Source organism: Salvelinus namaycush, chromosome 32, assembly GCF_016432855.1.
Source record: "Salvelinus namaycush isolate Seneca chromosome 32, SaNama_1.0, whole genome shotgun sequence".
Taxonomy (NCBI): Eukaryota; Metazoa; Chordata; class Actinopteri; order Salmoniformes; family Salmonidae; genus Salvelinus; species Salvelinus namaycush.
Window position 1 is genome coordinate 12589891 of NC_052338.1, and position 142689 is coordinate 12732579.

A 142689-nucleotide genomic window follows, 5' to 3' on the forward strand; every position below is an offset into this window, starting at 1 on the left:
ACTGACTATCCTACTGATCCTTGACTTCGGCGATGTCATTTACAAAATAGCCTCCAACACTCTACTCAGCATATTGGATGCAGTCTATCACAGTGCCATCCGTTTTGTCACCAAAGCCCCATATACTACCCACCACTGCGACCTGTATGCTATCGATGGCTTGCCCTCGCTTCATATTTGTCTCCAAACCCACTGGCTCCAGGTCATCTATAAGTTTTTGCTAGGTAAAGCCCTGCCTTATCTCAGCTCACTGGTCACCATTTCAGCACCCACACGTAGCAGGCGCTTCAGCAGGTATATTTCACTGATCACCCCCAAAGCCAATTCCACCTTTGGTCGCCTTTCCTATCAGTTCTCTGCTGCCAATGACTGGAACGAATTGCAAAAATCACTGAAGCTGGAGACTCATATCTCCCTCACTAGCTTTAAGCACCAGCTGTCAGAGCAGCTCACAGATCACTGCACCTATACATCGCCCATCTGTAAATAGCCCATCCAACTACCTCATCCCCATACTGTTATTTCTTTGCACCCCAGTATCTCTACTTGCACATTCATCTTCTGCACATCTATCACTCCAGTGTTTAATTGCTTAATTGTAATTATTTTGCCACTATGGCCTATTTATTGCCTTATCTCCCTTGTCTTACCTCATTTGCACACACTGTATATAGACTTTATTCTCTATTGTGTTATTGACTATGTTTGTATATTCCATATGTAACTCTGTGTTGTTTGTGTCGCACTGCTTTGCTTTTTCTTGGCCAGGTCGCAGTTGTAAATGAGAACTTGTTCTTAACTAGCCTACCTGGTTAAATAAAGGTGAAATAAAATTAAACTTAAGTAGTACTTTAAAGTATTTTTACTTAAGTACTTTACACCACTGCTAAAATGTAAATTAAAAAAAAAATATATATATTTATCCGCTTTGACACGCATCATCCAAACAGGGCTGAAGAGCAAATGCGATGTAATGCCGAAGTTTCGGTGACATCTTGCCAATGTGCAAACACTCTCCACACGGGCGGCAGGTAGACTAGTGGTTAGAGAGTTGGACTAGTAATCGAAAGGTTGCAAGATCGAATCCCTGAGCTGACAAGGTAAAAATCAGTTGTTCGGCCTCTGAACAAGGCAGTTAACCCACTGTTCCTAGGCAGTCATTGAAAATAAGAATTTGTTTCTAACTGACTTGCCTAGTTAAATAAAGGTAAAATATATATTTTTTTTAATTAACACTACATCTTCCCGATGTATCATGTGTACATCAGGTAGACGTCGGCAAGATGTATGTGTGCTATAGGGGGGTGATGACTTGCACAAATGCATGAATGATTGATATATATTGAAGTAGGCCTTTAGGTCAATATGTAAGTTATGTTAAGACTGCTACAGTAAACAGGACTCTAAGTCCGTTTGCTCCATGTCATTTTTAATAAAATAAAAAATTGGGGGGGGGGGGGGGGGGGGGATTTTGCCCCCTTTATCTCTACAATTTCATTCTTGTCTCATTGCTGCAACTGCCCAACGGGCTCGGGAGGTGAAGGTCGAGTCATGCGTCCTCCGAAACATGACCCGCCAAACCGTGCTTCTTAACACCCGCCAGCTTACACCAGAAGCCAGCCGCACCAATGTGTCAGAGGAAACACTGTTCAACTGACTACCGAGGTCCAACTGACGGCCGGTTCACATTTTTGTTGTTGATCATATTACATTCTTTCTACCTTCTGAAAAGACCTCTCTTTTATGACAACTGATGCGTCCTCTCCTTCGGTGTTGAACTGCATGTAACTGTGTTGACAGTCATTTATCTACAAGTCATTTTGCATGCCGAACAACGCCAGGCAATACCAGTATCCTGACCAACGAGATCTGACACATCTGCGCTCAACATTCAAATGTTTGTAAAATGGCTTGTGCAATATTAGGTCACTGTAATTTGATAGGTATTTTTATCAAATGCTCTGTTTAAAATATGTTTTGCGGAAATAAAGGTAAGCTACCGGAGAGAGAACTCATCTGGCTATACCTGCTGGACGGGGCTTACAATATACTTATATTTTGATCGTTCAGGTTCACCATCAGCAGTAGGTTTGGTAGTTTTGCTTTAAACAATCAGTGTACAAAACATTAGGAACTCATTCCTAATATTGAGTTGTACTTTGTTTTACATTTACATTTTAGTCATTTAGCAGACGCTCTTATCCAGAGCGACGTACAGTAGAGTGCATACATTTTATTACATTTACATACTGAGACAAGGATATCCCTACCGGCCAAACCCTCCCTAACCCGGACGACGCTATGCCAATTGTGCGTCGCCCCACGGACCTCCCGGTTGCGGCCGGCTGCGACAGAGCCTGAGCCTTTTGCCCTCAGAACAGTTCATTCGTCGGGCATGGACTCTACAAGGTGTAAGAAGTGTTCCACAGGAATGCTGACCATGTTGACTCCAATGTTTCCCACAGTTAAGTTGGCTGGATGTCCTTTGGGTGGTGGAACATTCATGATACACACAGAAACTGTTGAGCGTGAAAAACCCATCAGCGTTGCAGTTCTTGACACTCAAACTGTTGCACCTGGGACCTACTATCATACGCCATTCAGTGGCATTAAAGTCTTTGTCTTGCCCATTCACCTTATTAATGTCACACATACACAATCCATGTCTCAATTGTCTCAAGGCTTAAAAACCCTTCTTTAACCGGTGTCCTCCCTGTCATCTACAATGATTGAAGTGGACTTAACAAGTGACATCAATAAGGGATCATGGCTTTCACCTGGTCAGTCTGTCATGGAAATAGCATACACTCAGTGTATATGGTCATTTTTAGATATACAGGGTTAAGGTGATGATTTCATAACAAGGACTGCAATCACTTTTGCGAGGCTCACTGCATGGCCTAAGCAAGAGGAGAAGAGAAGATCACTCCGTAAAAACTTCCAAACTGTCAAAACCATTTAATTTTGATATGGAGGGTGAAATCCAGAGTTGTGCTATGTCATAGTTAATTTGTAAAATATAAATATTGATACGTTACTAGCTCAAACAGTTAATCTACAAAAATGACAAGTTGAAATCTCTTGGATGTAAGGTCCCCATTTTAGTGGATCTGGTACTGGTTCTAACTGTCATTTTTGCTTCTGAATCGATCTGGTTCCCACGGACCAGAGTATATTTTCTGAGCCTGTGTGACATATGATGTGAAATCTGAAACCACTACTATTTAATTTGCTCTTCCGACTGTCCATCAACTCCTGGATGAACCCTACGTCACAGCCACTAACAAAGCATATGCCTGCAATTGTTACATTGTAGTGCAGCGGGAGAGGGTGGTTTCATCAGGGTAGTACATTCAGAGATCGATTTATTGCCATTAATCTAAAATAATTCATAGAATTTAAACAAACCCTTTCTGTTTGTCGTAAACGGACAAGTTTATTTATGAGATAAAAGGAGAGTTCCTAACAAGCTAGAGCTCTGTGAGACATTCACAGCGATGGGGGCAGACGTTTTGATCAAGAGACCTTTAGAAAATATACTCATTTTCTCTAACACTAAACATACATATGTATTTTACAGTTATAAAGATAATCTTAGTCATTTTATAATTCGATTATGCTATATTTAGAAAGCATGCAAGTCATTTCAAGCCTTTTCATACATTTCTGTTGAATTGGAAATACATCATATTATATTTTGTATTTGTACTGTGTACTTGAGCTTGTCTCAAGTGACTACACCGTAGCAATGTATAACTATTTTTACTAGAAAGGTGAGATTTGAACATTTCTTTGAGTATGCAGTATGATAAATAAATACTTTTGGTGACTACGTAGATTACAATTTCTATTACATTTATTTAATCAGTGGCTGATGGGGATGTCAGAACCGAAGTGGGGGGACAAATACATTCCCCCACAGTACATACACCATAGACATACATAATTTACACACCACATCATGAGTTCCATCAGCAGCAAATTTTATTTTAGAATGGAAATGAATGTGTTTATGCAACAAATGTTAGTGCATTGAATTGCATCGAACTGAATCGCATCGATTCGTTCTCTAAACAAACCGACTTGCACCGAATCGTATTGGAGCCTGTGTATGTAGACACGTATTGTCTTCAAAGGGAAATGTATCAATATTTATATTTTCCAAGTTAGCTATGACATAGCCAATGAATATATAGCACAACTTTGGATTTCACCCAATCTCAAAATCAAATGATTTTGACATTTTTATGTAGTGATCTTCTCTACTATATAATTCCCTACTATATTCCCTATATAATGTTAGCTAAATTGAAAATTAAGATCCATTTACTTATATCCTGTCGCAATTTAATCGCATTGAATCAATTTTATTAACCCCTAGAGGGTATGATAAAACCAATAGTTACGCTTCCAGACAGTGGCAAATTTAATTTCTTAGAGTTAACCTTTTATCCTTATGTAAAACATTGGAAGAGTCTAGTGAAGCAATGATACCTTATCTGCCAGCAGCACAGCCCAGCTTATGAAATATTTACGGTGGTGGTTAAAAGCATTACACTAGAGTCATGTTAGTCACTAACCCACTAACCCAAAAAAGTAGGGTTTCTCCTGCCCAACAGATCTAGGCAAGGAGCATAAACATCCGTCTCCCCATTTGGCCCTCCTCAAGGTGTTTTCATATCAATAGAAAATTGAAGGGATAATTCTCCCAAATTTGAAAATGACATTTGTTATTTACCCTGTAAGTAGTCTGGACAAATAGATTGCTCTCAGTCTCCATGCTTTGGGCATGCAAGTTGACGCATGCTAATTTTTTGATATTTTGACTTCCACTGGTTTTTAGTTGAGTACAGTATTGCTTACCATCTACCCTAGAGTCCTTTCTCACTATGGTCACCCTTAGGGGTGTTAGCAGAAAGCAGATGTTTCTGGTTTTCGGGGATACAGTATTTTCAACCTAACTTCCGTTTCTCCTGAAAAACGGAAGTGGGGACTTCGCTCCCAGCGTCTTTCTACACCTGCTGTTAGGTTACACTATGATAAACCATATTCTAATACAGGGATGGGCAACTTTGATGGGGGTGGTGGCCACCAAAAATATAAACTCATAATGAGGGGGAGCAGTTGCTTTCTGGTCTGCGTACCAACATGCACAACCAAATTTAGAAATTGCACCTTGTGTATTCTACTATTGTAATTTGCAACAGTAAGTTGAGACCCCAACTGATTTGCTACCCTAAAAAATTATTGATCCAAGGGCCTTCAAAGGGGGGGGGGGGTCGCCTGCGGGCCGCCAGTTGCCCAACCAGTTTCTAATCTAATGGGTATAATTAAATGATACTACTGCCCCCTGCTGTTAAGTTATATTAATACTTGGAGCCTTTTGGCATCGAAGCCTGAAGGCTTATTTAGGGCAGAGTAAGGTTACCGAACATTCAGATAAGCATTTCTTTTTTACATGATACATTTCTATCTGAATAACCCTCATATTACTACTAATCGTGTGTCAGTTTTACACATTACATTCCTATCTGCAAAGTTTAAAACATTGCAGCCCACTGAACATGCCCCATGATGACGTTGATTGATAGAATGGTGCCAGTTAGCTAATCCCAAAGGAGAATTTGGTGTAGAGCAGTTCCCTGTACAATTCACACACTAGATTGTTGGAAATGAACTGAACTTAGATCAGACCATGAATTCCATCCTTTAAAAAAGTCAGATGTTGAAAGATAATACTAGTAGATTCACTAGTAGGCTATTCACTATAGCGGATGTTTGTTTACCCTTTACCTTTCACTGTCTTTGGTCTTTATATTGAATTCTGCTGTAGCAAACTTTCTTTGACCACATTGAAGTTGTTATCGGTACCTATCGGTACTGCATTTCATAAGTGAAGGTGTCTTTTTTTTAATGTGCTTGCTTTTAAGACTACTAATTTTTTACATTTTGAACTGACTTGTCTTTCAGCCTGTCCAGTGCTGCCCAGCTTGGCTTTTGGACAGAGGAAGAGGATGCAGAGGAACTAAAGGTTTGCTCACTTCATCTCACTATCCAAATCTTCCCCATCACACACCACCTCCCCTCGATCTGAGCCCAAATGCTGATTTGAATTAAGACACTCCATTAGCCGTCACTGCGAGCAAAGGATGAGGGAGGAGAGATGGATGTAGGGGGATGGGGGAGAATGCAGCCTTTGGCTAAAACCTGCCCCAGATCCCTGGGTGGTTGGCTGCAGTGAGAGGCCACATTCAAATGGATTTTTATCTGAGGGGAAGTTTCAGAGTCGAGGTGCCAGTTATGTAAATGGTTAGCGTAGCGTGGATGCTAGCGTTGGCAATATAGTACTCCAGTCTACGGCTGCATGATTCTATCTGCGTGAGTGACCCGGTTCATTTCAGTCAAGCCTCCCGCTCACTATCACTGCACCACCCGCTCGTTCTCTCCCTCTACATCCCTTGCTCTCCAGTCTAGCAGCGTGAGACGCTGTCTCGCACATCTGAGACGAAAGCATGAGAAGAGAGCAGCTCAGAGGGAGAAAGAAAATACAGAAAGAAAGGGTGAGAAATGGAGAGATGTCCGGTGAGGGACGGAAAGATGGGGAACACAAGTAGGTGGAGGGAAAGGACAAGAGAAAAAGAAGGGGAGGGAGATTGATGGAGCAACGAGAGCAACCAACACCAGGCGCCATTATAGCACAATAACGAGTCACTGAGTGAAAGACAGAAAAAGGAAAGACTTACTATTGTAGTTGGACATACTGGTGCTCTATCCGAACTGAAACTCGGCTCTATAGGATGTCTGACATCTATTTATCAGTGTGTGTCAATCAGCCTTGGAGGCATAGGAAGTAGAATTGGTGCATTTATCTCTAGCTGGTGGCTGAGGCGTAAGGGGAAAGTGAGGGGGCACACTCTGAAAAGCCTCTGGATCTTTCCCTCTATTTTCTCATCTGGCTTTTGCTCAATCCCTGTTTTTCTCTCCTATTTTTCTTTCCATACACGTTTCTCTCCGGCGCATTGATTTTTGTCTATCTGTGTCCATCCTTTCCCCGTCCTTTTCCCTGTCCATTCCTCCCCCTCATCTCTAGCTGGTGGAGGAGGAGGCGTTGTTGGTGGGCCTGGGTGCGGCGCTACGCGGGCCGGCAACGTCAATGAGCCTGACGGCGCAGCTGCAGGCGCTGAGGAGAGCGCTCTACCACAAGTACCTCCAGGAGGTGGCCGCGCTGAAGGAGCAACACTGTGCCGAGCTCACCAGACTCAGAGATGAGAGGGAGCAGGAAAAGAGAGAGAAGGGGAGGGAGGAGGTGTGGTCACAGGTGAAGCAGGATCCAGAGGGCATCAACGGGGGTGTCCGCTCTATCGAAGGGCCCAGCGCGGAGGAGAGGAGACACCAGGAGAGGGTGGAGGAAGAGATAGCTAAGGTAAGAAGTTGATTGCCAAACAGGAAATATTGAACGGGGACAATTATTAAACCCCGCAAAAAAGAGTTATTGAAGGCTACAGACAAACTTAACTGTTGCTTTCATGTACTAACAACAGCTCAATCATACAGTGTCTGGCTAAATATGTGTAGGTATGCAATTCAGATTTTCTACATAGTTTAAGTCGATTTCATGATGACAAATATTTTTGTTTTCTGAACAAGGTCCTACTGTACTTTGAAGAGTGTAACATTTTTCTTCTTGTAGAATGACTTAAACGACTAACAAGCATGAAAACAAATCTTGGAGAATTTTTTAGAGTGCAGACATTTGGCTGTTATTTTAATGAGCAGCCTTTGTATGTTTAAAGCACTAACTGTATCCTAGGGCACAGTGAATCCTGTGAACATCTAAAAATAACACACACACAGTAGTCATAAGTACTTATGTACCAAGCATACCGTTTAAGCTGCACAACATTTTTTTGTGGGTAGCAGTGCTTTAAGTACTATCTAGATTGAATTGTCTTTCAAATTTAGTTGAAAATCTACTTTATATTTAACCTTTTTCTTTCACTTAATTTTTTTTTATTTAAACCATTCCACTATGATGCCTCATACGCATCTCTCCTAGGTCATAGTTCAGATGTCGGTGGAGTTTGCCCAGCAGAGCGAATTGGCCCGAATCTCTAAGAGCGCCCGCGAGACAACCTCGGCCATGCAGACCCAATCTGAGGAGGAAGAGGAGCAGCAGACCCCCAGGAGCTCACTCGCCAAGGGGATCTCTCCGGAGGCGGTGGAGGACAAAGAGAGGCTGGAGAGAGAGCTGGAAGGGAGGACTGCGGAGCTCCGTAGGATTGAAGCGCAGCTTTGGCACGGAGGTCCTGGATCTGAGCAGGTTAGCAATGGGGCTTTCCAGATAGCGCTTTCATGAGTGAGTTTGATTTCCACAGCAGAATGTCTTGGATGGAGGCAGTTGATACCAGACTTTGCTTAGTATTTGGGGTTACGACATCTAGGTTGGCATTAGGTGTAAGGTTGCACTGGCTTAGTACTTCAAGTCAAATTTTATTGGTCACATGCGCCAAATACAACAGGTAGACCTTACCGTGAAATGCTTACTTATACAAGCCCTTAACCAACAATGCAGATCAAGAAAGAGTTTAGAAAATATTTAACAAATAAACTAAACTCAAAAATAATTAAAAGTAGCACAATAAAATAACGAGGCTATATACAGGTGGTACCAGTACGAAGACAATGTGTGGGGGTACAGGTTAGTCGAGGTAATTTGTACATGTAGGTAGGGGTAAAGTGACTATGCATAGATAATAAACAGCAGCAGTGCATGACCAGAACATGTGTCCCACAGTCGCTGGACTTTGGTGGCATCTCATACACTTGGGGTCAACATTTGGGTCTATTTTTGCCAATCTGTCATTTGAGTAATGGAGACGGTGCAAAACCTTAAACTGAATAAGCCCATGCCTTATGCAAAATTATGTGTGGATACGCTCAACACTTTGTTGCCATATATCATTGGGTAGCTTGCCTCCTATGTCTTGCTCCCATACAGATTTTGTATTTGCAAAGGAAGGCGGATTAATGTTCTGTATTATGTCATTTAATCTGGAGATTGGGCCCTTCAGATAAGGGTTAAAATCTAAGCACCACTCGACTGGACACCTTAGTAGGCTCGATTGGAAATGAAGGGAATTTTTGGGGGGCAAAGCTGCGAGTTTGCAGGTATCTAAAAAGTGGGTATTGGGAATGTTATGGTCAAGCCTCAGAGTATCGAATGAGATGAATGTGTTATCAACAAATAGGTCACAAAAAACACCAGACCGTTCCTATGCCAGAACTGGAATGCGGTGTCAATCTGTTGGGAAGAGATGATTAGATGTTAATGGAGAGACGCCGCTTGCTTGTTTAAGGCTAAAGTGACTTTGGAATTGGAACCAGATTTTAAGGGAGTTCTTAACAATGGGGTTCAAAACATGGGTGCCAAGGTTCATGGGCATTGGGGAGCACAGGCGCGAGACCGGAGACTGTAACTCCATGATAGCCGAAGTTGGGCCATCCTTGTTTTCAAATGTAGAAACCCAATAAACACATTTAGATATATTTGCTGACCAGTAGTAGTGTAAAAAATTGGTATCCTATTAAGGCATGGAAAGAGAGTGGCTAGCATTAGGTAGCGACTTGGCTAATTATTACCGCGGCACCTAGCACCGTGGCTGTATAGCCGCAGCAAGTTGGTAAAAGCTAATTGTGCCATGTACTATATTGTCCTTGTGAGAACATGTCACCCTATACATACCATCTTTGTTCATAAGGTTAAGTTACTGGATGAATAATTGTCATTATTTGGGGCAGCAGTGTGGAGGCACGTTGCTAATCAAGATATAAATACACTACTTGGTCCTTGTACTTGGTCGCGTTAGTACGGCTAGTGCAGGTTCACAGTATGAGCCCACAATGGCTAGTTAGTATTATGTCGCCTGTCCTCCTGTGGATGTAGGTGCGAGACAATGTATTCTTTGTCCTTGGTTGGGTCTAAGAATGTCTTCTGCTCACGGGAGGGAGTAGTGATCTTCAGTAGTGATCTTCAGTACAGCTGGTAAAGAATGCCGAAATTGGTGTCTAGACCTCGTTGAAGGCGTACCTCTTCTTCATGACTGTCGCCATGTAGTCCGGGTAAATGCTAATATTCTGGCCGTCGTGGGTGATGGGAGCCGCTCGCGCTGCCTTACGGAAGAAGACATCCTCCTTCTCCTAAAGGTAGTGGAATTGAACTACTATGTTTCTGGGTGGCTCCCCATTCTTCGGTGCGGACTATATGCATCTATGCGCACGGTTAAGGGTGGGGGCGTAATCAAGGCCTAGAATTTCCTGTAGCAGTTTAGCTATGGACAGGGTAGGCCGCATCCCGCCAACGGTCTAGAGTCCCTCAAGCTGAAAATGCGACCGTTCCCCCGGCGCTGTCTGTACTCGAGGTCCTCAACCTTGGAAGGGAGTTTGACGACATCTGTTGATAGCCGGTTGACTTGCTCTTCCAGTGTCACCACTTTGTCGGAGTAAACATTTGAACCATCTTCCAGGCTATTCAGACGGGTGTCATGTCTCGCCAAGTCTTCGTTAACGGAGTCAATCTTTATGTTGACCTCGGTGGCAATAATAGCTATTTGTGCGGATAGGTCTGTGGATAATAACTCCACCTTAGCCAGCACAGTCTGTTGAGATGTAATGATAGCCGCCATTACCATGGCTAGGTCGGCGAAATCAGAGTCCGTGTCAGGTGAGCCCGAGGCTTCAGCAGAAGCCTGCTCCTTTGTGGCCCGTAGCCGTTGTTGTCTCAAGTTTTTACGATTAAAAGGCAAAACATTTCAGGAAAAAAAGACCGATTAGTGAATTGGGTTCGATTCCAAATTAAAAGTGACAAAATTAACACGGTGTTGGTCAAGTATTAATAGTAAATTGTTGGCCCTGGATCGGAGCACCAAGAAAACGCATCTTCACATGTTGCTGCTCACCAGCGCCCCCCGTCATCAGCAAACTTAATGATGGTATTGGAGTCGTGTTTTGCCACGCAGTCGTGGGTGAACAGGGAGTACAGAAGGGGACTAAGCACACATCCCTGGGGGTCCCCAGTGTTGATGATCAGCGTGGCAGACGTGTTGTTGCCTACCCATACCACCTGGGGACGGCCCGTCAGGAAGTCCAGGATCCAGTTGCAGAGGGAAGTGTTTAGTCCCATGGTCCTTAGCTTTGTGAGGACTTTGTGGGCACTATGGTGTTGAACGCTGAGCTGTAGTCAATGAACAGCATTCTCACAGGTGTTCCTTTTGTCCAGGTGGGAAAGGGCAATGTGGAGTGTGATTTGATATTGCATCATCTGTGGATCTGTTGGGGCGGTATGCGAATTGGAGTGGGTCTAGGGTATCCGGGATGATGCTGTTGTGAGCCATGACCAGCCTTTCAAAGCACTTCATGGCTACCAACATGAGTGCTATGGGGCGGTAATCATTTAGGCAGGTTACCTTCTCTTCCTTGGGCACAGGGACTATGGTGGTCTGCTTGAAACATGTTGGTATTATAGACTCGAGACAGGGAGAGGTTGAAAATGTTAGTGAAGACACTTGCCAGTTGTCCCGCGCGTGCTTTGAGTACACGTCCTGGTAATCCGTCTGGCCCCGCGGCTTTGTGAATGTTGACCTGTTTAAAGGCCTTGCTCACATCGGCTACCGAGAGCGTTATCACACAGTCGTCTGGAACAACTGGTGGTCTCATGCATGCTTTAGTGTTGCTTGCGTCGAAGCGAGTATAAAAGGCATTTAGCTCGTCTGGTAGGCTCATGTCACTGGGCAGCTCTCGGCTGGGTTTCCCTTTATAGTCCATAATAGTTTTCAAACGCTGCCACATCCGACGAGCGTCAGAGCCGGTGTAGTAGGATTAAATCTTAATCCTGTATTCACGCTTTGCCTGTTTGATGGTTCGTCTGAAGGCGTAGCGAGATTTATTTTAAGCGTCCGGATTAGTGTCCCGCTCCTTGAAAGCAGCAGCTCTAGCCTTGAGCTTCTGGTTGGGATATGTACGTACGGTCACTGTGGGGACGTCGTCGATGAAGCCGATGACTGAGGTGGTATATTCCTCAATGCCATTGGATGAATCCCGGAACATATTCCAGTCTGTGCTAGCAAAACAGTCCTGTATCGTAGCATCCGCGTCATCTGACCACTTCCGTATTGAGGGAGTCACTGGTACTTTGAATAGGTCTTAAGCTCTACAAAACATGCAATCTAAAAGACCAAATGCAACCACCCTCAGTAGAAGCTGAATGTAGTTATGTGTTAATTGAGGAGTTTGACAACGATTTTCATCCACCTGCCAAGTATTGTCTCTTCTAACCCATTGCTCTCCATATTGAGAAGCACTTAGTGGGTTAAATCACTTGATCACCTGAGGGATATTATTGTACCTCACATGGTGTGGTTTGCTTTGTACAAACCCTCCAGGGGCGTTTTCAAGGACAACAATGTTCTTACTCTAGTTGTTCTCCTTCTAGCTCTTTCTATCAATGTTATTTTTTTGCCTAAGCCATAGCCTTTTACATCATTCCAAAGTGTTTCTAGTCAAAGAGGATGTGCTGTCTAACCAAAGACGCTTCACTCAGCCGCCATATTGGCTACACCCACAAGGTGTTTAGTTTCAGTAGGAAGACCATAGCCTTTGCTAGCAATGGCACCTAAAGTAACGCCACGCCAAAAAAGTACATGCCATAGTAACTTTTTGTTTTGATTTTTGGCATTGCTAAAGGGTCTAGCAAGCCTCAATGTAACAATACTTGCCTACTTTCCCTGTTAGAATTTTTCCATGTCCTCATAAGTGATGTGTGGGAGGGAATTGAAGCACCATCGTGGTATGATGTGAGTACCTGAGTACTTGAGCTGTCATTCAAGCCCTGTGTTTTACATCCTTGAGATTTTGATTCAGAACCAAATATTCATGTATTTTGAAAGGTGATTGTGGGAAGTCCTGACCACACTCATGGTGTGCAACACACACACACACACACAAACAGACCCCCTTTCTACGGCTGGCTTTTCTCAAAACATTTATTGCATGATTAGTCATTACCTGCATGATGACATTGGATGCCGGGTTCGATGTTCGTGATGTGACGAGAGTCCTCCTCACACCCACTCAAGACTAATCCTGTAATGTTGAGGACAACTTGGCAAATAAGTTATTTAACTGCAATTTACCTGATTGAGTTTTTTGGTTTGTTCATAGCTGGAGTTTGATAGCATTCCGGCAACTTTCTCCCTTTGAGTGTGTGTCAGCATTTTTTTGTGCATTGAAGAGATTGCATGTATAAATAAGTTCACCACTTACTTGACAAACTGATACTAGGGGTGAGCTATGCTACCAGCTAATGTTTAAGCCACTACATCACAAATGTTCTAACGTTTTGATTCAAAGAAAATATGAAGCGGCGAACACCGATTCTAAGTTGTTGTGAATGTTATCATTTTGATCATAGAATAAATTATAGCTACTTGCTTATTGACTGCAGATGGGTTATTCCTCCGATGGAGAGAACGAGAGAAAACAAAGTGGAAAGAAGGAAAGGGCAAAATTGCAAATGAAAAGCAGAGGCTCACAGAAAGAAAAAATCATATTTTTATTTTACAGTTCAGTTGCACCTCTACTACTTTCCACCTCAGCCTGTAAAGACATCAGAGTTGTTCAGAACCCATTATAATAATGCAGTTTTTCAGTGATGATGAATGGAGACTTGCCCCTCGGGTGTGAATGGAAATTAATTGTGTTCGGAATCCATTATGTTATGCAGTGTTTGATGAATGGAGACTCACTCAGTAGTGTGAATTGAAAAGTCTTCAGGCTATGTTTATACAATCAGCCCCTGGAACATCCATGATGGCGGTCACTCAACCTTTTTGGCCCCTTGATGTGTTTTAGTTATTAATATGTTATACCTGCAATACATTCAATCCTTTTAATCTATTGACTGCATTTACTGATGTTCAGTTGGGACTATGTGCTCTTTGCATTATAGCCTAACTTATTATGACATGAAGAGTACCTACTCTATAACAGTTTTTAATTTCATTTAAATGTCAAATTGCTCAAAGGTAAAAAGATTGTGGCAGAAACCTCAACAGCCTCAACCAGTATACACAATGTAAACGTCCATTCCTAAATGACCACATCTCTCGATTATCTATCTGAATTAGCAGCATTTCTGTTCTCTCACCAAGAGAGGGAGCCACTGTACTTCCTGCATCAGCCCATTGTCTCAGGTGCACTTGTTGCCATAACAGCACAGATACTAGTGTTTCCCTCGCTTCCATGGAAGTTAATGTGTTTGTGAGTGTGTCTGTATTGGGGCGCACTGGGACTCATCTGATTTGAATCCACCATCCTTATAATGGTCATGCCTTTAGCTTGCCTGGCCGTCACTATCTCATGTTTCCAGGGATCGTCAACACAGTGTGGAAGTGTGTGCTTGTCTGTAAACGGGTGATGACAGGGCTGTTGTCGTTCTTCTCCCTCCTGCCGGTCCGTCTGCTGAAGAAGAGCGGAGATGAGGAAGAAGGAGAGGAAGATGAAGAGGTCAGGAGGAAGATGGCAGTGAGTGGAATGGTTTCGTCACAAGTTGGAGGGGATGGCTCTTCCTGTCCAGATCATCAGGTCATCACTACAGAGAGGTATGACTATAGAACGAGAGAAATGTTTCAAGTTTCTATTTCATTTATATTGTAGAAAATGTATTTAACTCCAGTGCACGTCATGATTTTACCTCTGCAAATTTTATTGGACCCACCTATCCTAAAATGTCTAAGTATAAGCTGTGTTCTATACTGAATATGACAATGTAATATTTTTATATAAGTGGGTTAATTCAACAGGAGCTCTTAAAGAACAATATTACAACAACAAAAAAAAGTTAATTCAAAAACAGATTTATGTAGTGACTATGACAAAGGACCACAACCAAAGCACTTGTGCGATATGCATCTTGCCAACCTCACCCGTATCCAAAACATTTGTTTCAAGTGAATGAAAGACCATAATCTTTTGTCCCACCAACTTTTCTTCTCTTCTTTCCTCAGGAATCTGCTGCGTAAGGCCAACGAGAGCCTCCGCCAGGTGCTGAGTGATGTGCTCAAGACCACAGCGGCCGCTGAGGAGACCATTGGACGCCACGTGGAGGGGCTGCTGGTACCCCCGTCCTCCTCACAGAAACGCACCTGGCAGAGAGCTGCTGGCGAGCCCTTCAGGCCTGCCACAGGGGCTGCGGGAGGTTAGTTGAGCAGCCAATTCCAAATCAACCCCTACCACCTGTGCATGTTTTGAGAAGTAAAATGGGGTGAGCATTATGGCTCCTCCGGGCCTTACTGGTGTCACAGTTAATTTACATTTCTAACCAACACATCTGATTACACTTAACTGAAGGCCATGATTAGTAGCTAGGGCTGTGACAAATGTGTGACACCAATCAGGCCACCTTGGGGATCGAAGTCTTGGAAGAGCTCTATCCCTCTCCATCAAAATGATTTAGATTTTATTAAATAGATCCAGACAAAACCAGAAGAGGTGCAAGGGTTGAGGGCTCGCTGTGTGACAGAAATATACACAGGACCGGAAGGAAAGATGGGGAGAGAGAATAATTATTGCCATGGAAAATGTCAGATTTAATTTTGTATGAATTTTAATTGGCTGCTAACAGGGCCTGCCAGTAGCAATACTGGTTTGAAAATCTAAAGAGGTCCTGACTGACTGGTTACCTTCTACCTTTCTCTATGGCATCAGAGTAAGGGAAGTCAGGTTAAAATATATAAAGGAGTTGCTACGCATCACATTGAATTAATTGTGGATGTACACTGAGCGTATAGAACATTAGGAACATCTGTTCTTTCCATGACATAGACTGACCAGGTGAATCCAGGTGAAAGCTATGATCCTTTATTGATGTAATTTGTTATATCCACTTCAATCAGTATAGATGAAGGGGATGAGACAGGTTAAAGAAGGATTTTTAAGCCTTGAGACATGGATTGTGTATGTGTGCCATTCAGGGGGTGAATGGGCAAGACAAAAGATTTAAGTGCCTTTGAATGGGGTATGGTAGGCGCACTGGTTTGCGTGTGTCAACAACTGCAACGCTGCTGGGTTTTTCATGCTCAACAGTTTCCAGTGTGTATCAAGAATGTTCCACCAGCCAGCTTGATAACTGTGTGAAACATTGGCGTCATCATGGGCCAGCATCCCTGTGGAACGCTTTCGACACCTTGTAGAGTGCAAGCCCTAACAAATTGAGGCTTTTCTGAGGGCACAAGGGGTTGCAACTCAATATTAGGAAGGCGTTCCTAATGTTTTGTGCACTTGGTGTATACAGTATCATCAATTTTGCCAGTATGCAGTTTGTGTGGAAGTCAACTGCATTACAGGGTTGGGGTCAATTCCATTTCAACTCCAGTCAATTCAACAAGTGAACTAAACTCCAATTCAAAATATTCCTCATTGAAAATCGTAGAAGAGAATTGGAATTGAAATGTTAGTATACTTCCTGAATTTAATGGAATTTAAATGGAATTGACCCAAACAAGGCTGCTAGGATACAGGGGAAATTCATACATGTAATATCAATGCAAATTTCACTTTATTGTTTAAATATTTTCATCATACAACCTTCGTCAGGCTGACCAAAACATGAAAAATTATCACGTTTGTATATTTTCATCATTACAGCCAATGGCTGCTTAGTGCACAAAAATCTGTTTCATTATGCAGACTGAGAGAGAAATACACTTGATTCCCCAGGGACTATAGAATTCATGGCATTTTTTTTGCCCTGTGCCTAACAATGTTAAAAATCAAGTTCCCACAGCTGCCAGAGGAAAAGCAGTCCAGCCAGACTGACAGACCTGTCACTAGTAGGCATCGTTTCAGAATCACATGCTGTAACTGATGAATCATAGGAATGAATCCAACTCTGAAGGTGACATGGCAGTCCTTCGGTAACACCTTTAACCAGACTCTTATTGTAGAGCTCAGAGTTTGACCTGGTCACTGCCCCATACAACTACTTGGTATTAACAGAATGTACACTGGGTATACAAAACATTAAGAACAGTTCTTTCCGTTTAATAGACTGATCAGATGAATCCAGGTGATCCCTTATTGATGTCACTTGTTAAATCCATTTCAATCAGTGTAGATGAAGGGGAGGAGACAGGTTAAAGAAGGATTTTTAAGCCTTGAGACAATTGAGACATGGATGGTGTTTGTGTTGCCAACTGCAACGCTGCTGGGTTTTTTCACGCTCAACTGTTTCCCGTGTATATCAAGTATGGTCCGCCACCCAAAGGACATCCAGCCAACTAGACACAACTGTGGGAAGCATTGGAGTCAACATGAGAGAGCATCCCTGTGGAACGCTTTCGACATCTTGTAGAGTCCATACCCCGACGAATTGAGGCTGTTCTGAGGGCAAAAAGGGGGAGGTGCAACTCAGTATTAGGAAGGTGTTCTTATGTTTGGTATACTGAGTGTGTAATTCCCTCCAGATAATACTTGCTCATAACCTTTTATTTCACAATTCATAGAATCACATGACTAGATAGCTGAATGAAGCAATTGAGGTCAGGTGCACTTGTTCAAGGGCACAACCTCCAGTATACCCTACCCTGGATTTGAACCTGCAATTTTATGGTCCATCCATTCCCCAACCACTCCCTAACTATCAGACAATAATCGTTATGCCATTATACTCCTTAGTGTCTACAGTATATTCTCATCTCTCATATGTTGGTATGTGGCCCAAAGGTGGAGTCGCCAAATGTGACAGGTGTGTTTAAGACACAACACCCTGCCAAGCGTAGCCATATGTCTCTCCCTTCTGTGTCTACAGGCTTAAGAGGATACTGCCAGATTCTGTCATTTAAGTGAAATGACGAAGTCTACAGGTACAGTAGCAATGCTACCGTACCTGTAGACTTCCAGTCATTGTGCTAACGCTAGTTAGCATTGGCTTGTGATGTTAACTCTAACTTCCTTCATACTGCACGCAGACACATAAAAATGGTATCCACAAGTTCATCTGACTCTGGGTAAGTAGAACAAGGCCTTCAATGCCAGAACCTCGCAGTATCCCTTTAAGCTGCAAAGTCAAGTAAACATCTGCCTGCCCTCTCGACACACACGAAACACGCATACGTGTGTACACACAGATACTGTAGTGTGCACATATACACATAAAACAAACACACAGACACCTATGCATTAGTGCAAAACTAGGTGAATTATTGTGGTTAGATTTTACAGTTCAGAGAACTAGCTATTTAACCAACCGCTTTACTTTTTTACAAATTTTCATACGGTCTGGTATTTTATCAATGAATTATAGCTGTTGACAGGGTTAATTTGACTGTCACGTGAACTTGATGTTTGGGTGAACAAAATAATTATCAATGTGCACAATAGTACTGACTCCTTTTAAAGATTCTAAGATATTTTTTTTATTCTGATCTTGTTGTCACAAAGTACATGACAACCAGGATTCCCTATTCATGATCATCTCATACACTTGTATCAACCACACATATGGCATGTGTATTTTCATTCAAATGTTGTTAGCAGTCATGATAGAAGATGCCAACTGTGATCCACCACCTAATAATAATGTGAGCCGTAATCTTTCCCCCTGCATTCTCTTGCTAGAAAAGTGTGGACCAATGCACTGAGAAGAGAGAGGGAGTAAGAGATGACTTGTGTCCCTCCTTAGAATATAGAGGCAATTGTGGATCATTCAGTAGCACCATGTCTGTTATTTGCTGTTTAGTTCTGTGTGTGGTCGTGTCTAGGGTGGCACTACCAGTCAGCTAGGATAGAGTCTGTAACCTCTGTTTTCATGGATTATACTTGTACATTATGTAGCAGTATGAATGTGATATTGGCACAAGGACAGTGCTCAGTCTACTAGACTAAGGAAGGGATGGGCAACTCCAGTCTTCGGAAGCCTTGTGTCTGATTAACATCTGAGATACTATCCCTTATATTATAATATGTTCATAAATGCTTTGGCCAAAAATGTATTCTTTGGATAAAAATAAAATTAATGACTGGTTGATATTGGTGACAATGAACACTTGTTTCCAATGAAGTGTTTTCTCCTGACAATTAACCTTGCCCTCCATTTTGGTCGTTTATGCCCAGATGCGTCGGCGACTGAGAGTTGCCAGGGAAGCGAGCCTGGGGTGGATGACGTGAGCGTGTGGTCGGGCGAGACGGAGACGGACGAGGGCCTGGAGATGTCCCAGCAGATGATGACAGACAGTCACAGCCTGTTGCCGGAGCTTCAGCTGGAGAACGAGGAGTACCTCATGAATATTAGCTCCCGCCTCCAGGCTGCCGTGGAGAAACTGCTGGTGGCCATTACTGAGACGACCAATCAGGTACATCACAGCATAATAAATTGTGGACCACACAGAAAATCTGTTTTGTTTAACTATACATTTTCCTGTGAATCAAAGTGCCAAAAGCATTTTTTGCTGTCTTGTACAAATTGACAGTCATTTAAAAGACTGTTTTTTATTAAATCAATGTGGAGAAATCTAAATGCACTCTGACATACAGTGAACTCCAAAAGTATTGGAACAGTGATGCATATTTTATTATTTTGGCTCTGTACTCCAGCACTTTGGATTTGAAAGGATACAATGACTTTAAAGTGCAGACTGTCAGCTTTAATTTGTGGGTATGTTAATCCATATCGGGTGAACTGTTTAGAAATTACAGCACTTTTTGTACATAGTCTCCCATTTTAGGGGACCAAAAGTATTGGGACAAGTTCACTTGTGTATTAAAGTAGTAAAAAAAGTTTAGTATTTGGTCCCATATTCATAACACGCAATAACTACATCAAGCTTGTGACTATAAATTTGTAGGATGCATTTGTTGTTTGTTTTGGTTATGTTTCAGATTATTTTCTACCCAATAGAAATTAATGGTAAATAATCCATAGTGTAATTCTGGAGTCACTTTTATTGTAAATAAGAATAGAATATGTTTCTACATTAACATGGAGGCTACCATGATTACGGATTATCTTAAATGATTCGTGAATAATGATGAGTGAGAAAGTTGGAGGCATAAATATACTATAATGTAGAGTGCATTCGGAAAGTATTCAGACCCCTTGACCTTTTACACATTTTGTTACGTTACAACCTTATTCTAAAATTGATTTTTTTTTATTATTCCCCCCTCATCAATTTACACACACTTCCCCATAATGACAAAGCAAAAACAGGGTTTTTGACATTTTTGCTAATTTATATTTTTAAAACCTGGAAATATTGCATTTACATAAGTATTCAGACCCTTTACTCAGTACTTTGTTGAAGCACCTTTGGCAGCGATTACAGCCTTGAGTCTTCTTGGGTATGACACTACAAGCTTGACACACCTGTATTTGGGGAGTTTCTCCCATTCTTCTCTGCAAATCCTCTCAAGCTCTGTCAGGTTGGATGGGGAGCGTTGCTGCACAGCTATTTTGAGGTCTCTCCAGAGATGTTCGATCGTGTTCATGTCCAGGATCTGGCTGGGCTACTCAAGGACATTCAGAGACTTGTTCCGAAGCCACTCCTGCGTTGTCTTGGCAGTGTGCTTATGGTCGTTGTCCTGTTGTTAGGTGAACCTTCACCCCAGTCCGAGGTCCTGAGAGCACTGGAGCAGGTTTTCATCATGGATCTCTCTGTACTTTGCTCCGTTCATCTTTCCCTTGATCCTGACTAATCTCCCTGCCACTGAAAAACATCCCCACAGCATGATGCTGCCGCCACCATGCTTCACCGTAGGGATGGTGCCAGGTTTCCTCCAGACGTGAAGCTTGGTATTCAGGCCAAAGAGTTCAATCTTGGTTTCATCAGACCAGAGAATCTTGTTTCTCATGGTCTGAAAGTCTTTAGGTGTCTTTTGGCAAACTCCAAGCGGGCTGTCATGTGACTTCCATCTCTCCACTCTACCATATAGGCTTGATTGGTGGAGTGCTGCAGAGATGATTGTCCTTCTGGAAGGTTCTCCCATCTCCACATAGGAACTCTGTAGCTCTGTCAGAGGGACCATCAAGTTCTTGGTCACCTCCATGACCAAGGTCTTTCTCCCCTGATTGCTCAGTTTGGCTGTGCGGCCAGCTCTAGAAAGAGTCTTGGTGGTTCCAAACTTCTTCCATTTAAGGATGGAGGCCCCTGTGTTCTTGGGGACCTTCAATGCTGCAGACATTATTTTGGTACTCTTACACACATCTGTGCCTCGACACAATCCTGTCTTGGAGCTCTATGGACAATTCCTTCGACCTCATGGCTTGGTTTTTGATCTAACATACACTGTCAACTGTGGGACCTTATATAGACAGGTGTGTGCCTTTCCAAATCATGTCCAATCAATTGAATTGATTCATGAGGGGGAGAAAATATAAGGCTCTAACGTAACAAAATATGGGAAAAGTTAAGGGGTCTGAATACTTTCCGAATGCACGTTATGTGGAAACCCCTTAAAATGTGTGGATTCTGCTATTTCAGCCACACCCGTTGCTGGGAGGTGTATAAAATCGAGCACCCAGCCATGCAATCTCCATAGACAAACATTGGCTGTAGAATTGCCTTACTAAAGAGGTCAATGACTTTCAACATGGCACCGTCATAGAATGCCACCTTTCCAACAAGTCAGTTTGTTAAATTTCTGCCCTGCTAGAGCTTCCCCGGTCAATTGTAAGTTCTGTTATTGTGAAGTGGAAACATCTAGGAGCAACAATGGCTCAGCCGCGAAGTGGTAAGCCACACAAGCTCACAGAATGGGACCACTGAGTCCAGAAGCACGTAGCGCGTAAAAGTCAATACTCACTACCTAGTTCCAAACTGCCTCTGGAAGCAACATCAGCACAATAACTGTTCGTCAGGAGCTTCATGAAATGAGTTTCCATGGCCGCGCAGCCGCACACAAGCCTAAGATCACCATGCGCAATGCCAAGCGTCGGCTGAGGTGATGTAAAGCTCTCCTCCATTGGAGCAGTGGAAACGCGTTCTCTGGAGTGATGAATCACGCTTCACCATGATTCAGTCCGACGGACGAATCTGGGTTTGGAGGATGCCAGGACAACGCTACCTGCCCCAATGCGTATTGCCAACTGTAAAGTTTGGTGTAGAAGGAATAATGTTCTGGGGCTGCTGTTCATGGTTTGGACTAGGCCCCTTAGTTCCAGTGAAGGGGAATCTTAACGCTACAGCATACATTCTACATTCTAGACAATTCTGTGCTTCAAACTTTGTTTCAGCACGACAATGCCCCTGTGCACAAAGTGAGCTCCATACAGAAATGGTTTGTTGATCGGTTTGGAAGAACTTGACTGGCTTGCACAGAGCCCTGACTTCAACCCTTATCGAACGCCTTTGGGATTAATTGGAACGCTGACTGCGAAGCCAGGCCTAAATGCTCAACATCAGTGCCCAACCTCACTAATACTCTTGTGGTTGAATGGAAGAAAGTCCCTGCAGCAATGTTCCAACATCTAGTGGAAAGTCTTCCCAGAAGAGTGGAGGCTGTTATAGCAGCAAAGGGGGGACAAACTCTATATTAATGCCCATGATTTTGTTTTGAGATGTTTGACGAGCAGGTGTCCACATACAACAACAACAAAAAATTAATTGTCCCAATACTCACTGTATCTAACGCTAGGTAGGGCCGGGACGATATCAGTTTTGCTATTCTCATTAGTATCGCGGCAAGGAAACAAAACACGAAGCAAATTTAACTTCTTTAGGAAAACAGCCCTAATGTTGGAAACAAACATCATGTTGTCATCCAGAGTCACATTTGTTTTCCAAGCTATAGCACACAATATTTTACATACAGCAGGTTTTTAAAGGACCAAAGAGTTGGGTCTGCCTCGTGTTTTCATTTTTGGCATGAAAATAGTATTGCTATACTGGTATCACTGCCCTGGCGGTAGGCTACATACGGTAAATACACTGTTCCTGGTACTGTGTGTGAGCAAAATACCAGAGCTGTACAACTGTTGGTAATGAATGGCTTTGTTACCTAAACATTATCTTGTTAATATTCCCATATTGTTACTTAATTCAAGTTAGCTGTGGCTGTTAAGTTCTAGGAAGCTACAACTACATTAATGCACTCTTTGTGAAATACATGACATGCATGCAGTTATTGTCAAACGTGTAAATGGCCAATCACTGACAATACACAAAGCCTTTTGCACAGTCATAACCCCCTGTGGTATTTGAGTCTGGTCACACCCAGTCCCTTTAGAGATGAGACTGCAGAATCCTCTTTGCAAGGAGATAGCCGTAGCTAGAATTCATTCACCACACAATAGGGCTGTCTCATTCCCAGCGGTTGCCTGTAGATACTGGCCGATTTGCATAGAGCTTTGTCTCCCTTCCTCCCCCTTAGCCTATTCTAATCCAGTTGAACTCCGATGACTCCTCCCCCTCAGGCTACTACTGCCCGTGCACTGTGCATGTGTCCTCTGCCAACCGAGAGATACTTTATACATCATTCAAATGTGGTACAGTTTCTGCATCATACTACATCTTCTTTTCCGTTTGTCCTATAACTCACAGTGTAGTAGTTGAGGACAATAATTCATGTAGTATCAACGCTACAGAAATCACTGAGTTAATGATGGTTGTGTTGATCCTTAAACATCAACATTGGTTTAACATTGAAATAATGTTGTGCTGGAGAAAGGCTCAACTTTGTGTGGGAACTTCTCTTGAATCATGTTGTATGATATAAGCATATTCCAATACACCTGTAAGAGAGCTGATATCAGGTGTTTAAAGACCAAACAAGCCACCTGTAACTTTAGCTTGATGTTACACAGATAGACTGTGTGAGCGTGTGTCCGTGTGTGATAAATGTAATATCTCTAGCTCCCTACCCGGACAGCCCAATAAAGTCAGCAGTTTGTGTACTCTGAACCAGTCGGCGAGTTTAAAGTTTCAACCTTAAATCAATAAAAAATATATTTTATGTATGGAATGTTGACCAAGGATTATGTGAATACATGTCAAATACTAAGTGTCATTTCAAAATGGAGATACAGTGCCTTCAGAAAGTATTCATACCCCTTGACTTATTCCACATTTTGTTGCGTTACAGCCTGATTTCAAAATTGATATTTTTTCACCTATCTACACAGAATATATATAATGACAAGTGAAAAAAAAAATGAAAATGAAATGTATAAATATCTAATTTACATACAGTACCAGTCAGAAGTTTAGGGTTTTTCTTTATTTTTACTATTTTCTACATTGTAGAATAATAGTGAAGACATCAAAACTATGAAATAACACATATGGAATCATGTAGTAACCAACCATATATAATATTTTCTATATGAGATTCTTCAAAGTAGCCACCCTTTGCCTTGATGACAGCTTTTCACACTATTGGCATTCTCTCAATCTTCTTCATGAAGCAGTCACCTGGAATGCTTTTCCAACAGTCTTGAAGGAGTTCCCACATATGCTGAGCACTTGTTGGCTGCTTCCTTCACTCTGCAGTCCAACTCATCCCAAACAATCTCAATTGGGTTGAGGTCGGGTGATTGGAGGCCAGGTCATCTAATGCAGCACTCCATCACTCGCCGCCTTGGTGAAATAGCTCTTACACAGCCTGGAGGTGTGTTTTGGGTCATTGTCCTGTTGAAAAACAAATGATAGTCCCACTAAGCGCAAACCAGATGGGATGGTGTATCGCTGCAGAATGCTGTGGTAGCACTTCACCAATCTGGGCTTTATGGGAGATTGGTCAGACTGAAGACACTCCTGAGAAAAAGGCACATGACAGCACGTATAGAATTTGCACAAGGGAATGTGTAAGACTGAGAGCATAAGGCAAAAGATGGTGTTCTGGTGAGGTATATGGGAGACTGGTAAGGATAGAGGAAACAATGAATGGAGCAACATACAGGAAAATCCTTGATGACAACCTGCTTTAGAGTACAAACGACCTTAGACTGGGACAAAGATTTTACGTTCCAACAGGTCAATGACCCCAAGCATACAGCCAAATAAACACTGGATTGACTTCAGAACAAGAACGTGAAAGTCCTTTTGTCAAGGGGTATGAATACTTTCTGAAGGCACTGTAACTGCCTAGTGGTGGGAAGGCAAGCTCAGAAATCAATCAAGATCTCCACCTTCACAAGACCGAATGGTTCATTTAGAGGGATAGTTCGGGATTTTGCCAGAGGCCCTTTATCTACTTCCCCAGAGTCAGATGAACTTGTGGATACCATTTCTATGTCTCTGCTTTCAGTTTGATGGAGGTTACCAACTAGCGTTATCGCAATTGCTAACTTGCGTTAGAGCAATGACTGGACATCTATGGGAACAGCTAGCATGCTAGCTAGCATTGGCTCGCGAAACTACCTCTAACTTCCTTCATACTGGACACAGATGCATAACAAATTGTATCCATGTGTTCATATGACTCTGGGGACAATTCCTAACTATCCCTTTAAGGTTATTCCTTCCAGAATGAATTGATTAGATCTGCATTGGTTCCTTGTGAGTGAATGATCATTAATGATTGTGGATCGTTGTTTCCTGTCTGGAGGGCCAGGTTGTGTGAATAAGGCTTGATGTAATGAGTTTCTCTGGAATGTTAAGTGTCCTGTTGGCTGGCTTTGGAAATAATTTGCTGGAGTAGGTGTTGCTCACTAATCCTCCTATTATAGATCATTGAGAGCGACACGACGTGTTGATTGTGTAGGTCCATTACTGTTTTACAGTTCACTTGCTCACAAGATCGAAGGAGACAATGCCTAAGTCAGTTCATCTGCACTGACGTGGAATATAAATCTGGTTTGACAAGCTCCTGCAAAAAGGCTGTGTGTGTATGAGGGTGTGAGGGAGAGGGAAAATGTCTATTTGCAAAGCTGTACCTGCCCAACTAGCCCGGGGGGTTGAAACCACGCTGACTATTCCCTCCCCCTTTTCACTGAACAATACCCTGCCCATGCTATGGATCCAGGAAGTGAAAGAGAGAGAGAGACTGCCTGCCTGCTGCAAAACACTCTTGGAGAACAGTTTAGACCGCAACCTCTTTTGTGTCTGTTTCAAGAGACAGAGATACACAGTGAAAGTCAGGCTGGGATATTAGAGACAGGGAGAGGGCAAGAGTGAGGAACATGGAGCTAGAATTAGCTAGAAAACTGGTGACAAACAACAGAAAGAAGTTAGAGGCTACAGGGATAGATCAAGAATGAGAGGGAGAGAGATTGACAGAAGAGAAAGAAGTGCAGCGAGAGCCCCGCTGGCGGCTTCAGAGTTCACCCTTGGTTGGCTGCCCATTGTGTAAAGCAGTTAAGGGGGGACCGGGAGGCTACCCTTCCCTGCGGATCGGTGCTGCGTTGCTGTGGCGGCATGGAATTGTTAATGAGCTTCCATAGGGAGAGAGAGGGAGAGGGAGTGAGTACTGCTGAGAGGCAGGGTCACGCTGTGCTCTGAAAGAGTGAGCAAAATAGACAGAGAGAAAAGTCTGACAGAGAGAGGTGCACAGGATCTTAAAGCTAGGTTTCTCTTTATTTTATCCCCCCCAGTTGCTCTCAGGATTCACATGTGCAAGATGTGACTTCAAACTTTCTCCCCCAGGAAGGATTACTTTTCCCCTACACGAGGAGAAGCACTACCGGTATCTCTTATTTTCTGACTTGAAACTTTGTTTTGTTGTTTCGAGGGTTTACCTAGTTCTCAGTATTTACCTGGGACCTTTTTTGTTGTCTCTTCACTGTGGTACGCCATGCCCGTGGATCTGAGTCTGAACTGCGACTCGTGTGTTTACCCAAGGCTCTGTGCTTGGCAGCTCCGTAGAGACTGTTGCCTAGAACCCGGCTACGTCATCGGGACTTGTCTGCTCTCCACTGCTGTTCCCTCTTGGGCCTCCGCTGAAGACTCCATCCAAGGTAGCAGGTGCATTGTAGATGCTGAAAGGAACACCGGAGACTTTATATAACCCATGAACGTTTGTAGGGAAGAGGATGGAAAGCACTAAAAGGATAAACTAGTAGGTCATTGAAAGCTGTTAAATTGTCTACCACCATGGATTCCTACCGCTCATACTGGAATTCGAGCCACCAGGCCATGTGGGTGGAAGGGGAAGATCAGGATGTGTACGAGGTGGAATCTCGTGTGCCCCTGCCCCGGCCTTTCCCCCTCTCCAGCGTCCTCAATGAGAAAAACGCGGTGGTGGTACAGACTCAAATATCACACGTCAACCACAGGACCAATGGTCACCTCCTTAAGGTGATCTCTAAGATCTCCCTCCCCACACCGCCCTATACAGTAAGTTACCATTCAGCTGCTGGCCTGCCATGTAACCTATATGGAACTGTATAGTGAGTAAATCTGACTCCGTCTGGACAGTTATCTTATTTATCTGAATGAAAGTGTCTTTCATTTGGCTGACTTGATGCTCTAAACCACAGTTTTGTCCATTATTTTATACAGTTCATGACTTACATACCCCTGCTATATAGGGAGTCTACACGTATACATTATCCAGCTAACTTGCTTGGCAGCAATAGTTTTGACTGGGCAACTTGTGCAGTGTAAAACACAGTGAGAGTATCGTATACAGTCCTAGATGTCCCTACTCTGCTTTCATCTGAGCAGGTGAGCAAAAAATGACTCCAAGATTTCAGCGTGGCACGGTCGCGTGACAACATCCTGGTTGTCATAATGTTGCAGTATGACCTTTGCTGCTGTGGGAGTCTCGCCCTGTAAAACCAACTGCATGTGAGTTGTGGTGCTAATAAGTCGGGGGTTTATTGCACAATAGCAATTCCATGATAATTCAGCCAGGAAAGAAGGCTTTTGTGAATGCGTCACAGGGCAATGTCTACTAAACGTGTCTCATCTGTGTCCGAAGTTAAAGAGTTAAGATTGAAATGGCATGTCATGCATGTTATGTTGGTTCCTTGATCAATGTCAAACTGGTGCGTAGGTTTACTCATTTTAATAAGAATACTTATATGGCATGCATTTTCACCAACATAACTTTATAGAAAATGACCGCATGTGTACAATTATCCCACAATGAAAAGGCAATAGGCCTAGTTGTAGCTATGCAGGTTCAGTATGTTAGTATTTGAAGCGAGTGAGAATATTTACACTTATGATGTGCCACTGTACATCTCAAGACTTACCGCTGAATTGTATACGGCTAACCATCTCCACACCTCTGTACATTGCCCTGTAGTTGTTTTTGGGATACTCCTTTAAGCATAACGACACAGGCCATGTGTGTTGTGAACTAGAGGTCGACCGATTATGATTTTTCAACGCCGATACTGATTATTGGAGGACCAAAAAAAGCCGATGCCGATTTTTTATTTTTTATTTTTTTATTTGTAATAATGACAATTACAACAATACTGAATGAACATTTATTTTAACTTAATATAATACATCAATAAAATCTATTTAGCCTCAAATAAATTATGAAACATGTTCAATTTGGTTTAAATAATGCAAAAACAAAGTGTTGGAGAAGAAAGTAAAAGTGCAATATGTGCCATGTAAAAAAGCTAACGTTTAAGTTCCTTGCTCAGAACATGAGAACATATGAAAGCTGGTGGTTCCTTTTAACATGAGTCTTCAATATTCCCAGGTAAGAAGTTTTAGGTTGTAGTTGTTATAGGAATTATAGGACTATTTCTCTATACGATTTGTATTTCATATACCTTTGACTATTGGATGTTCATATAGGCACTTTAGTATTGCCAGTGTAACAGTATGGCTTCCGTCCCTCTCCTCGCCCCTACCTGGGCTCGAACCAGGAACACATCGACAACAGCCACCCTCGAATCAGCGTTACCCATGCAGAGCAAGGGGAACAACCACTCCAAGTCTCAGAGCGAGTGACGTCTGAAACGCTATTAGCGCGCACCCCGCTAACTAGCTAGCCATTTCACATCGGTTACACCAGCCTAAGCTCGGGAGTTGATAGGCATGAAGTCATAAACAGCTCAATGCTTGAAGCACAGCGAAGAGCTGCTGGCAAAACGCACGAAAGTGCTGTTTGAATGAATGCTCACGAGCCTGCTGCTGCCTACCACCGCTCAGTCAGACTGCTCTATCAAATCATAGACTTAATTATAACATAATAACACACAGAAATACGAGCCTTAGGTCATTAATATGGTCGAATCCGGAAACTATCATCTCGAAAACAAGACGTTTATTCTTTCAGTGAAATACGGAACCGTTCCGTATTTTATCTAACGGGTGGCATCTCTAAGTCTAAATATTCCTGTTACATTGCACAACCTTCAATGTTATGTCATAATTACGTAAAATTCTGGCAAATTCGGCGGCCCAAATTGTTGCATATAACACTGACTCTGCGTGCAATGAACGCAAGAGAAGTGACACAATTTCACCTGGTTAATATTGCCTGCTAACCTGGATTTCTTTTAGCTAAATATGCAGGTTTAAAAAATATATATTTCTGTGTATTGATTTTAAGAAATGCATTGATGTTTATGGTTAGGTACAGTCGTGCAACGATTGTGCTATTTTTTCGCAAATGTGCTTTTGTTAAATCATCCCCCGTTTGGTGAAGTTGGCTGTCTTTTTAGGAAGAAATAGTCTTCACACAGTTCGTAACGAGTCATGTTAGCAGGCAATATTAACTAAATATGCAGGTTTAAAAATATATACTTGTGTATTGATTTTAAGAAAGGCATTGATGTTTATGGTTAGGTACACATTGGAGCAACGACAGTCCTTTTTCGCGAATACGCACCGCATCGATTATATGCAAAATCGGTGTCCAAAACCGATTTCCGATTGTTATGAAAACTTGAAATCGGCCCTAATTAATCGGCCATTCCGATTAATCGGTCGACCTCTATTGTGAACCCACTGTTTCACTCTGTGTATCTTATGTGCTAAGTGAAATCATCCATTATCCTGAAGTGGGCTACAGCTTTGATTGATTGGTCCTAATTGTTTTACTTTCACTTAGGACACTAACTGGAAACCATTACTGGTGATCATAAATATGACATTATACTGACTGTCACAAGGCTTAGCATATTGTCCATAATGAGAGGTTATGTCCTAAATGACAGAAGAGATGCCCATTCATTCGTGGCATGGGATATATTTAATAATATGACATATTCCATTGAGCAGATGATTTTATCCAAAGCAACTTTCAGTGCACTGAGTGCATACATTTCTTGTATATGTGATCACAGTAGGAATCGAACCCACAACCCTGGTGTTGCTAGTGCCACGCTTTTTTACCAACTGAGCCACACTGTGGACCAACTTGTTTCAAGGCTTTGTGTATCGGAACTTCTAACTCAGAATTATTCACCACCTCAACCAGTATTTCCTCAAAGATTCTTTGCTAACTAAAGTCATTATCTTTGTCTCCACCAATCTTACCAACCCTGATCAGCTGGAACATGCACGCGTCACCCAGACGGAGCTGATGCGCGAGTCCTTCCGCCACAACCAGGAGATGGGCGATCTGCTGCGGCGGCAGGAGGATCTGCAGGAGAGGCTGGTGGAGGAGGGGCGTGCCCGCGAGCAGCTGGCCCTGGAGCTCCACAGGGCTGAGGGTGAGTGGCGGGGGGGTGGTGTTTGTGATGGGGTTGTTTTTAAATGTGGGTGGGTGTGTGTTTGAAGGGCAGTGAGAATGCCATATGACGAGTGGAAGTGTGTGTCTGGGGTTGTTTGTGGGGGATGGTGTGTGTTTTGGTGAGTCAGGTGGCTAGGGGATCTGTGGGTGAAACAGAAATTAATATATACTGTAGAGAGGGTGTGAGTACTCCAAGCATACTTCCAAAGTTGTGGCAAAATGGCTTAAGGACAACAAAGTCTAGGTATTGGAGTGGCCATCACAAAGCCCTGACGTCAATCCTATAGAGAATTTGTTGGCAGATCTGAAAATGCGTGTGCGAGCATGGAGGCCTACAAACCTGACTCAGTTACACCAGCTTTGTCAGGAGGAATGGGCCAAAATTCACCCAACTTATTGTGGGAAGCTTGTGGAAGGCTACCCGAAACGTTTGACCCAAGTTAAACAATTTAAAGGCAATGCTACCAAATACTAACTGAGTGTATGTAAACTTCTGACCAACTGGGAATGTGATGTGAAAAATAAAAGCTGAAATAAATCATTCTCTCTTCTATTATTCTGACATTTCACATTCTTAAAATAAAGTGGTGATCCTAACTGACCTAAAACAGGGAATTATTACTAGGATTAAATGTCAGGAATTGTGAAACTGAGTTTAAATGTATTTGGCTAAGGTGTATGTAAACTTCTGACTTCAACTGTATATATGTCAAATGTGATAGGATTCTGAAGTATGACAAATATTTGCTTTCATAAAATCATCTCCCAACTGCTGCTTGATATTAGGTGATAATGATAACCTTTGAAATGTGCACCAGCATTGTTGAAGTTTGGGATATGTCTTCATCTGCGTACGTTTCTGAAATGCGACTTGCAGTTAAAAAAAATAGAGTAAATACACGCAGCCAAATGTAGCTGGACAAATAAGATAAGGAGAGTACTTTAAGTGTTTCTGCCTCTACATTTGGTTGACATTTGCTATTTTTCATGACTCACACATAGGGTAGAAGGACATTCTTATTCATACTCGATAACATCACCCAGACATTTAAAGTTTAATAAATCACTACTACCTGCAATCACGTGATTTGATCGGCAGTATTAGCCTACATATTTCAACATGCATTTCAGGCGCTTAAAAGCTTTCGAGCACGCCTCCAACCAAAATTACTCGGTCTTCATTGTGTTTGCTCCCCCATCCACATATTCAAACACGGTTAATGTCAAGCCGTAATGATTCCCTGCTTTTGTCCTGTCTGATTCACTATGTAATACCTAGCTTTTGGTGTGGAAAACTGATTTCAATGAAGACGGAGGAACAGGCTCATGGTCGCCTGATTCTGAAAATGTTAGCCAGGCTCTGAGGCCACTCAAGTCTCTTGAGGGGAGTTATGATGTAGTTCTGTATTATGTTTCGCAGAGGATAGGTTTTATATTAGAGTGAGACATAGGCCTATAAGAAGGGGAAAGGGGATACCTAGTCAGTTGCACAACTGAATGCATTCCACCGAAATTTGTCCAACACATTTAACCCAACCCCTCTGAATCAGAGGTGCGGGAGGCTGCCTTAATCGACATCCATGTCATCGACACCCAGGGACTAGTTGTTGTGGGGTTTAACTGCATTGCTCAAGGAAATGTAATGACATTGGGATGCCATTGTGGACATTTTGTAGCAAGGGGCCTCAAGTGTGTGCAGAGATTACACATTTGGTGAGACAGTGCTGTCCATTCTAAAAGTTTAATGTGTCTTTAATGCAAGAAAGTTGTAGTGTGTGCATGCGTGTGTGGCAGCCTGTGTCAGCACAGTGGTTAGTTTGTTTTGCACCCTGATCGATGATCCTCTATTTGCACCTAATCATACGCAATTTGTTTCCATGACATGACATAGATTCTCTCATAAGACTAGAGCCTTATGCGTTTCAGTCATAAGGGATTCCTTCCTGAGCATGAGTAAATTTAGTTTTGATCAGTCATGGAAATAAAAGTGCTAAAAACATGTTGGCTCACTATTTAAAAAGATGGAGAACAAGCAATAGGATGAAAAATATAGTTTTGACGCCGGTACAGCTGACTAGCGCCATCTAACACTACCAAGCAACAACAACAAAAAATTATACTTGGAGTCAAAGTAATATATATAGTCCAAAATAATATTGCTATCTGTAAGTGTATTTATTCCCCCCTCCCATCACTACCCAGAGGGCAAAACTGCCATTTCTGGTTTTAATGAGATCATGTCAACCAGTTTTGACTGTTGCAGTACCTGGAGGGTGAAGACAGGAGGCCATCACAAGCTTCCAGTGTTAGGCTATATCAGACATCTGATATTATCAAGATGCATACAGGCTTCATGACTGTGGCCTAATAAAATGACACGATACTTAAGACGAGCCGTCTCATCAGTACTCAATTATCACCTTTTATTTTTATCAGCTTTATTATAAATCGTAACTTCCTTAACAAACCGTGAATTGTTGGTTGGTGGATTGATTCTGACAATCAACCTCTTGTGACCAGAGGAATGCAGATCCAAGAGTGCTGAGTTTCTGGTAAACGGCCCCTTGCCACGAGAGCAGCATTCCAAGTTTCAACATATGAGTTAACACATGAGTTATTGTTTAAACTATCCTGTCATTTTAGTTGTTAGCTAACATGGCGCATAGTTACAAGTAATCAATTAATATAGTGTTGCTGTGCTCGTAAACCTTGATAATTCAACACACAAACAACATTTGTATCAATTGACACTAGCTAGATTTCCATCCAATTGGTGACCAGATTTTCATGTGAATATAAAAAAAAAAAAATTACTAGCGTTTTCCCACCGGAGATGTTTCCATCAAATTTACTTCTTACCGATTTAAAGCCTATGCGTGATGACGTAGTGTGCATAAAAATAACTTTTGCGGTTAAATTCCCATTTACCAATAAAAAGAAAATGTAAAAATCGTGTTTCCATCACATTTTCAACTCTACTGATGGTTTTGTCACACAAATAGCATTTATATAGTGAATGTGCTCACTCTGGTGTTGGCATGTACGCTCTAGCCAACAGGTCTTAGATATAGTGCAGGTATAGCCTACATGAGATTATTGACAAAAGAGCAAGATTATTTTTATTTGTCAAACTGCAGCCAAGCATCTATCATCATGTCACCAGAATAAGACCCTCGATTTAGAAAGGAGCATCAAACTCATCACCGTGCAGGCCTCCCTAGTGGCGCAGCGGCCTAAGGCACTGCATCGGATTGTTGCATCACTACAGCCTGGGAGTCCCAGAGGGCGGCGCACAATTGGCCCAGCGTTGTCCTGGTTAGGGGAGGTTTTGGCCGGGGGGGTTTACTTGGCTCATTGCGCTCTAGCGACTCCTTGTGGCGGGCCGGGCGCCTGCAAGCTGATCCTCGGTCGTCAGTTGAACGGTGTTTCCGCAGACACATTGGTGCAGCTGGCTTCCGGGTTAAGCGAGCAGGTGTTAAGAAGCAGTGCGGCTTGGAGGGTCATGCTTTGGAGGGTGCATGACTCGACCTTTGCCTCTCCTGAGCCCGAGCCCATTGAGGAGTTGCAGCGATGAGACAAGATCGTAATTGGATATCACGAAATTGTGGCGAAAAGAGGGTAAAATTGCAAAATAAATCACTGTGCACTTTCACCGCCCTGTGAAGTTAATCATAACTTTTTTCACCTATAGCCTAATAAACTGTATGCTTTCCCAAGTCAAAGTGGGAGGGCAACACAACCTATGATTACATGACTCCAAGTTTACTTTGATATGATGGTGATTTGATCAACATTTGCACATAAAATCGTTTCCACCGCCATTTCTTGCATAATTAATTTTAGACACAAAGATCCCACATTGGCCAGTACGTCATTGTAAATAAGAATTTGTTCTTAATTGACTCGCCTGGATAAATAAAGGTTAAATAAAAAAAATTAACTTGTGTATTTTGTTTTGTCAACATTCGGAAAGTTTACGGACAAATTAGCTGTTTCCATCAGGCCTGTCGTGATGTTTTTTTTATCTGAAGCACTTTACTCGCATAAAAGGTTGGAAACCTCGTTAGTGACAGCATTGAAATCTTAAAGGTTGGCCTATATATGAGTTGTCATTTTTATGTAGAAGGCTTTCTTGGGAGTGGTCTAATCCACTGTAAATTATTAAATATTGGGAATGTAATTAAGATGCATTCCTTAGTTGTGAAAAATGTGTTACTGCTACGTGGGTTCGTATACTTTTGTAATACTAACAGAATAAATGAAGACAGAAGGGTCGAGCCACCTATTCAAATTATTTGTGTTTACAGTAAACAGAGATCAGATGGAGCACCGCAACCTTATGTAACTCATCAACACAATATTCTTGGAAGAACATCTGACAATCATATTCGCCTCACCTATTTAGTATAGCTACTAGATATGATTTTGTAAGGAATCTCTATCAGATCTTTGGGAACATTGCTAGTATGCAGTCACGTCTTCCAAACAGATTCATCATCAGCTGAATTACATGCCAGTAGTGCATTTGCCTAATGACCGGTAACAAGATGTGTAATAATAGAATATTTCATTGCGTTTGTTGGCAGCATAGCCCTCTAGACTACACTCTGTCTAGCTAAATTGGTCTGACATTCTGCCTGTGTTTGTTTGTCTGAATATTTTTGTGTTTGTGTGCGCCTTGGGGAGGAGTGGGTGGGTGTTACATGCGAGTGTGTTTTGGATGTAGCATATTTGTATAGTGTAGTGCACAAACAGTGCCTTCGGAAAGTTTTCAGATTCCTTGACTTTTTCCACGTTTTGTTATGTTACAGCCTTATTTTAAGATGTATTAAATAGATTTTAATCAATCTACACACAATACCCCATAATGACAAAGCACTTTTTTTTTTTTGTATTAAAAATAAAAAAACAGAAATATTACATTTACATAAGTATTCAAACCCTTTACTCAGTACTTGAAGCACCTTTGGCAGCGATTACAGCCTCGAGTCTTCTTGGGTATGACGCTACAAGCTTGGCACACCTGATCAGGTTTAAGTCCGGACTCTGGCTGGGCTACTCAAGGACATTCAGAGACTTGTCCCGAAGCCACTCCTGCGTTGTCTTGGCTGTGTACCTAGGGTCGTTGTCCTGTTGGAAGGTGAACCTTCGCCCCAGTCCGAGGTCCTAAGAGCTCTGGAGCAGGTTTTCATCAAGGATCTCCGTTCATCTTTCCCTTGATCCTGACTAGTCTACCAGTCCCTGCCGCTGAAATAACATCCCCACACCATGATTCTGCCACCATCATGCTTCACCATACGGATGGGGCCAGGTTTCCTCTAGATGTGACGCTTGGCATTCAGGCCAAAGAGTCCAAGCTTGGTTACGTCAGACCAGAGAATCTTGTTTCTCATGGTCTGAGAGTCTTTAGGTGCCTTTTAGCATACTCCAAGCAGGCTGTCATGTTCCTTTTACTGAGGAGTGGCTTCCGTCTGGCCACTCTTACCATAAAGGCCTTATTGGTGGAGTGCTGCAGAGATGGTTGTCCTTCTGGAAGGTCTCCCATCTCAACAGAGGAACTCTAGAGCTCTTTCAGAGTGATCATCGGGTTCTTGGTCACCTCCCTGACCAAGGCCCTTCTCCCCCGATTGCTCAGTTTAGCCGGGCGGCCAGCTGTAGGAAGAGTCTTGGTGGTTCCAAACTTCTTCCATTTAAGAATAATGGAGGCCACTGTGTTCTTGGGGACCTTCAATGCTGCAGAAAGGTTTTGGTACCCTTCCCCAGATCTGTGCTTGTCTCAGAGCTCTACGGACAATTCCTTCGACCTCATGGCTTGGTTTTTGCTCTGACATGCACTGTCAACTGTGGTACCTTATATAGACAGGTGTGTGCCTTTCCAAATCATGTCCAATCAATTGCATTTACCACAGGTGGACTCCAATGAAGTTGTAGAAACATCTCACGGATGAACAACGGAAAGAGGATGCTCCTGAACTTAATTTCGAGTCTCATAGCAAAGGGTCTGAATACTTATGTAAATAAGGTATTTCCGTTTTTCTTTTTAATACATTTGCAAACATTTCTAAACAGTTTTTCTTTTGTCATTATGGGGTATTGTGTGTACATTGCTGAGGATTTTTTTTATTTAATCAATTTTAGAATACAGCTGTAACGTAACAAAATGTGAAATGTCAAGGGGTCTGAATGCTTTCCAAAGGTAATATGTTTTTGGAGTTTTTCGTCTTGATTTTGGTTGTGTGTGAGTCTGTATTTTTGCTTTAATGTGTACCTGAACTGATACTATGCGTGTGAATGTTTCACTCAACAATCTCTAAATCTATATATTAACACCCCCCCCACACCCCCCAGGTCTGATCGATGGCTACACAGGTGAACGTGCTGCGCTGGAGGAGCAGGTGCGTCAGAAGGAGGAACTACAGCTAAGCCTGGAGCAGGAGCTGCAGGTAAGACAGACCCACTCTACAGTCTACAACCACCATAATCACTGTGTTTTATAACCGTTTAGGGTGACATGCTCTGATGTAATTATGTCATTTCAAGCAGTTATGCCCACTAGGTAAATATTGTCTCAAAACTATCCAAGCAGATTTAAAGAAAATGGTGGACAATTATGTTGCAAGTTGTTTCCCATCTGTTTAAAATGTTAACGCTATGTCGGGCAACTTCGCACACTGCAAGGGCAGTTTGTTCTGTTTGTCATTTTTTTAATTGGCTAACCATATCGTCAACCTGCCTCTAACTGATTGTCATTGGCTCCTGCAGGTGACGAGCAGCCGCCTACACGAACTGGAGCAGGAGAGGCTGCAGATGCAGGAAGAGCGTGAGATATTGTCACGGCAACAGGACGCCATGAGGGAGCATGCTGGCCCCCGCGAGTTACGTATGTGCCCCACCACTTACTCCTTGTGGATCTGAATGGAACAAAATACACATTTTGACAAACATTCAAGTGTTCTAGACAGTGAAGTAATCGTGAAAATGTTACTTTCATATCATGTAAAGTGTATTGAATATGCACAGTGCCTATTCCAATACAGATGCTCAAAAACAAGCAGTTGGTGATACTAGAGAACTATGACTATGTCTTATATGACATCACTACTCCAAAGAGTGGGCAGAGTGAAGTGGGGGGGGGTAGTATCATTGAAATAGAAATACTGGTATTATGAGAAAAGCCCTTCAGACCATGGCAATTTGACAGTCATTTTATTTCTGTGGGTCCTATGACGAAGATAAAACAGGCCCATGTTCTTTTGCATACAGAAGGTTGGTTTATTTCCTTGATTAGATCTACATTTGACTATTTGTATGACTTGTCATCATCGTCATCATCACACAGTATGTCAGCTTAGCAGGAGCCACTCATTGTTATTGTGTTAACACTCAATGACGTTGTAACAATTTTTATTCTGTGTTATAAATTCTCGTAATTTTTATTAATGTACTTTGTTATTACTGTACTTTGCTAAATTCCTGTAGAAAGGGTGACCATGATGAATTCATGTTGTAATGAAGTTTACAATTGGTAACTGTTTTTGATGGAAATCCTCTGGGATAAAACAGAATCCTGGAACATGTGTAACACAAGTACTGCATCTGAAAAGTCTCACCTGTGTCGTGTTCATTAGACACCAAATGGAATTAAGTCGACTGAAACAGGAAGGAACTACCTTGACTTGTCTAATAAGACACACTGCAAAACGTTTTAAATCATTTTCTGATTCATTACCTCCATCCAGTACTATTTCAAGGTATTCCATAGGTTAATGAATAATCCCTAATGAAATGGCAAGTATTCAACAAGCACATGAATTCAATGTACAGGGGACCATTTTAGGAACACTTCACGCCGGCTCTCACCTCACGGCATTGGCTCATCCATCCTCTGCCGACACAGCTTTAACCAATACCACCACAGCACATGCAGGGAGGCCCCGCCCTCTCGTTTTCACCTCTCGCTTTCACCTCTCACATCCTTTCTCCTCCAGTCTTCCTCCTTTTTATGACAAAACAAGTGCATGTTGAAATACTGTGCTTTCTTATTCCTCCTATAGGCCTAGTTGAAGCTGCAGTCGATGCAGCACCTGAAGCAGGTGTGTCCCACATCAGAGCATGGCCAGTCTGTTACTTTTTCGTCTCTAGTCGAGTGACACTTCACAAATATATACAGTACCAGTCAAAAGTTTGGACACACCTACTCACTCAAGTGTTTTTCTTTATTTTTTACTATTTCTACATTGTAGAATAATAGTGAAGACATCAACACTATTAAATACCACATATGGAATCATGTAGTAACCAAAAAAGTTTTAAACAAATCTAAATATTTTATAGCCACACTTTGCCTTGATGACAGCTTTGCACACTCTTGGCATTCTCTCAATCAGCTTCATGAGGAATGTTTTTCCAGCAGTGTTGAAGGAGTTCCCACATATGCTGAGCCCTTGTTGGTTGTTTTTCCTTCACTCTGCGGTCAGACTCATCTCAAACCATCTCAATTGGGTTGAGGTTTGGTGATTTGTAGAGGCCAGGTCTTCTGATGCAGCACGCCATCTTTCTTCTTCTTGGTCAAATAGCAATTACACAGCCTGGAGGTGTGTTGGGTGATTGTCCTGTTGAAAAACAAATGATAGTCCCACTAAGCACAAACCAAATGGGATGGCGTATCGCTGAAGAATGCTGTGGTAGCCATGTTGGTTAAGTGTGCCTTGAATTCGAAATAAATCACTGTGTCACCAGCAAAGCACCATCACACCTCCTCCATACTTCACGTTGGGAACCACAGATGTGGAGATCATCCGTTCTCACAAAGACGCAGAGTAAAGGACAGATTTCCACAGACCAAAGGACAGATTTCCACCGGTCTAATGTCCATTGCTTGTGTTTCTTGGCCCAAGCAAGTCTCTTCTTATTATTGGTGTCCTTTAGTAGTGGGTTCTTTGCAGCAATTCGACCATGAAGGCCTGACTCACGCAGTCTCCTCTGAACAGTTGATGTTGAGATGTCTGTTATTTGAACTTGGTGAAGCATTTATTTGGGCTGAAATTTCTTAGGCTGGTAACTCTAATGAACTCATCCTCTGCAGCAGAGGTAACTCTGGGTCTTCCTTTCCTGTGGCAGTCCTCATGAGAGCCAGTTTCATCATAGTGCTTGATGTGTCTTGCGACTGCACAAAGTTATTGAAATTTTCCGTATTGACTGACCTTCATGTCTTAAAGTAAGGATGTACTGTCATTTCTCTTTGCTTATTTGAGCTGTTCTTGCCATAATATGGACTTGTTCTTTTATCAAATAGGGCTATCTTCTGTATACCCCCCTACCTTGTCACAACACAACTTATTGACTCAAGCACATTAAGGAAAGAAATTCCACATATTAACTTTTAACAAGGCATGATTCCATATGTGTTATTTTATAGTTTTGATGTCTTCACTATTATTCTACAATGTAGAAAATATAAAAAATAAAGAAAACCCTTGAATCAGTAGGTGTGTCCAAACTTTTGACTGGTACTGTATTTTTTTAACCCCCAAATCAGCAACTCACAAAAAAAGCTTGGAGCTTGCTTGCTATGGGCTCACTCACTCAATCACTAACCCTTGCTTACGCTTTTTCTTTTGATTCCCTTTTCTATATCATGGTTTGTCATGTTAATGTCTTATGGGTCAGCGTGAACATCTTCATTTTATTTATGATTGAGCACGATTGAAGGAATCGGATGAACTATATTTTGAGACATTGGTACTGTAAGCATAAGTATTTCCTTATTGGCAATCATCTTTGCTCCTAAATTAAAATCCCTTGATGTAAATGTTCAGAAGAGTTTAGCTCACCCTAACCTTACTTCACATTGTCCATGCTAACATCGTGACAATGTCTGCTACCTTTGGAGTAAGATGATTGCTCAATTAGGAATTTGTCCCACCCCTTGCCTGCAAATGCATATGGGGCATGGATATTGCACCGTCACAGCACTGTCTACGTTGTTGGTCTGTGGTTTGCACTCTCTTACCTTTTTATCTGTTGTACTAATACAATGGGGTTGGATCTTCTCTGGGGGAAGCAATGTTGGTTGGTTCAATGTTGGTTCAATGATGGCAGTGGATTACTAAAGGGATATGTTGGGAAGATACTGGGTGTGAGATTGTCTGTTATATACAGTAGCTACATGATTCTGAAATGGAGGACTGTATTGGTGACATGTTGCTGAAAGCAGCCATCTCAATACTGGAATGCTGTTAAAATGCGTGAAACAAGTTTAGAAGTTCTGAGACAAAAACAGCTAAATATACTTAGATTTGAAACTAATCGTAAGGCTGACAGGCCTGTAACTGATTTTTGGATTATTGACCGAAAGTCCACAACAACTCCATCTCAGCATCCTGTCCTGTTCATTGCTGGAATCAAACCTGTATGTCCAAAATCATTGACTCCTCCCCTCCAAAGCCACCTTGTGACGCCTTCCGTCCGTCCCTCCCTCCCTTCACCCCAGACCTCCTGGAGGAGACAGAGAAGCTGATGGCTGAGAAGGTAGAGGTGCAGCGGCAGGCGGAGAAGGAGAGCCTGGACCTTCTGCACCAGGTGAAAACACTGGAGGCTGAGCTGGAGGAGCAGATCAACCGGGTCATCGAGCTGGAGCATGCCCGCAAGACTGAGAGCGGCGACCTGCTGCAGCAGATCCAGGCTCTGGAGAAACAACTGGAAAAGAATCGGAGGTTCCTGGATGTAAGAGATAGAGGGGAGGGAATGGAGGATGGATGCATGGCTGTATGGATGGATAGAGATGGGAGAGATGGATGAATGGGGAGAACCAGAGGAAGTCTATCGTTTAAATGAATACAGATTTACATGAATGTTATATGAATGTGCACTTTGGTTATTGGGGGTTAGGCAGTGCATAAAGCACTACACTTGATCCATCATTTATTCATCATCCATGCATTTCTGATTCAATGTATATATAATTTATTTTGATATGTAATGGGTATTTCCCATAGCTACTCTCCTTTAAAGGCTTTGTCTTCATCTCTGAACCCCAGGAGCAGGCCGTTGACCGGGAACACGAGAGGGACGTCTTCCAGCAGGAGATCTTGAAACTGGAGCAGCAGCTGAAGAACAGCCAGAAGCAGCAGCCCGGCTCTGAGCAAAGAAGCAGAGAGGTAACAGTTCAGTTCCGCAATAGCCCCAGCATTGAGCCCTGTTGGACCCCACAGGCAGTTTCTCCCTCCTTTTGTTCCCTCACAATGGGAAAGGCAGTAATGTATATGCTCGTCTTGTAAAAATTGACTGTTGTTGCTCTGTACATGAGGGCTCAGTGTCAGCCAGGAGAGTGGGGAGGATAGAATTGCCTGTGGTTACCCAAATATGATCCCAGACTAGTCAAACTGGAACTGAAGGATAATGGACATAAACTCAGCAAAAAAAGAAACGTACCTTTTTCAGGACCCTGTCTATCAAAGAAAATTCGTACAAATCCAAATAACTTCACAGATCTTCATTGTAAAGGGTTTGAACACTGTTTCCCATGCTTGTTCAATGAACATGCACCTGTGGAACGGTCGTTTAGACAATAACAGCTTACAGGACACTAAAGAGGTCTTTCTACTGACTCTGAAAAGCACCAAAAGAAGATGTCCAGGGTCCCTGCTCATCTGCGTGAACGTGCCTTAGGCATTCTGCAAGGAGGCATGAGGACTGCAGATGTGGCCAGGGCAATAAATTGCAATATCCGTACTGTGAGACGCCTAAGACAGCGCTACAGGGAGACAGGACGGACAGCTGATCGTCCTCGCAGTGGCAGACCACGTGTAACAACACCTGCACAACAACAGCTGCCGAGTTACACCAGGAACGCACAATCCCTCCATCAGTGCTCAGACTGTCCGCAATAGGCTGAGAGAGGCTGGACTGAGGGCTTGTAGGCCTGTTGTAAGGCAGGTCCTCACCAGACATCACTGGCAAACAACGTCGCCTATTGGCACAAACCCACCGTCGCTGGACCAGACAGGACTGGCACAAAGTGCTCTTCACTGACGAGTCGCGGTTTTGTCTCACCAGGGGTGATGGTCGGATTCGCGTTTATCGTCGAAGGAATGAGCGTTACACCGAGACCTATACTCTAGAGCGGGATCGATTTGGAGGTGGAGGGTCCGTCATGGTCTGGGGCGGTGTCACAGCATCATCGGACTGAGCTTGTTGTCATTCTTGTTATCTCAACGCTGTGCGTTATAAGGAAAACATCCTCCCTCATGTGGTACCCTTCCTGCAGGCTCATCCTGACATGACCCTCCAACATGACAATGCCACCAGCCATACTGCCCGTCCGGTGAGTGATTTCGAGGCAGAGATTTTTTGAGGCAGAGTACGACCCTGCCTCACACAGGAAGCGGCACAGGTCCTAATCCAGGCACTTGTCATCTCCCGTCTGGATTACTGCAACTCGCTGTTGGCTGGGCTCCCTGCCTGTGCCATTAAACCCCTACAACTCATCCAGAACGCCGCAGCCCGTCTGGTGTTCAACCTTCCCAAGTTCTCTCACGTCACCCCGCTCCTCCGCTCTCTCCACTGGCTTCCAGTTGAAGCTCGCATCCGCTACAAGACCATGGTGCTTGCCTACGGAGCTGTGAGGGGAACGGCACCTCCGTACCTTCAGGCTCTGATCAGGCCCTACACCCAAACAAGGGCACTGCGTTCATCCACCTCTGGCCTGCTCGCCTCCCTACCTCTGAGGAAGTACAGTTCCCGCTCAGCCCAGTCAAAACTGTTCGCTGCTCTGGCACCCCAATGGTGGAACAAACTCCCTCACGACGCCAGGTCAGCGGAGTCAATCACCACCTTCCGGAGACACCTGAAACCCCACCTCTTTAAGGAATACCTAGGATAGGATAAAGTAATCCTTCTAACCCCCCCCCCCCCTTAGAAGATTTAGATGCACTATTGTAAAGTGGTTGTTCCACTGGATATCATAAGGTGAATGCACCAATTTGTAAGTCGCTCTGGATAAGAGCGTCTGCTAAATGACTTAAATGTAAATGTATTTCCTGCAAGACAGGAATGACAGTATTCTGCCATGGCCAGCGAAGAGCCCGGATCTCAATCCCATTGAACACGTCTGGGACCTGTTGGTGAGGGCTAGGGCCATTCCCCCCCAGAAATGTCCGGGAACTTGCAGGTGCCTTGGTGGAAGAGTGGGGTAACATCTCACAGCAAGAACTTGCAAATCTGGTGCTGTCCATGAGGAGGAGATGCACTGCAGTGCTTAATGCAGCTGGTGGCCACACCAGATACTGACTAACTTTTGACCCCTCCCCTTTGTTCAGGGACACATTATTCCATTTCTGTTAGTCACATGTCTGTGGAACTTGTTCAGTTTATGTCTCAGTTGTTGAATCTTATGTTTATACAAATATTTACACATGTTAAGCTTGCTGAAAATAAACGCAGTTGATAGTGAGAGAACGTTTCTTTTTTTGCTGAGTTTATATGCTGGATGTGATTTTTGATGCGTTTTTTTGGGGTGAGGGCTGATTTGTCAATCATCGCCATGGTGATTTGTTTATTAACTGTGTGGGTATTGTGTGATTTGTAATGCGTTTTGTACAACTAGTATTCTAGCGTTTTTTTATGGAACATTTTATTGAACATTAATGGTTTTAACAGTGGTCTTGTCTTAAAAACACTTAATATATGTTTTATCTTTCAAAAAAAGCGGTGTCCATGGAGAGGTTGTATTTACTCTCGCACCATGTTGTAGCTAGTTAATGTAGTTAGATATTACATTAGGATATTTCTGCTGAGCATCATCATCTGGACCATGGAGGTCTGTCTTTGCATTATAATTGCATCTGCTATCATAACAGCTGTGATATACTGCTTCTCTCTGGTTTACTGTAGGTCAACTGAGTTGTTGTGGCTGGTTTCTGCTAAAAGTCATTAGCATCATCATAGCTCCACATCTCTTTGGCATGCTGTGGCAGTGGCTCTTCTTGCTGTTGCCATCAGCTGTGTTTTACATTTGTTACCATACTGTTGTTTGTGTTCAGTATTTAACTGTACAATAGTGGCATGTGTTGTGGAAATGTGTCACTACAAGTAACTCAGAATTATTGAGTTGAATTATAGTTTTCTTTTTAAACACCATTATTGATACTGTAATGGCCTGCTTTTGCTAAGCTAAATGCAGTTGGCTATATCACAGCAGCCTTTCTCTGCTATCATAATCATAGAACCATTCCTTCTCCCATCACCTTCTCCTATTAGTCACTGCTATGCTCATTAAAGGCCATTCTCTCTCCCTCTTTCCTCCTCTTCCTCTTTGCTTCTCTTCCTCTTTGCTTCTCTCCCATGGCAGGTGGATCAGCTGACCTCCCAGGTATTGCTATTAGTTGCATTGAAACAGCCTCTCTCTATTAACAGAACTCCATCAGTTGCATGGTAGCAGCCTGTCATTGCAAACCACATTAGAGCCCCCCTCTTTCCCTTCCTCTGCTCTTGCTCCTTTTCGTCCCATTGAATATTCCTCTGTCCACCATAGCAGGTGGATCCCAGCGATTAGTGGTACTAGCGTCATTGAAAAGGACCTTCTATTAAATATCATTAGCTGCATTCAAAACCTTCCTCTTCCCCCCCTTTTCCCTCTTTCCCTATTCATCTCCCGCTTTCCCTATTCATCTCCCTCTTTCCCTACCATGTAGCAGGTGAGGATCATCTGACCTCATAGTATTGCTCCTGTTTACATTAAAACTGCCTCTGTTGTTCAGCCGCACCATTGCATAACCATCCTTGTTTAAAAACGAATATCTTTCCCTTCTGCTCCTCCCCTCTTCCACACGGCAGGTGGCTCAGCTAATCTAACAGCTATTGCTAGTAGCTAATGTATACTGAAATGCAGCTTCTCTCATATGGAAGCATATCATCCATTCTGCATAATGACAGGTAGATGGACTCTCTTTCCCATCCTCGCCAAAGCCCTCCTCTTTCCCTCTAGCCCCTAGTGATGGGGGAAAAATTGATAGTTACATATCGCTGTTTTTTGGGGGGGGGCAATATTTTATCGATACTTTGACGCCAAGTATCGATTAGTAAAATACATACACATTTTTTGCTATGTAGCGTTAGCTAGTGCTGGTCGGCTGTACCTGCACCAAAACTCTGGTGTTTTTAATCTTATAGCGTGTTCTCTTTTTAAATAGTGAGCCAACATGTTTCCAGCACTTTTATTTCCATGACTGATCAAAACTAATTTCCTAATGCTCTCTGTCTCTCTGCAGCAGACATTTAGTGAGTAATATGTTTGGAACATCAAAATGCAATAAAATCGCAATACATATAAAATCATGACAATCACATCGGCACCTAAGTATCGTGATAATATCGTGAGGTCCCTGGCAATTCCCAGCCCTACTACCTCCTCTCTTTTCCCCCTCTCTTCAAAATGGCAGGTGGATCAGCTGACCTCCCAGCTACTGTGTTGTGTTACTACTAGCTAGCCACAGTGATACACTGAAGCTACAGACTGTACGATCCACACTGAAACCCCTCTTTCCATCCCTCTTCTTTCTCCTCCTCCTCATCCCTCTCCTCTCGCAGGTGGACCAGCTGACCCAGCAGCTGAGGGAGAAGGCAGACTGGTGCAGCGAGCTGCTGCTGGCGTCCGAGCAGCTGCAGCGCGAGGTGGGCGAGCGCAACGAGGAGATTGACAAGCTGGAGGGTCGCATACGCGAGCTGGAGCAGGCGCTGCTGGCCAGCACCGAGATGGTGAGAGAGACAAGAGAGATGGGTGGAGAGGAAGGGGGGATGGATGCAGTGGGATAGAGACTGAGAGAACAACAAAGAGAGGAAGATGGAAAAAGAGAGGAGAGGGACAAGTAAAGAAAGAGCGAGTGGAAAAAAGAGGAGTGGGGAGAGAGAGAAAGAGACAGTCCCCCCACTCCTTCCCGCCACTGCTGTTGATGATGCGACTGCCAAGATTGCTCCCCAGAGGGAGTGTGTTGGGGGGGGGGGGGGGGGGGGGTTCTTATTTCCTAGTGGGGACCTAAAATCTCCAAGTCACCAGAAGGATAGTAAAACAAGGAAAATTGCCCCCTCCCCATGTGGACAAAGGCTATTTTAAGCTTAGTGGTTAGGGTTACTATTAGGGATAGGATTTTGAATGGAAATTAATTTTAGGTCCGCACGAGGATAGAAGAACATAACGTGTGTGAGAGAGAAGATGGAGTGCATGTTTGTGTCAGAATGAGTGTGTGTTCTGGTAGAGTGTGAGTGACAGCGTGAAGCTATATTTGCATATATATGGGTGTTTGTGTATGTGTGCATGTATGTGTGCATTGATAAAGGAGATTGAGTGTACCTGCATTACCCGACGTCATGGCTGAGAATGTGTGTGCCCATAATAATGAGTATTGAAACCAATATCACTGTTGGCAGGCTGAAACAGAGCAGTGAAAGAAATGTCCCCATACCTTGCTACTGCCCAGCTGATTAAGTGCATGACATGTATGGCTGTGTGTGTGTGGCTATCCTGAGATTTGTGTGTATACTTGTATGTATTCTTGCGTGTGATGTGTGTATGTTTGCTTGTGTGTGCATGCGTCGCGCATGACTGGTCGCTAAATAATAACGTATTGTGTGTGCGCGTTGCTTGCTTGCATGCATGTCTGTTTCAGGTGGATGATAAGAGGCAGCATGTGTCTGTTCGTGAGCTTGGGGACTCATCACTGGAGGCTCAGCTACAGACTGAAAGAGAGGCTCTGGACAGGAAAGAGAAAGAGGTAATGTATTGGTCTTATGGGGGTTTCTTTCTTTCACATGTTTGGAAGGGAATTTCTAAGTAGCCAATCCAGCACTGTGTCAAAGCTAGCCAGCGAAAACCTTGATTGGTTATCGCCTCCCCGATGATTTACACAAAGTGGAACATTCCTCTACTTGTTGCAACCCTTTGCCCACCATCTTTCACTCCGCCTCAAATCACGCTCCTTCAATAGCCAATGATGGACACAAGACAGGTCCCCACTTAGATTTCAAGTACCCTGTTCATGTGTCGATGCCCTGGTCCTCAGTTAGATGGATAAGAACACACAACACTCCAGCTTGACTCCCCCCTTCCCCCTCCTCCCTTCCAGATCAGTAACCTGGAGGAGCAGCTGGAGCAGTTCCGGGAGGAGCTGGAGAACAAGAGTGATGAGGTGCAGCAGCTCCACATGCAGCTGGAGATCCAGAGGAAGGAGCTGAGCACCCAGCAGCAAGACCTAGAGACCAAGGACCGCCTGCTCCAGGTAATCGGCCAACACACAGCTAGGCTAGCATGTAGGTAGCCTTAGCCCCCACACAGCTAGTCTAGCATATAGGTAGCCTTAGACACCACATAGCCAAGCTAGTATGTAGGTAGCCTGGGCCACAACGCTAGACTAGCAGGTCGATAGCTTAGCCACAGCTAGGCTAACATTTAGACATGCCAGACAGTTAGACTAGCAGCAACCAGGTAAAACACAACAAATAGCCACGAAAAAGGTTAACATTTACTATAGGTAATCCTTAATCCAACAAGGTTGACACGTGGTGAACAAAGCCACATAAAGGCAGACCAGTCAAATGATATATCAAAGGATAAAACAACTGAGTTGTATGGTAACTGTTGATACACTAAAGCATATTTTAAAGATTATCCTGCTTAAAGATTCAGACCAATGCTTGAATGTAGAATGGTTCATTTAGACCTAGCTACAGTATTTTACAAAGACATTGCAGTTCCATTTCTAAATATACTTTTTAAGGCTTAATGTAACTTTCATAAATATTTCATACTGCCTATATAGATGCTACAGAAATAATTGACAACACATTCTATGTATGTGTGTGTGTGTGTGTGTGTGTGTGTGTGTGTGTGTGTGTGTGTGTGTGTGTGTGTGTGTGTGTGTGTATATATACACTGCTCCAAAAAATAAAGGGAACACTTAAACAACACAATGTAACTCCAAGTCAATCACACTTCTGTGAAATCAAACTGTCCACTTAGGAAGCAACACTGATTGACAATAAATTTCACATGCTGTTGTGCAAATGGAATAGACAAAAGGTGGAAATTATAGGCAATTAGCAAGACACCCCCAAAAAAGGAGTGATTCTGCAGGGGGTGATCACAGACCACTTCTCAGTTCCTATGCTTCCTGGCTGATGTTTTGGTCACTTTTGAATGCTGGCGGTGCTCTCACTCTAGTGGTAGCATGAGACGGAGTCTACAACCCACACAAGTGGCTCAGGTAGTGCAGTTCATCCAGGATGGCACATCAATGCGAGCTGTGGCAAAAAGGTTTGCTGTGTTTGTCAGCGTAGTGTCCAGAGCATGGAGGCGCTACCAGGAGACAGGCCAGTACATCAGGAGACGTGGAGGAGGCCGTAGGAGGGCAACAACCCAGCAGCAGGACCGCTACCTCCGCCTTTGTGCAAGGAGGTGCACTGCCAGCGCCCTGCAAAATGACCTCCAGCAGGCCACAAATGTGCATGTGTCTGCTCAAACGGTCAGAAACAGACTCCATGAGGGTGGTATGAGGGCCCGACGTCCACAGGTGGGGGTTGTGTTTACAGCCCAACACCGTGCAGGATGTTTGGCATTTGCCAGAGAACACCAAGATTGGCAAATTCGCCACTGGCGCCCTGTGCTCTTCACAGATGAAAGCAGGTTCACACTGAGCACATGTGACAGAGTCTGGAGACGCCGTGGAGAACGTTCTGCTGCCTGCAACATCCTCCAGCATGACCGGTTTGGCGATGGGTCAGTCATGGTGTGGGGTGGCATTTCTTTGTGGGGCCGCACAGCCCTCCATGTGCTCGCCAGAGGTAGCCTGACTGCCAATAGGTACCGAGATGAGATCCTCAGACCCCTTGTGAGACCATATGCTGACACATGCACATTTGTGGCCTGCTGGAGGTCATTTTGCAGGGCTCTGGCAGTGCACCTCCTTGCACAAAGGCGGAGGTAGCGGTCCTGCTGCTATGTTGTTGCCCTCCTACGGCCTCCTCCACGTCTCCTGATGTACTGGCCTGTCTCCTGGTAGCGCCTCCATGCTCTGGACACTACGCTGACAGACACAGCAAACCTTTTTGCCACAGCTCGCATTGATGTGCCATCCTGGATGAACTGCACTACCTGAGCCACTTGTGTGGGTTGTAGACTCCGTCTCATGCTACCACTAGAGTGAGAGCACCGCCAGCATTCAAAAGTGACCAAAACATCAGCCAGGAAGCATAGGAACTGAGAAGTGGTCTGTGGTCACCACCTGCAGAATCACTCCTTTTTTGGGGGTGTCTTGCTAATTGCCTATAATTTCCACCTTTTGTCTATTCCATTTGCACAACAGCATGTGAAATTTATTGTCAATCAGTGTTGCTTCCTAAGTGGACAGTTTGATTTCACAGAAGTGTGATTGACTTGGAGTTACATTGTGCTGTTTAAGTGTTCCCTTTATTTTTTTGAGCAGTGTATATATATATATATATATATATATATGCCACATTAGCCAAAGCACCAAATGTGGGACCTGTTAGGCTAATATGGTAGTAGTGATAGGTAGTATCCCCACCCTAAAGATAAACAAATCCCCCATAAATGATCCTTCCCTATTGTAAACTGTCCCAGTTTATTAAGGGTGAATTTTGTTTGTGTTGAGAGCCAGCAGATTATAATCTCCGAACATATGATAAACTTTTGAAGGTGATGGAGGAGAAGGACAGGGAAATAGCCCTTCTTAATGAGCAGATGGCTAAGCTTCAACACACGGAAACAACCCCTGATAACAAGGTAACCCCATATACATATACGTTACAGACAGACCATTTGATCTTCTGTTCACATATATGTATATCTCTGTGATAGTGGATCAGTGTGTGTGTTGTGTGACAGCCGTTCATTTTATTTTTTATTTTTGTTTTGACGTAAGCTACCATTTTATTTTAGGTTTTGGTAAGTGGGCCTCCCATGCTCTGTTGTCTTGTGATATGTTTTTTATGTTGGCTTACTAAACATCTGAGAACACTTGGAACACCCTAGAAATGTCCAACTAATCAGAATTGTTTCCTGAAGTACCGTTATTACAGTTTCCCAACCTAAAATGTTACCTGATTGAGTCTCAACCATAGATAATATATCACAACATTTTTATCAATATTAACTATCTTGCCGTGGCACAACTATGTCTCAGAGGTTTACCAGAAAGCATGAGCCACTCTTCTTCCTCCTCATCTTCGTCCTTATACCTACATTCACTGCTCCATCCTTCCCTTCAGGAAATCAACGCGAGGGACGAACTACTGTGGGAGCTGGAGTCCCAGGTGGAGTGCATGCGGAGCGAGCAGCAGCGCCTGAAGAAGAACAGCGAGGAGGAGCTGGAGCAGCTAAACGCCGTCATCGACAAGCTCCAGGAGGAGCTAGCCAACATCGAGCGGAAGCAATCCTCGGAGACGGATGAGGAGCTCAAGGGCCAGTTTGAGAGCCAGGTCGGAGGTCCCAGCAAGGAGGAGTACGACGAAATGAAGCAAAAGATGGACCTGGCCACCCAAAAGCTGGACACCATCAAAGCCGAGCAATGCATGCTCCTGGAGAGGTACCGGTACTTGCAGGAGAGCAGGCTAGCATTAGCCGAATCGGAAAAGGAGCAGTCGGACGACACCGCGATGGAGCTGCAAGATGCCCTCAGGGAGAAGACTGCAGAATTCTTGGTGGCGCAGGCTCAGATCCAGGCGTTGGAGCAGAGCGCCACCTCCAGGTTGGAGGAGCTAAGCCTTCGCGTCCAGGAACTTGAAGCCTGTGTCAGAGAAAGGGATTCTGAACTGATCCGCTGCCGGTTCCTGGTGGAGCATGCCCAGGAGGATGCCGACGAGCTCCAGCGCAAGGTCCAGGACCTGGAGGACAAGCTGAGGGAGAGGGTAGCGGCCGCGCTTGTCAGCCAGGCCCAACTGGGCGCCGTCCAGCAACAGTCGCATCAATCGCAGGAGTCCAAGGGCCAGAGAACCAAAGAATTCGGCCACAAGGATCCCCAGGGACAGATGGAGGTACCCGACTTTGGGTTTGCAGGAATGTCCCGAGCAGCGGAGATCCAAGGAGCCAAACAGGGCCCCACAGGGAAGGTGGTCCTCCTGACGGAGAAGCTCCGCGAGCTGGAGGTGGGCCTGAGTGGCATACAGAAGGACCAGGAGCTGCAGAAGCAGCTGCTCTCCAGTTCCGAGGAGGAGGTGCTGGAGTACGAGAAGAGGCTGGTCATGCTCATGGATTTGCTCAATCAGATGAGGACGACCAAGCCTGGTGGATACCAGAGAACGTTTCCGGCCGAAGAGGTAGGAGTTATCTCCCATAGGCAATAAGTTAAGGCTAAAGTTAAGTTAGCTCTAGTCTGCACTACCTCCTATAAATTCACGTTTTAGGTGTTCGAGTTTGCCTGCAGTACTTCCCATCGATGAGTGAAATACCTTTAGCCTACACTGCCTGTAATGTTTTTCACAGTTTAATTGCTGACAAGCTGCTATCTCTTTGAACTCTGAACCAGACTCCATCTTCTGGAGGAAACGAGCCGGCTGTATCTGGGATGATACAGGAACTACAGGAGGTCAGGGACGAGGCTTCAGCCACCAAAGCACAGCTCAGCAGTTACAGGGAGAACAGCAATAAACTCCAGCAGGAGCTCAAGGTATGTAATATCACACTCAACAACCATGTTTGATTAGTGCTCTATTCAACTTGTTGCTTGAAAGGGAGTTACAATTATCACATATTGTCCTTTTTTAGGCAAAAGAGGTTGCAATAGCAAAGCTTCAAGAAGACCTTCAAAGGGTAAGAAACAAAGGGAGTTCCTCCGATTACCATAGGCACAGACACAGTACAATTCTACTGCCTCAGAGTTACTAAAGTACTGCGATACTTTCTTGTTCTTGACATTCCCTTAAATGAATTGTCTTGAAATCCAAATTCTAGAAATTCTAACGTCTAACACTTCTACCTTTGACAGCAGGTGTCATCTGGAGGCGGTGAGGCCAAGGTGTCTGAGCTCCATCGGGAGCTGAAGGAGGTCAAAGAGGAGGCCGCTGCCACCAAAGAGGAGCTCAGCAGCTACAGGGAAAGCTGTGACAAACTACAGGAGCTGCTACAGGTATGAACACAGTCCCAATCAACCAGTGTTCAGCAGAGCAAAGAACTATGGGAGTCGCAGTCTTTGGGTGCCAAACTTAATTGTCAATTTTTTTAACTGTCCATTTTGTGTGGATAACTGTACATTTAAAAATGTTGATCAAATGGGGAGTTGTATGTTTGTAGTCTTTTCAGTGACTAACCAATCCGACCATTTTAATAATTTATTTTGTACCGAAGGAGAGAGAGATGACCATAGCACATCTCAAGGGAGAACTCTACCGGGTAAGTGTATATTGCTGCATGGAAGAATATTCCAACTTTACTCAACAATATGGAAAAATATCTATTGGCATATCTTCACTTCTGTATGGATTTTGGTGTCTCCGAACTTCACAGGCCTCATCGGAAGGTGACGGTGCCACCGCGTCTAAGCTTCTCCAAGAGCTCCAGGAGGTCCGAGAAGAGGCAGCTGCTACCAAAGAACACCTGAACAGCTTCAAGGAGTGCAGCGATAAACTCCAGAACGAACTCCAAGTCCGCGACCTGTCCATTGCACAGCTTCAAGAGGAGCTCCAACAGCTCAGAGTAGCCTTGGAGAAAACCACAGAGTCACCGTCACCACTATTCCCACTATCACCATCTCAGTCTCCCTCACCCCAGCAGCAGCAGCCGGTACCAGCCTCCAATCCGAAAAAGAAAGGAGTCAAACTGCAAGACCACCGCCATGGAGCCAAGGGAAAAATGGCCGCCACTGCCAAAGACAAACCATCGCACTCCAGGAAGATCTCTGCCGCGGAGAACCAAACGTTCTCTGACAAATCGTCTGGTCTTAATGTATCTCAACGTCTGCCTCGTACAGATGCTGGCACCCAGACGGAGACCTTTTCCTCCCAGACATCTGACCAGCCCAGGTCTGTGTCAGAGGAAGAGGTGGAGGAGATGATCGGGGAGTACCAGGAGAAGATCGTACAGATGCAGGAGCTGCATGCGGCGGAGATCCTGGACATGGAGGCCCGGCACATCGCAGAGAGCGAGGCCCTGAAGAGGGACGCTCAGATGCTGGAGGAGGAGTGTAGGGCTCTCAAGACCGTCATCGAGAAGCTGCACCGCTCTCATGAGGTGAGTTCGTTGGGCGACATCTCAGCAGACCTGAGTTGTGTTCATTAGGCACAAACAGAAGTGAGTAACAGAACAAAAGTCTACCCGGAAGCTAGTTTTCGTTTTCTGTTGCAGAACCCGGTTTCGGTCTGTTTTCTTTCGTTTGGTGCTTAATAAACATGACCGAGATGATGAACTTGACATTTTTATGGGGGAGTGGGGAGGTAAAGGAACTCAAACTCTTCTGTGTTCTGACCTGGTTTCATGCCCCCCAGGCCCCCTCATCGAGACCAGAGCGTCCCGCAGGATCGCAATTCAAAGACGGCTACACCAGTGGTAAGTTGTGTCACACATTACACCTCCATGCCAAATGTGAGCCTCTGTATTCAATGCTATGCCAAGTGTCTCTCAAGAGGTTGCATGCTTTCCCTAGTAATCACAATACCTTGGGCGATATAACACCTTCACAATCAATGCATAAATATGTATACAATACATTATCAACAAACACAGCATTTTACGAGTCATGGTGTGAGTCTTTTGAGTTGATGCATGTGTTTGCTAGTGTTTGTGACAAAGGATGCTTTGCATGATTTGAGAAAATGTTATTTTGCATGCCTATTCAAAGAAAGAGTTTTTTGCTTCCATTGGTATGCAATGTTAACCTTGTGTGTACCCTATTGCAGACAGCAGTTCTGAATGGAGTCAGCGGACAGGCTATGACCTGCCTAATCTGCAGCAGGAGTTCAGGACCACGCCAGAGGGAGCCAGGAAAGAGACAGACGATGCACTGCCTGACAGAATTAAGGTACAAGAACTGCATTTGGAAATGTAAAGTTAAGCATGTCTTTGTATGCCAATCTGTGTATTTGAGTATATTGGTGTAGATGTCTAGTTTGCACATGGTTTAATGTTTATGAGATGAATCTCTGTACATGTGTCCCCTCCAGAACCTGCTCCGCGAGGTGCATCAGGAGGGTATGCAGGTGCTGTCCCTATCGGAGCTGCCAATCCCAGAGGGCGAGGCTGACCCAGCCAGCCTGATCCACCATGCCCAGGGCTGGCCCAAAGAGAGAGGGGCCTTGCTGGCCACTGTGGAGTCCCTCAAGGCCCTCATTTCCCAGATGCAGACACACAGCAGGGAAACACAGGTACAGTACTGGTAGCATCTGTACTGTGTAGCGTGGATACTTTGTACTAGTAGCCTCACTTAAATACCGTAGGGGTTTTGTTGGTCTCAGTTTAACCCCCAAGGTTGATGTCTGTGTCCCTGTTAAAATCGAATTAGCATAATACAACCCCCCCCCCCCAAAACATCAGTTTAAGTTAGAGATATTTGTCACACTTCTGCATCAGCGTGAAAGGTGACAGAGCTAGAGCGGTGTTTGTCAGACCATGAAACATTATGCTCTATGACCCCCACAAGTGTCTTGGGACTCGTCTGAAGTTGGTACAGCTGATCTATCAACTTCTGTCTGTAGCGTCCAAAAAGTTTGGACTCTAGGAAACACACAGGCCTCACAAGACTCGTCTAAAGGTCCCAGTCGAAAAATAATTATGGAAATATATATGGAGACTGTTTAGTGACAAAAATAAGAGGTTAAATACAAAAAAGTATGTGTGTATGTATATATAACAAATGTTTCCTGATCTTTCTTATATCTTTGAGATCTAGGATAGACACTTCAGAACAAACTTCCTTTGGAAGTTTAGTGAATCTGTTATTCAATGCGTTTGTCTGGGCTAATAGCAGTAAGGCCAAATAAATACTTTCATCAAATACTTTTTTTGGTACTTCAAGGGGTCTTAAAATAAAATAGCAAAATTATCCTTAGTATGACCATCTTTAAAACAATTCCATAAAGCTTAGTAGAACCCCCCTCCCCCAGCTTAAGTGAAACACTGCTTTTAAGGCTTAATTAAGCTTTCAGAAACCCTTTTTCCCCCTCATTTTCTGTAAATATGCATGTCTATGTGCTTGTGTATGTTCAGACTCCAGGTAGTGCGGACTGGCGTGGAGAGCTGCTGGGGGCAGTGCAGCAGGTGTTTGTGAGGGAGCGGAGTGTGCTGAAGAGCACCCTCTATGCCCGTCTGGACCAGCTGGACACTAGCGACGCTGTCATCCACCTCAACCATCTGGAGCACAGGCTAGCCGAGCAGGTTACTGAAAAACTATGTACACTTTCGCTTAACTTCTGGCTAACCTTAGCATTAGCCTCAACTAGCTGGAGCACATGCTAGCTGAGCAGGTAGCTAACAAACACTTAACACTCAGGTTAGCCTTAGACATTACCTGCTTATCTTGGTATTAGCCTATTAGCTAGCTGGAGAGTGGGATATAGCCAACAGGTAATACAAAAATATAGAGCAGTTTTAGTCTAGGGTCTATTTCTTCACTTCGTAGAAAAACTTGGTGGTTATATGCATTGTTATTAAGTTCCAAGGCTAAACTGTGTCTGTGTGTAAATCTACAGGATGCCCATCACAGGGATGCCATGGGGATGCTGCAGGCTGCAGACAGAAGCAGTTTGCTGACAGAGGTCCGGCAGCTCCGGGCCCAGCTACAACAAATCCAAGCCCAGGAGCCTGGCAGATCCAATCAAGGTCTGTAGTCTGGCCCTCCAATTGCTTCTCGTGCTGTGTGGGTGGGTGGTAAGGACACATAGGGATGATGGATGAACGTGTGGGGGCTGGATGGATGGATAAATTCATTGATTTTTTGATTGACTAATATCTATAGTAAATTGTCTTAGATGAGGTCACAGCTATTCAACTCAATGCAACCAATATTATGAATATAAAAAGGAGAAACCGCAGCTGATTCTGTCTTGCATGTTGTTTTGTCCGGCTGCTCGTCCCACTCAGGTGTTCAGCCCAGTGTTCAGCCTGGTGTTGAGCAGCAGAGGGAGAGAGGAGCCCCTCATGCTGGATTGTGTGGCGTTCAGGAGCCCCCCACACTGCAGCAGGCTGACAGGGATCTGCTGGAGGAGCTGAAGGGAGAGCTGGCCCAGACCAAACTAGAGCTGGAGACCACGCTCCAGGCCCAGCAAAAACACCTGAAGGAGCTGGACACAGTCAGGTAAGGTTTTAATGCACGCTCACACAAACACACACCATCAGTGTCTTAGTTTGACACATAAAAGAGCAGAACATTCTCAGGTAAGACTATTTAGAGATATACAGAAACAAACATCGACTTACACTCACCTTCCCAACATTGGTATTGCATACACATCTAGTTTACCTTCCTAGTTGCTGTTGGATGGATCCAGACTGGTGTCTTTGTTTCTAGATCGGAGGTGTCACAGAAGGCTGCTGAGGTGGACACCCTGACGGACAGACTGGCAGACGAACAGAAGAAGGCCAGAGAGATGCAGTGGGCCTTCGAGAAGGAGAAGTGTAAATCTGACAAGAAAGAGGAGCTGGAGAGCGAGGAGCTGGAGGTAAGACAGTTTTTAGGGAAGGTAGTAGACAGGTGTCCCAGTGTAATTTCACACGTCTTCACTTTAGTGTATTTGACTTAAATGCAGTGTTTTACTAATGTGTTCACCTTAGTCACTGGAGTAGGTCTACTCAAGTGTTTTTCACACTTATCTTTGTATTTACACCCCTTCCCTTCAGGATCTAAAACTGGCCCTGGAGGAGCAGCAGAGTCACGTAGCCCAGCTGACCTCAGCCCTAGACCAGGAGCGCCAGTCCACCTCCCAGCTTTCCGTCCAGGCCGAACAGGAGCGCTCCAGGCTGCAGACCCAGGCCTCACAGCTCCACATCCAACTAGAGTCAGAGCGAGCCCGGGCCCAGGAGCTGAGTAGCGCCCTGGGGAGAGAGAAGGAGCTCCGCCAGCACGGCTCCTCCTGGAGTGAAAGCCCAGAGAGGAAGAGGGCTGAGAGTGGGGAGGATGAAGTGGTGGGAGGGGCGATGTCATCCGAAGCTCTTCTGGAGGGACTGCGGAGGGAGATGGACAAGAAGCATGCTCAGGTGGGCTGTTTGTTTGTTTGTAGCTGAAGCAGATGCACACACACACACACACACACACACAAGTACATTCACACTAGTTTACTTACAGTAAGTCTTATGATGCAATGAAGGGGGCTGTACCTTTACCGGTTGGTTCTTCACTGTGTCTTTCTCACTCAAACACCCACAGCCACACACGGCCCCCGAGCGCCGCCCCCTTCCATTACAACTGTTGTGTTTTCAAATCCAAACAGCGAGAAGTCTCAACCCCCCAGGATTTTTTTCTGGTTGAGAGAACCAATCAAGTTCGCACAATTTCTGAGCATTAACAAACGGCCTCCTGTCCAGACCAGTGAGTCACAGCTCTTTCAAGCTGTGTGGTCGCATCAGCCAGGCTGCTATCAATGCCCTGCACACAGGAGATTCACAGAAAGTGCTAGTGAAAATATTGGGTTGGCATTATGACCAGTTATGTCATGTGATTCTGCACCCCTACTAAATTGTGCCACCCTATTGGCTTATCAGATGGTGCATCTGCTTTCTTCAAATTGTCATGACGACATTACATAGGCATTACTATTATAGTAACTATAGTTACCTCCACTTCTGCATTCCCACGAAATCCTGTGACCTCCTATTTATTCCCTCTTCAGGTGGTTAGTCTGCTGGACGAGGTGGAGGCCCAGAAGCTGGAGGCTGTGGGACGGGAGCAGGAGCTGACCTCGGCAGCTCAGAGGTCATGCCAGGACCAGGAGGCTCTTCGGGAGACAAGGGGCCAGCTGGAAAGCCTGGGGGAGCATGCGCGGGACACCATGGCGCAGCTGGTGAGAGAGGTGCAGCAGGGGAAGCGACTGGAGCAAGAGAAGGAGAGGCTGCAGGAGAAAGTGGTCCGGCTGGGAGAGATGAGAGGGGGGGAGATGGTCGGAAGCGGGACGCAGCAGCAGCCTGATAACCAAAACGTGGGTCACATTCCTATATCCTACATTCATTTACTTTGAATGAACCAAATACAGCGCTTTTGAATCAGATGATACAATTGAAATGCATTTTCTAGAAAAATCCAATAGGAATATTGTATTTTTTTCTTAGTTATTGGTACTACAATATATTGCATTTATTAAGCTCTTGTTGTTAGAACCCGGCTGTGTATGATAAAATAATCACACTATATATACAGAACTATGTGGACACCCCTTCAAATTAGTTGATTCGGCTATTTCAGCCACACCCATTGCTGACAGGTGTATAAAATCGAGCACACACCATGCAATCCATATACAAACATTGGCAGTAGAATGGCCTTACTGAAAAGCTCAGTAACTTTCAATGTGGCACCATCATAGGATGCCACTTTTCCAACAATTCAGTTTGGAATATTTGCCCTGCTAGAGCTGCCCCGGTCAACTGTAAGTGCTGTTATTGTGAAGTAGAAACGTCTAGGAGCAACAACACGAAGTGGTCAGCCACACAAGCTCACAGGAAGGGACCGCCGAGTGCTGAAAGCGTGTAAAAATCATCTGTCCTCGGTTGCAACAATCACTACCGAGTTCCAAACTGCCTCTGGAAGCAACGTCAGCACAATAACTGTTTGTCAGGAGCTTCATGAAATGGGCCAAGCAGCCGCACACAAGCCTAAGATCACCATGTGCAATGCCAAGCGTCGGCTGGAGTGGTGTAAAGCTCGCCGCCATTGGACTCTGGAGCAGTGGAAACGCGTTCTTTGAAGTAATGAATCACACTTCACCATCTGACTAATCTGGGTTTGGCGGATGCCAGGAGAAGGCTACCTGCCCGAATGCATAGTGCCAACTGTAAAGTTTGGTGAAGTCGGAATAATGGTCTAGGGCTGCAAAGGTGGGACCAACTACATATTAATGCCCATGATTTTGGAATGAGATGTTCGACGAGCAGGTGTCCACATACTTTTGTAATAATGTGGAGGTGGAGCTAAGGTGGAGCTGTTTTACGCTCAGCAACAGAATTATAATGTATTATAATCCACAATTATGGCCATTTGAGAGTCTGTTGGTCATAAGTTATATAAACTCTACTGTGCTATGTGTCTTCTGAGCTGAAACTTTTCTGTACCGTGTCTGTGCCAGCAGCAGGCTGTGTGGCGAGGCATTCCCACCGACCGGACAAGAGACTGGGTGTTCCAGCAGAAGCCCGGCGACATGCTTACTATCGAATCCAGCGCGCCTTCCCTCCTTGAGGTCACTGGGACAGGGGGCAACCTCGCCCCCCACCATAACCCAAAACACTCAGACAAGGTCTTGGGCAAACTGCAGCTCATCGCAGCCAAGATCCGAACCATGGTCAGCAAGGGCTCTGGCAGGTATCTCACAATTTCTTAACAACTTTGTCTCAAAACATTTGTACATGTTATATACATCAGTTCAACTTTTCATTGAGGTGAACCTGTCAATATGTGCAGGTGTAGATTGATGTTGTGTGGATGAATCCATATGTGTGTATGTACAGGTTGACTACGGAGGTGGACAGTGAAGGGCTGTCGTGGCTGCAGACCAATATTGATGAGGTCATCACTATGCTGCAGCAGTTCCCAGCACTCCCCTTGGTCCCTGAGGTGAGATGACACTTCAGACTACTTAGATTAGATTGTTGTTTATTGTCCTACAAAAATATCTTAGCACAGCTCACACATTATATACATAAACCACATAGAAAACCCAACAGGAAACAAACATTGGTCTTAGTCAGACTTAAATAGTATCCCCCTGCCCAACACCTGCACATATAGGAGTAAGCTATTCCATTTCAGTGGCTACTGAGTACTGACATTTCTTCTCTGCTGTGTCTACAGAGCACCGCCCAGCTGGCGGGAGGCCAGTCCAGCTCCCTGACAGAGCGGCTGCTGAGGCAGAATGCTGAGCTCACTGGCTTCGTCAGCCGTCTGACAGAGGAGAAGAACGATCTGCGCAACCAGGTCCTCCGCCTGGAAGATGAGCTTCGACGCTACCGCCAGGCTGGTCTGGGATCAGGGGACAGCGTGAGTTACAATACTAGATCTAATGCAATTCAGGGCTGGTGACGGGTCTGGGATCAGTACAATAATAGTCTAATACTATACAGGTACAGTGGCAGGGTGGGACTCTAGAGATGGGACAGAGAGTACAATACTGGATTGCAGAAGTACCTAGAAATGGCAGAGAAGTAAAAATGTGTGGAGACATTGCGTTAATTTGCACCACCCTAACATCACTCCTCTCTACCTCTATCCCTCCCTCCAGTCCAGCAGGAGAGGCGGCGTGGACAAGCAGCAGGAGGCGGCCAGCCTTCTGTTCTCGTCGGAGCGCGAGTCCTGGACCAGGGAGAGGAGCCGGCTGGAGAAGGGCCTGCGTCTAGCCCAGGCCGAGGTGACCCGACTCAGGGGAGAGATCCGGACAGAGTCCCTCAGAGACATGACCGGACCGGACACAGACAACGCCACACTGAAGGTGAGCTCAAAGCTGCCCTGCATCTCTCCATAACACTCACCTCCTTACAAATCGACCACTTTTCCACTCTTTGTCAGAGTTGAATAGCAAATATATTCTTGCACATCTATAAAACCCACTTAACTCTCACACTTACACTATTACAACACTCCTCTCTCTCTCTCCTGTTCCCCTTCTCCAGAGGATGTATGGCAAGTACCTGCGCTCCGAGAGTTTCCGCAAGGCCCTCATCTACCAGAAGAAGTACCTGCTGCTGCTGCTCGGCGGCTTCCAGGAGTGTGAGGAAGCCACGCTGTCGCTTATTGCTCGCATGGGCGGCCGGCCCTCCGACTGCAGCCTGGAGTCCCCGACGCAGCACCGCCGAGGGCTGACGCGCTTCCGCTCGGCTGTCCGCGTCTCCATCGCCCTCTCCAGGTAAACAATGGGAACTGAAGTGGTAGGATGGTGTTGCAACTGTTAGGAGGCTATGGTATAGCTAATACTTATGATATATGTACTCTAATGGTCCTCTATCCCATCTTTTTGAATCAAACTGTTCTGTTCTTTCAGAATGCGTTTCCTGGTCAAGCGATGGCATAAAGCTACGGGGATGAGGTCCATAACATCTGGCAACGTGAACAGAAACGGTCTGGGACAGTCACCAGGTATGGAAATCACACTCCCTCACACTAACCCCAACACAAAGAAAATGAACTGGGAATGAATGAACTGGTTATTGAGTTAAATGGTAAAGAACCAAGCTCGGCTACCCTAGGCTTACACACTTGTAATCAATTAAGTGCTGATTGGTCAGGTGGTCCACACGGCTAGCTAACCTAAATAAATAACCTGAATATTCTAAAGTGCCATGTTCAAACAAAAGCAGAAAATTAATAATTACCTTTTCATTGGTTTTCAAAGTTGTCCTGCTGACTCATTGATCCGGTTTTGTGAGAGAAAAACCACACAGAGGACTGAACTGTTTCTCTTCCTCTTCAGGTATCGAGGTGAGGACAGACTCACCCTACCTGCATCCAGGGAGTGTGGAGGTGTACGGGGAAATCAGAGGGGCCAGCAGGGGGCGCACTGGTCGAGACTCCCCCAGTTCCGCCCTTTCCTCTGCACAACACAGGTTCCACATGGCTGGGGACCCTCTGACCTGCTCTCACCTCCAGAACTACGACCCTGACCGAGCGCTCACCGACTACATCTCCAGACTGGAGGCCCTGCAGAGGAGACTGGGGAGCGTGCAATCAGGTAACACACACACACTTCCAACCATACTACCTCATACGATCTAGAGTTAAATAATGTCATGCCATAAACAGAAATTGCCCTCATTCAATCACTCCACAAAATATGTGCAGATGATGCTTCCAATGTTCTTGTCAAGAGTTAAGTCTTGGGATCTAAACAACTTCATTTTTCCCTTCCTAGGTTCTTCTTCATATGCTCAATTGCACTTTGGAATAAGAAGATAGAAGTCTATAATTTACATTGAAACTGTCTTGAAGAAACTGTTGCCTTTTCTTGTGCTGAGCTTTGGTATTTTGTATCATTCTGCTGTGTACAGTATATATATATATATTACGTGGGGACCAAAAACAATTTTTTGTGTGTGGACATCTTATAATCAGGCTTTTTGTCGCCAGCACTTGAAACAGCTTCTATGTTTGTAAACTTTGGTCTGCCTCTTTGTTGTGGATAAACACAATCACGTTAAATGTATATTTGTGGAATGCTAATTTAAACAAAAAACATTGATTAACTTAATTTATACTGTGTATGTTACTTTGTGTGGGTGGAAGAATATGTAGAGCAGGCTTCGCCGGAAAACTCCAGTCCTGGAGACGTACCGGGTGGGTGTGCAGGTCTTTGCTCCGGCCCAGCTCTAACACACCTGATTTAAAGTAACCGTGGTTTCTTAAACGGAAGACCATGATTGGTTGATTTATTGGAAATTGTTGTTAGTGCCGGGCGGGCACGCGTAGTAGCTCTCCAAGACGGGAATTAGGAGAACTCTTGACGTGGAGAATGTTTGACTTTACTGTTGAGGAGGCTGCTACAGGATCTATATACACTACACTGTGTTTTATTAGAATGGTTGTTTGGACAGACTACAATTTGTAGAAGACATATTTTTGTAAAGGTAGGAGCTTTGAATTTTCTGGGTATTTTGTTAAAAATTTAATTAAAGATGCATTTTAACACTTGAAATATGTGGTCGCACTGTTTTTTCAATTCAGCATCACTGACACACAATCAGATTTTACAAGTACACATGTAATTAGTTCTAACTGTTGTAAAACAAAATAAAACTTCAGCTAAAATGTGAATCTGGTATGGGGGAAATGTACGGTCAATGCAATTATGGTGTGAAGACAAATTGGACATGAGATTTCGCCTCCTGGAATTCACATGGCATCATCTCAGATATAATTTTTATTTAAAAGGTGCAAATGTTCACAAAATTAGGCTTCAAATAGTAAAATCAATCTAAATAAAATGGAGTGATAATTTTCCATCAAGGCACTACATTGGTCAAACTACACTATGACCTCCCAACATTCCCACTCGATACGCCAAGTCGTGTTTATTAGGGCACACAACAGAAAATGTGTCTCTTGTTAAGCAAGTGCAGGTTGTCCCTCCCCGTTTAAAGTCCTTGTTCTTTGTTTGACCCAGCCCAGGTCCTCTATCTTTGTACAATTATGAATGGACAGTACATACAAAGTCAGTGATGGTCGGTTTGATCACTGATCTCTATGAAGCAATGGATAAGGATCAGTGGTTTTAATATTTCTCATAGCTCTAGAAAAGGCAGTGCTTAAGTGCTTTTTACTCCAGTAATATTCATTCTTACAGTAGTATTGTCACTCCTACACAGTGGACTCCATATCACCTTTCAGACAGTGGAAGCTTGAAAGCTATATGCTTTACCATGACATTTTGAAATAGAATGGCCAAAAGCTGAGGCCTGGTTCCAGATCTGTTTGTGTTGTATAGCCAAATCCTATAGTAGTTGGACTATATCTGGGATCAGGCTACAAAAGATGAGCTTTTGATGAATAAACAAACTGATTCAGTTTAGGCTTACATCGGTGGTGGCTAGTGTCCCTTTAAATCAGAGGACGGGCTCATAGTAATGGCTGGAACTGAACAAGTGGAATGGTATCACATCAAACAAGTGGTTTCCATGTGTTTGTCACTATTCCATTCTACTCCATTCCAGCCATTACTATGAGCCGTCCTCCCCTCACCAGCCTCCTGTGGCTTACAATACATTCTAGCAAATAAAAACACAGCAAACATAAGGTGGGGGCAACAAAAAGTAAAGTGAATTAGATTTTCAGACAGAACTCTTTGCGTTAATTTGAACAGTTCCTAAATGCAAGTACAAGAATGTTCTCTAAATAAAACCGTTAAAGGTAAGGTTGTTTGTTGGGGCAAATCTGAAATGGCTCCCTATTTCCTATATAGTGCACTACTTTTGGCCAGAGCCTTATGAGGGAGCCAGCCCTATGAGGCTATGGCCAAAAGTAGTACAATATAGAATAGGAAACCATTTTGGACAAAGCCTTGCTCTTTTCGCTGCTGTGTTTTGCGCTCAGTGTCTCTTAGTGTTGTCTCCTCTTGTATCTGATGACGGGGTTGTGCGGGGTGTGGATCATGGTTGTGTAGTTGATTGTGGGGAAGTAACCATCGACCAGGTTGAACTCGTAAAGGCGCAGCATGGTAGACCAGATGGTCTTGATCTGAACGTAGGCAAAGTTCTCTCCGATGCAGCGGTGACGGCCTAGAGGGCAGTGAACATCAGTGTTTTTGTTTTTTTGTCATGGAAATGAGGGTAAAATCTGAAACTTTGTGGCATGAGACAGCTTGGAATAGGAGTAAAGTTCATATTTTCATATATTGAGCAAGAGCCCCACCTACTGACAAAATTTTACAAATCAAAATGCATACTGCATGAAAGATGTTTCCCCTACCATTGTGTACATGCTTCTGACACTTCTGTTTCCTCTTAAAGACGGCAGATCACCTAACGTATAAGATGCTATTAATAGGGATGAAAAAACTACTAAATATTCTTACCTGCACCAAAGGGCACATAGGCAAATTTCTCCCCTGCAGCAGGGTTGTCGTTAAGGTAGCGGTCAGGCCTAAACTCCATCCTCTCTGTCCAGGTGTCCTGCAGACGGTGGTTGACTGTCGGGGACACACACACCTGGTGGCCAGCTGGGATGGTGTAGCCTGCTACAGTCTGGGAGTGGATTGAAGCAAAGGGTCAGGGTTGGTCAATAGTCACTCACTCACCCTATTGTACACACATGCATTTAGCTGGGTTGGGGCTCCATTTCAATGTAAATAAATAAATATATGGACAATTTACATTATTCCCATTTCTCTCTGTTAAATTCTGTGTCTAAAACGTTTTTTTCAATTAACTGCTATTCTAATGGATTTGTAAAATCTCTTGACAGAAGGAATGACTTCATGGGTATTCGTTAACCGCCCAACCAATAATGATATTGAGCTTACCTGAGGAGAGCGTGCCATTCTCATCATGGTCATGATGGGTGGACGGAGTCGGAGGGTCTCTTTCAAACAGCGGTCCAACAAAGTCAGGTCCTTCAGCTGATGTATGAACAAGAGAACAGGTAAGTAAAGACCATGTCAAATATTTAAATGATAAAAACTGTCCAAATGAATAGCTGAACTTGTGGTTTAGCAGTCTAGAAAAAAGGTTCTAAACTGAAGTTGCTTACATACAATATAAAATTACCCAGTTTAAATAGAATATGGTCAATAAACAGATCTAAATAAGTTTCAACAAAATAATTCAGAAAGATGTATGTACCTATATTTAATATAATTGATTGTGAATATAGTCAACACGTGTAAGGCAGTATAAGAACATAATTAATATTTTCAACAACAAAGCTGTAGTGTAGTCTATGACCATTTACGTGCAGTTGGTAATATGCCAGTTATGGATTCTGACCTGGTCAAAGTTGAGTGGGGGCAAGTCTTCTCCACATGCAGTTTTCTGTTCAGCATAGCAGCGGTCCTGTAGGGCCTTATCTTTGCCAAGGAAGAAGCCCAACCAGGAACTAGTAGTGGAAGATGTGTGCTGTCCGGCCAGGAGTAGACCAATCAGCATGCCCGCTATCTCATCATCATTTAGGGGCCGCCCATCTCTTAAAATGGGCAAAAATAGTTAGGATTGAATCAGTCTGAAATGGTACAACAGTTGTAGAACCCCTTTAAACCAAATGTCCATTCACTTCAGTTCTGTTGGGAGGCATGGAAGCATATACTTGTACCACATGTATTAATACTGGCATCTGTTCCACTTATGTCTTACTTGTAGGTGGCATCTATGAGGGTCTGCAGCATATCGTCCACTTTCTCTCCAGAGCTTCTGCGTTTCTGGGTGACCTTGTAGAAGATGTTCTTGATCTCCTTGTGTGCTCTGTCCCTTCGTCTGTACAAAAATGACAAAACCTGTTTATTCCTGCCTTATAGAAATAAGATATTCTCATATTGCTATTACAGAATGAATACAGTAATAATTAAGTCCAACTCAGTCGATCACCCAAAACCCTAACCTGAGGATAGAACAATGAATAAAGTTTCATGAATCATAGTTTCCAGCAACTGTTCTGGTAACTCAGTCTAGCTTGGTCTGTCAAACAAAAAACCTAACCTGAAGGTGGAACTGTTTGAATTGACCCTTGGTTGAGGAAAGGACAGTATGAATGAAGTCTTTCTCTTACCTGAAACTGGGCAGGGGCAGCCAGCCGGGCAGTAGCCAGGCAGCGTGGCTGAAGCCCCCGTCCAGGTCTGCGTAGAGCTGGGCCACCTTCTCATCCAACATGCTGCGGATCTCCTTCCCATGCAGACAGGCACTGGCCGTCAGGATTATCAGCTCCGACAGGGCCTCAAACAGGTCTGAGGGAGGGAGGAGTAGAAGAGATAGGAAGGCGTGAAAGAGAGAGAGCGGAAGAGATAAGAAGATGGAGATAGATGGAAATAGTGAATGAGTGAGACAGAGAGGGAGAGAGAACAGAGGTCAGAATTGCTGACTGGATAACTTTGACTGCGCTACAGCTCAAATGTTATGGCGTGTAAACAAGCGTTATGGCGTATTCATAAACAGCGACACGTTGCAAACAGATTCTATCAAGAGTGTGAAGCAAAAGGCTGCAGTCATTAGCAACCCGTTAAGTATCTGTGTATGTGCATGGGAGATCACTGCTCTCTTGAGCAACGTAATAGCTACAATACATGACAACAAATGTTGACTTGATTTGCTTCTTACTCTCTATTCGTGTCAGGGGTAGCTCTGTTAAATGTCATATCGCTACCCTACCTTTACAGATAAAAAAGTAACTATCTTAAAATGGATAGCAAGGTTCAAACTGTATTACAGTAGTTACAACACATTGATTATGGTGTATTGTTTAGGTATTACTGCACTGTTGGAGCTAGAAACACAAGCTTTCGCTGCCCCTGCGATAACATCTGCAAATCTGTGTCCGCGACCAATAAACTTTGATTTGATTTTGAAAACATGAGGTATTACTAAAGAACTTGTTGATGGGAAATTATGTTGAATGGCTCATTTTCTGAACAGTTGACACTGCTGACATCTAAAGTCCACTGTGCTTCACCCAAGTCCCTATCCAGTCAGCTCTTCTTATAGGTCTGAAAGGATAAGCATACTGCATTAATAATTTAACTTTACCATCTTATAGGCCAAGTGGGAAATGTGTCATTCTGCTTACGGCTTTTCAATCCTTTTAGGTCTACATGAAGTAGCTACAGTAGGGGCTAGGGGTCTATTTGGAACTGGGCATTTGGATTACTTTCCACATGGAATACTGTAGAAACTCAGACCAATTGTAATGGCTCTGTCATCTTACTTTGTTCTCCACTGTCTCCCCATCGTGAAAAGTACTCCTTCGTTTCCTCCTCTATGATTTCAACGTGCTGTTTGAAATGGGCGATGTTCAGTCCTGTCTTAAACATCTTCTTCTGTTCCAGGAAGATCTACAAAAGAAAATGAGCGGCATAATTAGATAAATCAATACTTAGTTTATGATAAGTTTGTCTTATGTTTCATCTCATAAACCTATGTCAACACTTCTTTTTGTGTGGTAACATTCTCTCTACATTTGTGAGTGCAAAAGGGAGTATCTCCGTAAGTATTTATTTGCTTACATGGTTAGGTACATCGTAGGCAACCCCTTTACCAAAAACTGGCGTGGTCAATCGGGAATAGACATCCTCTGCATTGAGATCTTCGTTCTTGCTGTTAAACATCAGTGTGGCTGCCTCACTACCCAGAAGGTAGGTAAAGGTTTTGCCCACCATGGTAAAGCTGACAACAGGCCCATACTGTGAAGAGAAAGAAAATAAACCTTGTTTTAGCACCTACTATAAAGGGCAATTTCACATGGCACTATACACCAGTAAGGTAGAGATTCAAAAGCTGTATTATATGAAATAAGTTATTGTAAAGTGAATGCAATTTATTACTGCACATTTTGTAAACAAAATAGGTAGCACTTTGAGCACTAAAATATATTAAGTATACATACAGCAGTACTGTATTCTTACCTTTTCATATGCATTCTCCAGAAATTCAATGGGACTTTTCCCAAATGCTATGGCATGACCCAGAAATGGAATGCTAGAAGGTATGTATGGTGGGTATTTCTGAGAAAAGAAAAACATTAATTTAGTTACAAAAATAAAATACACAAGTCAAATGATTTTGTGATTTTGGACAATATGCAATCGGCTATGAATGCGCCGTGATACTGTAACATTCACTGTAGCAGACATAATAATAATGTAATATATACTGTAACTCAATTGATTTATTCTTCATGTACATACCTTGTGTTCTTCTGAAGAAGACTGTGACTGTTTGAGCACCAGTTTAGAAATATATCCCAACGTTAGGGTGATCACAGACACTGCAAGGACCACTGATGTCAAGTTGTCACTCATTTTCCCGACTGTATTTTCTATTAGCATACTACTAACTTGATATAAATGCATAGCCATTGTTACGTCTTATGTTGTTTCTTTCAAATTGTTGTAAAATATTGTAGGCTACTGCGTCAGACTCCTTGAATTTGCAACAAATCTGTTATCCGGTTGTGATGTCGCTTCTACAACATCTAATTCGGTTTTCCAGAAGGCCCCAGGCTATCAGTATTAGCAGAAAATAGTGTTCCCCAGTGCTCAGTAAAATCCCTCTTTATTCCAAAGGCATAGTTTCATCCATTGTCATTATATCACTAAATGAAAATACGTGACAGATTTTACTGTTTCCTGGGCATCTCTACCTGTAGATGTGAAGTTAGTCTTGCCCCCGCCTGACAAATAAAGCTATTTCATTTGCTAGTCGCTGTGTGTCATTCAAATAACTCCACGCTCCGCAGCTGCCTTCCTGCACTCTGGTTGGCTATCACTACCTGGACTGATGTCTGGCTATATGATGTCACTGCCCGAGTTAAGCGAAATGCCTCAATAGGAGAATCACATTGGTTGAACTACATACAGCGTAGAATAGGTATAGATGTAGCTACTGTAGTCACTAAAAGGGTGTCAAATTCAATCAAATTTGTTATACCTGTGAACGTTACAAAGCAATATGCCTAGATGTAGGCTATGTTTGTGTAGGTTACTGTTATGATTTTGAATGATTATAATTGATTTTGTAATCCATCAATAACCACTTTCACACAATGTTGATGCATATCCAATTGCATTTATTCTCATGGTCAAACAATAATCAATACTTTGGTATGGATTCACTTGGTAAATGTACATTTATGAAAAACAAATTACTCCTCTCACTTTCCAACTTCACAATGCCATGAACTACGCCTCTATTCATATAGCACATTTGGCATAGTGTATTCAGTCTTATGGCTTTGGCATATATCTTGATGGCCTGAACCTGAGAGGAGAGTGTGTATAGGCCTGCCAAGACCAGAGTCCTCACAAGTTGGTCAGCTATGACAGATGCCTCCTGGTCACTATGGAATAAGTCTCTCCACAGAGTCGGGGCCTGCATGGTTTTTTCCTTCTGGGATGCCCTACACACACAAAGTAATCAAATTGAGTGATTCCATTTCCTATCAATTCCTTGATTGTAATTGGACCCTGAAATTAAATTGAGGAACACTATCTATCACTGAAATTCTATGCCAAATTAGAGGTTTATTGGATGATTCAGGTCATACCGTTTATTCTCTTTGGTCTTAAACTCCTCAGTGGGTATCTTAAGTTTCTCACAGAAGTGATCAAAATCATCGCCCTGCAAGTTATTGGCCAGAGACCAGAAAGCCTTTTGTAAGATGTGCTCTATAACAAAATAACAAAGTTGCAACATTACCTCACTTGCCAAGCATACAGTACTTAACAATACAATTTGAATATGAAATGTACTGTGGAATGCTTGTGTATTATCCCCAATTTTCCAGGTGACTTCAGAGCTGAGGTACTGTCCCAATGGGGAATATTTGGTGTCCGTCACAGATCTGCTTAGGAGGTCTGGTGAGAGGATTCCCCTCCAGCTCCAACTGCCTCAGAGACTGGAGCTGGCCCATATCTGGAGGTAAAGACTGGAGAAGATTCCCTACAGGAAGTAGCATTGTGGAGTTGTTTTAAAATCAGTGAGGAGACATGCATGATTCGCATAATAACAAGTCCTTCGAATGTACACTAAATAGGCTTCTAAATTACTATAATAACGTTTTTGATAGCTATCAGCTTAGTAAGGTGATCCAGCTCTCCGATGCTCTCAGGAATCTGCTGCACTACGTTGTCTCAGAAGTCCAGTTCTCTCAAACATCTTAGTTTCGACAAGGTCTTTGGCAGTGTGGTTAGCTGTCAAGAAGACACACAGATGAGAAACTTTTGAGGAAAACCTTAGCTCTGATATCTGTCCAAAATGTTAATGAATTGTATTTTAGCTCTAATGGTTGGTGCAAAAAAAGTTATCTTAATTTATGCTCACTATAGCTTACCTTGATGCCTCTTCTGTGGCAGATTTTCAACTTTTCAAGTGATCTCAGATCACACACTTTCACAGGAAATAGGAAGGACTGATTATTGGAAAGGTTGAGGTCTTTCAGTTCTCGTATTTCTAATGGAACTCGTCCTATCTGATTATCAGACAGGTCAAGCACTTGTACTGCCCTAACATGGTGCAACTCAAGAGGGAACTCAGTAAGCCTATTCCCCTGAAGTACGAGCACTTGTACTCTTTTCAAGCTGGAGATTCCTTCTGGAATGGTCTGAATTGAATTGTAGCTCAGATCCAAATGGATTAGCCTGTGAAGTCGGTAGAGATGCTTGGGGCATTCGCCAGTGAATCGGTTTTCACTGAGATTCAGGCATTGCAAGGTGTGGATTTCACCAATGTTGGGGGGTAACTTCGATAAAATGTTTTTACTTATGTCAAGCTGACATAGAGAAAGTCCAGAGCACAGACCCATTGGGAAGGTGCGGAGGTGGTTAAAACTGAGATCCACTGAGGTCAACAGAGAGCAATTTCTTATGTTGAGGGGGAAATTAACCAAATGATTCCTTGAGCATTCCAGAACTGAGAGATTTTTTAGAGAGCCGATTCCTCGAGGCAGTGTTTCTAGCTGATTTTTATTCACCAGTAACTCTCTGAGATGTTCCAAAGCACCAATACTCCTGGGAAGTTTTGTTAGTAGGTTTCCAGTGATGCAGAGATGCAGCAGTTTTGAGCATGAGCTTATTTTCTCCGGAAGTGTCTTTATCTTGTTGTGACAAAGTTGCAAGACTCTGAGCCCCTTCAATTTCTCCACATCATCAGGAATCAATGTTAACTGGTTTCTACACAGATTCAGTTCCTCTATGTTAGTCAAGCAGAAAAGTTCTGAAGGCAGAGTTGTCAGGTTGTTGGAATTCAGAGACAGAACTTTGAGTATTTTCAGCTGGGATAAACGCTTGGGTAAACTCACTATCTTGTTCCCTGAGAGATTGAGCTCAAAGAGTTCAGGGAGTTGGCATATAACCTGTGGAAGGTATGACAGCTTGTTTTTTAAATTTAAAACAGTGATATTCTTCAAGCATCCAAAAGTCTCTGGTAGAGCGGTAAGTCGGTTGCCATTTAGATTGAGAATTTCCAAGGTGGCGAGATCTCCAAATGCAGATGGCAGGTGTTTGTGTTTGAGTTTGTTGTTGCTTGAATTGAGATGTTTGTATTCTCCAACTGAAAGATTTCTTCCGGAAGCCTTACAATTGTATTATTACTGATGTCAAGGACTTTGAGGATGTGCAGGGAGTGGACAGCTGAAGGTATTGAAGTTCATTTGTTTCCTTGAAGAGATAAGAATTCCACATTGTTCAAGTCTCCTATTTCTTCTGGAAGTGTTTTTAGCTCATTGTTTGATAAAGTGAGGAATTTCACAGGTTTTTCCTGAATTAATTCCAAGAGAGTTTTGGTCAATCATGTCTTCCAACATTATCTCTGACTTGTATTAACCCTGCGAAACAAGATAGCGGTTAGATTTTGGGCTATATTCAATCCGTAAATTCAGCGTTACAGCGTGATTGAAATTTAAAGGCAATGTTACCGGAGACTGCATTCACGGTCAACAAAGCATATGTCTGCTCAATCAGAAATTACCTTTACATTTGTAGCACAGATTGAATAAAGCATAGCAGCGGGAAGATGTTTGAGGTCGGGGTGTGCAATTTCTTTGCCCACGCTACAGATTATGATTTTTCAGGGGGTGCTACAGCACCTCTACTTCCCATGGCTATGGAATAGAGTACCACAGTATGAGTCATAATACCCATAAAACCTAGCGGTCAAACAAGGAAATGATTCCAATAGTTTTTCCACCATTCAGTTTTTCCATAGGGGATATTAGAAACATAAGGGCTGTGGCGTGACGTTTTATAATCGTGTAAATCTTTCTAGGACAAGGTGACTTTTATCAATATATTCACCTGTATTTACACCCCAAAAATGAAATGTTATTTAAATTGACACAATACCTGTTAGCAAAGGTGTCAGCTAGAAATGACGTGCAGGAGCTTGCAGGGAAAGGTAGTCTTGCATTATGTCTACTTTGATGCTAATTCGTTTTTTTCGAAATCTGAGAGTAAATAGAGCCGAATATATTGATAAAAGTCACCTTGTCCGAGAGAGATATACATGGTTATCAAAACGTCATGCCAGTGTCAGCCTACACAAAACACAGCCCTTATTTGAAGTGTTCCTAAAATTCTCTATGGGAAAAAAAGAATGGTGGAAAAATGACTGGAACCATTTCCCTGTTTGACCCCTAGGTTTTATGGGTATTATGACACCTCCACAGTGGGGCTCTATAGAGCCCAAAGTGCATCTGTCATTTCCATACTGTTACAATTATGGCTACTGTTGTTGGTGAATGTTACAGTAATGGTACATTGTACCTGTCTCATTCCACAAATTGTTACAACAGTTGCTGAGTGAAGATATTGTTATAATGTAGCACTGAAGCTGGCTCTCGGCTGGCAAGCTTCCAAACACGATGGCAGAGCTAATTTCGCATGTCACTAACTTAAAGCATATCATTTTAATGTTACCTTTGGTTTGTCCACAACATCGCCATATAAATTAACTTCCATATAAGTTAAATCAATTTCACTGACTTTCAGTGATACAGAAGATGTCAGCAGGCTACTATCATGGTTACATAATGTAAACAATGACGTTTCCACTCCCCTCGTGCTTAGAAGGTTGCTGAATCTTGCAGAATGTCTTATTACTCACTTCAATGAATTTCACATTGTTTTAAACGTTTTAATACAAATTTATCAATGTTATCTTGTTCAAGCCGTTTGAAATGACCGTACTGTGGACAAGTTCAGTCATTTATTTGAGCAGAGCTCCCTCATGTGGCAGTTACTGATGTTACCAATGTCAGTCCGTCTGATTTCTGACATCACATTTTCATTATCTTTCACTGATTTCAAGGTTTAGGGAATTCATTTGTCCTAATGTCTTTTTTCTTTGCATTGCAGAACTGAAACCATTTCTAGCCACAAAATGCACACAGATAAAAATTTTATTATGCTCCCAAGATTGAGTGATATGGGCAGTGCTATTTTCATCAAAACAGAAGGAATTACACTCATATAGTATTCATTTTATTAAAATTAATAATTAAATACACATTATTTACAACCATAAAAATTACAGCATGTAAGAATTTGTCAAATGTAACAGAAATCTTAATATCAAATAAACCAAATGTGAAACATGTCTTGTTCTATTGTGATACAAAACTAAGTAATTGGTGAAAATACTTTTTCCTCAAAAAAGCAAATTACAATACAAGAAAGCAAAACAAATGGGGGAAAGAGTACATAGTGAATCAACCATATGCATACTTGTCTGTTAAACTTCTGTCATTCGGAGTCATCTGTCCACTCAACTTCATTAACAGTTTAACAATAAGGCCAGCCTATTGAGGAAAGAAGAGAAGGAGCCAATGAATACAAGCAATTTCATGTAATATTGCCCACATTCAACTCTTCAGCTAGAGTTAGAGCTGTATGCTATGGTAAATATGTTCTTATAAATCATACAATCTGCACTGTTTTCCAGACTACAACACATTGATTCAACATAATCACAGATATGCAGCCATTGGAATTACTTGGGAAAGGTCCTATAGTTACCTGTTTGGTGTGCACAATGAAATTCATCTTATTTTCCAGACTGTGAATCTGAAAGTACTGATCAGCGTGCCCTAGCTGCCACATGAAAGAGCCATACTCCAGACTGATAAGAAGTACCTACAAATACACAGTAAAACATATGCACAGTATCAGTAAGAGGGCATTAACATGAAAACATTCAAAATATACAAAGCTGGATACTTTTGAGGCTTATTTATATGCTTAGATATTTACATCCATGCTTACTTTGTGACCACTAAATAAGAATGTATTCTGTATACTGCATGGTTAAAACATGGTTCTATCTGTATTCATATGAATCTGTCCCCAACCAACAAATAGCCCCGGGGTACCTTGGTCTCCATGTTCATGAGGTGCATGCCCTTGGTGTTGACACCCACGAAGACGCGGATGACTTTGTGGTTGCTGGAGCTAGCCTTGGTGAAGACCTGGCCCGTGAAGAAGGCGGCACCATAGGTCGGGATGTCCCAGCAGTTCTGCAGGAAGAGCCTCTGGAGGTGGTGCATCTCTTTGCTCACACCCTCACTCATACTGAAGCACTGTGGGGCCAATAAGGTGAAGTAAGGCTAAGAGTTTGACCCCACAGATATAAATGTATACAAGTTATTTCACAAAAACTAAATAATGTAAATAAACCTGACCTTATACTCATGAAGAATCTTGCTTGTCCAATGATGTGCTTTGCTTTTCACCTTGGATATTGGGACAATAGATTTCAGGTTTTCCTCACTGTTGAAAACAAAACATTTACACAGACAGTTATGTCAATAGTATATCATATTACCACAGCTTTATGTACCTTATCTTCACATATCATACCAAGATTTCCCCAGTTTTAAAGAGTATTATGCTAGATTGATTGAATTCAGGGACCAATTTAAGATATTTACTTAAGGAAGCCCTGCTTGTGCTTCTTGCTCTCATAGTTTCCGTAGATGATCTGCAGCAGAAGGCTGGCCAGGGTGATCAGCTTGCTGTCCGGGGAGGGGAAGAAGCCCTTGAGGAGGCAGTGTCTGGCTTCATCAAACAGGATCAGGATGGACAGGGGGTCCTCAATCTGGAGGAGAAGTTTCAAGCCAATCGTGGATGGATTAATGAACAAACTAATGAACTTGAACACCAAACCCTTGATCAGTTTAATCATGTGTATTATTACGGGGCTGGAACAAATTCATGCACACCCTCTGGGTCCCCCTTAGCCAGAGTTGAGAAACACTGATCTAAGCAATATTCAAAATCCCAACTCCTTGCTTTACAGATGCAGCAAGAAGAATTTCCCAAGGGGATAATAAAGTTGATCAGAATCAAATTGGTTACAAACCTTTTTCTCAATGTCGAGGGGCAGACGGACATCTCTACGGAGGAAGAGCTGTGGGTTCTCCCTCTGGGGGTCCAGGACAGTGAGGTCAGTGACAATCTCTGTCCAGATACGCAGGTGCTGCAGTGGCTTGTGGTAGGGCTTCAGCTGCAGGTCTGATGGAAGACACAAACACACACACACACACACAAAGGGTATAATGAGCACAGGTAGCATGGAAATAGGATACTACAGATACAAGAATATAATACCTATGCCCAAATATTGGGCAGCCATTTTGGATCTGTGTATGTTTGACTCACTGAGGTTCTCGGAGCAGATCCAGATGGTGAAGTACTGCTGGGTGTCCTTGGAAAGCCGCATGCCCTCCATGATCTGCTGCACTGATGTGTTGTTGCCGTGCTTCAGCTCCACCGAGCGGTACGAGCCGTCCATGCGGTAGATGCGCACCTTCTCGTACTGCGGAACGAACACACAGTTTCATGAACTGCTAATGGTAATAAGACTTTGACAAGTCTGTTGGAGTAGCATACAGTCACGCACACGCACACTGACGCACACACACTCCACACTCACTGGTTTGTTATTGGCTTGCTGTAGGAGTTTCACTGTCTCCTCCCATTCGTTTTGCTTGTTCTCTTCACAGATTTGCAGGGGCGATCTCTTTTGCTGATCCTCTATGTGCTTATAAGAGTATAAAAACAAGCAAGCAAAGTGACTTTCTTACTGCTACTTACTACTGGGAACATATTGAAATCCTAAGCTATGACCTTCCACTGGTACCAGCACACCCTAAAGTATGTGGTCATAATGCAAATAGGTGGAGGATGGAGGATTTACTGGATTCAACCAGGGTTCTCCAATTCAGGTCTTGGAGAGCTACTGGGTGTGCAGGCTTTTATTCCAGCACATTTAGGGGTTGAATTGGGAATTTAAAAGTGTTACGATTAGGGTTAAGCCATGCTCACTGTCTTCTGCTGTCTCTCCACACTTTCCCCTTGTCCATAACCTGGCTCAACCCTAACCCTAGGTTAATGTCCACACCCCGACTCAACCCTGAGCCTACTAGTCAACAAATCAAATGCTATTGGTCACATACACGTGTTTAGCAGATGTTATTGTGGGTGTAGCGAAATGCTTGTGTTTCTAGCTCCGCCAGTGCAGTAATATCTAATAAGTAATAAGTAACAATTTCACAACAAATACCAAATAAACAAAAATCTAAGTAAAGTAATGGAATTAAGAATATATAAATATATGAACGAGCAATGTCAGAGCGGCATAGACTACGATACAGTAGAATAGAACACAGTATATACATATGAGATGAGTAATGCAAAATAGGTAAACATTAAAGTGACTAGTGTTCCATTCATAACCTTACCCATAAGGGAAACACTCTTTTCATGCCACTGATACCAAAGTTCCTTTTTCGTAGCAGGTTAGAAGAACTTATGCAGCAGGTTAGGATAATTCATGTAGCAGGTTAGGAGACTGTGTTTAACATTAGGGAAAGGGTTAGAGTTAGTGAAAATGCTCTCCTAACCTGTGTCCCTTAACCATAAATCTAACCCTTACCTTAGCCTTATGTTCAACACTAACCCTAATCTTGATTTAGCATACTTTTATCCTACTTTTGTCTTTTGACCTGTGAGGTGCAGAAGCTTGGCTCTGCCTAGCTCTCCCCTTCACCCAAGGTGCAGGAGTTTGGCTCTGGGCAGCTCTGGCTCAATTTAACCACTGAGCACATCGCAAACAAACCTGATTCAAATAATCAACTAAGTATGATCTTCAGCCTGGGAATCAGATGTGCTACTGAAGGGCTAGGATCGAAGCCTATGCACCTAATAGCTCCTCAGGACTAGAGTTGGAGACCCCTGCCAGGATCTAAACCTGTTTTAGTGCATCTGTCTCAGTCTTACCCGGTCTATCTCAGGATGCTGGAGCAGAAGCTGTACTATCTCTGAGTGGCCCCCTCCAGCTGCAAAGTGCAGCAGGGAGCTCAGTTGGCCATTCAGCAAGTTGGGGTTACAGTTTCCCTTCTCCAGCAGTAGCTTTGTCGCCTCCACTTTACCATACCTACATTCAAAACAACACAGAAGTTTTACTCTTATTTGACGTTAGCTGTACAATAAAAAAAAGAATAAATGTTATTGTCCTTAGAGATTTCATTTTCTTTAGGGAATTTGGGTAACACTTTATTTTTACTTTATTTTACAGGTTGGTTTATAATCTAGGATGAGTTGGCAGCCCTGCCACTTGTTTTGGTGTACAGCTGTGCTAGAACAAAACACTGCTCGTATGAGATGTACCAGCAGGCGTAGTGGATGGGGGCCCAGTGGTCGCTGTCCAGCTGTTTGACTGAGAAGCCACTTTCCAGGAGCTTTGTGAGCAGCTCTGTGTCACCTTCACAGGCACTGCGGTGTAGGGGGAAGTCATCCACCCACTGGTGCTCCCTATGGAGGAGACAGAGAATAGGCCTCGTTCAATCACTTGGACTTCACAATGTCATGAGGCATTTGAAAAGGCCCAAACTGCCAGACAGGTTGCCTGGCTCAATGGAACTGATGGAATAGTCCCAAATGTGCAAATGTCACCTATTTGGCACTCCAGACAGGCTCAAACTATTTGAAGGGGAAAAAATACTATTTGAACCCAGGTCTGGAGAATTCATTAAGTTGTTTTGAAGTTACATTTTGGGAGGCACACTCACTTTTCCTCCGTCACATTGTTAGAGCCGTGCTGCCACTTTTCTCTCGTAGGGATCTGGATTTTAGAGTAATCCGGAGCACCAAGGCCAAAGTAAGGGTTGATGATAACTTTGTCCACCTAGAAATTGCAAAAATAGAGAGGATACGTAAACACTTTAGTTTATCTTCACATATTTTGATTATGATACACAGTATTTCTGTTTAAATAAAAGTGTGTCCGTGCAGGGCTAAAACAAAAATGTGAACTGTCTTGTAAGCTGTCCCTCGGGAGAGGGTAGGAATTGGAAAAAACTATCTGGGCTCTCACCCGGTTGGTATACTGCAGGTCTGAGCCATAGAGAGGGTTTTGAATGCACATGTCGGCCTTCTCCAGTGACAGCATCTTGCTCTTGATCTCCAAGGCGGTGTAGCCCATGTGCAAATCCCCATCACTGGGTTTGCCCTCGCTGGTGTATGCAGGGTTACTCACGTTGGTCTTGACTCGGTCCACCGGTGCGGGCCGGAACAGAGCTGCAATGGCGTGAGGCATGGTGTGCTTCTCTGCCAGCCACCTGGATAGGGCAGGTACAAGATACAAGTTCAAAGGTCAAGGTTTAGTGGTGACGTTTTGGTTTACCAATGTCTCTATGGTGGGTGAAATATCTACTGTGTCACTCACTGCACTGTAAGTCGTTTTAAATATCTTATGTTATTTCCAACCCCCGGACACCACACACACACAGTCACGAGAGGCTGGAAGAAGCACAACGACAGTCGCAGTGCTGTGAGGTTAAGTGCCTTGCTCAAAGGCACAACGGCAGTGGATAGTAGTAATGATCTGAAACCAGCAGCCCTCCAGTAACCAGTCTAGTTCTCCACTTTGTTCATCGTCCGGCCCGGGAATTAAACCACCAACTTTCTGTTACCGGTCCACCTCTAACCTCTGGGCTACCTACCGCCCCCGAAGTGGCATGAATACAACAGCCATGAAGATGGTAGAGTAAGTGAAGCTACCATATACACTGGTTTTAAGCTCTCTGATACACAGAAAAAACTGTGGATCAGAGCGCCTGCTAAATTACTTCAATATGAAATCATAGACAAAGACTTACTTGTCCAAGGCCAGGAGCATCTTTGAGGTGATGGAGGAGAAATGAGTGCTGGTCTCGCTACACACACGCATGATATCCTGGAGGCAGTAAAAACTTGGGCTCCCAGGGTTGTAGATAGGCTTGCTATTATCTGTTCCGAAAGACCAATAAGCAGCACACAATAATAAAGAAAACATTGTTAGCTAAACTATATTATTAAGGAATTATTCTAAGGAATGCTTTAAAAAGTACCCCAGACACAAGTGTACTAACACTTACAATGGGGTCAGGAATTGTTGTATCCCTTGATAAAGATCAGCAAAAGACTAAAAGAAATACCGGTAATACAAATACTGAGCTATATTGTATGCTCCAAAAAAAAGAGAAAAGTATATGGTAATAAACTATAGTAATACAATTGCTCAGATAAAGACATTTTGTTTAACAAGTAATAAAAACAAATATTGGATCCCCTGTTTTGATTTGAATTGAAGAGGGCATTCTATAACCGCAGACGAAGGATATCAAGGATCTGGAAATATTCTGACTGGAGGAATGGTCCAAGATCCCTCCCAATGTGTTCTCCAATCTCATAAAACATTCTAGAAAAAGGCTCAAGGTGTCGTTATCCTCGCAAGGGGAGAGTGAGTTTTGACAACAGGGGATCCAATAATTTTGACCACTATATTTCTTGTTATACAAAATCTCTTCCTCTGAGCAATTGTATTACTATACAAGTCATATCTTTTTTTTTAAGTACACAGTGCCTTAAGAAAGTTTTCACACCCCTTCACTTTTTACACATTTTGTTGTTTTACAGACTGAATTTAAAATAGATGAAATAGAGTTGTGTTGTTACTCGCCTACACACAATACCCCATAATGTCAAAGTGGAATTATGTTTTTTTTTTTTTGACAAATTAAGTGAATAAGTGTTCAAACCCTACTAACCTAATTGACAGAGTGAAAAAAGGAAGCATATGCAGAATAAAATATTTAAAAACATCTATCCTGTTTGCAACAAGGCACTAAAGTAATACATTTTTTGTCACGTGCCGAATACAACAAGTGTAGACCTTTTTTAATTTAATAATTTTTTTACCTTTGTTTAACTAGGCAAGTCAGTTAAGAACAAATTCTTATTTTCAATGACGGCCTAGGAACAGTGGGTTAACTGCCTTGTTCAGGGGCAGAACGACAGATTTTTACCTTGTCAGCTCGGGGATTCGATCTTGCAACCTTTTCGGTTACTAATCCAACGCTCTAACCACTAGGCTACCTGCCGCCCTTACCGTGAAATGGCACCAACAGTGCAGTTCAAGAAGAGTTAAGAAAATATTTACCAAATAAACTAATGTAAAAGATAATAAAAAGTAACATAACAAAAACGAGGCTATATATAGGGGGTACCGAGCCAGTGTGCGGGGGTACAGGTTAGAGGTAATTTGTACATGTAGGTAGGGGTGAAGTGACTATGCATAGATGATAAACAGCGAGTAGCAGCAGTATACAAAATAAATGGAGGGGGGGGTCAATGTAATAGTCCGGTGGCCATTTGATTAATTGTTCAGCATTCTTGTGGCTTGGGGGTAGAAGCTGTTAAGGAGCCTTTTGGTCCTAGACTTGGCGCTCCGGTACCGCTTGCCGTGCGGTAGCAGAGAAAACAGTCTATGACTTGGGTGACTGGAGTCTCTGACAATTTTTAGCGCTTTCCTCTGACACTGCCTAGTATATAGGTCCTGGATGGCAGGAAGCTTGGCCCCAGTGATGTACTGGACCATACGCACTACCCTCTGTAGCGCCTTATGGTCAGATGCCGAGCAGTTGCCATACCAGACGGTGATGCAACCGGTCAAGATGCTCTCGATGGTGCAGCTGTAGAACTTTTTGAAGATCTGGGGACCCATGCCAAATCTTTTCAGTCTCCTGAGGAGGAAAATGTTTTGTTGTGCCCTCTTCACGACTGTCTTGGTGTTTGGACCATGATAGATCGTTGGTGATGTGGACACCAAGGAACTTGAAACTCTCGAACCCGCTCCACTACAGCCCCGTTGATGTTAATGGGGGCCTGTTCGGCCCGCCTTTTCCTGTAGTCCACGATCAGCTCCTTTGTCTTGCTCCCATTGAGGCAGAGGTTGTTGTCCTGGCACCACACTGCCAGTTCTCTGACCTCCTCCCTATAGGCTGCCTCATCGTTGTCGGTGGTCAGGCCTACCACTGTTGTGTCGTCAGCAAACTTAATGATGGTGTGGGATTCGTGTTTGGCCACACAGTCGTGGGAGTACAGTGTTGAGGTGTGGCAGAGGATCAGCGTGGCAGACATGTTGTTGCCTACCTTTACCACCTAGGGGCGGCCAGTCAGGAAGTCCAGGATCCAGTTGCAGAGGGAGGTGTTTAGTCCCAGGGTCCATAGCTTAGTGATAAGCTTCGTGGGCACTATGGTGTTGAATGCTGAGCTGTAGTCAATGAACAGCATATACAAAGCGTTATGTTTGGGGCAAATCCAATACAACACATTACAAAGTACCACTCTCCATATTTTCAAGCATAGTGGTGGCTGCATCATGTTATGGGTATGCTTGTAACCATTAAGGGCTGGGGAGTTTCAGGATAAAAAAAGAAACAGAATGGAGCTAAGAACACGCAAAATCCTAGAGGAAAACCTGGTTCAGTCTGCTTTTCACCAGATACTGGGAGATGAATTCACCTTTCAGCAGGACTGAACTTAAATCTATGGCAAGACCTGAAAATGGTTGTCTAGCAATGATCAACAACTAATTCAACAAAGCTTGAAGAATTTTGAAAAGAATAATGGGCAAATGTTGCACAATATTGGTGTGGAAAGCGCTTAGTGACATACCCAGAAAGACTCACAGCTGTAAACCCTGCCAAAGGTGCTTCTACAAAGTATTGACTAAAGGTGTGAATACTTACGTAAAAGAGAGATTTCTGTATTTCATTTTCAATAAATTTGCTAAAAATCTAAAAACATATTTTCACTGTCATTATGGATGGAGTATTGTGTGTGAGAAAAAAATCTAAATTTACTCCATTTTGAATTCAAGCTGTAACACAACAAAATGTTGAATAAATTAAGGGTTTGAAAACTTTCTAAAGACACTATACTATAGCTCAGTATTAGCATTATTTATTTTCTACCTCCTTTTTCACTTATTTTTATTAAGGGATTTTACCCTCTTTTTCACCCCAATTTCATGATATCCAATTGCGGTCCAATTAAGATCTTGTCTCATCACTGCAACTCCCCAACGGGCTTGGGAGAGGGGCAAAGGTTGAGTCATGCGTCCTCCGAAACATGACCCGCCAAATTGCACTCCTTAACATCCGCCTGCTTAACCCGAAAGCCAGCCGAACCAATGTGTCGGAGGAAACACCGTTCCACTGACGACTGAAGTCAGCCTGCAGGCCCCCGGCCCGCCACAAGTAGACACTCTAATCATTTATATCACATAAGTTATTGTAAACCAAATTATTTATGTGCTGACAAGTTAGTGTCAAGTTCTACCTTTGACATTAATTGGCACAAAAAAGAGGGAGACCTCTTTTCCTTCATTGTCACCATCGAGATGGAATTTCTTCATGTGCACCACACGCTTTCCTGTGATGAGCAACAGCATAAGAGGGATTAGTGCTTTGACACAATTTGTTATTTGAAATGTCTTTCTACTCTTCATAGAACATTTCTATTAACAAAGGATTCACATCCAAATCTGGAAAGCCACCATAATTACAGAAAAGCAACTAAGAAATATTTATTTACCAATAAAACCCTTGTTGTTAGATATGGGTTTAGTCATTTCTTCTACATAATTCAAAATGGATCTGGATGTGTCCCCATTGGCTTGGATTTTGGTCGCCAGTAAGACCTTCTTCCGTTTTTTCTCTTTTCCTTCCAAAGGAACTTCTATCAACAGGATCTAAAGGAGGGGTAATAACAGAGTTACACATGATGTCACTGGTGGAGATAAACTTAACTAGAAATACATTTATGAAATCAAACCATAAGCTAAATAATAGTGATTTGCCATTAACAATGTTTGGGTTAAAGTCAAATTATATTGCAGAAGACTTGGGGTGGATGATATGGTAATATGACAAAAACTAGAACTGCATTTCCAGGGAGCTTTCCAGAACTGAGCCTCCTTACACTAAATGTATTAATAAAGGCGTTGCCACTTTGCTGTAACCATAGTCTGCTTCTCGCAGGGATACTTAAGCATGTATACAAAATAATGTGTATCCCACTTCTGACACCAACATAACAAATCCAGGGAGTAGCCCAGACCGGGACTCAAACACAGCACCCTGCGACTCTCAGTCCGACCCCTTGCTGTTATGCAAAGAGATCCTAACCTTCAGATGCTAGGTGTTGAATGGTCGCTAATCACTACTGTATCTTATGAAAGGTACTGTATGTAGTCTTACCTCATAGGCTTTAGCCCGATATTCCTTAGAGCTCAAACTGACATGGTTCTTTGGACGAACGACAGCTACAAACACATCTTCCAAGTTGTCTTGGTTGCCCATGGCGTTGACTTGCCTTCAATTTTTATCAGGTATCCTACATAAGGACTGATTTATGAGGAAGATGAGCAGCACCATGTCTGAAATGTTATAAATAATAAAATATAATCAGAATCTAATTGGGAGCCAGCAAAACGTGATTATTCTATTAATAATCTATATTATATTGTAGGGTGTATTTTAATTATTTAAAAGTAGTATGCTATATCGTTCTCATCACTGATCAATCTTGAAAAGATAAGACTTCTAAATTGTTAACTTGTAATAAATTACTTAATAATGTCAACATTCGCCTAGGTTGTTACTTTAACGCATGCAAATAAAATAGCATAATGATAGTAACACTATTAGGTTGAAAATCTTTTCAAAAGGCAAATTTGATTACGTTTAAAAGTCTAAAATAAGTTATTCTGTCCCAACAAAAGTCACGCCCCGGAAACCAAGCACACTTTTGCCTTCCTCAGTAGAAGACTATTGATATCTTCACATACAGTATAAAATACAACATGAAAAGTAATATGCAGCACGAATTTTCAGTAAAGCTACATTGTGTCCTTAGAAGTAGACCTGAAACTATGCGTCAGATAACTACATTTTGAGAAACGCTTTCAAACATACCTGATGTTATGATCTCTCACAAACTTTAAAAAGTATATGGTGTCGGTGTCTTTATTTTCCCGGATGGAGTAAGTCATAGACATGCAGGATCAATAATCTAGGCAAACTTCTAAGTAGATATTTGTGTTTCCTAAAAGCATAACATCGGTTGCCGACCACAGAAGCGAAATAGACAAGAGTCACATTATGCCTGGACTGACTCGTTTTGACAACAGGGAACTCTGCTGGTCGGGTGGACTTAGTGCGCATATTTTCTTGTGAAAATGTAGACAGATTAAAATAAATGATAGGCGACAGAAATCAAATCGGATGTGAAAGTAATTTTCTTTGGTATGATGTAACGCCATTGACTCGTAATTTTTTTCTGAATTAATTTTTATTGCATTCAGGCAATTCTAGTGTACATTTTTTGTCCATGTTTCCTAATATTTGTATGTTAAATAGTTAAGGTACACTTTTGCCAGTTTCAGGTTACGTATGGCAGAGGTTCCCAACCATTTTTCCCCAGGGCTCCCCTTTTCACATTTGAATGGAACAACAGCTTGATTTTGTTTAATTTGAGGATCTAGGAAAATGTTGTTTTGAAGCTGATTTCTTGCAATTCTACCTAGTTTAACAAGACTCATGATATATTTTAGGTAAGCTATTTAATGATTATGATAATAATAATAATAATATTTCCCCAAATGTTTGGTTAGTAGGGGTTAACTAGCCCCCCCTAAAAACAATGTCTAATTGCTGACCCAAAAAAGCAACGTTTGGGAAAAAATCGGTATGTGGATGAAGATCATGCTTAGGCGCAGTGGTTGAAAAAGTACTCAATTCTCATACTTGAGTAAAAGTAAAGATACCTTAATAGAAAATGACTCAAGTAAAAGTGAAAGTCACCCAGTAAAATACTACTTAAGTAAAAGTATTTGGTTTTAAATATACTTAGGTATCAAAAGTAAATGTAGTTGCTAAAATATACTTAAGTATCATAAGTAAAAGTACAAATAATTGAAAATTCCTTATATTATATATGAAAATTCCTTATACCGCACAATTTTCTTCTTGGGGTGTGACCTAGCCAGGGCTTTAAAAACAAAGCATTTTGTGTTTAGTGAGTGCGCCAGATCAGAGGCAGTAGGGATGACCAGGGATGTTCTCTTAATAAGTGTGCGAATTGGACCATTTTCTGTCCTGCTAAGCATTCAAAATGTAATGAGTTCTTTTGGGTGTCAGGGAAAATGTGTGGAGTAAAAAGTACATAATTTTCTTTAGGAATGTGTTGAAGTAAAAGTCAAAAATATAAATAGTAAAGTAAAGTACAGATACCCCCAAAAAACTACTTAAGTAGTACTCTAAAGTATTTTTACTTAAGTACTTTACACCACTGCTTAGGCAAATAAACTATAAAGGGAAATAAATGGCTACAGTTTACACTTTTTTAGGTATTCATGAAATGTTACTAGAAAAGGGGCATTTTTAAAAGTACCGGGGTAACAGGCCCCCGAGGGAAATGGTTTTGCACATGTCACCATTAATATCCGCACTATGAGGAGATTTGATGTAAAGTCCCTCTTTTTAACTCACCTGCACCTACATACATACATTCTTTGTTGTTAGTTTTCCATACAATCCATTATATACAATTGCCCTAAATATTATTTGAATAATGCCATTCAGGTGCAAAAGGTTTTCAATAGTTGTTTATTATTCATAAAAAAAAATATTCATTATAATATAATATTGGAATGGAATAACTAATACCATTAAATAACATTGGAATATTACATTTAATAACAACAACTCATAACTTAACTAATTAATTCAGTGTAACATTCCTTCCGTGGCCTCCAACTGCTCTTAAATGCAAGTAAAACTAAATGCATACTCTTCAACCGATCGCTGCCCGCACCCGCCCGCCCGTCTAGCATCACTACTCTGGACGTTCTGACTTAGAATATGTTGACAACTACAAATACCTAGGTGTCTGGTTAGACTGTAAACTCTCCTTCCAGACTCACATTAAGCATCTCCAATCCAAAATTAAATCTAGAATCGCCTTCCTATTTCGCAACAAAGCATCTTTCACTCATGCTGCCGAACATACCCTCATAAAACTGACTATCCTACCGATTCTTGACTTCGGCGATGTCATTTACAAAATAGCCTCCAACACTCTACTCAGCAAATTGGATGTAGTCTATCACAGTGCCATCCGTTTTGTTACCAAAGCCCCATATACTACCCACCACTGCGGCCTGTATGCTCTTGTTGGCTGACCCTCGCTTCATATTCGTTGCCAAACCCACTGGCTCCAGGTCATCTATAAGTCTTTACTAGGTAAAGCCCCGCCTTATCTCAGCTCACTGGTCACCATAGCAGCACCCACCCGTAGCACGCGCTCCAGCAGGTATATTTCACTGGTCATCCCCAAAGCCAACTCCCTCTTTGGCCGCCTTTCCTTCCAGTTCTCTGCTGCCAATGACTGGAACGAATTGCAAAAATCACTGAAGCTGGAGTCTTATATCTCCCTCACTAACTTTGAGCACCAGCTGTCAGAGCAGCTTACCGATCATTGCACCTGTACACAGCCCATCTGTAAATAGCCCACCCAACTACCTCATTGCCATATTTATTTTCTCCTTCGCACCCCAGTATCTCTACTTGCATATTCATCTTCTGCTCAACTATCACTCGTGTTAATGCTAAATTGTAAATATTTCACCACTATGGCATATTTATTGCCTTACCTCCCTAATCGTACTACATTTGCACACACTGTATATAGATTTTTCTATTGTGTTATGGACTGTACATTTGTTTATCCCATGTGTAACTCTGTGTTGTTTGTGTCGCACTGCTTTGTTTATCTTGGCCAGGTCGCAGTTGTAAATGAGAACTTGTTCTCAACTGGCCTACCTGGTTAAATAACGGAAAAAGGAAATACATTAAAAATAAAAAAACATGATGTGGCAACTCTCTTATGCTCTGCTATTGCTAATTTGTACATAGGTCAAAAACAAAGCTATCCCCAGTACATGTGGAGTACAACTCATGAGCCCACCTCCTGCACTGCTCACACCTAATCCAGTCCCCACCTGTGACTGAAAACAGGGGGAGAGATGCCAATTGAAAAGCTCTCTCAAAGATTTAGCTAGCTAATGTTAGCTATCTAGCTATATGACATAAAATGCTGTGTAAAATAGCTAAAAAGCAAAAAAATTATAATAACATAAACTGTAAACCTATCAGTCACTAGTGGAAACATTTACAACTGCAATTAAGTTATGTTCTTTTTTAAATGTATTTTACCTCAGAGGGTCTGGTAGTAAGCTTGCTAGCTAGCACTCCTAGCCGCTTATGCTAACTAACTAGTTTGCTAGCATTTACTGCTAGTGAAGTTGCTAGCTAGCAAGTTAGCATAAACTAGCGCTAACTGGGCTAGTGTTAAGGCTGCGAAAGTTCAACTGAGATAGGAACAGTAGCACACCTGAACTTGGTTAAAATAATTGTTTAATTCAAAAGTTAATAAATGGCAAATACAATTTCCGTATATACGGGTTCAATGTTTCATCACGCAGGATAAGACAGAGAACTGATTTGTTCCTGACAAAGATAGTATATTATACTCGTGACAGAGATTAGTTCCCACTTCCGAGCCGGCCTGTCAGAGTAGAGACTGGGCGTGGTTTAGACTCACCCAGCCTATCGTTGGTGTTGGCACATAAGCTGGTCCCAGCCTCTTTGCGCTCTCTGGTGTCCTGTCGCTGTTGCTGTGTAGATTACGCTCCTTCACCCCAGAGACTGGAGTCAGACAGTTTTATAACATTGTCTGAGATATTCGCACCTGTATACAATGTCCACTGTTCTCGCTCAAGGCTATCTACAGCTTCCCAGCACTCTTATCTGAGGCTAACTGTTACTTCCAGCACACACACACAGACACCCAGGCGCCCAGACCAACAGTTAGCTAATATTCAATCACGTTTGTTATAGTATTGGGTTATAGTGCATAACTCAGAACCTCACATATGTTCTTCGTGTGTATAGTTTATCTGTTATTGTCTATTGTACACCACAGTCAGCAGTCACCTGATTCACCCCCTCCTGTGTCTCTCTAAGATTAGCACAGTCTCGGTCACACAGTACAGCAAAGCGCCCTTTTTAACACACACACATTTCAGACTGCTGTTCATATCTTAGCTCAGATACATTTGTTGCATACACACATATTTCACACAGTACAGCGCTCTCTTTAACACACACACATTTCAGGCTGCTATTCATGGTTAGGCCCTGAGCACTGGTAAGAGTGAGAACAATGGAAAATGCAGGTTCACAAGAGTCAGCAATTCAAACTTTAATGCATAAGAAGCCCTACTAGCTTATAGTTAGTTAAGCATGTCAAAAAACCTTATAAAAACCCCACACTAGTCATTGTCTAAATGACACATTCATAACCATAAAGCGGTAACTAGCCACCAGGGGGTTTTTCCCCCAACACACTCATCCAACATATTACTTCTTTACAAAAAAATTATCTACATTTTTTTTCTCGAAACAAGCGGATTATTTATTTTAAGGCTTTCCTAATTATACATTTTTAAAATATATAATAATAATAATAATTAAAATGAATACCACAAAATCGTTTTGTTGAAATATCTACAAAAGTTGTGATATGACACAGAGGACATTTTTTGTTGAGTAAGAGCAGTTGCTACCAGGGAAAATGTTGGGGAAATAATTGTGACATCTGTGGCCTTAATGTGAATTACATATGATTTACTATGATCATTTATAGGAACCCTCAATTTAATTATACATATTCTATTTTACCCGAAGTGATTCGATGAATTGATAGTCACACACTAACCACGTTTCCATCCACAGTTTTTATCCGAGTAAAATTATATTGTATTTCTTTTAAAGTCACGACAACTATGTGATGGAAACAGGAAGTGTCGGTGTCGGTGTAAAAAAAATGTAGATAGATATTTGTTCGTTTGATCTTTTTGTCAGTAAAATATATTATGCGGTGGAAACGCCTTTATGCGCAAATATTGACATGATAACCATCATATCGAAGTAAATTTAGTCACGCTATTATATGGTGTGTAGTTCTGCCACCACGACTCGGGAAACGATGCCGTTTATTAGGCTACAGATGAAATAAATTATGATGAACTTCTCAGGATGGTGAAAGTGCACGGCGATGAGCTTGATGCTGCTTTCCAAAAAATAGGCCTACCGAGGGTCTTACTCTGTTGACATGATGATCGTTGTTTAGCTGCCGTTTGACAAATACAAATAATTCTCGCTTTTATCCATAATAATATCATCATGTAAACTAGACAAATCGTAAAGCCTATCCGCACTGTATCTGCGAGCTGTTGGCTAGAGCGCAGGTGCCAAGACCGGAGTAGGCACATTTACTATTTAATGAAGACGTTTTTGTCTCAAAACTATCATTAGAGTAGAGTTGAAAATGCGATGGAAACACATTGAACGTTTGATTTTTATTCGGTACGTGAACATTTAAGCGAATAAGTCAATTTTGTGTGTATTACGTCATCACGCATTTATTTATTTGCAACAACTCCATTTGATGGAAACACCACTGGTGGGAAAATGCGCATATTTTCTTTATGCGGATTCTAGAATATTCGCATGAAAAGCTGTCGCCAATTGGATGGAAACCTAGCTTGTGTATGCAATTACTTCCCAAGCAACGTCCGATTTATTTTACTCATCGACTTTAGAAGGTCGTAGCTTAGCTCAGTTTTTGATCGGTATTAACAATCGCAAACTGTATCTCTCAAATCAAGGAAGGTCCCTAGGTTGGGAACCCCTGATGTATGGTGTCATAGGCAACATAGCAAACTTTCCCCATGTATGGCAATTCTCTACTGTAAGACCAATATAACATGTTTAAGTCTATCCATAATATGTAGGTCTTTCCAAAATGTTTCAGGTCAGGTCAAGATAACTAATAGGGGCAGTGCTGTATAATTCTGTGTGTGAGAGAGAGAAATGGTACTAGGTTTTCAGTCATATATCTTGTACATACTGTAATATTGGTCATAATTTAGACTTCTTTATTGAAGACAGAGTATAAGAGATTACCAGACAGCCAGAGCAAGTATTGGCAGGTAGCCTAATATAAGGCAGCGGAATGAACACAAATTCAAACTAGGAACAATTACCACAACAACAGAGAGTTCAGTTAACCAAAATAAACATGCAGTTTATGTGCACAAACAAAGAAAACATATTTTGATTGCTTTTACTGTGAATTTGGTTTTCCATCTATTCATAATACACATAATATATGATTTCCTTGTTTTACTTGGTCCACTTGAATGAGTGGTTGCTGAGAAAGTGGGAACCACTTCTCTACAGTTTTAACCACAAAACTCTACTTCTAACCCACCGAAGCTTCCTTCAATCGCTGGCCCTGTCGACAATCAACCCTTAGCCCCTACCCCTTGGCACTTGTGTTGATCGGAATAAATTGGACAGGTCTAAGCAAAATACTTGGCTAAAATTCAGTTCTAACAAGGGGGTTAGAGCAGGGGTGGCCATCCCTCCTCCTGGATAACAACTGGGTCTGCAGGCTTTTATTCCATCCCTGCTCTAACATATCTGGTTTAGCTAATTAGGCTCAAGATGAGCATGTGATTAGTAGAATCAGATGTATTAGAGCAGGGCAGGAACACCCAGGACATACTGCACACCCAGTAGCACTTCAGGACTGGGAGTAGGGGTTATTTCTGGACAGGGCCCCCACCTCTCCCCTTTCCCAAGCTTTAGGGCGGACTCCTCTCCTCCTCTTTGCACTGGCTCAAAACCTCCTGCATCTTGGCTTGGATGTCCTCCACGCGCTTGGCCCACTTCTCCCGCACCTCTTCCTCGTCGTCCTCCGTCACCGCTGTGTAGGCCATGAGAGCGATCAGGCCGATGTGGAACAGGTGGCCCAGGTGAGAGCACCGGTGCTCCATAACCCTGCGGTCTCCGTCGCAGTGCTCCAGGTACACCTTCAGCAGGGACCTTCCAAACACCGACCCGGTGCCCATGACGCCTCGGTAGTACACATCCAGGCTCAGGTCACTCTTGTCCCTCTCGTAGGCCCGCTCGAAGTTGGCCATGTGGCGCCGCGCTCCCTCTGGGTCCTTCCTCACCATCGTCACCATGGAGCTGAAGGCGGCATACTGGTGCTTGATGTACTCTTCATACTTGCCGAACGTCTCATTGACCTCGTCTACACGGATCTGCCGCAGGCACTGATGGTTTTTCGCCGAGATGCTCTGCAACTTGCCATGTACCACCTGGAAGTCCTTGTCCAGGGCATGCGCCTCCTCGCCCACCAGGCCTGTGCGCACCACCCCCACCAGGGAGGAGACGATGCCGAAGAGGGGGTCGATGGACGAGGCGAAGGAGGAGACCTTCTCCACACAACCCAACACCTTGACCGCTGTCTTTCTGATTTGCCCGGCCTCAGCCATCGCTGTTAGCGTCTGTGACTCTGACAGAGAGAGCGAAAAATATAATGATGAAGAGAAAGAGAAAGCAAACAGAGAGAGAAACCCGACAGTGTCAGGCTGTTGTGTGAGGGTAGTCAATGAACTGAACAGTTTCTATTTCAGTTTTTCTTGTAGATGGGGGAGATCGACCAATGTTTCAGAAGAATCTTATTACTTTTAATGCTGCTGAAAAAAATAGACATCTTAGTTCTCAAGTTGCATTCCACACATGCATTATATCACTTTGTGTCTTTTAGCTTTATGTATCAAGCTACAGTTTTAATACTCCTGAGTAACGCCTCTCACAAAGCCTCTAGTTGTGTAGTAAGTAACAAGTCACTAGGCCAGGGCAACAATAATTACTTCAGTTTAGAAGCCAAAATTAACTGTTATCTTATTTGAGAGAGAATTAGAGACAATGTCTTTCTAAGAGAACATATCTTTCATTATCAATCTTTTCTTTTCATATTTATGGCTGTTAGCAATCAGTTGGAATCAAGTACAGTATTTCATTCAGATACAGGGCTTCTAAATTCAAACCTCACACAGGACAACATCAATTTGGGTCACCTATGAAAGGGAGTGTATGTTGTCCTGTGTCTATACACTAACTGATTTGTGTGGCTCTGCAAAACGTATACAACCCTAGTTCATAGCTTAGCTCTTACTCATCATGCCCAAGGAAAAAAATCTGGAAGACCAGTAGGTGTGTCGCCTGGATACTTTAAATACAATCATTGACCTCCTATTACACCGGCAAGTTTTTCTAAAGAAAAACAAAATGATAAAGGCACATGCCAATGTACTGTACATCAATTCAGAGATCCATTTGAGTAAATCACATTAATTTTGATCTAACTACACTCATTTCCTGTTTCTCCAACCACAAACATGTATCATGAACCACTGATTTCCCTTTTGACTTAAATATAAAGTGTTCTTTTTCAGATAAAACCCCAAAAGATAACACAAAGCCCTTAAGGCTAAATATCTTCTGTTTACCTGAGGTCAAGCTCTTGTTATCCTTCTCTTTATACAAGCTGTCAGTATTTCCAAGCGACCATTTTCCAAGAGTCCCCCAGTCTGAGAAGCCCAGCCTACTTTCTGCCATATAAGGACAGAGGAACAAGGAAACATGACTCTTGTTTGGGCTGTGCTGATTGGATGGAGGGGGGAAATGCAGCTGGCTGCTTTGTGGCTGTAAACCAAGCAGATGCAAGGCAGGGTGTCTATTGTTTTAGGCATATCAAATGCATCCACACCTTCAGTAGCAAGAGTTTTTAATAGTGATGTGTATGTAGGGATAAGGGTAGAGGGAATCCATCAGAATAGAATATATGTTTACAAATTGCATGGCAATTCTTTATTTTCTGCTCTCATAGTACGAAACCAACACACCACAACTATCTCACACACACGCAAAGAGTGAGAAAGAGAGAGAGAGATAGAGCAGCCCCCCTGAAGGAGTTTTGGGGGGTTAGGTGCCTTACTCAAGGGCACAATGGCAGTATGTAGCATATGGGATATTAATGACAGCAACCCTCCGGCTGCCGCCACACTCTCAGTAGCCTGCCCTATATTATGATTAGAGAGAAGATACTGTAGGTCCTAAAGTGAGCAACCCTATGAGATCACATGTTAGGAATACGTTGTAAGATTGTATTACTCACTTTACATGAAATGTATCTTATACCTGTGTAACTCTGTTATTACACTAGTAACAACATCTTATTGATGTTACATTGTATTTCAGTAATTTAATTTGAATTGTACAGAAATGAAATTAAGCAGTTTTGCACACAACAATCAGGGACTCATTAAACGCATTTAATTACAAAAACTGCTCAACCATGGGTATGCAATTACAAAGCAATCACTAAGTTACTATGCAACAACACTGTAGTAATTACACTGTTACTACATAGGTATAAGAAAAGGTGCACTTCACCACTTTTTAACCTTATATTATTATCTCTATCATCATACTAGTGTCTACATATGTTCTCTAGTCAAAAAGATAAGTTGATAACATAAAGATACATAATTAGCCTTATTCATAAAGGCTCATCAAAGATTACAACAATATACATGTCTGCTTGCCCCCTTCAAATTTTCTCATCTATATTGATTTGTTTTCATTGTCCAATGACAACAAACAATGGCTCCATTATTTTCTTCTTCAATTAGAGTTTTATTGATGGTAACATTGCCATTGTGATGTGAAAATAACATTTGTTAACACTTTACTTGACACCCAGCGTCATAACACATTACGACACGGTCATAAACATGTCATAATATGTCATTATAGCTGAAATACCTCGTCATAACCTTTTGTGACATATATTGCATTATTTTATGGATGGTTATAACACCTACATAAAAGTGTCAAAACCCACAAAACCTACCACAAAAGTTATTTTTTTGCTGGTTATGACACCTACACAAGAGTGTAAAAACCCACAAAACCTACCACACAAGGCAAAACATTCCATTACACGTTAGCCTTCTTGTCAACAGTACGAGAGTCGGACGAGAGGGATTTACTCCAGACACCCAAACAGGCCCTCATCCCAGTCTTTCGCAGGAGAAAGAGACGGAAAAGATATCGCGGAAAGAGATTGGGATGCCTTGTGAGGATCTGCCGACTTGTGGCTAATCTGCCCTTTCCATCCATACTACTGGCCAACGCTCAATTGCTGGAAAATAAATAAAATAAATAAAAGCATGTACATCCTACTAACGGGACATTAAAAACTGTAATATCTTGTGTTTCACCGAGTCGTGGCTGAACGACGACATGATTAACATACAGCAGGTGGTTTACACACTGCATCGGCAGGATAGAACAGCAGCCTCTGGTAAGACAAGGGGTGGCGGTCTATGTATATTTGTAAACAACAGCTGGTGCACGATATCTAAGGAATTCTCAAGGTTTTGCTCGCATGAGTTAGTGTGGTCTACAGCTTATCATGAGATACACAATCTACCTAGAGAGTTTTCATCTGTATTTTTCGTAGCTGTCTACATACCACCACAGACTGATGCTGGCACTAAGACCACACTAAATGAGCTGTATTCCTCCATAAGCAACCAGGAAAACGCTCACCCAGATGCGGCGCTCCTAGTGACCCGGGGACTTTAATGCAGGGAAATCTGTTTTACCTCATTTCTATGTTAATTGTGCAACCAGAGGGAAAAAAACTCTAGACCACTTTTACTCCACACACAGAGAAGCGTACAAAGCTCTCCCTCGCCCTCCATATGGCAAATCTGACCATAATTCTGTCCTCCCGATTCCTGCTTACAAGCAAAAATTTAAGCAGGAAGCACCAGTGACTCGGTCAATAAAAAAGTGGTCAGGTGAAGCAGATGCTAAGTTACAGGACTGTTTTGATAGCACATACTGGAATACTTTCCGTGACTCTTCCGATGGCATTGAGGAGTACACAACATCAGTCACTGGCTTTATCAATAAGTGCATCAAGGACGTCGTCCCCACAGTGACTGTACGTACATACCCCAACCAGAAACCATGGATTACAGGCAACATTCGCACTGAGCAAATGGGTAGAGCTGCCACTCAAGGAGTGGGACTCTAACCTGGAAGCTTATGAGAAATCCCGCTATGCCTCCGACAAACTATCAAACAGGCAAAGCATCAATACAGGACTAAGATCGAATCGTACTACACCGCCTGCGATGCTCGTCGGATGTGGCAGGGCTTGCAAACTACTACAGACTACAAAGGGAAGCACAGCCGAGAGCTGCCCAGTGACATGAGCCTACCAGACGAGCTAAATTACTTCTATGCTCGCTTCGAGGCAAGTAACACTGAAACATGCATGAGAGCACCAGCTGTTCCGGACGACTGTGTGATCACGCTCTCTGCAGCCGATGTGAGTAAGACCTTTAAACAGGTCAACATTCACAAGGCCGCAGGGCCAGACGGATTACCAGGATCTGTACTCCGAGTATGCGCTGACCAACTGGCAAGTGTCTTCACTGACATTTGGGCGGCAGGTAGTCTAGTGGTTAGAGCATTGGGCCAGTAACCGAAAGCTGACAAGGTAAAAATCTGTCGTTCTGAACAAGGCAGTTAGCCCACTGTCCCCCGGTAGGTCGTCATTGTAAATATAATTTGTTCTTAAATGACTTGCCTAGTTAAGTAAAGGTTAAATTAAAAAATAATAATAATAGTAATTTTTAACCTCTCCCTGTCTGAGTCTGTAATACCAACATGTTTCAAGTAGACCACCATAGTCCCTGTGCCCAAGAACCATAAGGTAACCTGCCCAAATGACTACCGAAAGGTTGGTAATGGCTCACATCAACACCATTATCCCAGAAACCCTAGACCCACTCCAATTTGCATACTGCCCCAACAGATCCACAGATGATGCAATCTTTATTGCACTCCACACTGCCCTTTCACACCTGAACAAAAGGAACACCTATGTGCAAATGCTATTCATTGACTATAGCTCAGTGTTCAACACCATAGTGCCCTCAAAGCTCATCACTAAGCTAAGGACCCTGGGACTACACATCCCCCTCTGCAACTAGATCCTGGACTTCCTCACGGGCCACCCCCAGGTGGTAAGGGTAGGTAACAACACATCCGCCATGCTGATCCTCAACACGGGGGCCCCTCAGGGGTGCGTGCTCAGCACTTATGACTGCACGGCCTGCCAAGACTCCAACACCATCATTAAGTTTTGCCAATGACACAACAGTGGTAGGCCTGATCACCAACAACAACGAGACAGCATATAGGGAGGAGGGCAGAGACCTGGCTGTGTGGTGCCAGCACAACAACCTCTCCCTCAACTTGTTCAAGACAAAGGAGATGATTGTGGACTACAGGAAAAGGAGTACCGAGCGCACCCTGTTACGGATACAAGTGTTCTGTGTGTATCCTGTGTGTATTTCTTTTCTCTCCTTCTCCCCTACTCACAGGTGACAATAATCATTCCCCAATCAGTCATCAATCAGTCGCTAATCGGAAGACACCTGCTCCTTTTCCCTTACCCAATCACAGTCCCTTTCCCTTGGTTTAAAACCCCTGTCAGTTGTTTTCTCCCCAGCTCAATCTCTTTGTAACATGCCTTCTGTCTGTAGATTGCTTGTGTGTTTTGCAGCTACATGTCACTTTGTCCCCACCTGTGAGTATTGTTTTGGTTATGGTGTTTGAGTGTTTGTTTGATGGTGGGAAAAGGGGGTAACCAGACAAGTCGCCCTTGGGCTACACTACCCGTAGTTAAACATTGTTAAAAACACTAGTTAGAACTGGGCGGACCACCCCCTGTATTTTTGGTTAGTTAGCTGTTTGTGAAGTAGGCTAGTCTAGCTTAGGGGTGTTTTTGAATTATTATTCTTTCATTCCTTGGGTCCCGCTCAGCCCCTTTTCCTGCTCCCCCCCATTTACCGTGTGTTTATAAATAAACATTTAGTGTTTGACGGTAATTAAGTTGTCTGTGTTATTTGTTCTCACTGTTACGTTTTCACTACTATAATTTGCATGAGTTGTGTTACGGGTCCCATTACCATCCCCCCTAGACGGTCGGGCCAAAGGGATTCGTAACATAAGTGGGGGCTCATCCGGGATCTGTCATTACTGACACCCATACCGCTTGTGCAGATTGTTTTAGTGGTCTAGTTCAGTGTTGAACGTTATAGCTAAAGTAGAATTGGTGTTTGCTATTTGTTGGCTCTGTGTAGTATTTAAAAATGGCTACATTTGATTTGAAGTCCTTTTTGGATAACCCTTCGTGGGAGGTTTTTGATAGGTGTCGTAGAGTTGATTTAATGACCTTGGCTGACCATTATTCAGTATTGATTCCACAGAATGTAGTTAAAGCGGAGGTTAAACAATTAGTGTTGAATGTTTTGTTGGAAGAACAGGTGCTTGTATTACCGCTGCCTGAGCCTACTACCCCTGTAGGGGATGTTGCTGCTCCTCTAAGCCCAGTGGTGTCTGAGGGCGAGGCTAAAGCTCCAGCCACATTGCCCCGTTTTGATCCACTCTCCCCACAGTCAACCGGTGATACCAGGAGGGATGGCCGGTCAATACAGTTCCAACTGGAGGCGGAAGAGAGAGCCCAAATTAGGCGAGAGACTCTCCAGTTGGAGATGTGTAAAATTGAGGCAGAACGAGAACAGCGGCAGATGGAGTTAAAAATGGAGATGTGTAAAATTGAGGCAGAAAAAGAACGAGAACAGCGGCAGATGGAGTTAAAAATGCGCCAGATGGAACTGGAGGCAGAGACAGCGAGGCTAGCCTTCGTTCCTGCAGTGACCGTTAGTGAGCCGTCCTCACCAACTAGAGATCCCAACACTTTTGACATTAGTAGGCAGATTGCCTTAGTACCTTTGTTCAGAGAGTCAGAGGTTGACTCCTATTTTTGTGTATTTGAACGTATAGCCGTAGCCTTGAAATGGCCTAAAGAGGTATGGTGCCTATTACTTCAGTGTAAATTAACTGGTAAAGCCCAAGAGGTTTTGTCAGCGCTACCTCTGGAAGACAGTTTGACTTATGAAGTGGTCAAAGCTACTGTTCTTCGCGCCTATGAGCTTGTGCCTGAGGCATACCGACAGAGATTTAGGTCTCATAAGAAGTCTTCTAGTAAGACTTATGTGGAATTTGCTAGAGAGAAGGGAAATCTGTTTGATAAATGGCATGCTGCTAGCAAGGTAACTGATTTTAACTCTCTCCGGGAGTTAATTTTGTTGGAAGAGTTTAAAAATTGCTTACCTGAACGCATTGTAGTGTACCTAAACGAACAGAAAGTATCCTCCCTGTCCGAAGCGTCTGTGTTGGCAGAGGAGTTTGTGTTGACACACAAGAGTGTGTTTTCGGCTCATACTGAGAGTAGAGTTACAGAATTGCCTACTTATAGCCCTAGTCGGCCAGCAGTATATCAAGCACGCCAGAAAAATGAGCGTCCCTGTTTCTATTGTCATAAGGTGGGACATATGATTAATGATTGCTTCCTGCTAAAACGTAAACAAGGGATGCCTCTTCGTGCCAAGCCACCAACAGGTGTTGGTCTAATTCGTACGGTTGTGAGGTCTGAAACGAAACAGGTGCCTAAGGGTAAATGTATTTTGAAAGACCCAGTTCCCGACCGTAGTTATGAACCGTTCATTTTCGAGGGGTTTGTGTCCCTAGCGAATGACGAAGCGTCTCAGCGTCTGGTTAAAATCCTTAGAGATACTGGTGCGGCGCAGTCGTTTATATTGTCTGATGTGTTGCCCTTATCCGACGATACATACTGTGGTTCCAGTGTGTTAGTTCAGGGTATAGAAATGGGTTTTGTCCCAGTGCCATTGCACTTTGTGAAAGTACACTCTGAGTTAATCAGTGGAATATTCAGAGTGGGGGTACGTCCTATGTTGCCAGTAAAAGGTGTGACCTTTATATTGGGTAACGATATTGCCGGAGGAAAGGTAGTACCCGTATTGGAAGTATTGGATAAAAGTGACCACTCTCTCTCCAATGAGCTGGCACAGAGTTATCCACATGTGTTCCCTGCTTGTGCTGTCACTCGTGCTCAGGCACGACAAGAGAGTGACGTGATAGATTTGTCGAACACTGTTCTGTTCAAAGAGGATGATCAAGAGGATGGGTTGTGCGCTACCTCTAGGAAGCTGATCACCTCTGACAAACAGCCCAGGAAAGAAGCGAAGAATGTAGAACTTATTGCTGATGCAATACAGTTACCAGTCACTCGTGAGCAGCTGGTTGCTAACCAAAAGGTTGACACCAAGCTTGCTAAATGTTTTTCTAGTGTTGTCTCATTGGAAGAGGTAAAGAAGAAAAACGTGGCTTACTTCATTGATGGTAATCTCCTCATGCGTAAATGGACATCCCATGATGACGCGGGCGGAGATTGGAATGCTGTTTACCAAATAGTGATTCCTACAGCCTTTCGACAAAATGTGTTATCCCTTGCTCATGATCACCAGTGGTCTGGTCATTTAGGAATCACAAAAACTTATGATCGGATTCTTCGCCATTTCTTTTGGCCAGGTTTAAAACAAGATGTGGCTCAGTACTGTCGTACATGCCACACATGTCAGATAACAGGAAAACCAAATCAGGTTATTCCTCCCGCTCCTCTTTGTCCAATACCTGTCATAGGTGAACCATTCGAACATGTGGTGGTTGATTGTGTTGGACCGTTACCGAAGACAAAATCGGGTAACCAGTTTCTGTTGACAATTATGTGTATGGCAACAAGATACCCCGAGGCCATTCCTCTGCGAAGGATTACAGCCCCGGTAGTGAGTAAAGCCTTAATTAAATTCTTCACGACATTCGGATTACCTAAGGTGGTACAAAGTGATCAAGGTACCAATTTCCTGTCCAAGCTTTTCAAGCAGGTGTTAAAATCCTTGTCAATTACGCACCGTGTGTCAAGCGCCTATCACCCAGAGTCTCAGGGTGCGCTTGAACGTTGGCATCAGACATTGAAGTCTATGCTACGTAAATATTGTTTGGAATCTGAGAAAGATTGGGATGAGGGAGTTCCTCTAGTTTTGTTTGCTGCTCGTGAAACTGTACAGGAGTCCCTAGGTTTCAGCCCGGCTGAACTAGTGTTTGGTCACACAGTGAGAGGACCAATGAAAGTTCTTAAAGAACAGTTTTTGTCCCAAGAGTTGTGTACAGGAGATGAAAATGTGTTGGACTACGTTAGTCGCTTTCGGGAGCGCCTACACCAAGCCTGTGCTCTTGCAAAGGAAGCTCTGTCTTCCTCCCAAAGGAGCATGAAAAGACACTATGATAAAGAGGCTGTTTCTCGTCCACTACAGCCAGGTGACCAAGTACTGGTGTTATTGCCTGTTCCAGGATCTTCACTGTCAGCTCGTTTCTCTGGTCCTTATTTCATTGAGAAGAAATTAAGTGAAACTGATTATGTGCTTCAAACGCCTGATAGAAGACGCCAATCTCGTGTGTGCCACATTAACATGTTAAAAGCATACCACACCCGACCCATCACCCAAGTGGATAGTTCAAAAACAGAGGAAGGTACGGCTGTCTCCGCTGCTTCTACTGCTATGATAGTGGACTGTCATATTGATAATGTTGAGGGAGATGGATTAGAGTTGCGCAATACTCAGCAGCAGTGCGTTAGATTGCCCAACTCAGAAATGCTGCTGTCTATCCAGTCAGGTCTGGTTCATTTAACGGACGGACAGGCCGACGATGTTGTGAGGCTACTACACAGTTTTCCATGTCTCTTTAATGACGTTCCTACTCGCACAAACGTGTTGGAACATGACATTAATGTTGGAAATGCTACACCTATCAAGCAACACCCCTATCGTATCAACGCTTCCAAAAGGAAGATAATGAGGGATGAAGTGACATATTTGTTGGAGAATGACCTGGCTACGCCAAGTTCAAGCCCTTGGAGTTCTCCTTGCATTCTGGTTCCTAAACCTGATGGTACGTCCAGGTTATGTACGGATTATCGAAAGGTTAATTCTGTCACAATGCCAGATTCGTTCCCGTTACCCAGACTGGACGACTGTATCGACACTATTGGAGCTGCTAAGTATGTTACTAAGTTGGACCTCTTAAAAGGTTACTGGCAGGTTCCGTTAACTTCACGTGCTTCGGAGATTTCTGCCTTTGTAACCCCAGACAACTTCCTACAGTACTCAGTCATGGCTTTTGGGATGCGAAATGCACCAGCCACTTTCCAACGACTGGTTAACTCCGTATTAGCTGGAGTACCCAACTGTAGTGCTTATCTTGATGATCTGGTGATTTATTCGTCTGAGTGGTCAGATCATGTTGACTCTCTCAGGGTAGTATGTGAACGGTTGGCAGCTGCTTCGCTAACCCTGAACTTGGCAAAGTGCGAGTTTGGAAAAGCTACTGTTACTTATCTTGGCAAAGAGGTCGGCCATGGACAGGTGCGCCCTGTTGATGCCAAGGTATTGGCTATAACTGCATTTCCCGCACCTACCACCAGACGACAGCTACGCCGCTTTTTAGGGATGGTTGGCTACTACCGTAGTTTCTGTCAAAATTTCTCTGCGGTAGTTGCTCCATTGACCGATTTGCTCAGTCCGGCTAAATCATTTGTGTGGTCTCCGGATTGTAAAATAGCTTTTGAATCTGCGAAAGCCCTCTTGTGTAATACCCCTGTACTTGCTGCTCCGGATTTTGAAAAACCGTTTCAACTTGAGGTAGATGCTAGTGCCAGAGGTGCTGGTGCTGTTCTACTGCAGCAGGACAAGAGTGGAGTGGATCATCCAGTGTGTTATTTTTCTCGGAAGTTTAACAAATGTCAGACAAGTTATGCCACAATAGAACAGGAAGCTCTTGCTTTGTTGTTGGCTCTGCAGTACTTTGAGGTGTACATTGGTTCCAGTGCCCTACCAGTGATTGTATATACGGACCACAACCCCTTAGTGTTTCTCCACCGTATGTACAATCAGAACCAGCGCCTAATGCGTTGGGCCCTGATTGTGCAAAATTATAAGTTGGAGATCCGCCACAAAAAGGGTTCAGAAAATGTATTGGCAGATGCTTTGTCACGTGTGTAAAACTAATGATGTTTGTATGTTTTGTAAATGTGTTCGCAATCCCTAGGGTTGCGCTTTTAAGGGTGGGAGTGTTACGGATACAAGTGTTCTGTGTGTATCCTGTGTGTATTTCTTTTCTCTCCTTCTCCCCTACTCACAGGTGACAATAATCATTCCCCAATCAGTCATCAATCAGTCGCTAATCGGAAGACACCTGCTCCTTTTCCCTTACCCAATCACAGTCCCTTTCCCTTGGTTTAAAACCCCTGTCAGTTGTTATCTCCCCAGCTCAATCTCTTTGTAACATGCCTTCTGTCTGTAGATCGCTTGTGTGTTTTGCAGCTACATGTCACTTTGTCCCCACCTGTGAGTATTGTTTTGGTTATGGTGTTTGAGTGTTTGTTTGATGGTGGGAAAAGGGGGTAACCAGACAAGTCGCCCTTGGGCTACACTACCCGTAGTTAAACATTGTTAAAAACACTAGTTAGAACTGGGCGGACCACCCCCTGTATTTTTGGTTAGTTAGCTGTTAGTGAAGTAGGCTAGTCTAGCTTAGGGGTGTTTTTGAATTATTATTCTTTCATTCCTTGGGTCCCGCTCAGCCCCTTTTCCTGCTCCCCCCCCCATTTACCGTGTGTTTATAAATAAACATTTAGTGTTTGACGGTAATTAAGTTGTCTGTGTTATTTGTTCTCACTGTTACGTTTTCACTACTATAATTTGCATGAGTTGTGTTACGGGTCCCATTACCATCCCCCCTAGACGGTCGGGCCAAAGGGATTCGTAACACACCCCCATTCTCATCAACGGGGCTGTAGTGGATCAGGTTGAGAGCTTCAAGTTCCTTGGTGTCCACAAACTAACATGGTCCAAGCACACCATGACAGTCATGAAGATGGCACGACAAAACCTATTCCCCCTCAGGAGACTGAAAAGATTTGGCATGGGTCCTCAGATTCTCAAAAGGTTCTACAGTTGCACCATCGAGAGCATCCTGACTGGTTGCATCACTGCCTGGTATAGCAACTACTCGGCCTACGACCGCAAGACGCTACAGAGGGTAGTGTGTATGGCCCAGTACATCACTGGGACCAAGCTTCCTGCCATCCGGGACCTCTATGCCAGGTGGTGTCAGAGGAAGGCCCTAAAAATTGTCAGACTCCAGCCACCCTAGTCATAGATTGTTCTCTCTGCTTCCGCACGGCTAGCGGTACCGAAGCGTCAAGTCTAGATCCAAGAGGCTTCTAAACAGCTTCTTGCCCCAAGCCATAAGACTACTGAACATCTAATCAAATGGCTACCCAGACTACTTGCATTGCCCCCTCTTTTACACTGCTGCTACTCTCTGTTATTATCTATGCATAAGTCAGTTAAATAACTCTACCCACATGTATATATTACTTCAATTACCTCAACTTACCGGTACCCGGTATTTCTTAGTTTTTCAGGTATTTTTCTTAAAAATGCGTTGTTGGTTAAGGGCTTGTAAGTAAGCATTTCACTGTAAGGTCTGCTTGTATTCGGCATGTGACAAATACTATTTTATTTTATTTTCTGAACACTATGTTTATGTTATATAACATTTTGTGAGATTAACCATATTTAATTATTATTGTAATTGCGCACACATTGATGTGAGACATGCACCTACCCCAATGCTCTGTTTCTGGTGACTGGGATGAATGCAAGAACAGATTTCAGGAGCAGGACAAGACACCCTCTTTTTGACTAATGACTGACATAAGGGCATGTATGTGATAGGCCTATCTGGCTTATATGATTATGATGGTCCTAATGTTTCTTGACAGTGTCATAAAGTGCGTTTTCTTAGTCCAAGTAAAGTAACACAGGATGGTTATAATTTATGACAGTGTTATAAAGTGTATTTTCTACAAGTTATTTAATGATGAAAAAAAACATAACTGTGGAGAATTAATTACAACAACAACAACGGACTTAAGAAACAAACCTTTAAACGAAAGAACTTCTTGGTAGGGAAAAAAACACGTTTCAATAAATGTGGGTTTGACACTCTTATGTAGGTGTCATAACCAATCATAAAATAACGCAATATGTCACAACAGATATAAATATGGGTCATGACAGTGTTATGACCATATTGTGACAGGTTATGACAAGTTACGACAGCTGCTATGACATATTATGACATGGTTATGACCGTGTCATAACGTGTTATGACGCTGTGCATCAAGTAAAGTGTTACCAAAAAGTTAATATTCACTTTATATATTTCTATTTGGCACTAAGGCACAATTAATATCACACAAGCACAGCAAACATACGAAGATGTGACGAGACAGTGAACGATAAACATGAGTTTGCTAAACTTACTACCAAAAGTTAGCTGGAATTACAGGTTATTGTGTATTGAATTTTAAACCATTGTTTATGGTTACACAGTTGCCTGGGTGGTTATGAATTTTATGTGTGTGTGTGTGTGTGTGTGTGTGTGAGCACGCCGAACAGTCAGTCTGAAACAACAGTGGCGTGATCGGTCAAGCGAGCGAGCGCCCCCCTCTCACACACTGATGTTGAACCCACATAGCTTTCCTAGGATCTGCTACATCAACATCCCCCATCAACATGCCCCCTCACTCGTTCACTCAGTCCGTCTCTGTCTCTCTCTTGCTCGCTGTCCTCATTTGGCTGCAGGGTTGTCAGGCCGAAGACCCCCGCCTTTTGGGTTCAGGTAACAAGGGCATCGATACTGTGGTCGCTAGAATAGAGGAACTCATGTTTGGATCTGGGCTTAGAAAGGTTTAGCCTGCCATAGAAATTCCTTGTGGGGTGAACTGGGTTCACATCGAATTCATTCATTGCCTGTACTTTGCCCGTATCGCTGCCAACTTTTTCATGGGCTTGCTTGCTTTTATTACGCCTACTGTACATCTGTGCTGTTTTTTAGACACATGCAATTGCATCCTAGGTTTATATTATCTTTAAGTCTGGTTTAGAGGTTAACCATATTTTTGAAAAGGAGGATATATTAATTTAGGGATCATCTAGGAAATTGCTCTGCGGTCAACTCTGACAAAGCAAGTAATAACTGAAAATAAACTACTGTAGGTTAAAACAAATCTATAAGCACTTGTATTGAAATAGGTAACAAGTTACAAATAATTTAAACTAGCACAGTCAGCATAACAAATAAAGTTGTTATGTTTCTATTTATGTAACTTACGTTTGACAAGAGTTAGATAATCAAAAGTGTGATCTTTATCTTTTACAGAACCTTTACCTTTTGTAGTGGGAAAACTACTCTAGGTTTCACCTGTGTCCACAAGTGCATACTGTGGACACAGTATGCACTTCAGAAAGTATTCACACCCCTTTAATTTTTCCACATTTTGTTGTGTTACAGCCTGAATTTAAAATGGATTACATTTAGGTGTTGTGTTACTGATCTAAACCCAATACCATATAATGTCAAAGTGAAATTTTGTTTGTAGAACATATTTTAAATTATTATAATAATTTTTTTAAGCTGAAATGTCTTGAGTCAGTACGTATTCAACCCGTTTGTTATGGCAAGCTTAAATAAGTTCAGGAGTAAAAATGTGCTTAACAAATCGCATAATAAGTTGCATGGACTCATTCTGTGTTCAATAATAGTGGTTAACATGATTTTTGAATGACTACCCCATCTCTGTACTCCACACATGTAATTATATGCAAAGTCCCTCAATTGAGTAGTGAATTTCATGTTCAGATCCAACCACAAAGACCAGGAAGGCTTTTCAATGCCTTGCAAAGAAGGGCACCAATTGGTAGATTGGTAAACAAAATATAAAATAAGCACATATTGAATATCCGTTTGAGCATGGTGAAGCAATTAATTAGGCTTTGGATGGTGTACCAATACACCCAGTCACTGCAAAGATTCAGGCATGCTTCTTAACCCAGTTTCCGGAGAGATTTCATGGGATTTCATCATGAGGCCAATTGTCATTTTAAGCTAGAGTTTGAGAAAACCGGGGATGGATCAACAACATATTTACTCCACAATACTAACCTAAATGGCAGAGTGAAAAGAAGGAAGCCTGTAAAGAATTTAAAAAATTGCAAAACATGCATCCTGTTTAGTAATACTGGAAAGAAATTTGCTAAGAAATTCACTTTTTGTCCTGAATACAAAACGTTACGTTTGGGGCAAATACAACACATCACTGAGTACCACTTTTCATATTTTAAAGTGTTGTGGTGGCTGCATCATGTTATGGGTATGCTTATCATCAGCACGGACTAGTTGTTTGGGGGGATAAAACAAAACGGAATACATGTAGGTAGGCTGAGAGCTGCTCAGTAACCCGAGCAAAATCCTAGAGGAAAACCTAGTATAGTCTGCTTTCCAACCTTTCAGAAGGACAATAACCTAAAACACAAGGCCAAATCTACACTGATGTACCAAATTGTTAGATACTACTGCACTGTTGGAGCGAGGAACACAAACATTTATGCTACACCAACAATAACTACACCCACAATAACACATACACGCTAAATATGTGTATGTGACCAATAAAATTTGATTTGATGTTGCTTACCAAGACGACATTGAATGTTTCTGAGTGGCCGAGTTACAGTTTTGACTTAAATTGGCTTGAAAATCTATGGAAAGACTTGAAAATGGCTGTCTAGCGATGATCAACAATCAACTTGAAGAATTTTAAAAGTAATAATGTGCAAATATTGTACAATCCAAGTGTGCAAAGCTCTTAGAGACTTACCCAAAAAGACTCACAACTGTAATCGCCAAAGGTACTTCTACAAAGTATTGACACAGGGATGTGAATATGTAAATGAGATATTTCTGTATTCCATTTACAATAGATTTGCAAAAATTTCTAAAAACATGTTTTCACTTTGTCATTATGGGGTATAGTGTGTAGATGGGTGAGAAAAAAACGATTTAATCAATTTTGAATTCAGGCTGTAACACAACAAAATGTGGAATAAGTCAAGGGGTATGAATACTTTCTGAAGGCACTGTAGATCCAATTGAGATAACCACCTGATCTCCTCCAAAAAAAGCAGAAAAACATGTATCTGTTGGCATTTGCGCCTCTTACGAAAAACAAAAGAGCAACAGGCTGACAATAAGTTGCTTGTGTTGATTTCAAATAATACGTTTTGTTAACATTTTATAATAACTTTCATGAATAAGCATTCATTAACCCCTTAATAGTTGACATGCTATTAATACAATTTCTTTAATAAATAATGGCATTGTTTTAACTTTAACAGAATGCTTAAATCAATTCAATCCGTTCCTCGGTAGATGGAATAACTTCCCAGTTGCTTTAACCAGGAGAATATCTATTGTCAAATGAGTCTGCCACGGCTGAATTTCTGTAGTTCAATGGTTCCCATTGCTCCCCCTTCTGGCTATTGGGACAAACTACATAGTGTGGTATCTAAATGTATATGGAAAGGTAAGCAATCCTGGCTAAAATTAACAAACTGACAAGGGAAAGACGTACCAAACTTTAAATTGTATTTATAACTTTAAATTGTATTTCCAGGCACTAGCATTTCGTCCCATCCTAAATTGGTTTAGACATGATTCTACGCCCCCTGGCTGAGTATAGAGAGACATATGGTGTCTCCTATCTCCTATCATTACGCACACCTGGTCCCTATTCCCATTTGATTAGTAATTGTATAAGTGTGCCCTTTGTTCACCATTGTCCTGTCGATTATTGTTCCAATGTCTGTTGGTCGTGTGAGTACCTGTGTTGTGTTGTTTTGGCTTTCGTGTAATGTGCAGATGATTACGGGTCTCGTCCCGTGTGATAATCATTGTGCGATTGTGTATTTATTCGAGGTACTCCTCGCTCTTTTGTTTGGGTTTCAACCCTATGTTTTGTAAACGTGTTTGTTTGGTCTTCGTCCCCGTGCCATTAGATGGCACGCTGTAATTTGGGTCAATAAAAATCCCTATTACCCATTCCTGTGCATGTCTCCCGAACCTTTATACCGCCGTGACATTAAACTACGCGTTGGTCCTATTATTGCTCACACAATCTCTATCTGAAGCAAAATTGAAAACAAAGGAACTGGGAATCAAAATGGCATGCCCATACTCCAATATTTCACAATAATGACTTGTGATCTGGAGGGCGGACTTTTGCATCCCCCCGAATGGTCCAAATATGGAATCTGTTCCCTTGCCAGTATCATGGACAGTAATGGTTTGAGAAGATAAACAGATTTGAAGGATCCATACACATTACCAAGTAACTCCTTTTGTCAATATTTACAACTTAGGGCAGCTATGCTGGCCTATGGAGTCTTTTGGGAAACCCAACTACCGAACCATCCAATGATGGTATTTATAAATTAAAGGACTGATCTCTATAAACAACTTTGGGAAAGCTCATATTCTGAACTAGCCATTAAAGTATTGTCCAAGGATATAATTGAATCTGAACAACCCTAATATGAAAAAAATATGACCTTGGTATCTGCATTTATCTGTATTTAACACTGTTCACTCTGTCCCCTGAATCAGGTAGGCACATTCCTTCATATGACGTGGGAGTGCCCTGCAGTTAATTGCTTCTGGGGCAAAGTGAAAGTTACAACATTTATTTTGAAATGCATCATTGTAAATATTCAATACTTTGCATCTATTATGTTACTTAATAATGAGAGCGCAAAAAAATATGTTGGCTCTTAGTTGGCAATCACCTCACTCTCTCCCAGTTCACCAGTGGATACCGTTACTATTAGAACTGATAACATTAGAATTATCAACAGCGAGAATGAATGGTGCTGCTAGTCAAGGAATAATTGAGGCCTGGACAAATATACCTAATTCTGTAAATAATGATGTCAATGATCTTTTCCTGTTTATACTGAATTTATTATTACTTAAAACTCTATGTATTTCTTGCTTGCGTTTTTCTTTTGTGTGGCAGCCCACGGGTACATTTTATATAAACTGATTATAATGGAAATGGATATTGTACCTGTAACCCCCCAAACTAAAAATGACAAAACAATTCCTGTATTGCTGCTATTCTAAAACTAAAGCACCAAACAATTTCCCTGAGATTCATCTTTGCTTCCTTTTCTTGCCCCCAAACTCAGTCCCCATTAATATAACTGAAGAATCAGACATGGCAAGCACCAAAGGAGTACCCAGGATGGGGAAGATGCTTATTGAGCTGATGACCCTACTGGGGTGAGTATCTTATTTCAAAGGTAGTCAGGGGTTGTGTCTGAATGACTGGAGAGGACAGAACAATATAGAAGAGGCCAATCTAAGACTTATGTAGTTATGAAGCTAAGGAGAGGACGTCATTCAGGAGAATTTAGACACAACTCTAGAGAAGTAGTGTAAGAGTGGTGTGAGTCAATTATGAGTAATATAATTAGCTAACTTTGGGATTAGGTATTGACCTTTGATGTAATTACCCACCAGGGCTGTTGGCTTGAGCAACAGCGCCATCCAGAGGCCTGACTATGACGACACTCCGGCCCCCGAGTTCCTCAACCCCTCCTGGATGGCGGACCTCCCGGACAGCCGCCCGCTGTCCGAGGTCACCATGCCTGGCACCCACAACACCATGGCCATCTACGGCGGCGCCTTGGCTGAGTGCCAGTCCTGGAGCCTGGCGTCGCAGTTGCGTGCCGGTGTGCGCTTCCTGGACGTTCGTGTGCGCCATGTGCGTGGCAACCTCACCATCCACCACGGCGTGTCCTACCAGCGGGCGCACTTCGGTGACGTGCTGGAGGGCGTGGCTGACTTCCTACGTGAGTACCCCAGCGAGACGGTGCTGATGCGGCTCAAGGAGGAGTTCAGTGAGACCTATGACATCTACGGGGCGGTGGTCAGCTACATCCACCTTTACGCCGACTGGGACCTGCTGTGGCACAGTCGGCTCATGCCAACTGTGGGACAGGCCAGAGGGAAGCTCATTGTCCTCCAGGACTTTGGCGGACCTGACCTTGGCATGCGCTACGGCTCCCTGGACATTGCAGACGACTGGAAGGTAAGGAGAAGGTCATTTTGAAAATTAAATTGTGGCTAAACATTTGTATTGAGTCTCATATGCTTGTTGTCTCCCCAGGTCCCCACCCTCCTGCATGTGGCTGAGAAATGGCAAAGTGTGCACGAACACCTGGAGGCTGCCCCTGTGGGCAACAAAGCCTATATCTTCCTCACCTATGGCAGCGGAGCGGGCATCTTTGCCTACCCCAACGCCATCGCCCAGCGAATCAATGCCCGCCTGTACGACTACCTGATGGCACTGATAGGGCAGAACAGGCGCTTCGGAATCATCACCATGGACTTCCCCGCCGCTCCCCTCCTTCAAATGATCATCAACTTCAACTGAGAGAGAGGTCCCTCATCTACTAAGCCTGCTATCATACAATCAACATAGATACCCTCAAATTAAAATTGTTGGGACACTACATGAGGATTGGGAGTCCATTTTGCTCATTGTATGCTTATTTTCACTATGCCTTGCCACTTAATTAAGCAGTTTATTGGTGAGGTTCGTCATCTCTATTGATTTTCCAACAAGCGGGCAAAACTGTTTGCAATGATGTCAGACTGATATATTTTCTGACGTCATGGTCAGGTTGTGTACTAACTGTAAAAGGAAGTAAGACATCATAAACTGGTTATCATCTGGTCTCCACAACCAGATACAACCAGAAAATGACGTTAAGATGTCCAATACCAAGTTTGACCGCTGGCCAGGTGATCATGGACGAGTCGCAATTCTAATTTGTGTAGCACCTCATCAAGAAAAAAACTATAGGAGTTGACTATCACTATTTAAAAGGGCTAGTTCACTCCAAAATCAAAGTTTGCCAGATATGTTTGGATGTCAAAAGTTGTCTAATGTTGAGATTAATCTATGTCCCACACCATCTGTTGTGTAAATCCAGCTACAGCCCTAGTATGCCTATGGTGCCCATCATTCTCATTCATATTGGGATTGATGCATATAGCTGGACCTTCACAACAGTAGATATGAAAATGTCTGAAAAACTTTAATTCTGGAGTGAACATTTACTTTAAGTGTTAATGCTCAAAGAAAACTGACACATTTGGGAAGAATGCCACACCACAAAACATGAACACAAAACGGAAAACAGTTAGGACATCTTTGAGTTATTGATTTCAATCCTTACATGTGGTATTGTTTAATATCTGTTGGACAGTGATGTCATTAAGATATTAACCCCTTTCAAACCCAGCAGTGTTTCAGTCACAACAATGACACAATGGCTGTATGATTGGACAGGCTATTCAAAATTGTCAATAGAAATAAATTGCTTTAATCCACATAAAATGTATGCTTTGTTTGTGAATGGACTTGAATTTACTGAATGTGAAGATTTTGAAAGAAAACAGCTGTAGAAATAATTGAACTGTGTTCAGGCAGGTGTGATGACAGCAACTTTCACACAATGAAACCATGGCTTTTATCGTTAAGAATAAGTAAATAAATATCATCCCTAGTTTGACCAAAAACTTTACTATGTAGAGGTACCATGACCTGTGTCCCAAGCAGGTGCGATGCTAGTATTTTTCCCACAATGAAAACTTTGATTTTATCGTTATGAATCAGTAAATAAATAACAAACCTAGTTTGACCTACAACATTACTATGCACAATATATATACAGTGCCTTCGGAAAGTATTCAGGTCCCTTGACATTTCCACAATTTGTTACGTTACAGCCTTATTCTAAAATGGATTACATTTAAAAAAAATGCAATCTACACACAATACCCCATAATGACAGAGCTAAAACAGGTTTCTAGAAATTTGTGCTCATTTATTAAATATAAAAAACAGAAATACCTTATTTACAAGCCATGAGGTTGAAGGAATTGTCCGTAGAGCTCTGAGACAGGATTGTGTCGAGGTACAGATCTGGGGAAGGTTACCAAAAAATGTCTGCAGCATTGAAGGTCTCCACGAATACAGTGGCCTCCATCATTCTTAAATGGAATACGTTTGGAACCACCAAGACTCTTCCTTGAGCTGGCCCCCGGCCAAACTAAGCAATCTGGGGAGGAGGGCCTTGGTCAGGGAGGTGACCAAGAACCCGATGGTCACTTTGACAGAGCTCTAGAGTTCCTCTGTGGAGATGGGAGAACCTTCCAGAAGGACAAGCATCTCTGCAGCACTCCACCAATCAGGCCTTTATGGTAGAGTGGCCAGACGGAAGCCACTCCTCAGTAAAAGGCAATAGAAAATGTAGTTATAGCATTAAGAGCATGGTCGACCTGGTCTTTGTCTCTTAAGAAACGAGTAGTATCATCAGCCAGTTGGGAAATGTTGATTTCTTTGTTAAAAATGGTTAAGCCATACAAATTTGCATTATTCAGAATATCTAGAGGTAGAAGTTCCACAACCAAAATGAATAAAAATGGCGAAATTGGGCATCCCTGTCGTACACTTCTGTTGATACTGAATCTTTTGGAAGTATTAAGGTATAGTAGCACAGAACTATTTATATCTTTGTAAAACATGTGAATTACTTCAATAAAATGTTCACCAAATCCCAAAAGTTTAAAGACCTAAAGAGAAATTCATGTTCAATTGTGTCAAAGGCTTTACAGAAGTCCAAAAATAGGACAACCGCATCTGAGTCAATTGCATCTGAATAATCTATAAGGTCCAAGACTAAACGAATGTTAGAGCTTATGTAACGGCCCTTCATAAATCCTGTTTGAGTCTCATTTATAATGGTATCTATTCCTTTCTTTAATCTTTTGACATAAACCAGAGCAATCAATTTGTAATCAACATTTAATAAAGTCATTGGTCTCCAATTGTCAATGAGAGAAGGGTCTTTATCGGGCTTCGGAATCAATGAAATAAGGCCCTGTTTCATAGTGGAGACCATTTCCCCATTTTTAATGCAATCTTGAAACATATTGAAAATCGATATAAAAACATGTAAAGAATGTCCTCCCTCATCTTAAACGTCACTGGTGAATTCATAGCCTACACCAAAACACATACACACAACCTATCTTTCTCTCTCACACACACACACGTTTGTTTCTTTATGAAATTGCATAAAATAATTCCAACGTTTTCATTCAAATCATTCCTAATATAAATTACGCTTAAACATTTTGACGGAAGATAAGTTAAATGCAGGCTTCATTTAAGAAGCCTATCTGGGGTCCTTTCCTTCGTAGTCGCTCATGTGAAGCACATCAACAGCGCCTAGTCAATGGTAACCAGCGAGCCGATTAGCATTCATTTCAAGATCTTGTTTGATTCATAACATCAAACTTCTGGTTTACATTAGGTGCACTAACGCCACCTTGCTTTAGCACAGTTTGAAAATAGCAGTTGTGCAGTTTTCAATACAAACTTGACCTTTATAGGCAGCTAATCTGACAACCATGTGGAGCACCAGCCGTCATGTCCTTCAGGATCTAGTCCGGGAGTTTACGAAAGTGACACATTCCTCGGTTCAGTGTTTTTCACAAACATCATGCAAGGTAAAGGTAGTTTTGTTTTTGAGTGAATGATAAAAAAAATCATCTTTTTTTTAAACGTAGGCAGGAATAATATATAAGGTTGCAAGCTAAATGGGTGCTGCTAACTATAGCCAACACAGGAGGTTGGTGGCACCTCAATTGTGGAGGATGGGTACTTGGTAATGGCTGGAGCAGAATGTGTGGAAAGGTATCAAACACATGAGCTGTGTTCGAATACCAATAATGTATATTACATAATGAGTATAATACTACTAGTTAATTTTAGTATACTGTAAATTAACATTATCCTTTCAATTGAGTGTACTAGCGCTTCGCCTGTCTACTGGAAGTTGATGCTGTTTCTATGCATCTTGTTAGAATAAAAAAATACTAGTTAGAGATCTGACGACTTCATTAAACATGTCCATTGAGAACACACAACGACTATACCACTTAGCTAAGCTAAGAATGACGTGAATAATCAAGTCAGTAAACTTTGGGTAGTGTAGATAGCATATAGTTAATATACCAGCAAGTTTGATGTATTAGTAGCCAACTATTGTTAAGTAGCTAACTAACAACGGTACATACAAGCAACTGCAGTAATGATATGCTATGTGGTTTGTAAGGCTAGCGTAGCTAACAAATTGTCAGCCAACCTAATGTGTAACTTATTTGAAAAGTCATTACTTTGACATTGCTTTAAAAAAAAAAATCTTAATATTTGTCATAATTACCTAAAGCAATGTATTTGTATTTTCTGCCATTTACTTCATATCTGAAAATGAAACCATGCCCATTTCATGAAGAATTGCATTATGGGCGCTAAATGCACAGAAATAGTGTTCACTGCTTGTATACTTTGTATTTTGGTTAATGTAGTACGACATCTGGGAACTTTTGGCATACAGTACTAACTATGTCCAATAAACATACTACACACTCAATTTACGTCACAAATAGTATGGTTAGTATGAGTATTCAAACACTGCTAGTGTTTTCATGTGTTTTGTGCAATTCCATTTGCTCCGTTCGAGACATTATTATTATGAGCAGTCTTCCCCCTCAGCAGCCTCAAGTGAATTAGACAGAGATATTAGAGAAAGGAGTCAGGAATCCCATTGGACAATGAACAACCTCGTCTCAGAGCATTTCTTATTGTTCTGTACGTAAAGCCAAGTCTCTCCATTTAGTATGGTATGTATTAATTTGTGGATGTCCATTACCCATTTTGTATGATATGGGAATTAAAATTTGGATAATATGTTACGAATTTGCAAAATGTACAATGGGTTATGAATTTGCTCAATTTGTTATGTTATGAATTCTAGCTAGGTAGCTAACATTTGCTAGGCTAGGGGTTAAGTTTAGGAGTTAGGTTAGGGGAAGAGTTAGCTAAAAAGGCTAAGATTAGGGGAAGGGTTAGCTAACATGCAGAGTAGTTGCAAAGTAACTAAAAAGTTGTAAGTAGTTGAAAAGTTGCTAAAATGCTCAAGTTGACCATGATGAGATTTGAACTCGCAACCCCCACCTATCTACCCGACCAACCACCCTCCATTCGTTTTTAAGTAAGCATCTGTCTGTAACCATACGAAACGTAACATATCATACTAAATTAATTATCTCGGCTTTACATACAGAATAGTGTGAAGTGCTCTGAGACCAGGTTGCAACGAATGGAAGAACGTATAACACCCTGCCAAGCAGACTATTGACCAATCGTGTTCACGTTGTCATGCTGCATCGCATGGCTGCTAAGCTAATTGTCCATCAATCATATTTTAAAGTCAGGGTTTGAGTTGAAGCATGCCTATTTTCCTCAAGTACACAATGTCATGATTCCTAAACAAGAGTTTGTTTTGGACAAATTCAGGTATGTCCCTCCCTGTTTTAGTTACGTTTTCTGTTTGCTCCCATTTGGTTCTTAAACGGTTTCTGTAATGAATACACCCCTGGGGAACCAAACTCTCCTACTATACCTCATTCTCTCTCTTGCACAGAATACAGTTGTGGTAGAGCGTTGGTGGCAGGTCCCATTGTCCAAAGAGGGCCGCCCACCAAGACTATACCCTCGGCGACATCGGGTCTACAAAGTGGTAGAGGACACAAAGCATGCTCCTAAGGAGAAGATGGAACTCATCCTCGCACAGACTGTGGCTAGTACGTATGCCTGTTTGTTCTTCTTCCAATATCCGGACTAGGATATTACTTAGCATGAAGTATTGGGCATGCATGCATTCTAATGTATTTGTGGCTTTATTATCAGAGCTTGGTGGGCGAGGTGACACTGTGTTTGTGAAAAAGTCTGTTGGACGCAATAACCTCCTGGCCCAAGGCCTGGCAGTCTACCCATCACCAGAAAACAAAGCGATGTTTGCAGAGGAGCTGAGGGTGAGTGTTTTCTTCTGAGTCTTTAGATGTATTGGGGGTATGGTTGTGAGTCTGCCATTTTTATTGTAGGGTTGATGTAACATGGCTGGATCCTATGTTATATGCAGTCCTTATATTGCACCTCCTAAAACAGACGTATCATTTCCCTCTACAGCTTTTACATGAAGGGAGGCCCGAGGAGAGAATCCAAACCCGCACAGGACAGCTGGTGAGCAGGGCATTCCTTTTTTCTTTAGTTCATCTCATTTCTAAGGTTAACCCCTGCTTAAGTTGGTGTACTGTGGTTGTGTTGCTCATCACCAACCGTTTGTCTGAAACAACTAGAATAATATTTAATAGATCCTATTTGTACTTCCGTATTTGCAAATGAACATCGCTCCTACTACCCATTAGTCTGTCGGTTGTCTACAACCGAGCTGTGTGTCTTGTTTGCAGACGGTGGAGATCCTGAAGCATATGGAGTTGAAGGTTGAGAAAAGAACCTCCATTGAGTATGACATCACCAAAGAGATGGTCTGCAGACAGATTCTCCAGAAGGTAAAACTGGGCTTGTAGATTATTCAGTGAAATGGAGTACATTCATCCTTCCTTGAAGCAGTCACGGATCTGCGAGGGTTGGATTATCACCATTTTCATCAAACAGACAGTAATGTAGCAATTTCACGGTTGAAAATGTTCAACAAACCATACAACTCTATGCACAAGGACTACTTTTAACAATTTTCACTGAACATTTTACAAAAACACATTTACTTGAAGAACAGGGCAGATGCAAACTAAGTTGGGTAGCAGAATGATGGCACAAACCGTCATTCTGTTACCAAACATTGCAACTGCAAATGTGTTTTTGTAAAATTGTTGAAATTGTTAAAAGTAGTCCTTGTGCATAGTTGTATGTTTCAACTTTTCAATGATTGGTTTTTGTTTGACATTTTAAAGTGAAGAAAATCGGGAGTCTCCGCAACACTGTTACCGTGGAATTGCCCACATTCACTCATGTCTAATCATCCTCTACTGATTAAGTGGTGTCGGTTTGGTAGCATTTTCTACCATGTTCTGTAACAAAGGTTGCCAATGATGACTGAGAAGCCGTCATTGCTTTCACTTCAATCTTTTGATTTAGTCTTCTCTTCTCATCTTTTTCCTATTCAGCGGGGCATATTTGTGCCACCTCATGCACTGAGACTACCGGAAGAGTCAATCAAAGACCTGGGAGATTACTGGTGTGAGGTCACGGTGAGGGCACAACTCCATATTTCACTGTGTTGACAAAATTTTATTTTTATTTTATTTTGTCTGGTCTAAATGCATGGCACTGTGGGTTTTATTGGTAATTTTCTCGAATGAAAGCACTGGCTTTTTACTACAAAAATAAGTATTCTCTTTCATTACTAATGAAGAGAGCAGCAGCTCAAATGGATCTGGTCTGGTATCAGACAGGATGAGCATGGTTGCCTCCCAGAAACTGGAGACTGAGGAGCCAAAATTGTTGAGATGATTTTAAAGGCATTCCATTAACACTAGAACCGCCACTGATGACTTTTGTGAATAAAGAATTGTAGTATCACTGCCATTTTAAAGTTATGTCCCCCTCCGTCCTTTATTTTAACTAAAAAGTATATTTAACACACTGACGTTGTTAGAATTTAGATATCAGTTTGTTCTAAGCAGTTTTAGGAGGACATGTCATAACCCCGCCCGCCCTTCCTTCCTTTACCCGACAGTTGGCTGCCCATCTAGCAATGGCCCATCGAAACTACACCTATATCAAAACTATTTTCACACATATACAGTGGGGAGAACAAGTATTTGATACACTGACGATTTTGCAGGTTTTCCTACTTACAAAGCATGTAGAGGTCTGTCATTTTTGTCATCAACTGTGAGAGACGGAATCTAAAACAAAAATCCAGAAAATCACGTATGATTTTTAAGTAATTAATTAGCATTTTATTGCATGACATAAGTATTTGATACATCAGAAAAGCAGAACTTAATATTTGGTACAGAAACCTTTGTTTGCTATTACAGAGATCATACGTTTCCTGTAGTTCTTGACCAGGTTTGCACACACTGCAGCAGGGATTTTGGCCCACTCCTCCATACAGACCTACTCCAGATCCTTCAGGGTTCGGGGTGTTGCTGGGCAATACGGACTTTCAGCTCCCTCCAAAGATTTTCTATTGGGTTCAGGTCTGGAGACTGGCTAGGCAACTCCAGGACCTTGAGATGCTTCTTACGGAGCCACTCCTTAGTTGCCCTGGCTGTGTGTTTCGGGTCGTTGTCATGCTGGAAAACCCAGCCACGACCCATCTTCAATGCTCTTACTGAGGGAAGGAGGTTGTTGGCCAAGATCTCGCAATACATGGCCCCAACCATCCTCCCCTCAATACGGTGCAGTCATCCTGTCCCCTTTGCAGAAAAGCATCCCCAAAGAATAATGTTTCCACCTTCATGCTTCACGGTTGGGATGGTGTTCTTGGGGTTGTACTCATCCTTCTTCTTCCTCCAAACATGGCGAGTGGAGTTTAGACCAAAAAGCTCTATTTTTGTCTCATCAGACCACATGACCTTCTCCCATTCCTCCTCTGGATCATCCAGATGGTCATTGGCAAACTTCAGACGGGCCTGGACATGCGCTGGCTTGTGTGTGTATATGTATATGTGTGTGTGTATATGTGTGTGTATGTATATATATATATATATATATATATATATATATATATATATATACTGCTCAAAAAAATAAAGGGAACACTAAAATAACACATCCTAGATCTGAATGAATGAAATATTCTTATTAAATACTTTTTTCTTTACATAGTTGAATGTGCTGACAACAAAATCACACAAAAATTATCAATGGAAATCAAATTTATCAACCCATGGAGGTCTGGATTTGGAGTCACACTCAAAATTAAAGTGGAAAACCACACTACAGGCTGATCCAACTTTGTAATGTCCTTAAAACAAGTCAAAATGAGGCTCAGTAGTGTGTGTGGCCTCCACGTGCCTGTATGACCTCCCTACAATGCCTGGGCATGCTCCTGATGAGGTGGCGGATGGTCTCCTGAGGGATCTCCCCCCCAGACCTGGACTAAAGCATCCGCCAACTCCTGGACAGTCTGTGGTGCAACGTGGCGTTGGTGGATGGAGCGAGACATGATGTCCCAGATGTGCTCAATTGGATTCAGGTCTGGGGAACGGGCGGGCCAGTCCATAGCATCAATGCCTTCCTCTTGCAGGAACTGCTGACACACTCCAGCCACATGAGGTCTAGCATTGTCTTGCATTAGGAGGAACCCAGGGCCAACCGCACCAGCATATGGTCTCACAAGGGGTCTGAGGATCTCATCTCGGTACCTAATGGCAGTCAGGCTACCTCTGGCGAGCCCATGGAGGGCTGTGCGGCCCCCCCCCAAAGAAATGCCACCCCACACCATGACTCACCCACCGCCAAACCGGTCATGCTGGAGGATGTTGCAGGCAGCAGAACGTTCTCCACGGCGTCTCTAGACTCTGTCACATGTGCTCAGTGTGAACCTGCTTTCATCTGTGAAGAGCACAGGGCGCCAGTGGCGAATTTGCCAATCTTGGTGTTCTCTGGCAAATGCCAAACGTCCTGCACGGTGTTGGGCTGTAAGCACAACCCCCACCTGTGGACGTCGGGCCCTCATACCACCCTCATGGAGTCTGTTTCTGACCATTTGAGCAGACGCATGCACATTTGTGGCCTGCTGGAGGTCATTTTGCAGGGCTCTGGCAGTGCTCCTCCTGCTCCTCCTTGCACAAAGGCGGAGGTAGCGGTCCTGCTGCTGGGTTGTTGCCCTCCTACGGCCTCCTCCACGTCTCCTGGCCTGTCTCCTGGTAGCGCCTCCATTTCATATATGCAATTGAATGTTGATTGGCCATAATTGGTATGCATGAGCCCCCCCCCCCCCAAATCTGGAATGTTTTATTTTGTGTTATTTGGGGAAACTAATTTGCTGCAATTATACAGTTTTGCCATGGTGTAGAGAGAAATTTGCAGTTTTACAGCTACACATTGCGGTGAGGCTGAGAGAAATTTGCTTTTTTATAGCTAATTTCCTACAATTCTACACATTTTGCCATGGCTTATGATGTTCATATGCTATCGGGGGGGTTAAGGTTAGTGTCCTGCGTGCCTGTTTGGTAATCTGGCCCTGTAGTTCCAGTGTTAATTTGCCTTTTCTCATCTCCCCAGGTTAATGGGATAGATACTGTGCGGATCCCCATGTCGGTGGTGCCCTTTGAAGACCCTACAGCGACTGGGCGCAAACTGTTGAAAAAGCAAAAGCAGGAGGAGACCATTGCAGCTGCAGTACAAGAGGCCCCTACAGTTTGAGGCAGCTACTGTTCCAGAGGCTACCATTCCAGAAGCTGCCCCAGCACCAGAGGCAAAAAAAGTTCCACCCACAGAGAAACAGGAAAAAGACAAAAGAACCCCACGATTGAGGACTAAACTTTAAATGTAGCTTTGGAGTACTTCATGTCATTACTAGATGCTCACGGAACAGTTTACTCTGACTCCTGACAATAAGTGTAAATAAATGATTAAAGCATCTTTGGATCTGTTTTGAAAGTGCAAGATTGAGTTATTTCATGACAAACTCATGGGTTGTATATTGTATTCTAGTTTGTTATTTCATTTTCATATGCATGCCATCACTTTCACATGAAGAGTAGTTAGTGCAACTGCCTGGGATGGAGCCGTTAACTTGGTCTGGTTTTCCAGGTGTCAGCACCATCGACTGATTTTTATTTTGGTTTGTCCTTAATGTTAAGAGCTGAGATATTGGACAATAGTATCAAATCTGGCAAGTCAGGAAATTAAATTCATTTTATTGTAACAGCACAAAACATATAACAGTATAGGGTAAAACAAAAAGGTATTTCCCCTGCCTCTTACATAGATATACAGTATTGAAATGCCTCCTAATGAGCTTGGCAAAGCACAGACCTTTAAGATCTGAGTGCCTAAAATAGTTAGCCGTAACACCTTTAGAAATCTAGCAGTCTGTCTGCTATACCATTGTCCTCAATAGGGTTCTTTTGGCAGTGCCAGTCTTTGCCAATGCCAAGTTGTGAACATGGTTACATTTCTGCTTTTACTTAATGGGAGTGTCAATATACAAAACACTTGAGCTAGTTTATCACGAAAGGTAGAACCGAGATCCTTGACTGCTGGTTTTCTGCATTTTCTTGGGGGGGGGGGGGGTTAATCCAGGTGTAATGGGATTAGTAAACTGCCCTTCCACGTTTCATTTCTCTTAATTCACACCCTTGAAGATCTGCGAGGATTAGGTAAGTGTAAGCAAGGAATGCACCATAGCATATTTCTTAAACATACAGTATCTGATGCCTTTAGATCCAGAATTGCTATCACCATATAAAGCTACAACAAAACCAGCAGAATGTGCAGAGTGCACCCTTCAGAAACAGGGATTCCAAAATCCTCACTAAATGTTGGGGTCTGGCAAAAGAGCCATTTAAAAACCTGGTTAGCTAGCCAGGATGGTAAAATACAAAACTAATCCAATTTCACATCCATGCTCCCTCTGAAGAGAAAGCAACATCCTACAAGATTCTCCACAGGCTGAGCAACAGGCAGTATTATTTTATTCAAATTGCACAGTTCATTATAATTCCAATAAGTCTCATCACTGTATATGATCGTGTTTATTGGCAGACGACAGGAGTTTCTGCCCTCCTTTAAAAGACTAACTCTCCCCCAAAATCCAGTAGAGATGTATTACAAACAGGTCAGGTTGAAGCATCTCCACAACAGGGAAATTCCACCAAGGGAATAAAATGTGTTTCCTAACATTGAAAAAAACTAGGGGAAGCTTGTGGTTGGATTGACAGAATTTAAGAGCAGGTCACTGTCCCACCATTGGAAACATACAATATGGATTCCGCAAGGAAAACATTCCTCTTATTCTCAGACTGGAACGACCAATTATCAGTAATGTGTAATCTGGTGAAATACCACCACCACATAAAATTGCATTTAAATACAATTTCCCAGGAAAGCATGTGTGTCAGTCAACCATGTCTGCAGCAGTCTGATTAGTTTGATTTCCTATGCAGCCAATAAACAAATACAAAATAGACCACCAAAACTACTGTTTATATCAGCAATGTTTTAAGTATCAAATCCAGGGACACCCACAAACAGGGTGGACAAAAAGGAAAGTCAGTGCTAACATCTCCAAGGATGGGTCTATGAGGTATGTAACCCCTCCCCCACAGCAAGGGTATAGTATGCCCCATGTTGAGAAAATCTTCTGGACTGTACTACTCTAAGTCTCCAGGGGGGGCTATGCATGCCACCAAGCTTTCTGTTACGGTTCTTAAAAGCCGTATTTGGCCTGTGTTTGCCGGCGAGTCAGCTTGTTGTCAGCCCAGTTGTTCTTCAGCTCTAGCTCTCGCTCCTTTGCCTATAGGTGATCAGAATTACAAGTTGACACATTTTGCTTAAAAAAAAAAAAATCACATATCTGGTCAAATCCAGGTCTGTTGATATGAGGCCAATAACCATGCATGTTAAGTGTTTCCAAAATGATTGCCAGTGATAGGTGTGCCAAGTTGTGTTCAGTAGGCGCCAAACTGGGAAAAACATTTTTTGTCCAGTGGGAACACATTTTGTTTTACTCCGGTTTGAGTCTACTGAATGGGACCTTGTTGTTAGGTTCCAAGACAGTACTGTAGCAATGTAAACAGTATTTACTCACCTGGTGGATGAGGTATGTGATCTGGTGCTTGCGTCGCTGTTGCCCTGTGGGTTGGTCTCCCTTTTTCTACAGACATAGGGAAGAGGTTAGGGAGTCAGCCCAAGCAAGGTTGAGATCAGATAACAAAATCCTCACTAAGCGACATGAAAACAGTCCTACCCTACCAACTCCTCCACTGTCGCCTTACATTCCCCTACCCCATCATCACTACTACAATCCAGGTTCCAATTTAGCCCCTAACCCTTTGATGTTAACAGATCTGAAAAGAATGGACAAGTGTAAGCAATAGGGGGATGGTTCCAGTGCAAATCTCCCTCACCTTGCTGAAGGATTTGCGCTCTTGCTTCTCTTCCGTCATGCTCTTGGTCATCCACTGCTGGTTGCCGCTCAGCTGGTCATCTCCCTTAATCTCCAGGAACTTCACCTCTTCCTTGCTCCTGTTCCTCTTCCCCTGCAGCCTCATGAACTGCAACCAGAAAATATCATACTCTTCTATATCTTGAAGCAGCAACCTCTATTCAGTGTATGAACTATGCTGACAATTATGGATGCAATCAGGACAATATAAAACAAAATCAAGAAGAGCAGGATATTGGTTTCGGGGTAGGTCAAATTCAGTGATATACAGAATGTCAGAAAGGAAGGACTTCCTGATTGATCAGGGAAAAATCACATTCCTGATCAATAACAAGCCAACAGACCAATGTCAAGTCGAGAAACATTCTTACCGCTTCATCATCAAACAGGGCGGAGGAACTAGGTTGCTCTGGCTCAGGCAATGCTGGGTCAGACTCTGGATCCTGGTAGTAAGCCTCGTTGTAGTAACCCTATCCAACAGGATAATGTTTTTGTTAGCCTGTATCAATGCAACATGACATAAGAGCATTACACCACCCTGAGTCATCTCAACGGATGAGAACAAGAGATTTTACAGCGAACTGCTATATGCCAAACTCACAGAGGTCAATAAGGATCCATTCTGGGCACAGTACATCTGATGTTTGAAACTGAATATCAGCTTGGTACGACTGATATCCATAATATTCTCTCATCTAAAATAAGTTGTAGTTGGACATTTGAGTAGGTAATGCACAGCAGGTCTATTGTATTTGGTCTATTGTGGAAGTTGAGTATTATTGTAGTTTATTTTGATGTATTGGCAACATAGTTTTACACAATGCATTGCTAAGCTTTAAAGCTTATATCTGTCCATCTATCTAGCTAGAGGGAAAAAGAGCTATACACTATATATACACAAAAGTATATGGACACCCCTTCAAATGAGTGGATTCAGCCATTTCAGCCACACCCGTTTCTGACAGGTGTATAAAATTGAGCACACCGCCATGCAATCTCCATAGACAAACATTGGCAATAGAACGGCCTTACAGAAGAGCTCCGTGACTTTCAACGTGGCACCGTCATAGGATGCCATCTTTCCAACAAGTCAGTTCGTCAAATTTCTGCCCTGCTAGAGCTGCCCAATCAACTGTAAGTGATTGGCCGAGCAGCTGCACACAATCCTAAAATCACCATCCGCAATGCCAAGCGTCGGCTGGAGTGGAGTAAAGCTCGCCGCCATTGGACTCTGGAGTAGTGGAAACACGTTCTCTGGAGTAATGAATCGCGCTTCATCATCTGGCAGTCCGACGGACTAATCTGGGTTTGGCAGATGCCAGGAGAACGCTACCTGCCGAATGCATAGTGAAAACTGTAAAGTTTGGTGGAGGAGGAATAATGGTATGGGGCTGTTTTTCCATGGGTCGGGCTAGGCCCCTTAGTTCCAGTCAAGGGAAGTCTTAACGCTACAGCATACAATGACAGTTGAGACGATTCTTACCTTCCAACTTTGTGGCAACAGTTTGGGGAAGGCTCTTTCCTGTTTCAGCATGACAATGCCCAGTGTACAAAGCGACGTCCATACAGAAATTGTTTGTCGAGATCGGTGTGGAAGAACTTGACTGGTCTGCACAGAGCCCTGACCTCAACCCCATCAAACACCTTTGGTATGAATTGATAAACCCAACTGCGAGCCAGGCCTAATCGCCCAACATCAGCGTTCAACCTCACTAATGCTCTTGTGAATGTAAGCAAATCCCTGCAGCAATGTTCCAACATCTAGTGGAAAGCCTTCCCAGAAGAGTGGAGGCTGCTATAGCAGTAAAGGGGGACCAACTCCATATTAATGCCCATTTTGGAATGAGATATTCCACAAGCACGTGTCCACATACTATTGGTCATGTAGTGTATCCATTGACCCAACATTCTCTCCGTACCTGAGGCTCTGCCGAGGGCTGCTGGTACACCCCTAGCTGTTGACCTCCCCAAGCTCCCTCTTGGTTGGCGCCAAAGTCCAGAGGGGCATCTGACTGGAATGTACCACGCTGCATGCCTGGAGGAGCGGGTAGCAGGCCTGAGGTGGGGACAGGCTCTGGGTTCAAGCTGGGGACCACAGCGGGGAGAGGCTTGGCGCTGTCTTCCAGGGAGAAGTAGTTCTCGGGGGCCAGTTCTTCGTCACTTTCCTCAGCAGCTATTTGTCTCGCTAGCTGCAGGGCAGCCGATTTAGCTGCTGCTTTGATGGCGGAGGGGGATGCACTGGAGCTGAGGTGGCCCTGGGAGGCCACTAAGGAGGGCTTTGTGGGTTTCTTTGGCTCAGGCCGCTTGGTGAGGGTGTGCGGCACTAGGGCCCTCTGCATCTCCTTCACAACCATGTTTTTTGGCTGAGGTAGGAGGGAGGAAAGGCCAGTGCCAGGACCCTGAGATAGAGATGGAAAGAGAGAAAGAAAACATGTCCTCAAATCAAAGTTTGTTGGTCGCATACACAGATTTACAGATGTTATCACAGGTACAGCGAAATGCTTATGTTCCTAGATCCAACAGTGCAGTAATAACTAGAAAAACAAACAATACACACAATCTTGAACATTTTTAAATAAGTTATATAGGATGAATCATGACTAAAATACTGTATATACATACAATGTGGGTGAAACCGTATGTAAACATTATTAAAGTGACCAGTGTTTATGACTATATACATCGGGTAGCAGTCTAGGGTGCAGGGTAGAGTACCAAGTGGTAGCCGGCTAGAATAGTGAATAAGGTTCAGGGCAGGGTACTGGGCGGAGGCCGGCTAGTGGCGACTTAGATGAGGGGTTAGATCAGGATAGGTATGGTTGGCAAGGCCTACGTCCACATTTCCAGGCTGTATCACGCTTAACACCCCGGCCATCCTACAATCTAAGCTTGATGCCCTCAATCTCACACAAATTATCAATGAACCTACCAGGTACAACTCCAAATCCATAAACACGGGCACCCTCATAGATATCATCCGAACCAGCCTGCCCTCCAAATACACCTCTGCTGTCTTCAACCAGGATCTCAGCGATCACTGCCTCATTGCCTGCGTCCGTAATGGGTCCGCGGTCAAACGAACACCCCTTATCACTGTCAAACGCTCCCTGAAACCCTTCAGCGAGCATGCCTTTCTAATCGACCGGGCCCGGGTATCCTGGAAGGATATTGATCTCATCCCGTCAGTAGAGGATGCCTGGTTATTCTTTGAAAGTGCTCTCCTCACCATCTTATAATAAGCATGCCCCATTCAAAAAAATTAGAACCAGGAACAGATAAAGCCCCTGGTTCACTCCAGACCTGACTGCCCTTGACCAGCACAAAAACATCCGGTGGCGTACTGCATTAGCATCGAATAGCCCCCGCGAAATGCAACTTTTCAGGGAAGTTAGAAACCAATACACACAGACAGTTAGGAAAGCAAAGGCTAGCTTTTTCAAACAGATATTTGCATCCTGTAACACAAACTCCCAAAAGTTCTGGGACACTAAAGTCCATGGAGAATAAGAGCACCTCCTCCCAGCTGCCCACTGCACTGAGGCTAGGAAACACTGTCACCACCGATAAATCCACAATAATTGAGAATTTCAATAAGCATTTTTCTATGGCTGGCCATGCTTTCCACCTGGCTACCCCTACCCCAGTCCACAGCCTTGCACCCCCCACAGCAACTTGCCCAAATCCAGATAGGTGATGTATCTTCAACCGATCGCTGCCCACACCTGCCCGCCCGTCCAGCATCACTACTCTGGACGGTTCTGACTTTGAATATGTGGACAACTACAAATACCTAGGTGTCTGGTTAGACTGTAAACTCTCCTTCCAGACTCAGACTCATTAAGCATCTCCAATCCAAAATTAAATCTAGAATCTCCTTCCTATTTCGCAACAAAACATCCTTCACTCATGCTGCCAAACATACCCTCGTAAAACTGACTATTCTACCGAACCTTGACTTCGGAGATGTCATTTACAAAATAGCCTCAAACACTCTACTCAGCAAATTGGATGCAGTCTATCACAGTGCCATCTGTTTTGTCATCAAAGCCCCATATACTACCCACTACTGCGACCTGTATGCTCTCGATGGCTGGCCCTCGCTTCATATTCATTGCCAAACCCACTGGCTCCAGGTCATCTATAAGTTTTTGCTAGGTAAAGCCCCGCCTTATCTCAGCTCACTGGTCACCATAGCAGCACCCACCCGTAGCACGCGCTCCAGCAGGTATATTTCACTGGTCACTCCCAAAGCCAATTCCTCCTTCGGCCGCCTTTCCTTCCAGTTCTCTGCTGCCAATGACTGGAACAAACTGCAAAAATCACTGAAGCTGGAGACTCATATCTCCCTCACTAGCTTTAAGCACCAGCTGTCAGAGCAGCTGCGCCTGTACATAGGCCATCTGTAAATAGCCCATCCAACAACCTCATCCTCATACTGTTATTTATTTTGCTCCTTTGCACCCCAGTATCATTACTTGCACGCTCATCTTCTGCACATATCACTTCAGTGTTTAATTGCTATATTGTAATTATTTCGCCACTATGGCCTATTTATTGCCTTACCTCCCTTATCCTACCTCATTTGCACACACTGTATATAGACTTTTCCGCCCCTATTGTATTATTGACTATGTTTGTTTATTCCATGTGTAACTCTGTGTTGTTGTTTGTGTCGCACTGCTTTGCTTTATCTTGGCCAGGTCGCAGTTGTAAATGAGAACTTGTTCTCAACTAGCCTACCTGGTTAAATAAAGGTGAAATATATATATATATATATTTTTTAATCACCTCCGGCCACGATTGGGAGTCCCATAGGGCAGCGCACAATTGGCCCAGTGTCAACCGGGTTTGGCCATCATTGTAAATAAGAATTAGTTCTCAACTGACTTGCCTAGTTAAATAAAGGTTAAATATACTGAGAAATTGTCACTGAAAATTATCTAAAATGCAAGTCATGTTTTACCTGGGGCAGGGATTTCTTTCTCCTTGGTTCATCTTCATCAGAGTCAGACTGTTGACAAGACATAGGATCATGTTGAAATCAACACTTCTAATCCATTTCAAAACAAGCACTTGTTATTTGGTCTGTAGCTAAATTAAATGTTTAAAATCTAGCATGGTTATGAGGCTGTGGCCCTGTTACTTACATCCCCTCTCTTTATCTCAGGTATAGGGATTTTGACAGGCTCTGTTCGCTTCTTCGGTTTAGGTAAATCGAAAAGCAACCCTCCCTTGGAATGTTGAGAACGGGTAACTGAGTCCTCGTCGCCATCGTTTGACACAGTGTTCCGTGAAGAGAAGTGTGATGTCCCTTTGCTTGGTCGCACGTTTCCTAGTGCCTCCGAGGCAGATCTTTTGGGGACAGGGAGGCGTGCGAAAAGCCCCCCACGTTTGCTACCCGGGACGATGGAACTGACGTTAGACGTTTCGTCTGAATCACTGTCATCACTGCTAGCATACGCTACCAAAGACATCGTTGATGTTTCTGGAGCAGCTTTGGCATAAGTAGCGGGTAAATACTGATATGCCTAACTAGCTAGCTGCACCCACCGACCCACACCTGCCAAGTTTACGATAGCTAACGTTCGCTAGCTAAAATTGTTTGGCCGTACAAGTATACGAGGCTTACTGCATGAGAACAACCAATAAATTGTGGACAACAATTTAAATTTGACAAACTTTATAGCTAACTTTCAAATTGAAAACAATTGACTCGCCAAAGGCTAGCTAGAGGCTAAATCCTGCGTCTCAAGTCGAGCCACTGCAGAGTAAGTTAATAATGTTCCAAACAGGCCGATTAATGACTAGACTCGAAGCAAACAAGGCCTCAGGAGGTGCTTAACATACCTTTAATGTGAATGTTAAGCTAGTTCTAGTTTAACGTTACACTGAATATTATTCAGACAATACCCATGGTTTCTTTCCTCCACCAAAATAGCTAGTTCCATCCAATAACAGCAATCGCTAGCATATCCTTTTGGGGTCTCTGATACCATGGATGCGTGCAAAACATAAGTGTTCAAGCTGCTACTAATTGCGCAGCTTCGACGCAAATCCACCTTATTCGTTTGGTTTTCCGGCAGACTAGATGCTTTCTTTGTTGGGTGTTGCTGCCTTTCATAGTTTGGAAAAGGGATTGCACATTTGTTCATGGAAATGGGGGAAAAAAGGACATTGCACCGCCATCTATTTAAGCAATAATGCCCAAGGAGGTGTGGTATATGGCCAATATACCACGGCTAAGGGCTGTTCTTATGCGCAACACAGAGTGCCTGGACACAGTCCTTACATGGAACCCAAACCGGCTGCGCGCGTGCGCCATCGTGCATAAATGTATTTTGTCCCCCCACACCAAACACGATCACGACACTCAGGTTAAAATATCAAAACAAACTCTGAACCAATTACATTAATTTGGGGACAGGTCAAAAGCATTAAACATGTATGGCAATTTAGCTAGCTAGCTTGCACTTGCTAGCTAATTTGTCCTGTTTAGCTAGCTTGCTGTTGCTAGCTAATTTGTCCATGGATATAAACATTGAGTTGTTATTTTACCTGAAATGCACAAGGTCCTCTACTCTGACAATTTTTTCACATATAAAACGGTCAACCGAATTGTTTCTAGACATCTCTCCTCCTTCCAGGCTTTTTCTTCTCTGGACTTTATATTGCGATTGGCAACTTTCATAAATTAGGTGTATTACCGCCACCGACCTCGATCGTCTTTCAGTCACCCACGTGGGTATAACAAATGAGGAGATGGCATGTGGGTACCTGCTTCTATAAACCAATGAGGAGATGGGAGAGGCAGGGCTTGCAGCGCGATCTGCGTCACAAATAGAACTGACTTCTATTTTAGCCTTTGGCAACGCAGACGCTCATTGGCGCGTGGGTGCAATAATTGAATAATATAGATTTCTACATTTATTTTGCGACGCGAGCTGTGTAGTCAGCCTGTTAGCCGTCGTATATTGGTCACAAACCCCAGAGGTGCCTTTGTCATATGCGTGGTATACAGTCTGAAATACCACGGCTGTCAGCCAATCAGCATCCAGGTCTCGACCACCCAGTTTATGATCCTATTTAATTATGTCGGTAACCAGTTTGCTGCCATGCTCCCTTCTTCTTCTTCTATGGTATTATAACGGGCTGCAAACAAACGTTAAAGGTGCATGCTTCCATCTACTGGCAGCTTCATTAAGTAGTACCGGCATGCTGGCCTTCTAAGCAGAGTTGCAAAGAAAAAGACAAATCTCAGACTGGCCAATAAAAAGTCTGCCTAGAAGGCCAGCATCCCGGAGTTGCCTCTTCACTCTTGACGTTGAGACTGGTGTTTTGCGGGTACTATTTAATGAAGCTGCCATTTGAGGACTTGTGAGGCGTCTGTTTCTCAAACTAGACACTAATGTACTTGTCCTCTTGTTCAATTGTGCACCGGGGCCTCCCACTCCTCTTTCTATTTTGTTTAGAGCCAGTTTGCTCTGTTCTGTGAAGGGAGTAGTACACAGTGTTGTACGAGATCTTTAGTTTCTTGGCAATTTCTCGCAAGGAATAGCCTTCATTTCTCAGAACAAGAATAGACTGACGAGTTTCAGAAGAAAGTTCTTTGTTTCTGGCCATTTTGAGCCTGTAATCGAACCCACAAATGCTGATGCTCCAGATACTCAAATAGTCTAAAGAAGGCCAAGTGTATTGCTTTAATCAAAACAACAGTTTTCAGCTGTGCTAACATAATTGCAAAAAGGTTTTCTTTTGATCAATTAGCCTTTTAAAATTATAAACTTGGATTGGCTAACACAACGTGCCATTGGAACACAGGAGTGATGGTTGCTGATAATGGGTCTCTGTACTCCCATGGAGATATTCCATTAAAATCAGCCGTTTCCAGCTACAATAGTCATTTACAACATTAACAATGTCTACACTGTATTTCTGATCAATTTGCTGTTATTTTAATGGACAAAAAATGTGCTTTTCTTTCAAAAACAAGGACATTTCTAAGTAACCCCAAACTTTTGAACGGGAGTGTATATTTTAAACCAAATACTTTTAGACTTTTACTCAAGTAGTATTTCACTGGGTGACTTTTACTTTTACTTGAGTCATTTTCTATTAAGGTATCTTTACCTTTACTTAAGTATGAAAATTGAGTACTTTTCCCACCACTGCTGGAGATCCAAAAACCTTTTAGCCACATTCACAATTATATCCAGTTTCTTTGATTTCTTGTTTGTTTGGCATGTGTAATTTATCACCTGCGCAATAAACGCAACAAATCCACCTTCTTTACTATCAGAATTTCAGGATCCTTCAACTAATAAACATTCTCTCCAGGCTTCAAGATGTCTATTGACATTTCTTCCTAATTTCCACTCGCTCCTTCTGCAATTTCCAATACCTCTGCATAGGAGACCGGCTGGACAGATTGCTACTTCAACCTCCTTCACTCTTACACAATTGCAGCACTGTGTATCCACTGAGTCTAGCTCAGCGTTCAAAACCATAGTGCCCTCCAAGCTCATCACTAAGATATTGACCCTGGGACTGAACACCTCCCTTTGAAACATGATCCTGGTATTCCTGATGGGCCACCCCCAGGTGGTGATGTTAGGCAAGTGCGCATCTGCCACGCTGACCCTCAACACGGGGCCCCTCAAGGGTGCATGCTTAGTCCCCTCCTGTACTACCTGTTCACCTACGACTGCGTGGCTACGCACGACTCCAACGCCATCATTAAGTTTGCCAACAACATGACGGTGGTAGGTCTGATCACTGACGATGATGAGTCAATCTTTAGGGAGGAGTCATAGACCTGGCAGTGTGGTGCTTGGACAACAACCTCTTCCTCAACGCCAGCAAGACAAAGGAGTCGATCGTGGACTACTGGAAATTACCGCTTGGTATGGCAACTTCTTGGCATCCGACCGCATAGCGCTACAGAGGGTAGTGTGTACGGCCCAGTACATCACTGAGGCTGAGCTCCCTGCCATCCAGGACCTGTATACCAGGAGGTGTCAGAGGAAGGCCCTAAAAATTGTCAGACTCCACCCACCAAAGTCATAGACTGTTCTTTCTGCCACCGCACGGCAAGCGGTACCAATGCATCAAATCTGGAACCAACAGGACCCTGAACAGCTTCTACCCCCAAGCCATAAGACTGCTAAATAGTTAGTCTGGGTAGCTATTTGGTTAACTATTTAACTATCTGCATTGACCCTATTTGACTACTCACATACGCTGCTGCTAATGTTTACTATCTGTCACTTACTCCTAGTTATATGTACATACATTACATTACCAAAAGTATATGGACACCTGCTTGTCGACCATCTCATCCCAAAATCATGGGCATTAATATGGAGTTGGTCCTCCCTTTGCTGCTATAACTGCCACTCTTCTGGGAAGGCTTTCCACTAGATGTTGGAACACTGCTGCGGTGACTTGCTTCCATTCAGTCACAAGAATATTATTGAGGTTGTGTGGCCTACCACTTCGCGGAATGAGCCGTTGTTGCGCCTAGATGTTTCCACTTCACAATAACGGCACTTAGAGTTGACTGGGGCAGGGCATACATTTGACGAACTGACTTGTTGGAAAGGTGGCATCCTATGATGGTGCTGAGTCACTGAGCTTTTCAGTAAGGCCATTCAACTGCCAATGTTTGTCTATGGAGATTGCATGGCTGTGTGCTCGATTTTATACACCTGTCAGCAACGGGTGTGGCTGAAATAGCCGAATCCACTAATTTGAATGGGTGTCCACATACTTTTGTATAAATAGAGTATCTACCTCAATTACCTCGTACCCTTGCACATCAACTCGGTACTGGCACCCCGTGTATATAGCCACGTTTGTGTATTTATTTTATTATTACGTGTTTTACTTTTCTATTCTTTTTCTATTTTCTTTCTCTCTGCATTGTTGAGAAGGGCCGTAAGTTAGCGTTTCACTGTTAGTCTACACCTGTTGTTTACAAAGCATGTGATAAATCAAATTTGATTTGACTGAGTCTTCAGTAACATATTTATTCCGTCTCCACACATTTTTTATTTTATTTATTTTTGTATAAATTTTATCCCATTTTCTCCCCAATTTTCGTGGTATCCAATCGCTAGTAATTACTATCTTGTCTCATCGCTACAACTCCCGTACGGGCTCGGGAGAGACGAAGGTCGAAAGCCATGCGTCCTCCGAAGCACAACCCAACCAAGCCGCACTGCTTCTTAACACAGCGCGCCTCCAACCCGGAAGCCAGCCGCACCAATGTGTCGGAGGAAACACCGTGTACCTGGCCCCCTTGGTTAGCGCGCACTGCGCCCGGCCCGCCACAGGAGTCGCTGGAGCGCGATGAGACAAGGATATCCCTACCGGCCAAACCCTCCCTAACCCGGACGACGCTATGCCAATTGTGCGTCGCCCCACGGACCTCTGCGACAGAGCCTGGGCGCGAACCCAGAGACTCTGGTGGCGCAGTTAGCACTGCGATGCAGTGCCCTAGACCACTGCGCCACCCGGGAGGCCCCCGTCTACACACATTTGACAAATGCCCTAACTTTTTACAATTACGACATTGCAACGGCTTGTTCACAAAAGCTCTCACTGCGTATCTCATATACCCCAGCTATACATGTGTCGGGAGAAACTCTTCATCAAATATCAATAACATATAGACTTTCCTTCTTCTGTCCATTCACCATACGGTTCCTACGTTCCTCCACTACTCCTGGTATGTGGTGTTTATGACATGGAGCCTCAATTTCCACCGAGATGCCAGAGATGACACCTTTTACCGGTTCCTTTTGTTCTTCTGATACACAAAAAATCAACCACATACCACTCCTGGTAACTCTGGTTAACTCCACCTTTCCCAATGCATCCTCCACCATTTGCGCGACAGCAATTGGGTCTCCCTAAATACATCTCCCATTTGCTCCATTTTCCAATGTCACATTCTTCCACTCACATCCATCAACTTTACTGAACACACCATCAGACTCCGCAAATCCACCTTTTCTGTGCACCTTGACTTTGACATGGAAAATGTTATTCCCCCCATAGATCAATATCCTATTGTTCAATATCTTATCAAATATTTATAAAAGTCATATCAAACCAAAAAAAGGGTTATTTTAAATAATTGTCAGTTTTGTCAAAGGATACAAAACAATTAGATTGGACTCTGACATGTAGATAGATTTCAACCCTATGCTGAACACGGACCTGATGGGCCTAACCTCCAAAAAATACAAAATAATTCCGAGCACTAACCCTAAAAACAAATCTTCCTATTGAATGAGAACAGTAGGTACCTATTGTGTATTAGGTCCAGTAGGTCCAGCAGGTACAAATCTACCATTGTTATGGTGAAAAAATAACCTATTGGTACATGGTATCTTTCAAGTACATGGACATCCTTTAAACCTTTCAGGGAAACTAACCCTTTAAATATACAAAAACCAAGACCAAGAGACTGATACAGAGGACACTGGAGGACACTGCAGGAGTTGCTGCTTCATATCCCAGCTGTTGAGCTTCAACTCCACTAGACACATCATGCTGTGGCAGTTGTGGAGTGTCACAGGAGGGAGGCGGTGAGATCGGGTGTTGTAGAGACTGAGGCACTGGCATCGTTAGGTTTCACAATGGTAGAAACATTGTTCATCATTTGGAATTGTGGGAGGTATGTACTGTATCCAATGAGCTTTCAATTGACCTTAGAGCACCTGTTCATCAGCAGCTGATCATTCTAGCTTTTCTGCACTATTCTGCATAATCTGACTAACTGTAGTAGTGATATTCTGCATAGAATATATAATAGAACTGATAATCCATCTACTGCTTTTGGCTTGCTCATCTCCTTATGTCTGGGCCCAACAGATATTGCTAAATGAAGTGTGAATGATATGCTATGTTTCTCTTAGACAGGACAGTTCATGCACAGACTGCCACATGGGACTGCTCATGTTTTTTTTTTTTTTTTTTTTACAAATGTAATGTTGCTATCATGTTGATCCAAAGTGAGTGTATTTGAGCAACTTTTACTGGCTTTACTCAACACACCGTGTTTGGGTTGAAGTACTGATCCATGAATACCCAACAACAACATTTTTGGTTGTTATTTCCTGTACTTTATTTGGAGCAGAAATTCGATCTTACAGGATCTTCACAAATGAGTCATACAAGGACTTCTGACTGGCACCTTAGGTAATAATGGGGTCTATGATGGGGTCTTAACTATGACCAGTAGGCTACATAATATATCACATATTATAGTGGTCAGAATTATGACCAGCTGGTCAGATAGTCACAATTATGACCAACTGGTCATATGGTGGTCAGAAAAATACATTATTTTCTGGTTAGTTTAAAAAACATAATTTTTCAACCAGTTTGCGACCACAATAAGATGTCATAAAACGACGTCCTTTCAACCAAGTTTTGCCCACTGGGCATGTACTCAATACTAGTAGTTGGATTCCACCAGCCTCCTCAGATGTCAGCAGAACCTCTCTATGTCCTCGGGTATACAGCAAGAAACAACAATATGGATTTGACAGGTGGGAGTAATTTGTTTTAGGCAAATGGGACTCAAATTGTAGCTGCAGATGCCTTGTTTGGAATACCCAGGAAGCTATCCTTAGGCATAAGTGTGGAGGGACCCAAACCTGCTGACAGGTTTTTCTGCAAACAGGATGCTGACACTTTTGTCTGTGCTGCTCAGAACCTGTCAAACGAGGTACTTGAGATGCTATACAATGAAGTGTCAAAAGTGTATAGGCGAGACTAAGGCACTATGGTTAGTCTGGCATCACATCCAACGGGTTTGGTTTGGTTGGACATATTTTGGTTGGTCTTGGATTTTTACTAATATCTAACAGGAAGACTGGACTCTTTCAGTCGACGGATTGTCACACTGCTTTTCTGTTCTGGTGAATGTAAAGAGTGATGAGTCTCACTGCTCCAAGGTATTCCAAACAGAGTCTATCTTTATTCGATGCATAATGTCTTAAAAGAGCCATAGTTACAAAGATTCTGTTAAGTTCCAAGATGTACTACCCCAGTTGCAATGGGGTAGGACTCCTTGTCAAGTGCTCTCATATGAGTGTTCTGATGTAAGGGTGTTTGTCCGTGTTTATGGTGTGTCTTTCCTAAGGGCATAAAAATATGTTGTTACAAGATCAAATTTCTTCCACCCTTGATGGAAATTCAGCATTTCGCCTGGACAGTGCTCACTAATGAACCCTGTGAAAGTACTGCTAAAACTACATTTTCTTGATATATCCATTAATGTCAATATTTTTTACACAGATTTGTACAGGTTCTTTGGAGTTCTCAATATTCCCACGCTTTGTCTTAAATTGAAAATACCAGGAGCAACCCTGGGACATAAAATTGGGGCGGCAGGTAACCTAGTGGTTACAGGGTTGGGCCATTAACAGAAAGGTTGCTGGGTCGAATCCCCGAGCTGACAAGGTCAACATCTGTTGTTCTGCCCCTGAACAACAGTTCCCCGGTAGGCAGTCATTGTAAATAAGAATTTGTTCTTAACTGACTTGCTTAGTTATATAAAGGTTACATTTAAAAAATAATAATAATTCAGTTGGACATTTCAGAGTTAATTGTCAGTTTGAAACTTGTGTACTACCCAACCCTTTTTCACACTACTAGCCAGCAGAGCTGCACCAAGCTGAATTGTGGGGTTACACATTCATTCACCACATGGTTGCTGGAACCATGCTACAAAGGACGGTGTGAAAGAAAATAAAGCCAATACAGTACCCCTTTTGGATTCACACAACAGTGGAGAACATTTTATTGGCTCTCCCTAGATAGGCTACTCAGATACATCAATAATATTGTATCAGTAGAATATTATAGACAATTTAAATTTTAATCTGAGGATCTGATTTTAATCTGTGCAAATCAAATACAAAATAAGGATTTTGTTGGTGTTTTGGTAGGTTTATTTTGCTTAAAATCCTTGGAGGTTGTCATCTTGCAGAATTCCAATATCTTTGCTACCTCGGTTTCAAGCCTAGACCATACTAGTCAATTTCAGATAATGAGTCTGCTCGGAAGAGGGAAGCGGTTCCAATTTCAAACAAAAACAAGTCTCTATATACAGAGGATTAGGACGGTTGGAATAACGGGATTTTTATAAAAACCTACGAAAATTACAATTGATAGGTGCAGCTTGTAACCACACTCTGCAAAGCACTAGACCGCGCAAAATTACCAATTCGATTGCGTCCACTTTCCAATTTTCTACGCGTGGTTGAATTTTGACGCGAAAACCTAAAGCAACCGAAAGTTGGAGCTGCTAACCTAACAAGTGCAATCCTCTAGGTTGCTATATTTCGTTGTACTTGCAACAGTAAACCGACATTGTACATTTTTATATATCTTTTTTAAAATCTTATTCATCCACTGAGAAGCCATGCCGAGGTCGAATAGGCAAAAAGAATATAAGCCTGGGGATCTCGTGTTTGCGAAAATGAAGGGTTATCCACATTGGCCCGCGAGGGTAAGAAACTTCAGACTTTTCTTAACCAAACGCTAATAGTAGGCCTAGGTCTTTTTGTTTCTATCCCACATGTATATAGGCCTATCTGCTAGATCAGTTCAATGAGGCCTACCCCTGGTCTTTGCAAAGTTTATTTACGAATGACTGCGCGCTGTGAAATAGGCCAGTGACATGTTTTTTTTGTTGTACATTTGGTGTTTCATTTTGGGAAATCTAAATTGTAGTAGTAAACATACTCTTACATTGACCTAGCAAATGCCGTCCTGAATACTATTCATTTCGCAGAGATGCTGTTTAATTTATTCATTGATACGAGGCCTAGTATAGGCTGTCCGATAGATCCTGGCTTCAAGTAAACAAACATATAATATATTCAACTTGTGTAACAAATAGGCTGGAGTATATTTAATGTCAGTTACCCCTGGACTTCTAGGATATTAGGCTATTCCAAGTCCAACCAGTAGTATTTTACAATGTGATTGTGATACAAAGTTGCTACTAAGCGAGTCGCGAAATGGATACTTTGAAACATTGTAACGGAGTTTGCTAGTGTGTTCTGAATGGATAATACACATTACCAAAAGTATGTGGACACCTGCCCGTCGAACATTGGTAAATCATGGGCATTAGTATGAAGTTGGTCCCGCCCTTTGCTGCTATAGCAGCCTACACTCTTCTGGGTAGGCTTTCCACTAGATGTTGGAACATTGCTGTGGGGACTTGCTTCCATTTAGCCACAAGAGCATTAGTGAGGTCGGGCACTGATGTTGGGTGATTAAGCCTGGCTCGCAGTCGGCGTTCAAATGCATCCCAAAGGTGTTTGATGGGGTTTAGGTCAGGGCTCTGCAGGCCAGTCAAGTTCTTACACACCGATCATTGACAAACTATTTCTGTATGAACCTCTGTTTGTGCACAGGGGTATTGTCATGCTGAAACAGGAAAGGGTCTTCCCCAAACTGTTCTGTCCTTGAGCTGTTCTTGTCTATTCATGTTCTGTGTTGCAGCTAATGGGGATCCTAATAAAATACAGAATGCCAAACTGTTGCCACGAAGTTGGAAGCACAGAATCATCTAGAATGTCATTGTATGCTGTAGCATTAAGATTTCCCTTCACTGGAACTAAAGGGCCTAGCCGAATCATGAAAAACAGCCCCAGACCATTATTTCTGCTCCACCAAATTTTACAGTTGGTACTATGCATTGGCCCAGATTTGTCTGTCGGACTGCCAGATGGTGAAGCGTGATTCATCACTCCAGAAAAAGTGTTTCCATTGCTCCAGAGTCCAATGGCGGTGAGCTTTACACCACTCCAGCAAACGCTCGGCATTGTGCATGTTGATCTTCGGCTTGTGTGAGTGCGGCTGCTCGGCCATGGAAACCCGTTTTCATGAAGCTCCCGACAAACAGTTCCTGTGCTGTTTGGAACTCTGTAGTGAGTGTTGCAACCAAGGACAGACGAGTTATATGTGCTACGCGCTTCTGCACTCGCCGGTCCCATTCTGTCAGCTTGTGTGGCCTACCACTTCGTGGCTGAGCCATTGTTGCGCCTAGACTTTTCCACTAAACAAGAACACCACTTACAGTTGACAGGCAGCTCAAGCAGGGCAGGAATTTGACGAACTGACTTGTTGGAAAAGTGGCATCCTATGATGGTGCCATGTGGACTTACTGAAGAGCTCAGTGACTTTCAAATGTAAGCCCAATGTTTGTCTATGGAGATTGCATGACTGTGTAATTGATTTTATACACCAGTCAGCAACGGGTGTGGCTGAAATAGCTGAATAAACTAATTTGAAGTGGTGTCCACATACTTTTGTGTATATAGTGTATTTGGTGGCAGCGGCGGCATTTGATTGTCTGGCAGCAATGCATGAGCCTATTGTAAAGGTAATGGAAATGGTTTACGGGTGTTTTAGCTTAGACTCCATTGCAAATTAGGGGAAAGTAGGTCATGTATTTTCATTAATGAGAATTGCCATTTGTTTATTTAAAAAATATATATATCACACACACACACACAGTACCTCAAGTTTGGACACACCTACTCATTCAAGGGTTTCTCTTTATTTTTACTATTTTCTACATTGTAGAATAACACATGGAATCATGTAGTAACCAAAGTGTTAAACAAATCAAAATATATTTTAGATTCTTCAAAGTAGCCACTCGTTGCCTTGCTGACAGTTTTGCACACTCTTGCACTGAGATGCATTGCCTTACACCGCTGCGCCACTGTACTTTTCACTCTATACATTTTCCCTAACACCAAAAATTACTCGTTACATTTTGAATGCTTAGCAGTACAGGAAAATGGTCCGATTCACACACTATCAAGAGAACATCCCTGGTCGTCCCTAATGCCTCTGATCTGGCGGACTCACTAAACACAAAATCTTAGTTTGTAAATTATATTGGAGTGTGTCCCTGGCTATCTGAATAATAAATACAAATAAAAATAGTGCGCTCTGGTGTGCTTAATAGACATATTTGCCACTACATGTTTGACATAATGGCATCATCTCTTTTCCCCCTTAGATTTCAACAGGGCTATTGTATCATGTGCTCATCAGAAATGTATCTTGAGTGTGCCTGTGGATACATCGCATATGAACAATTTTAATCCTTTGATGTTACATAGTTTTGAAAAGAAACAGATGCGTGAGCATAGAAATGTAATTAGAGATAAAAGTAGTACTAATTTAGGCCTACTTCTGAAATGTTAATTCTTAGAATTTGGAATTCTATTTCTGTGTGTCTGTGTGTTCAACTACACCAAAGAATGTGTCAAATGAGCCCTCAGAAAAGTATACACTCACTACACACATAAGCGCTGGGTTATCAATACATTTGTGCGTGATCCCATTCACATTCATAATACATTCACAGGACACAAAATAACAATTCTTTACTATTCCCTAAACTATGCCATACATATACACACAGGTCTATCAGTTTTGTTGTTCAGCTCAAATTGGGTGAAGGGGGTCGGTGAAGTGACTCATTGATTTTCCACTGTGTTCAGTGCCCAATATTTGCCTTGGGGGGAGAGACCATTTTGACAGAACTCTGAATGTCAGTCATTTACGCTATGTGTGTATTTGACTGAGAAAACGAAAGTGTGTGTGTCAGTCATTAAAGCACTTGAAACCTGGCCTCTCAAGTGAGTGTGTGTGAAGTACATTTTTAATTACCTAATTCTTAAAGCAGCTTTGGCCTTTTTCTTTGTTTCAGTAGCCAAACAAAATATTTTATATGAACTTATATTGTTTGCGGTTGCTCCTGAAATTCAAAAATCACCGTCTTTGCACTTTTTTGTTGCACTTTTTGCCCCAGGTTATTTAGTTTGAAGCACTCACTAACAATTACACTCATTGTTTGCTTCTTCCGCAGATTAACGAGTTACCCGAAGGAGTTGTCAAGTCCCCCTCCAACAAGTACCAAGTGTTCTTCTTTGGGACACATGAGACGTAAGTAAATCGTTTTTGATGCGATGAATCCCATCGTCTTGCCTAATTCCAAATGAACCCCTAGCCCCTACCTTCTATACACTTGTCGCGATATGAGAGGCTTTAATAGGTTAGTCTGTATTTTCACCGTATTACTTATACCTATCGGATAACAAGTTGGAGCTACCACCATATCGTTCCTTACACCTATCAAATTCTCTCCATATCTCCATGAGTGCACTGGGTGGTTCATTTGGAATTACACATTAGTCGTTTACCTGGTAGTTCCATAGAACAGTATTTTGAAGCTCTGTAGGTGGTTGCATGCGTCAACCTTTGAACTTTATAACCTTTACCCTCTCAGGGCATTCCTGGGTCCCAAGGACCTCTTCCCTTATGAGGAGGGCAAGGAGAAGTTTGGCAAGCCC

At 42.8% G+C, this 142689-nt stretch overlaps 9 protein-coding genes across 14 annotated transcripts in view; 4 read left to right on the forward strand and 5 right to left on the reverse strand.

Annotated features, from left to right (window-relative positions):
* Window positions 1–5971: 5971 nt before the first annotated feature.
* LOC120026998 (A-kinase anchor protein 9-like) lies at window positions 5972–63450 on the forward strand. The gene is made up of 39 exons (XM_038971832.1): window positions 5972–6031; window positions 7091–7423; window positions 8057–8320; window positions 14521–14654; window positions 15060–15250; window positions 19165–19403; window positions 30448–30610; window positions 36979–37073; window positions 37393–37510; window positions 38685–38723; window positions 41123–41355; window positions 41670–41789; window positions 46219–46386; window positions 47295–47399; window positions 47751–47903; window positions 50339–50425; window positions 50911–51957; window positions 52167–52307; window positions 52406–52450; window positions 52629–52766; window positions 52985–53029; window positions 53144–53866; window positions 54121–54181; window positions 54532–54653; window positions 54796–54996; window positions 55838–56005; window positions 56320–56449; window positions 56711–56924; window positions 57138–57288; window positions 57467–57823; window positions 58456–58761; window positions 59908–60137; window positions 60284–60389; window positions 60627–60812; window positions 61054–61260; window positions 61442–61674; window positions 61810–61904; window positions 62239–62496; window positions 62677–63450. Exons 2-39 carry the CDS (start codon window positions 7154–7156, stop codon window positions 62718–62720), a joined length of 7587 nt encoding a protein of 2528 aa, XP_038827760.1. The 5' UTR covers window positions 5972–6031; window positions 7091–7153; the 3' UTR covers window positions 62721–63450.
* Window positions 63451–63647: 197 nt separating this feature from the next.
* On the reverse strand, window positions 63648–69606 carry LOC120026999 (lanosterol 14-alpha demethylase-like). 2 transcript variants are annotated; one of them, XR_005473261.1, is made up of 11 exons: window positions 69145–69606; window positions 68863–68961; window positions 68464–68640; window positions 68166–68292; window positions 67017–67191; window positions 66605–66724; window positions 66242–66437; window positions 65779–65874; window positions 65332–65500; window positions 64806–65035; window positions 63648–64728 (listed from the first exon to the last, which is right to left on the reverse strand). XR_005473261.1 is itself a non-coding variant. In XM_038971833.1 (10 exons), exons 1-10 carry the CDS (start codon window positions 69313–69315, stop codon window positions 64857–64859), a joined length of 1509 nt encoding a protein of 502 aa, XP_038827761.1. In that variant the 5' UTR covers window positions 69316–69606; the 3' UTR covers window positions 63648–64856. The 2 variants fall into 2 exon arrangements, 1 of the variants encoding a protein (XP_038827761.1); XM_038971833.1 differs by having other exon boundaries at window positions 63648–65035.
* A 404-nt stretch (window positions 69607–70010) lies between these two features.
* Window positions 70011–72533, reverse strand: LOC120026838 (leucine-rich repeat and death domain-containing protein 1-like; the record flags this gene model as incomplete). The annotated part of the gene is made up of 2 exons (XM_038971548.1): window positions 70011–71148; window positions 71289–72533. Coding segments are annotated over 2 exons (1305 nt in total), but the record flags the coding sequence as incomplete, so codon positions are not given.
* Window positions 72534–74333: 1800 nt separating this feature from the next.
* On the reverse strand, window positions 74334–85428 carry LOC120027365 (krev interaction trapped protein 1-like). Of its 4 annotated transcripts, none has more exons than XM_038972281.1 (17): window positions 85251–85428; window positions 84534–84712; window positions 83869–84025; window positions 83614–83706; window positions 80109–80238; window positions 79487–79568; window positions 79020–79135; window positions 78619–78762; window positions 78229–78385; window positions 76883–76990; window positions 76609–76765; window positions 76310–76461; window positions 75879–76045; window positions 75630–75717; window positions 75321–75527; window positions 74968–75084; window positions 74334–74750 (listed from the first exon to the last, which is right to left on the reverse strand). In XM_038972281.1, exons 2-17 carry the CDS (start codon window positions 84633–84635, stop codon window positions 74661–74663), a joined length of 2067 nt encoding a protein of 688 aa, XP_038828209.1. In that variant the 5' UTR covers window positions 84636–84712; window positions 85251–85428; the 3' UTR covers window positions 74334–74660. The 4 variants fall into 4 exon arrangements, with proteins under 4 accessions (XP_038828209.1, XP_038828207.1, XP_038828208.1 ...); XM_038972279.1 differs by having other exon boundaries at window positions 79325–79568; XM_038972280.1 differs by lacking the exon at window positions 76883–76990 and having other exon boundaries at window positions 79325–79568.
* Window positions 85429–91310: 5882 nt separating this feature from the next.
* On the reverse strand, window positions 91311–93846 carry LOC120027372 (protein rapunzel-like). The gene is made up of 2 exons (XM_038972287.1): window positions 93764–93846; window positions 91311–92763 (listed from the first exon to the last, which is right to left on the reverse strand). Exon 2 carries the CDS (start codon window positions 92741–92743, stop codon window positions 92048–92050), a length of 696 nt encoding a protein of 231 aa, XP_038828215.1. The 5' UTR covers window positions 92744–92763; window positions 93764–93846; the 3' UTR covers window positions 91311–92047.
* A 16569-nt stretch (window positions 93847–110415) lies between these two features.
* Window positions 110416–112573, forward strand: si:dkey-266f7.9 (uncharacterized protein LOC100006223 homolog). Its single transcript, XM_038971421.1, has 3 exons — window positions 110416–110507; window positions 110748–111318; window positions 111397–112573. Exons 1-3 carry the CDS (start codon window positions 110443–110445, stop codon window positions 111661–111663), a joined length of 903 nt encoding a protein of 300 aa, XP_038827349.1. The 5' UTR covers window positions 110416–110442; the 3' UTR covers window positions 111664–112573.
* Window positions 112574–114505: 1932 nt separating this feature from the next.
* On the forward strand, window positions 114506–121775 carry mrpl9 (mitochondrial ribosomal protein L9). Its single transcript, XM_038972022.1, has 7 exons — window positions 114506–114809; window positions 116789–116948; window positions 117055–117179; window positions 117334–117387; window positions 117615–117716; window positions 118332–118415; window positions 121405–121775. Exons 1-7 carry the CDS (start codon window positions 114711–114713, stop codon window positions 121543–121545), a joined length of 765 nt encoding a protein of 254 aa, XP_038827950.1. The 5' UTR covers window positions 114506–114710; the 3' UTR covers window positions 121546–121775.
* A 247-nt stretch (window positions 121776–122022) lies between these two features.
* prcc (proline rich mitotic checkpoint control factor) lies at window positions 122023–130301 on the reverse strand. Of its 2 annotated transcripts, XM_038972020.1 has the most exons (8): window positions 130202–130301; window positions 129439–129685; window positions 129255–129302; window positions 126211–126690; window positions 124663–124761; window positions 124254–124400; window positions 123935–124000; window positions 122023–123640 (listed from the first exon to the last, which is right to left on the reverse strand). In XM_038972020.1, the coding sequence occupies exons 1-8, from the start codon at window positions 130285–130287 to the stop codon at window positions 123554–123556; spliced, it is 1260 nt and encodes a 419-aa protein (XP_038827948.1). In that variant the 5' UTR covers window positions 130288–130301; the 3' UTR covers window positions 122023–123553. The 2 variants fall into 2 exon arrangements, with proteins under 2 accessions (XP_038827948.1, XP_038827949.1); XM_038972021.1 differs by having other exon boundaries at window positions 129439–130281.
* An 8047-nt stretch (window positions 130302–138348) lies between these two features.
* Window positions 138349–142689, forward strand: part of LOC120026912 (hepatoma-derived growth factor-like) — a 13757-nt gene continuing 9416 nt past the window's right edge. Inside the window, exons 1-3 of the mRNA XM_038971650.1 lie at window positions 138349–138815; window positions 142206–142282; window positions 142626–142689. The exon at window positions 142626–142689 is cut by the window's right edge and continues 81 nt beyond it. Coding sequence (XP_038827578.1) covers window positions 138729–138815; window positions 142206–142282; window positions 142626–142689 — 228 coding nt within the window. The 5' untranslated portion in view covers window positions 138349–138728. The remainder of the gene's footprint in view (window positions 138816–142205; window positions 142283–142625) is intronic.

Excerpts from the sequence above, each read along its gene's own strand:
- LOC120026999 (XM_038971833.1), bottom strand. The coding sequence starts at position 69,315 with ATGGCTATGCATTTATATCAAGTTAGTAGTATGCTAATAGAAAATACA. Across the intron at positions 68,293-68,463 it reads CCTACGATGTACCTAACCAT|ATCTTCCTGGAACAGAAGAA; the intron begins GTAAGCAAATAA and ends TTTCTTTTGTAG. Across the intron at positions 66,725-67,016 it reads CTGCCCCTGCCCAGTTTCAG|ACGAAGGGACAGAGCACACA; the intron begins GTAAGAGAAAGA and ends ATTTTTGTACAG.
- LOC120027365 (XM_038972277.1), bottom strand. The coding sequence starts at position 84,635 with ATGGGCAACCAAGACAACTTGGAAGATGTGTTTGTAGCTGTCGTTCGT. Across the intron at positions 78,763-79,019 it reads AACAATGTGACGGAGGAAAA|GGAGCACCAGTGGGTGGATG; the intron begins GTGAGTGTGCCT and ends TCTCCTCCATAG. Across the intron at positions 78,386-78,618 it reads CCCATCCACTACGCCTGCTG|GTATGGTAAAGTGGAGGCGA; the intron begins GTACATCTCATA and ends TTTTGAATGTAG.
- prcc (XM_038972020.1), bottom strand. The coding sequence starts at position 130,287 with ATGGTATCAGAGACCCCAAAAGGATATGCTAGCGATTGCTGTTATTGG. Across the intron at positions 124,762-126,210 it reads AGCCCTCGGCAGAGCCTCAG|GGTTACTACAACGAGGCTTA; the intron begins GTACGGAGAGAA and ends CCTGTTGGATAG. Across the intron at positions 124,401-124,662 it reads CCCTGTTTGATGATGAAGCG|TTCATGAGGCTGCAGGGGAA; the intron begins GTAAGAATGTTT and ends TTCTGGTTGCAG.
- LOC120026998 (XM_038971832.1), top strand. The coding sequence starts at position 7,154 with ATGAGCCTGACGGCGCAGCTGCAGGCGCTGAGGAGAGCGCTCTACCAC. Across the intron at positions 53,867-54,120 it reads AGCTGCACCGCTCTCATGAG|GCCCCCTCATCGAGACCAGA; the intron begins GTGAGTTCGTTG and ends CATGCCCCCCAG. Across the intron at positions 57,824-58,455 it reads TGGACAAGAAGCATGCTCAG|GTGGTTAGTCTGCTGGACGA; the intron begins GTGGGCTGTTTG and ends TTCCCTCTTCAG.
- mrpl9 (XM_038972022.1), top strand. The coding sequence starts at position 114,711 with ATGTGGAGCACCAGCCGTCATGTCCTTCAGGATCTAGTCCGGGAGTTT. Across the intron at positions 114,810-116,788 it reads TTTCACAAACATCATGCAAG|AATACAGTTGTGGTAGAGCG; the intron begins GTAAAGGTAGTT and ends TCTCTTGCACAG. Across the intron at positions 118,416-121,404 it reads ATTACTGGTGTGAGGTCACG|GTTAATGGGATAGATACTGT; the intron begins GTGAGGGCACAA and ends TCATCTCCCCAG.
- si:dkey-266f7.9 (XM_038971421.1), top strand. The coding sequence starts at position 110,443 with ATGGCAAGCACCAAAGGAGTACCCAGGATGGGGAAGATGCTTATTGAG. Across the intron at positions 110,508-110,747 it reads GAGCTGATGACCCTACTGGG|GGCTGTTGGCTTGAGCAACA; the intron begins GTGAGTATCTTA and ends ATTACCCACCAG. Across the intron at positions 111,319-111,396 it reads ACATTGCAGACGACTGGAAG|GTCCCCACCCTCCTGCATGT; the intron begins GTAAGGAGAAGG and ends TTGTCTCCCCAG.
- LOC120027372 (XM_038972287.1), bottom strand. The coding sequence starts at position 92,743 with ATGGCTGAGGCCGGGCAAATCAGAAAGACAGCGGTCAAGGTGTTGGGT.